We start from the raw sequence: 139,091 nt of genomic DNA on the forward strand, positions 1-139,091 counted from the left end.
TATCCAGAAACTGTGCTTGGAAAGAATACTGTTTCATTTTTGAAATTATTTTCCTCTCAAGCCCACTCCTTTGTTCATGCATATTTCTTCCGCCTATTTGAGCACAGAAATGCCACGATTAACCCGTGTTTACGAAAGTTTCAGTTGTGGTCAGGTAAACAAAGAGTACAAGAAGAAATATGACGAACATCTGCGCACGTGAACAACGCTCAAACGTCCAGACGCATGCACGGAAGAAGAAGCTGCAATAACTCGACGTTAAGGAGTTATTCTTTACTCGCTAAGTATTTATTCCTGTTTTTGTGCTGCGCATTTGTGTGCACTCATGTGCAGATGTGCGCGGATCTAGAGTCTTTCATGCAATCACATACTCTTACTCCTATTTCAATATTGATCCAGACCTGCTTTTTGCAGAATAGCAAGTGCAGTCTATAAATGCTATTACATTTTAAGGTTGGTTGAGGTTGGCAGTAAATCTTCTATATGTGTGGCTTGTCTGCACGCAAGATTTGAGAGTACTATGGAAGGTATCTGTTGTCTAGCCTTGAGCAAACTCATCCACCAAACTCACGATTATGGCGTGAAATTTAATGAAGATAACGTTCTATTAGGTTGGCTACTTATTTTTCTACACACGCATACCCCTTTTTTAGATTCTTGATCACACATTACTAATCCTCTGATGAGGTATTCACTATGAGTATCTATGTCGTTACACAGGTAGCATTCTCTTCCACTGAAATCTACTATTCTGACCACGAATCTCCCTTATTAGAGGGAATACCGAAAAGTTGAGAGGCAGTGTGGCGCGCTCCCATGTGCCAGATAGCGAGCTAATTATAGACCGAGAGCAACTTTGTCCATGCCCTGAGACAAAGTGTGCTTCAGGGAACACACTCTGTGTTTCTGCTGTCCTAAAAATGACTTAAAATACTATTGAATACGTCACTTCGCCCTGACCAAAAACTTGCAGTTACAGACTGGGATGTCCAAGGGAGGCGGTTTAGATTCGCCTCCAGCAAATAAGCTCCCCTTGTCCATTTCGGGACCCAACGACCTCTCGCAAATCCTTGGAACTAGGGGTTAGCAACCCACGAGTTCTAAAACTGAATACAGTGATAAAAGGAACCTGATGATGCAAGCAAGGAAGATTGAGTTCGATGGAGACGACTGATTGAAACGAGACAACGCCACGCACTGAATAAATAGTCATATATGACACTGTATAAGATCTGTTCTCAGGAACAATACAGGAGTTTGAGGAGTTGATGTCCTCGTCATCACGAGTACGGCAAGGAACGTCGACTCTTTCGAGCAACGAAGGCTCCAAAACGGACATTTACGGAGGAGGAGATGTGGGTCAGCACCAGCTTCGACTATCTTCGTAGGCTTAAGCTCCAACATCAAGTTACGATGAAGACAAATTTGAAGCATTTTAGAAGATCCTATTGAAAATTTGCAGAAAAGATCATTTGTTCTACGAGGTCACTGTTGATGATTCCAACGCGAAAATTAGTTTCAGACATATGCCTGAAGTTCAGAGTTCATCACGTCGACTAACACCACCCAGGGAACTCGCAATTCCAGAAACCCCTCTCTCTACTGGAAGTGGTAGTCACACGGTGGAGTACCGTAATCAAATCGATCCAAATCGACCCACACCACTGTCTGTAAAATGTTTTGCTTGACGGATTTCGCTGTTGTACCAAGGTTCTGCACGGGATCGCACCACCACTTCTTCGTAAAAGATTTTCTCTCACACAGGGAGGAGAGAAAACTACAAAATTCATAAAGAAGAGCTCCAGAAGGACGACTGAGACTACTTCACTTCGTGAGTCGGCTTTTGGGAAGACACTGCAATAAACAACACTGTCAACGAATATTATTGAATTGTAGGCTATCTTCACGACTGCACGAGAAAAGAGGAGAATACTAAAACCACCACTGGACGCCTGTGTCTGGGGACTCTACAGCTTGGAGCTGCACAACCTGCAGGCAACCACCACCTCACATTCAGGCTCAAGAGAAGAGAAGCAATAAGGGAAGATTTCAAAGAAGGAGAAGCAGCAGTATTCGCTGGAGTAGCAGTGGCAAGTAAAAGCATACGCTGCGCCTTTCGGTACTTTGCCAATCCTAAAGCAAAGATGACCACTTTCCGGAACTGTGGTGGAACAACTACGACATCGAAAAAGGAGATAACATGTTCACGTTCCTTTCGTAACTCTAGGCAAGATGGACATCTCATCCCAAACAGCGTGAACAACAAAAATAAATGTGACATCTTTTTATCCCAAGGTTCATAGAAAGTCAAACATTCCGATTTTATAGTGTTTCTATACATGTTCTGTTCACTTGTATTACTTATTATCACCAATACAAGGTGCCCCAGATAGAAAAAAAATAAGTGAATAAATAGAAAAAAAATTTGAAAAATAGTAAATAAGTATAAATATATAAACATTCTGTCACCTTTGTAAACCTGGGCGAGAAGTATGTTGATCCCAACGGAAATTAAACAAAGAACAGGCCTACTGTAAGTTCCAGGGATCAATAGAAGATATTAAAAAACGACTCCAAAATTTTTTTGTGTACCTAATAATAACCCTCAGGTGAAATGATGTGAAGAGCTGTTCAAGAAAAAAATTTATGAAATTAATTTCAGGTAGGTATATAGATAGATAACAGCATGAAACACACACACGATCAAAGTAACGCGACCAATCGGACTGCAGCGGAACCGACGATGCATCGACCCGGAAACTGATGATAAAGCATAGATCTATTTGAAGTGAATCGATTGCAACTATCACAAAAAAAAAATCGGACAATCTCTGCTAGATATCAAGACCACCCCAAACCCATGTTGAGTCTTGTTTTGCCATCAAAAGCAGCTTATCAACTAGCAACTCTCAACTATATAAAAACAATGCATATGAACACACCCTTGAGTTACAAAGGAAAGTTCTGATTCTAGTTGGAACCCAAACGAACGGAATCACACATCGATTCACCGATTACGAAACTACTGAGCAGAAATTTTAGACTATTGTGGCAGTTTTTGGTGACGCGGACTGGTTCGACTGCCCTTTGTAGTAGTCGAGTAGCGCTTCCATATGCGGATCCGCATGTGCTGGTAATTTTCCGGCCGAACTTGATGCTGGCACACCACGACTTAGTTGATAGCCGTGAGACGCGAACTGCACCAGACCGGGACGATTTGTCATCGCTGGGAAACGAGGCAGATCCGACGAAGAAAACGGTTTCCTGGAACCAACGCAGTTATCGGGATCTTAAAAAATTGAGCTTGAAATTTTTGAGTGAAAAATTTTTGAGTCAAAATGTAGGCAATGAACTTGCATAGAAAATATGAAGGTGCAGTCGCTTAAATAACGTTGAGAAGCAGATTATTTGAAGGAAACCGCAAGGAATTACTTTCAGCTATCAATTTTGGTCCCTGCTACAATTTTCTGTGGATATTCTGATGTTTTCGTCTGAGTAGGAGTGAACAGCTCACAGTTGGCAGATCTGCTTTCGTTCGTAAACTCATGTACAATAGTATAGGTTCAAATCCGTCTCTATGTAAGGAATTGGTCCTATAGTTATGTAAAGAAAAATTGCAACGTTAAGTACACGGTTCAGCGGTCCCTTGGACGTCTAATGTCTCCAGAATTTATCGAACTGACTACTGATCCTGATCACTGATCATCAAAAAAGAATGAATTCATTCGCACCTATCAAAGCCACCGGTCAATGGACTGCAAACTGGAAAGGTAGTGATGCGATGAGCATTGGGAGAATGACCTCGGGACGGAGAAATCGAGAACTGTTGTGCATGTCGTGTTGAGGCGACGGCTCCATTTGCTGCTGACGGTGAAGGCCTACAAGCGCAGGAATTTACGATAAGAAATGCCAGGAAAAGTACATCTCCGTACATTAGTTTTAGATGCAGCACACCACTATACTTACGATGTTGGGATCTGTCCACGGAAAAATAGGGTTAGGATTGTAGAACCCGACTGTGAGCGTCATCACGCTCAATTACCCCTAAGTGCCGCAAAAAACGGCCTCGGAAACACCTTTGTTGATCGAATTTTCCCACGACGCACCTAACAACGGTGTGTATTCGTCATTCTCGTACGCGTCGCTTCTAAGCGGCTTGCGACCGAAAAATCAGAAGAATGCTGTCTCTACCTGTCGCTCGCTTATGCAACGCGCTTGCTCACACTCTCACGTTGCTAGGCGTCTCGTAGAGAAATTTGATCGGCAAGAGCATTTTCCACGCTTTTTTACAGGATTGGAAGAGTTAGAGGGAATGGAGCCTGAGCGCGTTCATACTCGTGGTCTCCCAACATCTTCAATTCCGTGGTATTCTGCCTCTGAGAACCAAGAGGATTGTCCTAGTGCTGACAAAGACATCATATAATCTCATGGTCTTACATAATTTCTAGATTACTGAATAAATTCTTTATGATAATTTTTAACCTTGACTTAATTTACTTTTTTTTAAAACTTTTCCAACCAGTAGAGTATACCTCTGTACGATAGCTCTCCTATCCAGACTCGCCGTAGAAAATCCAGCTTGACAAGAGAAACTAGTAGGTAGTCGTCGCAATGGTTCTGGATGTTCCACGGTTGGTGTGAGATCATCATCCTCAGGGATGTGTGACTAAAAAATATGATTAATTTATTGTGTTTTGCAGTGTGCGGTTAACATCAAACAGTATGTTGACTTCTAGGACAAGAAACTGGTAAAACAAGCCTTCGCCGTTTGTTTGAATTGAAACGAAGTGTTCTCAATTCGAGTACTGTAACCAACGCTATTCGGAACATCTGTTTGCGATATGGAATGAGCCGACAACGCTCTCTTTCGTAGGTGTTGCTCGTCCTAGAAGGAAATCCTTAGTTAGGTGAATAGAATAAACACGATATTGGAAAAAAATCCAGAAAAAGAAAGAAAATGATAACCGTCAACACAGCCACAAACAAAAATAAGGTGGTCATACCTGAAGTGTAGGATAGTGAGCTTGGCGATAGCTGCTTCGATACGAGGTCGACCGATAACCAATGTTTTCGTAGCTAAAATCGTAAACTTAGCGACTGACAACTTTTTAAACTAGCAAAAATAACTCCGAAAGAAGCAATTACAGTGGTATTTTTAGTTCGTAAGTATCAGAAATGTGGTAAGTTTATAAAAAGCGCCTCAACGGGTATTAATTGTAAAATTAGGATTGTTATTAGTAGGATTGTAGTGTAGCGGTTAGAGGTTCCGCTTCCTGCACGATCGATCGGAGGTTCGAATCCGCCCTAGTGCTCACCAAGCCTTTCATCCCTCCGGGGTCGATAAATTGGTACCAGACTTGTCTGGGAGGATAAAAGCACTGACTTGACACATCGGCTAGCCACCGCAAGTCATTGTATAGGCCAGATACACGTTCGTAAACCTCAAACGATTCTGAATTGACGTGAACGTGGGAACGCATCCCAAGCGGATTAATTAAACCAGAAACTTTATCCTTTTATTAGTAGGATTAATATTTATGACCGGGACCTCAGGAATAGGTTCAACAAGCAGAATATAATATTGAAGTTTATGTGAAAAAAACGTATGCTATCCAAATAATAGTCAGTTGATTATTTTATACTCAATTACGCTTGTTCTTCGCTCCACTGCTCAATTTGCGGCATTTCATACGGAAACGAAGCTTTAGCTTAGGTAGCGTTAAAACGACCTGAACCTCGACGCGGTTGCGTAAGCGGTTGTGCTCAAAGCGGCGCAGTGGAGCTAGCGGTTGAAATCGAGGTGGGACCATCGAGAACCGGAGCGAAGAATGGTTCTAGAAAGGATCGTCTCCTCGTCGATCTTAACCACCACGTCTCACTGTATCTCTTCCATCCTCTACGATACGGCTGGACGTAGTGGTTAGGATTGAGAGTGGACAACCCTTCCTAGCCGCATTCTTCGCTGCAGTTCGCGATGGTCCCACCTCGATTTCAACCGCTTTCTCAACCGCGCCGCTTCTAGCACAGCCGCTTACACGATTGCACCGTGCTCCGGATCGTTCTGACTACTATATCACTAAATATGATGACTTACACTTCGACAATGCAAGCAAGAATTAAAAAATGTCAAAATATTCGTCCCTTGCTCTACTGTTCACGTGACTTATCCCTGCTTATTCTCATTCTACTCTTTTCTCGTTGCTGGATTTTCTATTGTTTATTTGTATTCATTCCTTATCTCTTACTCTGGGCACACCTTTGAGCGTAATAAATAGATAAATAAATAAATAAAATATTAGAGAGAGTGTTAAGCAAAAAAGTGTGTAGAAGTGTGCGTGGATCAGAGTTGGAATTATGAGAAATCACACGAATACAAGCCGCTGATGACTACTACGGTTGCAAAAATGAGTTCTAGTCGGGTCAAAATGACGTGAACCTCGATGCAGTTGCGTAAACGGTTGCGCTCGGGGTTGTGTGTCGAAGTACAGAAGAGTGGAGCTAGCGAGGGTCCCACAACCATTAGTTTCACCTCGCGACTTCGAGCGCAGCTACTTACGCACCTTTATTGAGTTTTAGGTCGTTTTGACTCAATTAGAATAACTTTTGATAGCCCTGACCTCATATAGTGACATGTTGTTATCAGACAGTCTTCGAACCGTCTTAATAACGATGATAAGCTCACTGAGCACTGCACGAACTGGGAACTGGTGGATGAATAAAAACAAAAAATGAAAAAGTAGTGTTGTACGTAGTTGTATTTTGTTAAACACGCACCAACATAGTAATTCGGTCTGGATACGTCATGCGTACACGAACTTATCGTCACAACCGAATATATTGTCAGCCCAACACGCTAATTTCGCTCAGATCACCGATCGATATAACGATCGCGCCAACTACAACGTGAGAGTATTTCTCTGCGATGGCAACTATGAAGTGATCCTCGTCATACACAATTGCACCGAAGAAAAAAACGACCAAAAAAAAACTACATATCCACAACCAATATAAAAAGCTTCAAATAGTTTGTAGATACGATCGCCCTATCGATTTTCGTACCATCGATTGGGGTACTGAAGTTCAAGGTCGTGGCAGTGTCCGCAACTACACATTAACGCGTAGCGTAACACGTAGCGATTCGCGTCAACCTATTCCCAGAATATATGTTTACAATCCTTTCCACTACGTAATCTTTTCAAACTAACTACTTTTCTGCTCGAAAAAAGCTAGCTGGAACTAGTGTAAAAGAAAAAAAATAGATAACAAATCTCATCTGGGAGCTGCAAGATCATAGAGAAATAAATAAAAATTTAAATTTTGGTATTAAGTCGGTATTAGCATTTCGGATGTTATTTACTCCGCTAGGACGTTAAAAAGGACCCTCTTAGGGGAATCGAAGTGTTCATGCGTTATCCAGAAGAAAAAATCCTTACGCCTGTTCGCCTCGCCTGTTACTTGGCGAAATAAATGAAAATGTATCAGTTTTAAGAAATCACAGTAACAAAAAAAAAACCAAAACGACTACTTTGGCGAATTTTAGTCTCGAACAGAAAGTGTAAAAAAACAAAAACAAAGGAGAGAGAGATTAAGGATCTTACATAGGGGCTTGCTCAGGAACGGGTACAGAGTTGATTAGCGGGTTATCGAGTTCGTCACTGGTTATGGATCGAGTTGCAACGCTACGTCGTGAATTTGCACGTGGTGGGAGGCCAAGTGAACCGTTACTTGACGTGGATGCTTCCGAGAATCGTTGATGCAGCGAACGACGAGACATCGAGCTTAACCAGGAATTAGTTCAGGGAAGAATCACGGGGGAATCAAACTTGTAAAGCGTTAGTTTGAGAGATTCCAGAACTACTTCATGCAGATGTTGCTTAAAGGAACAAGGATGCGATCGCACCACTTACCTCGGAGCTCGTCGTTGAACTTGTTCATCATCCTCGTAGTCACTTTTTTCACCGTTTGAAGGACATAAATCCGGCACGGACCCGCGCGGTGTGGTCGGACACGACTTCGCAACCGCTCTCGTCAAAGCAGGGTTACCGTTCGTTTGTGGATATGGAGTCCATGATCCTACAGAAGAAAATTGCGAATATATCCGAGAAAAAGACGGGAAAGTCGAAATGTTAAATAGGGGAAGATCTCACCTCCACTACCATTGCTTTCAAGTGAGCTAACATCCGGTTTACTAGCGCTCAATCGCATTTGATTCAATCCTAATTCCAAACCTCGTAATTTCATAGCAGCTGCAGCCAAATCCTGCAAATAAATTATGGAAAGAAGTGAAACGAGACTAAACTCTGTCCCGGTCTTGAAAGCGAGAGAAAATAAGAAAAAGGGAAAAAAGTACAATCGCCCACACCTTTTGCCTCTTCTTTCGCACACTTTTATTCATGGTTTTGTCCTTTGCAAGACGTTCAGCTGCGGCAACAATTTTTTTATGCAGCTCGACATCGGTCTCTAGTTGACTGATTTTGTCGGCCTGTAAAAAAATATTGTACCTAAAAACAGTCAATTATTGATAAAAAAAAATAAAAGTTGAAGTGCTCGCTGCTGACATCCTCTTTGAGATGTGCCACCAATCCGTTCGTTTTCAGAATTCAGAACGATAAAGGTTTATGAATCGTATCCGACTAGCTCATTGGTAGGAGCCGAACACTCCTCGGGTGAAGTGGGTCTACCTCATGGGTTGCAGCGCAAGCGGTGAGGATCCCTTCGCCAACCTTTCAAAAGAGAAGGGTTTTTCTTTCCGGTCCAACAGTCCAAAACTGAAGGGGATCGGTGCACCGGCTATGACTATCGCATGTATGGACTGGCTTCCGGGAAGCAACCGATGCATCAAATGAGTCCTCTCAACCTCGCATGCGAAACCTCCTGGGCGACTCCGACGATAAGAAAGGTTAGGTTGAATTTTTCCTTAAGGCTTTTTTTCGAAATATCAACTTCACTCTTCCTCCTCCTTTGACCTAAGCACAGAAGTTCAGGTGAAACTCTCACTACTAGCGAAAATATCAGGTATAGACGATTTTTTTTTAAATAAATGGAACCACTCACTATATCTAAAGATAGTGGGATAACTGTGCAAAAGACACATCTTCTTAGGTAGTACCACTCTATAACATATTTGATGAGAGGTTTAGCTTATCTGACAACGTATCCTTTAGAGAATTCCTTATTGAAATTATTTCATGCTGAAAATTTATAAAATTTTCAGCAGGTTAGCAAAGCAGTCATATATAAATCGCTTACCACTTTAAGGAAAGTCCAAAGAGTTTTTTTTTCAAGATTTTCCGGATAGCAAATATGGAAACCCATCAAAAATGATGAAAACTTGTGGAAGTTTTGGAGAAATCTCTAGTTGATAAAAAATAACGTTTCATTGCTCTTTCTGAGGTCCTTCAGAATAAACACCAAATTTCTTGTGATCGATTACATATACAGTCTTTACAGTGGAAATAACTATTCAAAACAAACATCTTCTGATCCATTGCTGATAAAAAACTCATTCAAAACAAGAAGTTTACGCAACAAAAAAGCCAAGTTCGAATCTCTTTCATTCCTACATCGTCGGCACCGAAAGTGGTTTTGTGACCCTAAACGAACAACAACGATGGTTTGTGAAAGAAACGACATCGGCGGGGACCGAAGAACGGGAGAACGAAGACGTCGGCAACCACATCATCGGGAGGAGAAGCTTCGAGAAGAAACCGAGTCGAGCACCGCCATGCGAATGTCCGCCGGTGCTGATGAACGAACTGTTTCACAACTGATCGGTGTTAATCTACCCCCCATAGTTGATGAGAAATTGACGGAAACGTATAGAAAAATTGTCGATATGTCACCGTTGCCGACACATTTTGATTTTGGACATATGTTTGAGTGAGTTTTTCGTCAAAAAATTGTGGATAGCAAGGGTTTTTGAGGCAAATAAGTTCATTTTGTAGATCTTATGTATGGCGTGCTGTGTTTCTAACCAGTTTCACAATCGGCATAAGACTCGGGAACATAGATGCGATCAGTTTTTTATTTGTGGGAATTTTTGGGGTCACTATTACTTTCATTCTTACTTATATAGTTTTGCCCGTTGGTACTATTTATGGGAACCAAAATTTGAAGGTGAGTGAGTAGTCAACCACTTCGTTTAATGATCACAGAAAAAAAAAACGGGAAAAAAGTTGTGAAAGATGCTGGAGAAAAAAAGAGAAAAAAAGTGCTGAAAAAATTCCTTTTTTCAGAAAGATTTCAGCATACACGAAAGACGAATCGTTTTAATTGGGATCTCAGCCCTTCTCGGGATTCTAAGCAGTGCTATAAATCAACATTATGTAATAAAAGACACAGCAGCTCCCTCTTACTTCCTGCCTGGTCTCGTTGGCCTGGCTGTTCAGGTTGGAAGAGTTTTCTCTCTAGGAAATATTCCTGTTTTCTCCTTTAAATACAAACAAACGTAGAATTTGCCTGAGTTTTTCAGGTTGTCGGCCCCAAATTCGCGCACGATCGCGCACAATTCCTGGCCGTCACAGTTGGCAGCGCATTTACGACCGGCGTTGTCCTAATGGCGATATTTCATGACTTGTCTTTCGCTGCCTTGGTCGGTCTCCTCATATCAGCCATATGTGCGACGATTAATCTTCAGGTTATGGTTCATACGATCATACAAGGTGAGGGTGTGGTTCCAGAAAGAAAGGAGGACGAATCCATAAGAACCGAGTACGGTGTAGTGGTCATGGATGGGTCCTTTAGGTGGAATCGACATGATGGGCGGTCATGTAACAGCCGTTGTAATGGCACTCTATCAGCACCTCGTCTTCAGCCGATTATTTGGAGAGTACTCAGAAGAAGAATATTCCACACCTTCTGTGACAAAGCCTATACTTTATTCTTAAAAGATGCAATAAAAGCTTCATATAAGTCTGTTTTTAAAAATTTTGAGAAGTCCTCAGCTCTTACGTAGTTAATTTGCCTTCCTAAGTACAGATTACATCTAAGTAGTCTAAATAGTAGTAGGGATTTATTTAAATAGTGATTTAATTATACCGGAATCGTACACAGAACTGATTCCTGCTCCTATCCATTCCTTTTTCCACCTTTTCACTACGTAATTACTGTACATATTTGCTGTGTATGTATTTGTCCTTTCTGGATCCTTTTTGTGATGAAAGTATAAACAAATAAATAAATAAGAAGGATTAGAAGCTCACCTTATCACATTTCAATATTTCCTCCGGGATTGAGAACGATGTGCCGACTCGTTTCTTTAATTTTGGCATCTCTTCACCCGGTCTCAGCGTAGTTTTGATTTCTTCCGGCATCTCACCAGTAATTTCCTTTAAAGAACACTTTTTTAAGGAATAAATTTCACATTTGGAAAGTTCATTCTATGTTTGAAGGAGATTGGCGTTTCTAGAAGCGAGTTCTTATTTCTTAAAGTCACTATAATAAGGGAGCAGTTCCTCTATTCTACTACCCTCGAGGACAACCTCATCACTCTCTCTCTCCCAGACGATCATTGTTACTGTAACTGGAAAAACATGAGAGCTTTTCACTCAAAATCCAGTAATTTCCGTCAATTAGTCTCAATATTCTTCAAATAAAAAGGAAAATTTTTGCTTGTAGCATTTAAAATAAAAACTTTGTGCAGCCAGAGACAGAGAATTCAAGAAAACAGGATGAGGAATAATCAACTGCTGCATCATTACTTACAGGTGGTACATTGAACATTGAAAAAAAAAATCAGAATCAAAGAAAAAATCAAAAAAAATTTGAAACTATAATATTATGTCAACCGTATTCAATGAAAATGTTTCATGTGAAATCTTTAATATTTTCTAAACTTTGTAATTATTTTTCTATTATTAATCACTGGAAGATTTTCTAATTATCGCATCTGCTGTGTACTCCTACTGTCCTCATTAGCTTCTTTTATACTACGACATTCCAAAATAACTTGGCAAAATAGATATGTAATAAAGAAGTAGGATTTTTGGGAAAAAGTAGCTACATTCTGTGAACTCCTCTAGGTGAAACATCGACTACAACAATGCAAGGGATGCGTCAGGGATTCTGGAGCACCTTCGAACATCACGGTAGTTTGTAAGTATCACAGCGAAAACTCCTACTTTGCAAAGAATAGATTTCTCAGGATTTCCATCACTTTCCATCACAGAAGCGAGAAAGAGCTACTTCATAAGGTAACGTCACAAATAATCACTTCAAAAATTTCTTTTTTTTTCAATTTTATTGATGTAAGTGTTGCACCGTCGGCTTATTTGGAGGCGATGATGTTGTTAATGTTGGTGAAACCGACTGGGATTCGTTTCAGGAGGTTCTTAAAGTTTTCTCCGGGTCCCAAAAATTCTGCACGTATATACGTAAAAAGCGAAAAGACTCCATCTTCTTAATTGCCTTCAAACAAGGATCATTGAGAAAAAAATTAAAGGGAAGAAGCAGGGAGGGAAGTCGATGAGGAATTGAGGGATTCTCTTCTTGGCTTATTTGTTAAATTCTCTCGTTAACCTTCACACTAAGAAATTTAGTTGTGAACAAATGATTAATCAATAATAATTAATAATTAATCAGCTCGTATTACTATTATTATTACTAACGGGACTATTCTATTAGAATTTAAATAAATTAAATGATTTTTATTAAGCATAACAATGAATTGAGTAAATAAATAATTGATAGTAATTCGACAATATTAACAAATTGTAAATAAATTACTAAGTTATTCTATTATACTAATTACTTAAGTATTACTAATTAAGTAAGTAATCAAGAAATAGTATTGACCACTAATTTTCTATCGTTAACTATAAAATAAGTATGTATAAAAAGTGTGAAAATAAATATATAGTAATAAATAAATATATAAATAAGTGTAAACATTTGACCCCGTTTTTATTCCCGGAGGGTGAGGGAAGAAGGAGAGGTTCAATCCACGCTAACGTAACCTTAGCCTACAACACATCATGGATCCTCTAAAACTGAAATTTAGGATTTAGGTGTCCTTGTGACTTTAGACGCTTCGTACCTACGACTTTAGTACATAACTTTAGCCCACGGTAACTAAATCTTCCTCCCCATCCCCTCTCCGGTCGAGGGTGAGCCGTTTCGTTCCACTGTTACTGCCTTACGTACACATCATGGTTAAAATTTTCAAAGAAACGAAAAAATGGAGCGACCTAAGGAAAAAAACGCAGCATTTTCAAGAAACCGTAAACTGACTCCTTCCCGTAAACAGATTGATCGTAGTTCATTAATGCGTGTTCTCAACAATTCTTCCAGTTCCGCTTTTCTTCCACGAAGAACTTTGTACAATTCGATGTCGCGCTGTCGATCCTCGCCACTTTTCTCTGCAACACGCAGAAAATGTGCATTGTCGTTCGTTCCGCAGCAATGAATCACAAACGGCGACGTTTCCTCCACAAATGGTAACACACGCTTACGTCTTAGTCCATTCTTCAACGTCGGAAGATTCGCGCAAGATCCATCCGCCACTTTCGCCGACGGCATCGTATTGAGCGATGATGAAGAGTGGAGGGAACTAAAAAAAAGAAATAGAAAATTATGATCTACTTGGTGGACGGATGAAATTATTCGTGCAAAAACAAGCCTCAATGACGGCAAACTGGATCCGATGGAACTTTTGCTGACTAGTCGATTTAGCCTCTCGCCCAGTTCTCGATGATCAACAGCAGATCCGGCAGGTCGTCCACGCTGAAAATTAGATGGAATGAAATACTTGTAGAAGAGCACACACACATTGAGGGAGAGAAAAAAAGGTGGATGATGGAGCACATAAAATTCCCCGAGATGAAACGATTGTGGAGAAAACGGAAGAGAAAAAAGGAAATCATAACCGCATCATCACGCGAGTACGTCGTGAAAAACATTGACTGGAACCTGAAGAACGTACGTATCCAGAGAACAAACGGAATAGAGCTGAAATGTGGATCTCGTCCGTCCAGCGGCGAACTCACATTATTCATAGGGCTCGAATCTGTATGTGTGCTCACATTCTACCCTAACAGCTGTTTGCGTCTAATCCAGAAAAGTGATTGCCGACGTGGTCGACGTTCTCCGTCGACCACGTGCTCTCTCACATCTGCTCGTGGATTTGCGCGAAGAAGCCCACCACGGGTCACGCAAACACCGCTCATTATGAGCAGCGCTCACCTTAATCGACATCACTATCTGTCAGGTGGTTACGAATTCAAAAGGTCACACTACAGCGGATTAGGCGCCGGCGAGAATGCGATCAGCTCAATATGTTTGTTTATTTTATTGTTGTTTGTTTACAAGAGATAACAAAGAAGAAATTGGCTGTCCAAAAAATAAAGTCATTCAAAATACATATGGCATTTGACTACAAAATAAATTTTAAAAAATTAAAAATCTGTTCGAAGCTGAGAAACTCATCCAGAAAAAAACTTTTAAGCAGAGCAGCTTCTAGAACTTAGGGGATCATAGTTTTGAAAAAAAAATCATGTGCAAAAGAGAAATTCATCCAGAAAAGTGGGGATTATGTAGCTGTTTAACCAAAGCAAAGCTACGAAGTAAACAATTCTATCGTATGCGAAAGTAAATACGGTGATGATGGTGATGGTGGAGGTGGTGGTGACTACACAGATAAACAAACAAGGAAAAAAAAGAACACTTCAGAGGGTGCAATTCACTTGAAATAAATCCACAGCAAATATTTCGTCCGACACCAGGATCCGAAGACCTCCTCGCCGGACACAAAAAGTTCCAGAAAATGGGAGGATCACGTAGGAAATTGTAGTGGCGAACACGTCAGCCTCGAAAGAATCGAAAGAGGAATGCGGAAAATTCGATTCCCAAATAAAAATTTTAAAGAAAAGAACTCCTGATAAAATGACTATTCCATATTGAGGTTTTCTTCATAAGCTCCATTTCTCTTTCCTCAAGAAACTTCATTCCTCAAGAAGATAGCAGGAACGAAATTTTATTTATTATATTCGAATTTCAAATTTAAATTTAAACTTAATTTTTTTGTAATTTTAAAGTTTTCTCCAAGTATTAATTTTATAGACCTTTAAGAATTTAAGAATTAAAGATTTTTTTTACAATTCTCATAAAAATATGTGTCGAAGGGTTTATTTTGACATTGACAATTCATTTTTTTTATATAAATAAGGAGTTTTTTTTTAGAATTTTATTCAGATTTAAGTTTCTTGTACTTTTTAGAACTGAAGTTTTTTTGAGAATTTTAAAAATTTTGTAAATATATGTCTTCTGTTTCTAAAATTAACCGTGTTATAGTGATAAAATATTCCAGCAAGTACTAGGTATTATAATATACCAGGAAAAAAATCGCTAATAATTGTATCACATCGTGCCATGCATCGAAGTTCATTGAAAATTTGGTTACGAATTTTTTTTTGTGAGAGAGAATAATTGGAAAATGACAGACAAATTAACAAATGACAGATGACAGTAGGTAAGTACTTTGGTGCGTGTGGTGAGGAAGAAATTACTGTCAACGTACGATATTTGTGTATCGAGGGTGTGAAAGACAAACGGGTTGGCGACGAACGAGGATGTCACAGATAGGATTGTAAGAGGACAAAGATGGCTATCAGATTTCGTTGCTAATCTCAAAGGCTACCGCACCTTGCACGCGTCTTTTCTGTCCGTCCGAGCGGTCATAATCCTCTCAAAGCTGTGTCCGTTCCGATCAGCGGAGCTGACCGCGGCTTAACTCCATCCACAGAGGTCACTCAGTTGACAACTGTACGAAACACCACGTCGTGTCATCAAAAACGCACCGGGGACCGGTGTGTGTAATCGTATTTAAAAAGAATTAACTGTTGTGGTGGGTGTAGCGCGGTCGGTAAGAGGTTCCGCTTCCTGCACGATTGGTCGGAGGTTCGAATCCGCCCTAGTGCTCACCAAGCATTTCGTCCCTCCGGGGTCGATGAATTGGTGCCAGACTTGTCTGGAAGGATAAAAACGCTGACCTGACACATCAGTTAGCCCCCGTAAGTAATTAAAGAGGCCGGTTACGTGTTCGTGAACCTCAAACGATTCTGAATTGAAGTGAACGTGGGGGCGCATCCCAAGCGGATTGGTCAACGCCAGACACTTTACTTTATCTTAATTGTTGCATCATTGAATTACAGCAGAAAAAAGGGCATCCGATTAGCCTCCTCCCTTCCTTCGCCTCCTATCTTCCACCTCTAAGTGAACTTCCTCGAAAAAGTCACCTCCGTAGAGCACTTCAATGGTCCTACTTGTGGTCGGTCGAGAGATGAGAGCAGCTAATCTGCGCAAACATTGCGCTCGCTCACGCAACGGCTGCAGCTGGCTTGCGCGCTGGGGGCCCTCTCGACGTTCCCCCCTCCTTCCCGAACGTCATGATAATAACGCGCTAATCCGACAAAGAATCATAAAATCAACGAGGCGGCGGTGATCGTATGAGGGCCTCGCCCGAACGACGACACATACGACACATATGGCACGATTCCACGTACCGTACGCCGTACATTCCCTCGTCATTCAAAACATTAATTGGCCACGACAGTGCGCGCGATCATACGGAAGAAGCGGCGCAACAGCTGACTAGGAACACCGATCCGAGAGCATTGGCGATCATAGGATCAAAGACAGGAGTAAAAAAGAGGATAAAGTCACTGGCGTATCAATCCACTTGAGATGCGCCAACGCGTTTTACTGGAATTCGTAATCGTTGAGGTTTTCTGGAACGCTTGTTGGCCTATACAATGACTTGCGGGGGCCAACCGATGATCGAGTCAGTGTTTTTATCCTCCCAGACAAGTCTGGTAGCAATTTATCGACCCCGGAGGGATGAAAGGTTTGGTTTGCACTAGGACGGTTTCGAACCATCGACCGTGTGGCTTAACGGACCTGTAACCGACCTAAGTATTATTTGTATTTACGTTTATTATTATTTATTTATTATGTATACTTGATATATTACAACCGGAGCTCTAGGTCTACGTGTTTGTGGCGTATTTTCTAGGTTTATGTCGATCACTTCCCAACGACTATTTTATCACCAAAATGAAATTAAAATTGTTATTCATTCATCAAAGAAACAGCGCTTTCACATGAGATGAACAGGAAACGGATACAGTTCTCCTTAAGTTTAAGTTTTAAGGGTTTTTTTCCTATAAATCTGTAGAAGAGATAATGCTAAAATTCACGAAAAATTTAAAGTTAAAACGACTTTTTTTTAAAAGTAGTTAAATGTTTCCTCTTATTATGAAATCCAGAAGTAGATTGAGATATTTTCTTCGTTCAGAGAAGACCGTATTTACGGATTATATATCAGAATCAAGCTCACATTTTCAGGATTTGAAAAATGGGAGACGTCCGTCAGGAGTAACAGTTTAGGAATAATAGTTTTATTAAAAATCGTGTAAAAATTAGTAAAATTAAGTAATAAAGTAAATAAAGAGGAATGTAAGAAAACAAGCAATGAATAAAAGAGAAGTAAAGTAAAAAGTAGAAATTAAAAAGTAAACTAAGTAAACGAAGGAATAGATTGATTTGCCAATATATGCAGGTAATCAGTTAAAATCGATTATTTCGAATATTTGTATCAGTCCCTGATTTTGATTCGAGCAATAACATTCAAATAAGGTGCAATTTTTTCTTCATAGCGCTTGTAATATGTCAATAATACAAAGAACATTAGTTATAAATTAATTATCCGTCGTACATATTCGTTTGCACGCCGAAAAACGTGTACGTGGACGTTTCTACACTGTTTTAAACTTCAATTGAATTTTTAATTTATTTTGTTCGAAAATTTTCCAGGAAAAAGGAAGAATCTATCCGGATCATCAACAGCTAATCCGGACAAGGAAGTCTGAGAGCAGTTTGTCACGTGTTTACAATTCAGGCGACATGGAACCTTGCGGTTTCGTTAAACCAATGAGTCAAGAAGAGTAGGGAGAAGGAGAAGGAGGAAGAGAAGAAGAAAGAGGAAGAGGAGGAGGAGAAGAAGGAAGAGGAAGAGAAGGAGGAAGGGGGGGGGGGGGGGAGGAAAACGAGGAGGACTGAGGAGAAAGAGAAGGAGGAGAAGAACGAGGAAGAGTGGAGTAGGGGTTGAATGAAAGAAATAAAGCGTCGAAAACCTTGACAGTTGCAAAGAGCGCGCAGCGGCGGCGGCGGCAAAGTCGTTATAGTCGTTAGAGCCGTTACTTCGGTTCGCTTCTTCGAGCCGCTGAAGGCCGCTGAAGTACCCTACGACGCCACGCGTCTCGTCCTCGAAACTAATGAGATATTGTGGAGTTCAAAAAAAACATATCCATGGTTTAGTGCGGCTCATCCCTTTCAAGGTGTAGTGTCAGCATACATAGGTACGGGTCAAAAGTACTTGAATTGTCCTTGAGTCAGAAAAAGTGACCGAAGTTCAAAAAAATGACAAAGATTATCAAAAAGATTAAAAAAGTCAAGGTTATGAAAGGCTCAAAGATCGTGGTATCACAGCGAAAAATGTGATCAGAAAAAGATCTGCATCCATATAATCCAAAAAACGAAGCAATCACATGCTTCCAGAGTGATTTGTCCCCGAAAAAACCACAAATATCTCTGCGAAAACAAAAAAAAAACACATAAGAAAAAATGATTCACTTGCTCCCAAGTTGAAGTGTGCTTCTCCTCGCTGACTTTCTCCCCGAGCAAAATATCCGCTTATTAAGTGGCAGCATTTGCTGGAATTCTCTCCGGATATGGTTTAAAAAATGAAATAAGAGGTCAATTACAGAATAGAAGTCCGGTGAGGTAAGTAATTTTGTAATTTTGTCGGATGTATTGTTTTCTTGCCTCGTCATGCGGACTGTTCACTTTTAGGGAAACTAGTCACTTTTTTTTGAATCTGTCAAAACAGCTGCGCGTTTCAGTATCATAATTGTTTATTCTATTGTTTACTTTACTTATTTGACCCATCTTATGCTTATCGTCCATAGGTCCTCAAAATCCTTCAATCGGTCCTCAAAAAAGAAGTGAACACCGCAAAATTCCCCGAAGATTCACTGCTTTCAAGCGTTAACACCCCCAATTCTGTCACTTTTGTGCAGCGAACGGAAACCAGACATTAAGCGATGGGGAAAAAATGGCAAAAAGAAGAACGGATCTTCAAATTACAGGGTTCCCTCCTCGAACGATCCTATACGATTCTGGAAGAAAGCGGTTAGAAAACGCTCCGCTGTGAGGTGTAGAGGGTTACAGCTATGCCCCAGATCTACCGTATCCAAGAATGATTGAAATCGCCTATAGCTCAACTTCCACCGCTGTAATTCTTGCGAAAAAGCGCATGGAGAAGAGATCAGAGTTTTCTCGTTCGTTGTTGTTATAACTCGTTCACAGCGAACGGGTCCCATGAGAGCTCAAATGTGGGACGGATGTGCGTTGGTGCATAACATCCCCAAAATAGACTTTGTTCGTTTTTTTTTCCCCACTGGATTTCAAATTTATTACTGACAACATAAGAAGTCGTTGAAAAGCGCAAAATTTATGTAACTTGGAAATTTCGTTTTGAAGAAGTAACTAGAAGAAGTAAAAATCAATAACTGTTCTGAACGAAAGTGCAAATATCGCTTAGATATTTAGTGATAAACGAACTGATTCACTTCATATTGTTTTAATTTCTATCCATGCTCAGCCTGGATTGACCCGGCTGCGAAAAATAGTGGAATTCTGGGAAAGCATGACGTACCATGACGTATTACGTAACGGAAAAAGAAATATAGAGAAGCCAAAAAAAAGGAGAATGATCATAACACATCCAGAAGTGACCACCTCAGAAAATTTATATGAAACTATTTTTGTCGAAAAAACTGTAAAAGCCAGCTGGGCAAGACATAAACACCTTCTGGAAAAATCCATGTGTTGTAAACACTACTTAGACTCCTCCTTACAATTGATTTCCTACTGTAATTCAATAGACAGGGTCGAAATATTCATTTTCTATTGATATTTAAGTTCACTGACGCAGGATTGAGGGAAGTAGTAAAGTAACTATAGCACGATAGTACAGTAGTACAGCAGTACAGTAATAAGGAGGTAGAAACAATGTAGGGCTCGTTCATATTATGGTGGTATCATAAGCAGAACCATTCTGACTAGTACAGTAGAAAATAAGGTGCTTGGAGAAGACTGATCCGTTCAGGACCCATCAATGACGTGTATGATTCGAATTTGGAATTTTAGAGGTTTACGCCTACGCCGTCTATACAATTTCGTGCCGAGGTCAACAACGTATTAAGTCATTGTTGTCCTTATCCTCGTGGACGGAGATCCGGTGAAAACGTTTGTCTGGATCCTGGAGTATAGACGGATTGGTTGACTGAAGGCGGTTTCGATCCGAAGTCGAGGAATCCCCCCCATTCCCTTCCACCCCGCTAAAATGGTAGCTGGACCATCACGGTAATCCTACCCGTTACGTTCCTTTTTTTTAGCACCCAAAAGACGTTAATGGACGAGTTTTCCTGTCCGGAAAATCAATTCCTGCTGGGAGTTTTTTTAGAGATCACCGATTACGGTTCTTACAACAGAGCCATACCTTCCTTGAATATCACTGTACATGAAAAAATCTCAAATTGGAAAAAAATTTGAAAAGAAAAATAATTAAAGAATAATTTTAGTCCCAATCGTTACGTTCTTTTTTTCTTAGCATACGAAAGACGCGAATGGACGAGTTTTCCTTTAGATAATTAAATAAAAATTAATGGATAATTGTCTAGTTAAAGACATTATGAAGTGAAACGGAAGGGAAGGGATGCTACATTGTAAATATCCACAAAGCCTTCAAATCAGCGTTGATCCGAGAAGTTAAAGGCTATTGAATCTCAAAAAAAAAATTCGACACAGGTCCCTCGGCGGGTCCCAGTAGGCGCTAACGAAACTATTAACAAGGTTCTCTAGCGAACTAGTTGTGAAGATGGTGCACAGAAGAAAATGTATGTAAGAAAGAAATAAGAAAATTTCATGTATTCTTTTTTTTTTTTGCGAGATTATTTCGTAATCGTACAGGTTTATGAACTATTCTCCTTATGATTCCATTAAATATACATAGAATCTGTGATCGCCTGCAGAAAACAGCTATTTTTTTTCAAAACACGGCTGCTCTGGTGAATTTTTTTTTTTGATATTTTTTCCAGGACAACGTGGATAAGCGAAATTTGTGCCACGTCCACTGATCGTCAACGATAAGCACCGCCGGAAATTCGGTCATTCGGTTTTTTTCTCAAATTTCACCAAATAGTTTTAATTTAATCTGTACTATTAAGAATTTACGGCAATTTTCTCTCCTTAACCGCAGCACATATTGTCTCATTCGTAATTTGAGGCAAATCCAGTTGTGGAAATTTGAGAAAAAAAGAAAGAAAAAAGAGAAAAGAAAGAAAAAATTGAAAGAAAAAGAATAGGAACAAATACTTTCTATTAAAAACAATTGAAAACGGTCTTCATTGTCATACCGCTGCAGTATTTGGAGTGTTCATGAAAAATTTTTGTGAAACTTGAAAATTTGCCACTCTTTTTAGTGAAAAATTCCCAGAAAACCTAAATATGTCCTTTATTCTCTGCACTTCAACGGTATGCTAAAAATATCTAAGTTAAAAATATTGCTTTAAGAGAAGGAGAAGTCAAAAATGACATAGCTTCAAATCCAAACCGATACAATCATCTAATTGGTTCTCAAGTGGTTTTCCTGCTGTAAGAAATGTGAAAAATAGCTATAAAAATTTTTTTTCCAGAGAGAAAGGAGAATTTTAAAGGATGATGTAAATAAACCACGGATAGTGTAGAGCGTTTAGGTTTGAACATAACTGTTTCAATTAAACAATGCATTGCAGAATCTTTCAGTGAATAATTCACTAAAACTCCACGTTCCCGTCAAACGACGGTCATTAATAATCAACGACGACGGCTCACAGATCGCCGCAATGAAGGATTCGTTGACCTTGGAAAACACACGAAGAAGAGAAGAAATGAGGAGAGAGAGAGAGAGAGAAGAAATGAACCGGCTCGGATGCGAATGCGGGTAGACCTGGTGGATTCCATTAACGTAACTATTTAGAAAACGTATAAGCCTCTCCCTCATCGACTTCCACTTAAGTTTAGAAGTCAGGTTTTCCTTAGAAGTGAGTCCTTGACGAGTTCTCCCCAGTTCCTAATCGTTCAACTATTCGTTCAAAGCATGAATTCATGGAATTTGCTGCACTTTTGATCCATCCAGGACCAGCTTTTCCTCATTAAAGAAGTAATGATAGGATTAGGGCTTGGAGAGTGGGGTTCCACGACATCCGTTAGCTTCGAGTGTTACGGTTTACAATCGTATTTCCAGCATTACTTAAAGTTCTAAATAAACAACAAAATATCAAAACAATAAAATATAAACAATTCTAAACAAAATAAAACAATATATCACATGGATGTATAAGAGATGCAAAAATAACGATTTAAAGAGTTTCTGGATCAAACCTAAGCGAAACCCATAGTAAAACCTATTTATATTGGCACAAAATTGCGCAACATTTCAAATCCATGCGACATACATCATAATTAGTATAAACACCCTAAAATTCCGACAAATATTTTTGGTTTCGATGCTGGATTCAACAGAAAGAGTATTTGCCTATATTTTATATTTGATTCACCAACACAAGCGCTTAAAATCGACATCATATTCGGGATGAAATTGATTTATTGATTTCATCATCAAAGTTCTCGTTTTTTTTTGATTTCGTAGACAGATAACGTTGGAAGTTTGCAAAGATTCTTTTTTTCCAGGCTTTCTCTGCAACGAAAAATTAATTGGAAAATGAAAAAAAAAGAAAGTTCCAAATCAAAAAAAAACTAAGGAAACAGAATCTTTTTTCCTTGGAAGCGGTAAAGTGCGGAAATATGGATTTGGAAATTAATTATTTTATCCGATCACGGAGAATTCAATCGAATTTTTACTTTTTTTATGGTGTTTTTGTATATCTTAGTGTTTATTTTTTCCCCTGCAAGAGGAATTATTGCCACACTTTTTGGAACGGCTAACTGACAAATTCCGAACAAGAATTATTAAGCAAAGCCAGAATTTTTAACGTAGAATAGAAAATTGAAAAACAAAAAGATAAGCGGAAGTAATGTCGTCGTTTTTTAGACAAATTAAAACTAACAGATTAAAACAAAATTGAAAAAAATCAAAAAAAAAGTTTCTAGTCCTAGTCATTCCCCTTTAATAAACCTCACCATCAATATCCTCCTGTCACTAGAATGGGAACTTCTAAATCATGGACCATAGAAAATAATGGAATAAATAATTATGATACGTGCAAAAATAATTATATAGTACGAATATGGTATATATAATATAAATATGATACAATATATAATAAAGTAATAATAAATATAGTAATAAAAGTACAACTAAATAAATAAATGATTAAATAATGGATCGCGGATTTGTAGAATAAAGAGATATTTTCTACTAGTAAAAATATAGGTAAATTAATAATGAATGGATCTACAGAATGATCAGATATGTTTTAGCAAAAGAAAAAGAAAAAGAAAGGGGAACAGAGAAAGACAAAAAGAAAAGAACTCAGAGAAATGAATTAGCTCGCGATTTAAGGTACACGTGACATGTCTTACTGTACTTGTGATGAGGATTCAGTCATTCTCTTGGGGGATATCAGGCTGCCGTCAACTGGCACCGAACCGTCAGTTGTGCATAGAAGAGAGAAGAACGCAAAGCAAAATAGACAGCAAGCACATGAGGACGATGACTACATGGTCATAAAAGCGGCGCGAAGAGTCACGGAGGCGTTGAAAAGACACTTTCTCACATAGCCCCAACCCCCTTGTCGGAATGGCGCTAAAGTGGAAACGCAATGGGAACAGGTTCATACAGTATCTTTAAAAGTTTCCAGCCGAAACGTGCAGGAAACCCCATTTCGTCGTTGTTGACGTTAAAAGCATCATTTTTAGCTAGGGTGAAGGAAAAAGCACAGTAAATGAGCGCATACCTGATGGAATGTTCGAGAGCGGTGCGTGTTCATCATCGTCGAGAACGGCACCAGTTGTTTGGTTTTTCATTGCAGTTTGACGCAGTGGAACCGTTACCGCCACCGCCACCGGCACCACCACCAACACCAACACCAACACCAACACCACCACCACCACCACCACGGGAAGGTCGTACGTAGCTAGGCAGGTACGACCGGAGGCCGACGTAACGACGGACGGATAGAGCGGCAACGTAATCCGTTCGAGTACGTAATGGAATAATAGAGAGGAGAAATCGAAAACGCGGGCGCGGCGATGGTTGGTCGCGGCGAGGGACGACGCACAGACAGCAGCAGCAGTAGCAGCGATGACGGCGGTGGCGGCAATAGCAGCAAGTGCGACGAGCAGAGATGAAAGAACAAACAAGCTCAGGGTCAAGAACACACACACCAGCACCACCACCACAACCACCACAACCACCTCACAACAACAAGCACTGAGAAGAAAACGCAGTGAAGAACGAAGACGAACGTGGAGAATTCCGCGACGGATCGATATTCACACAGAAAACCATCGTTCCGATATGAATCGACAACCATCTAGCGCAACGAACGTACAAAAAAACCATACTGTACGATAATTTCTAATTTTTCTCTGAGAAAAAACTTGTTTATAGTCAACTCGTTATAAACTTCCTTTCAGTTGTGGATTAAAGCCAGCAGGAATATAAAATTAAACTTGTGATGCTGTTTCTAAAATTCCGAAAAAAAACTACGTCTTCATGATTAGCTTCAAACCGGTCTGACTGCGCGTTTGGTTCTCACTTCTTATCCTATCATCCATTAAGGTCCCATTAATGTTAGAAAAAGAAGTTTATGGAGTGGAATGGAACGGAAATGGTTTAAAACTCACTTAAAGGCATGGGACCTCGAGGATACCACCTAGTGAAGCGCGAGTCCATTGCGATTACAACGAACGGAATAAAACTTGCGCTTCTCTTCTAGAAGCGTTTCTCTAAGAAAATCTTTAGGAAAAAAGAAAAAAAAATCCAGGAAAAAGAAAAAAGATCGAGAAGCGAAAAGTTTCCCTTAGAACTTTATTCAGTTCCAGTCGAAGATGTGCTTTTGAGTTGTTCTTTCAGGAAAACTTCCCTCAGGGCAGAGTTAATCAATCATATTAGAAACATGATCGTAACAAAAATACCATGAATGATTTCACCTATCTGCCTTCTGAAGAAATCCTTGCAAACTTTCTTTGTTACGGCTTTTATTCCACAATTTCATGGAACCATAGAACATATCATAATTAACAGATTACGTATAACTCGATCCTAGTAAATCCAACACCACCAATTAAATAAATAATAAATAATAAATAATAAAATAATAAATATAAACATTACAAGGGAGTTTGCAGTTTTCCATGTTATTGCGTTTGCTTATTTTAATTTTCTCACAAATAAAGAACGCTTCAGGGAAATTCTTCCATTAAGGGTAGATTCTATTTTAAAAAAATTCTATTTCTATTACTATTATTCTTCTATTTCCAAGGAGGTGCTAGATCCAGACTGGCTATGAATGTCTAAACAAAACAAAAGAGAACATCTCAAAGTTTTTTTTTTTCAATTAGCAAAAACAACTGTAGATCCATAAAAACGTGGAGAGAACCGTAAAAACACGAACACCGAACTGCACTACATGGACTCGTTCACTCAAAAAATCATGTACTTTGATGTTTTTCTTTTTTTCTTTTGCGTAATGCAACGCTGAATGTCAATCGCGGGTAGCGCAGCATTTAATTCAACACTGACACTGACTCCTCCAAATAAAGCTCCTACCAGGACGAAAAAAAAGAAAAATAGGATCGAATTCATTAATTAAATTTTAAAGTTAATTTTAAAAAATTGTCTTATCCCTTCAAATCGAAAACTTCTCACAAAACCCTTTAATTTGAGAGCTTTGTTTAGAAAAAAAAACATTTTTCTGAAACTTTCTAGTTTCTTTATGCAATATGATTTAATATAATCTAGAAATTTTACAACATAATTTAGTGTACGATATAATTTATAAAATCAGATGTAATTTTTTTTATAATTTTATTAATATCTCAGATTTCGCTTTTAGATTGCATCTTCTGTTAAAAATTTACAAAAAACTTGCCAACAGCCACGAAAAAAACCGTGGACCATGTGATGTGGTCATAGTACAGTTCGGAAGCAGAGAAAAGTGAGGGAATACCATGTAAAAACTGTATTGACCTCAACATAAACTAAGAAAACGAGAAATTTCACTATTTCTCTTCAAAGAACAGCAATTTTCAATTTTTTGTTATCGGTATTGCATTGGATTCAATTCAATATTGGGAATTTTTTGGCTCTAGTTAGCTAGAAATTAGTTAATTACTAAGTCATTGTTAGAGATAATTCAGGAGACCCAAAAAAAATTAAAACAAGTTCTCCGTGATCATCCATGAAGGTTTCTCATCTATATGTATATTTTTGCATTTTAGTACTTTATTTTATTTTTCCGTTCTTATTTTTTCCTATTCTTTTTTTTCTTACATATATTAACAGGAATGTGATATTCACATGCAGAAACTGTGTGAACATATCCTTTCAATCAAAAAGGCTAGCGCTGAATGATCGAGGAAAAATACTGTATGTGGCCGGTTGAGGGTGAAAAAAATTGACAAAAAAAATCATAGAATTATAGAAACAGATAAAATTCGAATGAAAACAAATTTCAGCCCTTTTTCTCTTTTTCCTTGTTTGTTTTCCTAATTTTTCTCTGTTCACAGTTCTTTTTTCCAGCATTTATATACATTTTGTTATGGGATGGGTGTTTGTTTATCTTGTATGCACGAAAGTCTTCGAATGAAATAAATAAACAAAAGTTTTTCTATAACGAGTGAAATTCAATAAAATCAATCCAGGAACTTCAGTAAATTCCCTAGAACAGCAACATTATTTCCATGGCAATCATTTTTTTTGAATGGATAAAATTAAGCGAATATAAATTTCGTTAACTGAAAATTCAAAAAAAAAAAACTAAAAGTTGATTTATAGTTGATGGATTTCATGCGATTTGGTGTGAATTTCCCTTTTTGTATGGAAGTTATAAATATCAAAGAAGTTAATGTACTAAACTGACAATACATATACGCACTATTCATCTATCCATCAAAAGCGTGGATTACGGAAATTGTCGTCTCAAATCGAGATGTCAATCAAGGAAAAATGGACGGAAAGGAGGAAATCAGACGTCAGAACGACGTCAGATGTCGGCGCGTCGAGAGAGAGAGTTAGAGACGTAAGCGTATGTTGCAGTTGGTGGAAGCAGTCGAAGCCGAAGCCGATGCGGCAGCGCTGCAGCGCATGGACGGACCGACGGGCGAACGGACGGACGTAGAAACGAATGGACTGCACAAGTCACAGAACCCAGTCAGCAGCAGAAGAGTCATGCGCTCTTCACACGCACACACGCACTGCAAGCGACGCACCGCCAACGCCATCGCATCGCCCGCCACACGACTGTTCTCGCCGCCAGTGTGACGCACAGTTACAGCAGTATGAATAGATCAAAAACGATGATGAAGAATGACGAAAAACCGTTCGCCTGAACAGCTGTGGATGGGGATTTTCCAGGAATGAACCACGACAACATTTCTGTCACGAACAAGAAAAACTAAGCGATACAGTATGTGGATGTAGAAACGAAAAAAAAACGGAAATTTCTTGGAAATAGTGCTAGATGTCCTAGAAATTAGTCATTCGTTTAGGAATCGTTATGAGAATAAATCTAGAAACGTTATCCATCAGAATTTGATTAAAGATTAAACGGGATCTCACCTGAACGGATGAAACACTTCTGGATAGGACCAGAGAGGAAAATTAGGGAAAGAAAATTTCCATGGGGAATAATAAAGGCCCCTTTTTTTTAAATGAAGATTTTTCTTCGCAAAGTTCGATCGTTGACTATAAACTCACCGAATCTCTACATGGATATCTCTCTTTCTTACTCAATTTTGACTCAGTAACGTGAAGTTTTGCAAAAATATCTGATAGGGTTTCTGATAGGTTTTTCCACGTCTCTAAAAGAATCAATCGAACCATTCTGCTGGAAATTTTTCAACTTTTCTGGATGGAAAATTCTAGATCTATGTGGAAAGTCAACCACAGTCACCTCATTTTTTTTCCATTTGGAAGCACCAGTTCATTTGCATGCAGAAGTACGAGCGAACTCAAAGACGCAGCCAAAAGTTTGGTCACAGAAAAAAAGACAAAAAATAAAAAGTTCAAAATTTCGGTGTCCTTGAAACAGGATCCTCGTTTTGTTTTGCTGGCAGGTGTTCAGATATCGAGGTGGTTACGAAATCCGCAGCTGGCTGTTTCCATCACTTTAGAGACTTGGGAAAAATAAAAAATAAATAAAGATATCAGGTTGACGATTTTTTTTCGTCAACCTGATATCTGATAACTGGTGGTGTTTAAAATTTTTTTTACAAAATAAAATATTATTTCAGATATTTGGCTTGATTAACTATTAAGTTTGGTATATTTTCTTTTAAGATTTCTCCCCATCGAGAACATCCGTTTAGTCGTGAAAAAGTCATAAATTTCTTTGACTCCGACTTCTTTTTATGGCATGCGTAGGCGTAGCGCTTATTACTTCGTGTTTACGTCTTCCCGCTGCTGGCGCTGTCCATGAATCCATGATAACGTATATATGGACACTATAATTTGTTTACACAAACGCAATAATCAGAAATTACAGTACGGGAGGAAAGGGAACATAGCAACGAAGCCCATTCTTAGTCAACAGTACAACAATAAACAAAAAGTTTGCAGGGCCACCACCATGAAAGGTCCCATGGATGCGGGGAGTCGATCCAGGGAGAAAAACTACGAATTTAGCGGCGAGTCTAAATAAACGATGGCCATCACTTTCGTGCGGCAAATCCTTTTTAGTTCTTAATTAATAAATTCAAAATTTTAAATAAATAAACTTAAAAAATGAGTTGAAATTACTGAAAATTTAAATTTCAATTATTAATTAATTTGAGCGTTCTATTGTCATTCTAATGTCCGAATTCTAGTGTCAACTGAGTGAAAGGCTTGGTTTTTTTCACGTCTGTTTTTTTTTATTGTTTATTTTTTTCTAGTTTTAAGCACGTCTATTTCAAAATAATCTCCGGTGGTGAAATAAAGCAAAAAAAATTCTTTTATTCATTTTAGTTATCGAATTTCGTTAAGAAGTTTACAGCGGAGTTTCACCATCGGTGACCGTGCCTGGCGTTAACAAGAAATCCAGTTCTCTGGTTTCAGCCGCCTCTTTTTTCTCTCGTTCAGCTCATATTCACATAACCGTTCCCGCCTGTTAAGATGTAAAGAATTTTCGGAGAGGAGAACAATTTTCTAGAAGGAAGAGCCGCTCCCGAAAAATTTTCAGGAGCGGCTCTTTCTTCTAGCGGCCTGATTCCCACTCGAAAAAAGTAAACAACTTCATAAACGATAATTCTAAATAAGAATTCGAATATGCTAAGAATGGAAAAACTAGAAGAAAATGAAAACAAAGAAAAAAAGAATGGAAAAGAGAAAATCCAACGTTTTTTAGTTACTGTAAACAACTAGAAAAAAAATTCTAATCTGCCCTGATGGTTAAAAAGTAGTGTTATGCGCACATTGGTGGATGAGGTTAATTCTCCTCATTTTGAGCTTTTTCTCCGCTGTGACTTTCGTACCTCCTTCGATGGATTTTAATTTTACAAATTTTAAGGCTATCCGAAGGTTACCAGGTTACTAAAAGCACGAGCACGAGAGTTTTTTTTCTATGAATTTATGGTTAACCCCGAAATCCGAAAAGCTTCATCCGAAGCTTTGTAGCTAAGAGACGAAAACACGGTGTGTGTTCTCGGTGGGAAACGCTTTCGCATTAAAACATCGAATTGCTTCTGCCGGCAACAAAAATTGTATCATTTCCCGCAAAAAAAAAAAGAACGCGAATGAAACCCGCGGACGGGGAGTATGAGAATTGGCGGACAGCGACGCTGTAAGCGTTAGTAATGTGTGTCCTTTGTGGCTCTGTCCGGACACCGCCGGCCGCCCGCGGCCGCCTCCGCCGCCGCCGGCACCGGCCAACATTCCATTCATGGAAGATCGATCGATGCAATATGGTGGAAGAACCTCCAAACATTGTGTACATGTGTTTGTGGAAGCACACACAGGCACCCATGGAAATCCTTCCTCCATCCCCGAGTACGGGGCAGACGGCTGGCACAACAGCGACGTGACCAGCTATCTGTCAGTAGGAAGAAGAAGAAGAAGATAAACAACAGAGAGTTCGGGATGAGGAGCGAGTTCAAGGATCTAAGTTTGAAGTTGAGGAAGAATGACTGAGTGAGTGAGTGAGTGAGTGAGTGAGTGAGTGAAAGCATTATTCACGAAGCGTACACTTCTCTTCATCAAGCAAACCGAACTCCCGACGGACTCAGGAGAACCAATTGGTGGAAATGAGGAGCATTAAATGAGGTACGGAGGAGAGAAAGAAGAGAGAGGACGACCGAGAGGACGAAGAGGAGCACCCGGACAGGACAGGACACCCACTTCCTCTTCAACACATCATCATCATTCATCTTCTTCACATTTCTCATCGCTACGTAATCAGCGATAATCCCTTTACGACAACCTGTGTGTGTGTGTGCGTGTGTGTGTGAACGGATCCGGTTTATTTGAAGTGGATCAACTAGTAGTGCGCAAGCCAATATGCATACGTAACGATGCGATTCGCATCCTCCATCCATAACGGTTGCTACGGTCTGTGATTGCGCAACGCATTATGTGTGGCTACGTAAGGACACCTCTTCCATCGCTGGAGTGTCGGGGACACATTTAATTTCTGGTAATATGAACTAGAAAATTAGGTGTTCGGATGGGACAATGCTCAATTGATTGAGTTGTGCTCAATTGATTGAATTATGTGATGGAAAAATATTTAGGAGAAATTATTAGGAAAAGGAAAAAGAAGGGACAAAAAAACTATAATAGCATTACTAATTCCATATTCCATAACTGAAAGAGGATTATCGAAGAGTAAATGGAATTTTTCGAAAAAAAAATAATGAGATCTATCCAGCACAGAAGCATTTTGGTTATTCAAATACTGATTAAATAATTGGTTTAAGGATACCCCATGGATGGAAAATAAGGATGGAGAACAGCGGATGCAGCGCGAATCGACGAAATATAGTTCAAAATCGTTTTGCCGAACGATTTCTCTCTCTCTCTCTCTCTGGATGAGCCATTAATTGCCTGAGAACGATCCGCTCGCTTCCGCGCTAAGCGCCGTCGTCGCCGCCGATTAAGCGCATCAAAAACATGATCGCATCAAATCGCTGTTAATATTATGATATGCTAAAGCGTTAATTTTTCTCGGGTTTTTTTTTATTCTTAAGGAAAAACTGCATAACGTTAAGCACCAGCATCAAGGATGCAGCCGATCACATATCTCCAAGATCCGAGGATAATCCCCTTGGATTTTGCTGCGAGCCACTCTACGAGTAGTTTCTGGGCAGATATTCGAAGTGATTTTAAAAAATTCAGAAAAATCCAGAAACAAAAAAAAAAGAATTTCAGCAAATTTTAGAATCAGAAGTCTAGAAAGAAAAAAAAGAAAAATTCAGAAATTAAGGAAAAAAGAGTTGTTCACTAAAACATTGGCGACGACATTAAACGACATTAATTTCGGGAACATTACATTTTTAGTGAAATATATACATGTAAATATGTAATTTCCAACATCACAATTCTAAATTATTTATCTACTACATTTTAATTGATTAATTATCACATCGTATTTTAACTTATTTGATTTATACAACTTTTTAATAGCATTATAATTTATAACACTTTATTACATTATAAATATCATACAGATAAGAGAATAATTTATATAATTTAAAATTTATTTCACGAATTTACATTTATTATTTACAACTTAACGGTTATTTTATAGGTTTAAATCTGATTCTTTTCTAGTTATATTTTACTACCTTCACGCGTTTTTCCCTACCGTACAAATACCGTGGTACGGTAAAAGTCCTTTCACTCTCTTTTTGCCTATTTTCCACACAATCAAACCACGGAAAATTAACAAAATATTTACTACAAAAAAGAAATAAGCAAAATAAATGCATAAAAAACGATAAGCGGAAAAATGGAAGTGCGTGCATGGAAATAGTGACATGAGTGGGAAATTGAGAATTTTTCTACTCCGGAAAAAGTGCAGCAATTAGTCGGAAGTGGCGCTGGTGTTTATGACTTCCTGTCTGGAGCGTGTGGATTTTTAAACACTATAAACTTGTTGCGAAAAAAAAACACGAGAAAAAAACAGGATGAAAATCACCTCTTCGGATATTCATTAAGATTAGGAGTAGGAAATGAAGAAAGAGAGAAGAAGACGGAGGTAGGAATGTGTTGGGTATGGAGGAAATTTCATGTTTTCCAAACGTGGTGGTGTTCTCCGTTCCTCTTCAGAACTTCGATCATTTGCTTGGTAAAACCGTGCCCAAATGCAAGATGATTGCACTTTCGTTGCTTTTTTGGCATTCTTGGTCGGTCACACGAAGACGGCGACGAGACCGTGTGTAATACGACGACGAACACACGGTGCAACGATAGAAAAGTAAACAAAAAATTTGAAAATCACAATCAGTAACGAGAACGAAAGAGAACTGGGTGCTGGCTGCATATTTCTGGATTCTAAAATTCTTTGCGTTTTTCTCTCGTTCTGCAAAAATACCACCAATATGATTGGTAAACTGGAGAAAAATAGACGTTTCCAGACAATCCCCTCTCCCACGACCAGATCGTGACCATGCTTTTTTTCCGTTCAGGCACCCGTTGCTATTATTTGAGTGCATATTTCAAACCCGTTCTTTGCGGGGAGCACGAGCCCGGCACGTGCTACGGATGGGACAGTTGAAAGGTTTTATATCGCCCCCGGCTAGGGTCTGATGCTAGGACACTACTATACTTCCAAGTTTAGAACATTCCTAGAATATTCGGCGGATTGTTTATTCGATATTGCTCACAAAAAAAACATATCCGATAGAATCTAGGGATGCAGCGGGAAAAAAAAGTGTCACAAATTTCAGCAGCATGGAAGTGCAGGGCACGAGATGGTACATTATTTATAGGAGAATACAAAAACCGGGGCCGAGTGGTGTTCATTACAAGTCTTCCGATAAGGAACAGCTGTTTTTGCAGTGTTTGAAAATAGACAGGAGGACGCCGTGGACGTCAGTTCAAGGAACGAGAAGGTATCCTGGATATGAGAGTAGAAGACATGACGTTTAGGCGAAGAATTTACGGAGGACACGACGGTGATGCGTTTCTATTGTCCACACAATAGAAGAAACAAACAAAAGATGAAAGATGACCTCGAAACAGCTCGCGAACACCTCGGGAGGAGGAGGTGAAGAAGGAGAAAGAGGAGGAGGAAAAGGAGGAAACCACCTGGACGGCGAATGGATAATACGACCACGAACTCACCTGTTCCCGTTCTTTTTGATCGAGAAAAAATTGATGTTGTGAGATTGCGGTTATCCAAATAGTCCGGCACAATAAACCCGATTCACATACGAATGTGTGCACACAAATCCCAGCCGGAATTGATTGTTGGCACCGACGAGATATAGAAACTCTGGAAAGAAAAAAAATGAAAAACATAAGTACAGGTGCACTGTTCCACTACCGTCCGCCCGTCAATGGTTACAGACGGTTGCACTACGTTGGAAAACTGGTCTTCACTGGCAGGACATCAGGGGAGAATCGCATTCGCATTTGGATTCACGTTTACAGAAGTGCGCAGTGCAACCGGATGATGATTAACGTTTCGATTCGATATGGAAGAAGGTAAGAGGGAAGGCAGAAATAGAGAGAAAGAGAGAGAGGGGGAGAGAGAGGGAAGAAGATGATGATGATGAAGAATCCATGCATACGTCTGGTAGCTACAGTAACTGTAAAAACGTCCAGTTAAGGTCATATCGATGTCTGCATGATTCATTCGATGGCATATCGCACATGAATGAATCACATCGATGTAACGGAGGCGGTCGGCGCCAGCGTCGCCGCGACCGCGACGTCGGCGCTCGCACAACTCTGCAAAACAGCTGCTGCCAACATCCCCATTACCGTCAAAGCTTTCCTGGTTATCTTTACTTATCACTTACTAGTACTAGTTACTAGTTACTACTAGTTACTAGGTTTTCAGTCAAGAAACCGGAAACTGCAAGAAAATCTTCATATCAACGGTTTTTTTTCAATTTCTCGAAGAAATCCCCCCAACTTTCTCCCACCAAGTGCATGGAAAATCTGGAATGATAGCACTTTCAGGAATGGACAGAAGGGAAAGCAAGATTTTTCTCACACTTGTCTCTATTCCAACATAACCATCCATGAAATTTTCCATAATTTGATTATCTCCTTTTTTTAATGGAAAAAAATTGGAAAAATTTTGCCCATCCAATGATATAGCTGATTACAAGGCTTTTTTAGAATATCTGAACGATTCTTTCCCCGTTTTTTTCACTGATCGTAGAAATCCTTCAGTGACTTCATTGCTGATCCTTTAATTTAGGCAGGAAAAAAACGCAAAAGCATGAGGGGGATTTATTTTTAAAACGTCATCTGCATGCATGTTTGTCAAGCTGTCAGCTGCTTATCCCTCCTCGGAAGCATATCAAAAACTGAATTTGGTCGTTGAACACTTAAAAAAAAACGAGTAGAATACGATAAACAGAGAAACAGATGTTCAATCCGTTCTAAGCAAAAAAAAAAGAAAAATGCTTAAACAATATTAATAAAGACATAAGTTGAAAACACAGAATTTCAACTTCAATTTCTGATAGAAATTTCAATTTTTGTTTGGATTTTTCCCCCGGTTTTTACTCGAAAAATTCTCCTCTTTGTTCATCCAAACAAATTAGAAACCAGGATTATTCAAATGATTTCAATTTCTGCTATGCCCGCGATCGTGAAAGAGGACCAATTTAACCTTCTTTCTAGGAGGAAGTGTCCAGATTTTCTAAGAAAATGACTTCAAGGCTACCATCTCAACGGAACGAGCCTTAGGATCAATAAGTTTTCAAAGCGTGCTCTTTTCTCTTGAATTAAAGGAATCACCCCACGAATCTGAGGTAGTACGGATTTCAGGCGGAGAATTCGTATACGGTCGTAGATTACGGAGAGGGAGTGATTCCGTCCATTTCTCCCTGTACCAGTGGAAACGGACAAACCCGGAATGTTGTTTCTTACGACGTCCTCAATTGCAGCGCGCCAGCATTGCGCCGCCCCCTTGCTGCGATTCGTCCGAATGGGTTTTCGACGAATCGCAGGCGAGGTGGGGTGGGGCGGAGCGCAATGGTTGCGCATTGCAACATAAGCATAAACAGCATTCCGGGGTCGTCCGTTTTCATTGATACAGGGAGAAATGGACGGAATCACTCTCCTTCACACAATCTACGACCCCGTATAGGCATAACCAACCTGAAACCCGTACCATACCAAATTCGTGGGGTGATGCCTTTAAAATTAAGGCTACAGTACCCCGATTTCGGATTGTACTTTTTTATATACTTGTTGTCAGGTAGTGATCTTCATGCAGATCACCTATATTCCCTAATAAAGGAGAAAAACAACTAACAAAACTAAAACAAAAGGAAAGAGTGGGCCAACAGAGATCACAAGGTTGGAGCCACTGGAGAATAGGAAATGAAAAAGGCTAACAATTCGTTTCAGCAGAAAAAAAAATCAGAAAAAAGGATATAGAGTGGAGGATAGGAAAGCGGAAAAAAATCAGGAAAAAAGAGTATTTAGATTTAAAAAAAACATTAAATCCCTATTGACGTATCCTTAGAAAAGGGGCAAAGCGTCTGCGCTACGGTGTTCTACGTTAGGAGGAAATTTTAAGCTCAGTGACCGAATGTGATTCTTTTTTAGTACTAAAACAATATTTTTGCTCAAAAATTCATGTTACATATAGAAAAATTGACAAAATGTGGGGAGATTGAATTAAAACAGCTATAAATAGCGTTCGGAAAGTACGATCTGAATTTTCTTCATCGATAAATTCCGGGGAAAAATTCTCATTGCTGCACTAGCGGCAGCAAAATGCATATCGCAAGGATTTTTTGTGGATAGTGCACTTCTGGCTACTAGAATTACATCGGATCCGAATTACCTTTTGCATTGAACGTGCGAAAACACACACGGTTTGTGCCTTATCCGTAGTGGATCAGGTGACGTACCGTAACCTCACCGACTAAGCACATTTAGCTTTGTTGAAGTTGTTTCTGCTTTTTTCTTCCTTTCTTTTTTTTTGAAAGTCGTCTTCTTTTCCTCGCAGACACAGTACAGCAAGTGATTAATGTGGAAGTAATGGGTACTAAACCGTCAAGGAATGGAAAAAAAAGAGAAGGATGCTTCTCCTTCCGATGACGTCAACAACAGCGAATGCCAATAAATCCGTGCAAAAAAGATGTGAAGGCTATGATGTCGGTGTCGGCGGCGGATCGAGCTGAGGCGTTACCCCTACCGCCACGCTGCCACCACCTCCTCCTCTTCCTCCTCGCCGGTCCGCGTCCGATTCAAACGCGTTAACCGGGTAGCGCATCTTATTTGCATAAAGCGATCCTTTCTATTGCTCTACGTGATCCGTGTGGTGCGTTAGGTTCGCATTCATGGATAATTTATGAGGGTGGTTTCAGATAAAATGAAGGTGGCGGGATGAATCTAAGGCGGCTAGTGTGGAAAAAATCTTGTCATCGGCAAAAATTCTTTGGATTTCAATTAGAATAGCTAATTTTTTTTTCTCGACTCAAGTTAAACTTCCTTCTTTTAAATGAATCAAATCTGCAAGTTATTTTCGCTCTTCAAGACAGATCTTTCTCAACATCAACTTTCTTTTTATTTACTTATTCATTTACTTATTTATTTATTTATTTTATTCACCTCGCAAAAGTTACGGTATTTAGCGAAATTCTGCAATATTCTAGGTTTTGTAATGCGAAATATCCACATATTTTTCGTTCCTTGTCGTATTTGGCAGTTCGCCAACATCTCTCAACTTATCCAAACTTATACTGATTTTATTCTTCTCTTTTCTTTACCTTCTTACTTTACTTTTCTTTCTTTTTTCCTTTTCTGTTTATTTGTTGAACCTTCTGATCCTTTTTGGTTTTTGACAAGTTAGAATTGCGAATTTTTAAGGCACATTCTCTCTTTTCTACGATTAGTTGACTTTTTTTGACGGATCGAAATTTTTTCGAGGTTTTTCAAGCTGTTTTTGCTTAGATTCATCTTCCGCACCATGTGAAATTGTGCTCAGCCTTGTCCCTCATAATCCGCTGATGCACTTCGTGAACATCGCTCTCCTCTTTTTTTCCGGAAAGCGGCCGACTACATTCAATAACGTCTAATAAATATCTCATAATAACAAATAGAATTCTGTCTGCTGTCGTGTTGCAGAAATTCCAGAACTACTGCATTTTCAATGAGGAAAAATGTCATGTAGGTCGTTGTCATTCCGGGAGAAAAAAAACAAAAGAAAAAATGTTCTGCCTCCTAATTTGCTGGATTCAATGCAATTTAGCGATATTCGAACGCGAATAAGAACGAGGATGTGCCTGCAAGAGAAAAGAAAGAAAAAACTAAGAGAAGAGAACTAGAGCAAGTGATTTCTCTAGAGTTTTCTGAGTGGGAGCACTAGAAAAAAACAAAGCAAGAATCCGAAAATCTGTTAAAATTGGATTTTAGGCAAATTATGAAGAGGTTAGTAGCTTAAAATTTCTAGAAAACATATTATTCGGCTACCACGACGAATATGAAAGCAGAAAAAAGAGATGACACCGGAATATTTACACGTTTGGAGGAAAAAAAAACAGAATAAATAAAATAAACAAGCTAGCATTCAAGCACTCACTTAGTGGTTGGATCACTCACTGCCTGCGCTAAATCGTCGTCTGGAACTAACGTACTACCGTATGCATTCAAATCTGGGATTTGTTTAGACCTAGGATATAAAACAAGTCAATAAAATAAATATAAGAAAATAAACATATAGATATAAATAGACATTAATTAGTATCTAAAGAAATATAAATAATAATATAATATAATATAAATAATATATAAAGAATACAAATAACATATAAAGAAATAAATAAAAGTTGTAGAAAAAATCCTAAACTTCACTACTCACCTTGGATCACGTACTTCTATAGAAAATGTGCTATCTTTGTAGCAGAGATTATCCAGAAGACTCCATGAGAAGCTCTGAAATTTGTTGGAATTTATTCTACGGAAAATAACTAATGAGAAATATTGTAAAATCCACATTGGTTCATAGAGAATTGACCCTAATTCTGCAATTCAGGAAAGAAAAAACTGCAGGTGTTATTGATTTCAAGAAAAATTAGGAGAAACACAAGTAAAAAAAGAAGAAAAATAGGACGGATTTTTTTTGTTGATCACGAGACACCATTTCGGATCCCAGAATGAAAAATAATATATTTAAGAAAAATATACCGGGTCCTATTGATTCTATATGATTTCTTTGCGAATCGATAATCTAAATAACCAAAAATAAGAAATAATTGAAATAACTTCAAAATATGTAGCCTCATAGGTTTTGGAGAAAAGCTTCAGTTTCGGGATTCGAAATTAGATTAAATTAAAATTCAAATCGAGAGAAGAGCAATTGAAAAAACTTCCCGCTATCAGTATTTTTATTTGAGAATTAGAATGGAAAAATTGCGGAAAAAATTAAGGCAGTAATTTAAATTTACACGCTTGGCACTAATTGCGGCGAAAGAGCATAGATAGATCAAAACAGATTTCTGCGTCCAACCAGGCATCCACAAAAAAAGCATAGCAATCAATAAACAACAACATAAATATGGCATACAAATAATAAAAGAAAACGAATAAAAAAGTTGAAAAAATAATAAATCCAAATAATATTCTTACAAATTAAGAATACCAATATTTTTTAAAGTTTTTTTTTTCGACGCAGTATTTAAATTCGAAGTTCTTGTACAGCGAGTAATTCGCTGAGGAGCGCGGAGGTCTTCTCAGTCAAAAAAAAGAGTGCTTCAGGGTAAGTAACAGGCACTCGCGGAGGGAGGGAGTCTAATCAAATGAGCCGGAGGCCCGTAATGACGAATCTGCCTCCCCCCGGCCGGCCGACAACAGAACGCGATGGTGGTGGCGACGTTGGGAAACTCGTCAACAAATGCTTTAGGTGGTAGAGGCGGTGGCGGTAGTCAAGTGCTAGCAGTACAACTTCCACCACAACAGCGATGTGTATCGGATCGGATGATTGGTGGAGGAACAATTGGTATCCGTAATGCTTGGGTGTAAAATGGAAGCACTGGCTGTTTTCGAAAGCAATGAGCAGTGCTCGATGGCAAATATAGTAATAAAGTGATGTTTGTTATGACATGGAACGTAGGAAAAATTCGAGAAAAATTCCGAAAATTTCCAAAAAAAATATTGAAATTAGTGGTGGTTTGTGACAGCGCCAGGGGCAAAAATTCAAGGAAAATATTGGAAACTTTCAACAAAAAAGACCCAAATTAATGGTGTTACGAAAGGGTGCAGAGTAAAAATTCAAGTAAAATTCAACTTCAAATTTACTGAATTCACAGCAAAATTTTAAAATAAAAACAAAAAATAACTTACATCTTTCGGTCGAAAAGTGTCCATATTCTCGTACAGTTGAATTCCACGACTATTTATGGACAACAGACATGGGGAACCGCCGCTCTCGCATACACGATACAATCGGCTACCGTATTTGGAACATTGCTCGACAATTTGCATGAACCTTAAGATTAGGATCGTTTACGAAAAGAACAAATGGAATTTTTCTAGAAAAATTCCAAGAAATTCATAGAAATGCCTCAATTCTTCCTGTGAGAACGAATAAAGAAGTAACTCCTCAAATTTTCGAAGCAGTATTCGATACTATAGCCGGAATCAGAAAAATTTACAGAATTGAAGAGATGAAGAAAAGAAAGGAATAAGAAAAAAAGAAATAAGTAGAAAATTCTCAAGACAATAGCAGTTAAAGTATTTTTCGGAGTGTCTAAGCAGATCAACATTTAGTTTCCGCATTTTGCTATCTTTCACAGAAATTATTCCACGAATTTCCTTGGGATTTTGTTTGACGCTGACTTCAGTCACCATCAGAAAAGATTTTTCAGAAAACTACGAGTGAGCACGCCTCTATCGATTTTTCCGAGGATTTATTTTCTGTTTTCATGTGTCCATCTATAGTTCTACGTGCTACTTGTGTGATGTGTCCTGGATTAGTTGCTGGAAAATTCAAAGAAGTGCCCGGGAAAATTCTCAACTCCTTTCCCTAAATGATGTGTTTACGATGTTATGATGACAACTATTACATACATTTTACCACTAACGCATTAATTTTTCTCCTTTATTGTTATCACCAGAATTATCCAAGCGGAAATATCCCCTACGAATCCGGGAATTACAGATTTCAGCTCTTCTGACGACATAACTCTTTACACCCCTAGGATCACCAAATGAAATCCCATGAAGCGAATTTAATTGCTCATGTCCGAGTGCAAAGAACTGTATTGATCGCTAATTTCACTAATTTTATTATTATTACTTATTTTATTATTTATTTCGCAGATTCACTTTACGCATTTATCTATTTAATTATTTATTTCTCCAATTCTATGCTTGCGAAAAGTTGCCTCGTCGTCAAATTTCTGAGGAACTGAGACTTTTGGTAATTGTGACTTATCAATCTGTAAGAAGCATTCTGTGATCTCGCTGCAATTCTTAAAACTTTTCGCTTCGAAGCCTGCCTAAGAACGGAAAGAACACAACAACCCCGAAAATTTCTCCAGCTCACTTCCAGACGGTTGCACGTGTGCAAAAGGAAGGTGGGATAATGCAAAAGTGGAAAAAAACGCTTGGATCCGTGCAAAAAGGAAATACAGTAATGAATCCACGGAAAAAGGTACAGATTAAGCAAGCAGAGGAGATGCGCCGAAATTGGTTGAGCCTGATTAATTAGCGGGAGAAAATGAAAGCGCCTCAGGCGAGGTCGAAATGAGTGAGGCGGCAAAGTGAACTGCCCTCCAACCACACTTTTACTTAGTTTTCCAACGAAAGAAAATTTTTTTTAGTGAGGAAAATCCCAGGATCAACCTGAAAATCGAGTAACTTAAGCTTTTTGCTGCGGATTATGAACGTACCAGAAGTATGGCTCGTTCATAAAATAAATTCCAATTAAATTTCACTACAAACTATCTTGAGCTCCAAGAAATTAACAAAGATTTCAATTTTTTCTCGAAACATCTCAAGTGAACAGTGTTTGGCAACGATTCCACGATTACAGTAAGATTCTCAGTCTGCAACTTTTCCAATCACTTAACCTTGAAAATTTCACTTAAAAATAGCCGAAAGTAAAGAGGAACAGGAATATAATTGTTCGCAAGCGAGGCGGCCCGGCAATTCAATGGTGGTTTTTTTTCCGGAACTTTTCTTTCATAGAATATACATTAGAGGTTCGTTCGATTGTGTAAAGTCAGTTTTTGATCTCAAAATCCTTTTTTCTTGATAATTTCATTTGTTTTCAGTTCCATAACTTTCTAGTAATAATATAGTTGTAGTTTAAAATTTAAGCTAAATTTTAGTTTAAGTTGGGTTAATTAGGTACTGATAGTTTAATAGATTTATAGAAAACAGAACAGACAGGAGTAGGCCTAATTTCATTTGTTTCTCTCAGAGTATTACTTTAATTTTTTACGAAATATTTTCTATTTTATATTAAGTAGTTCTCTTCTAGCAGTATCCTAACTCTCACATAATTATTTTCAGCTGGATTTATTCGCGATTACTGTAAACCACATTAAAATCGGTGACCTCCGATTTCCAAGCATCAGCATTCATTCTCAGTCAACAATCCGTAGCGAGTTTGAGGATTTTTGCAAATTCGAGCAAACCTCATATGTATGTACCACAATTTTTTGAAAAATTCTGAAATTTTTCATTGAATAAATTCAGTGTGAAGTCCTGGACCACGCACTGTTTTTTTTTCTATGGAACAGTTAAACGATTAAATTTAGAGGTGAACTTATAGAAATAAAGTGAATACAGCAAAAGCAAATAATTCAACTTTAAAATCAATAATAAAAAATACATGTGTTCTCAATGGAGGTAGAAAATTCCTTGCTGACGTCAATATGTTTACAATAAAAAGAAAATGTCCACGAAAAGTGCAATGAGTGTTTTTACAGTAGTTGCCCTCGGCGACCACGTAATGAAGTTATTTTTCTCGCACAGTCTCAACCAGATGCTATGCATGTGTCCTCGTGTGGAAAAGCTGTACGTGCGGAAAATCAGGATGAAGTGATCTCACAACGCTTCAAAACGTCGTTGCCAAGGAAATTTCCGTCGCCGAATTCTATCCAGAAGATTCAACGGAAACAAAAAAAAACTGGTACAGAATTGCAGCTACAGCTGTGCAGAGATAGATTTTCTAATAGTTTCACCACTAGTCCATTTTACGTAGTTTCCCGTCGTCAATTCCGTGGGTGTAAAGTGTTGCGTCGTTGGGTGAACTGAGCCTTCAGACTCTCCGAACCGTGAGAATTTCTGAACATCTTCGCTGTGATACTGATACGTATGTGAAAAGATGCATTCTCATTGAGAATTTTCGTTGTGATATCCCCAGGTACCAAACTCCACGTATTATCGATTTTAAAACCAAATATCGGAAATTTTCCAAAAAGCTCCTTCTACTTCCATTCCCCCGCCCCACCTCCCTCAAACTTGTGCTTAGAAATTTCGTACACGGTGCGGGTAGATAAATAAATCCCACATTTCGACGAATCAGGATTCCCAAAGCAGATAGGAAGGGTGCGGTCTGTTCCATTAGGTAGTGTACATAATAAGGTTTTCAGTCGTCACCACGGCTGTGGTGGAGCAGTGTTGAAATTATCAGATAATCTATCTCTCCACAACCGTAGCTGTAATTCCGCACCAGTTTTTTTTGTTTCCGTTGAATCTTCTGGATAGAACCGTGGTCGGCTGCGCATCGACGCTTTGACGCGGCGAGTTTTTTCCTCGAAAACGTCGACGAATCTGTAACGGCGACGCAAACGCGTCGTTTCGCACGCGGTTCGGTTTACGTGCTAGTGAAAGTGTTCCAGACCAAAAAACGATCATGATGTGGGTTCAGAGAATGAGATCAACAGGATCTCCACTGAGGAAAAAAACACCTTGACGTCCTAAGAAATGTGAGAATAGCCGGAAAAATCACGTTTCTCAACGCGAGAGAGTTTCGCGGACCACGGCGCTCGCCTGATTTAATTTCCTGTGACTTTTTTTGTGTGCGGATACCTCAAGGTAAAGGTTTTTAAACATCGTCCTCGATCCTTGGACCAACTTAAAGACCGCAGTTCGAGAAGAAATTGAAGAAATTTCGCTGGAAATGTTATTGAAAGTGATGGAAAACTTCCATGAGCGTCTCCAAATGTCTTGCAGCTGTCAAAGCCACCATTTGGACAGTATAATTTTTTAAAAATTATAGTTTGAAAAAATTACATCTACATTTGTGAAATGAAAAGTTTCCGGTGGTAACTTGCACCGTTTTCTTCAATTTCTTCTTAGAATGTGAGAGTTATTTCTGGTGCACCATGCACACTTTTTAGGTACGGTAACTCTAAAATGTGTGCAAAATGTAGCAGTTCCGGAGACCGGGTTTTTTGAGAATGGCACTGCAGAGAAAAAGACAGAACGTGAATTGCGGCTTTGACGAACTGTCTCTTGCAGAAATGAGAACCCATCCAGGAATCTACAAAATTTAATCCTCTGAATCCTTTAAAAACAAAATATTGATTTTTTTAAGCTCTCTAACGTACATCATTGCCCTGAGGGTGTGATTTGAAGGAAAAAAGTTCCTACGTAACGCCTTGGCCACCAACATTCAGCACGATTGTACAGTATAGAACGATGCTTATAGATATTGATATAGATTTACCATTTAAAACATAGAAGAAAAAAAACAAAAGAAAAAAAGAAAAGAAAAGAGAACTGGATCCTTTAATCCGAAAATCACTCACGAAACGATAGCCGAACCACGTTGAATCCCTCGTAATCGAGCGTACTCCATCAATACCTGTTTCTCAAACGACGTTTTATTCAAACCGTACTGTCTGAGCAACCGCGAATGATACGGGACCAGCGAATCCATATCATTCAATACGGAAGGATCACTGGAAAGTAACTGAGTTCCATAAACGTCTACAGTAACCCAGCTGTATTACTGTAGGATTATCTTCTTGTTTTTTTTTTGTTTCCGCTCTTTCTGATTCCTAGGACACTACTAATTCCATTTAACAAGGAAAACAAAAGTACGGTAAGTGAAAACTGAATGAGCACGTGAGCGTGAGTGAAAAGCTCCAGTTATCACAGTTCAGGTAAACAATAAACAAAAATAGAAAACGCAAGAAATCCGAAACGCTTACTCGCTCCAATCACCACGATAAATTTGTAGTAGGAGACCACCGACTCGAACGTAATCAATATTTGAAAGATCGAGTTGTCCCTGAAGAGATGTGCATGAATTTCAGGGAAATTGAGCATGCAGTAATCGGAGCTGACTTACCTTAACAAATTGTTGATGTGCTTCAAGAAAAAATGCTTCAATAACGGCTGGATTTTCCAAGGATACTATTGAGTCAACAAAAAATCTGAAACCTTTGTAGATGAAAAGAGACTTACGATGATCATTACTATTTAAAATCCCGGAGAAGAACAGAAAAATAATTCATTTTATTATGTGACATCCTATCGAAATTCTGCTTTTAAGAAATACAATTATTCAGAATTATTTCTCTAAATTTTTCGTCATTGGTGGTTCTTTAACTTCTTTAACTCCTTTAACTACATTATTTATTTATTAGAACATCGCGCTACAAAAAAAATATCCTCAAGAAGATCCTTCCATTCGCCAGAATTTGTGCCTAGGAAGCAAAAAAATCACCCCACCATGAAAAGGACTGCGTCAATTTTTACTGACAATAAATTTAGGGTGTCGATTTTTCTTTTAAATTTTTTTTCCCGTTTTTTCTGTTCTGGCTAAGACTAAGTGTGCTTTCTTCTTCTTTTTCTTAATGCACCACTGGTTGTGGGAATTAATTAATTAAAGTGATACTACCACCCTCAGGAACCCTGCCTACAAATCAAAACGATTTGCTCTGTTGTGCAACTGCGTAGGCGGCTGCGATCAAAATGGCGCTGAGGGACCCACGCTCAGTTCAACAGCTCGAGCGGAACAAGCCAAAAGGTCCCACCGCGATCACAAGCGCTTACAGGACACTTTCAAAATAAATTTTTGTAACAATAAGTGACAAATATACCATGATATCTAACAAAAAATATTTTTTTAATTTCTACAAAAGACAGCGCGTTTTTCTTTCAACATGAAATGAAAAATTAGAAGAACGCATCGGAAGAAGCTGCTTTACAGAAAATGTTCAAAGAATATTGAGGTTTCTTCCAAAATATCTAGAATTCTGGAAAAGTAGAACATACGCAAGGAAGTATGTAGTGAATTAATTTTTAATTTCCAATTCTGGAATTTTTAACAATTTTCAAATAAAAACCGAATCAATTAGCCATGGTTAGGATACGGTAATTGTTTTTTGTTGACGTTACTTGTTGTTACTATGTACTGCAGTACAGTATGACCACATAGAGGGAAGAAAACCTGGTCATCATCAAAATCATTGATCCGGTTAAAATTCTTTACAAATAAAATCACAACATCTCTAATCCCCCGTCGTTCGAACACGCTTGTTTATTTGTCTGTTTGTTATTTGTTCCTGTTTTCAGTAGATCCAGTAAATACGTACCGAACATTATGCGTTAATTGAATCACAGCCTTATCACCGGGGAATTCGTAGTCCAACAAATGTTTTCCAGGTTGAAGCCAATGGTAATGATCGCTGAAAGGGATGTTTATAAAATTTTTTTTCTACAGAATTAAGATTTTCCGGTGATTTTATCACATTTCTCGCTTCTCTCTACCGTAATACTTTCTGGAATGAACATTTCAGGCTTTTTCTTGCGTCCTTCCGGTTCCTCTTTACATTTCTTTTGTCGCAAAGACGAGACATTCAATTCAGTTTTACTTTTTTTTTGAGAATCTACCATATTATCTAACAATTTCAGGAATCGGAAGAAAAAGGAAAAATCTTTCTTATTAGTTTGTGAGGTCGGTCTCGAAAAGAAACTGAAAAGAAAAGAACACAAAAAAAAGTGCAGGAAAGTTGTTTTTAGCAAAAGTCATAAAAGTTTACTTCGTTTTGGTTTTCTGCTCCGAAGAAGAAAAAAAACAAGAAATATACGTAGGATTCGAGCTGAGCGCTTCCGAAGAAAATCTAAAGGTATTCCAAGGGACGCAGACCTGTCAGCAAAGCGCAACTGTGAATTTTCTGGAAAAACATGTGATGTGGGGTTTTCGTGGCTTGGACATGGGGTTCGAAAGCGAAAGCTGACTGGATCTATTTTATTTTGCACACGTGGTTCTATCAAAACTTTCGTTAAAAATATAATTACGTACGTGAAAGAATTTTTAGTGAATTTTAGTGAATTTCCTCGTTCTTCCTCAAAAAAAGGCATTTTTTCTAATTTTTAATGTGCAACCACAAAATATTGTTATACTGTTCACTAATGCCTAATTTCCTTCGATTGTGATATTTTAGGGAACCTTCGCTAAATGCAGTAGGTAAATAAACGAATAAATAGTAAATAGAACTGACTTGTTGTCAACAAATGCGAGTCCAAAATAGCGGGCATCGGATTGTTGAAGTCGACAATGATGTGCGGCCAGCGTAAGCACGTCGTTCACGGAAAGTCTGGCGATCACGGAAATTTCCAGACATTCGCCATCCAGCAGACGAACTGTCGCCGATCGCCCTTCATGCATCCACCACCTGGAAATTCTCACATTCGAACTGGTGGAAAGTGGACGTTTGAACAACATCTTCGGTGAATAAAACGCATCGAAAACGAAATAAATCTAGAAAAACGATTTAAATGAATAAAAAAAATAAAACAACAATTCTGTGGCAGGATTAGCCGCCGTGGAGAAACGTCAAAACAACCAGCTAAAGTGAGCGATAGAGCGGTTCCGTTCCAATTCGCCGCCTAGCGCTCTCCCGCATGAAAATCAACTCAATTCGGCAAAGCTGTCAATCAGTTCTTAATGACATCGCAATCGCAAAAATCGGCTGTGACCATTGTCATAAACATAAAACTTCTCTGTCCTCGAAAACAAATGAAAAAAGGCGAAAAAGGTCTGGAATCTGAAGAATTAGGAGGATTTTAGCGGGGGAATGGATGGAGAGAAGAAGAAGTCAAAATCAACTGCTTTCACGTTAGGATAAAAACAGAAGCGGAAAAACGCCACCAATGGTGTATTTTTAGGTTCGGATCAATCAATAAACATTCATATATGAACAATAATCTAAAACTAGTCAGATGTCCATTACTCATCATGTACCTCATAGAACGACTGGAAAAAAAGTAATCGTTGAAAAACACGAAGGAGTCTCTCATGGAAGAAATTCTTACATTGAATGACCCTTTCGTAAGGAAAAAAGAAAATATGAGTAAGAAAAAGGGGAAAAAGACAAGACTGTGGCGCTGTGCTGAAGGTCTTGCAAGTCTCGATTCTGACAATGGTATTTCTAGGGAAATAACGTGAATAATCGTGCACTTTTCCAAAAAATCTGCGGAATTTTTATGGAAAGCGTCTTCAATGTAAATAATCGTAAACACGACAAATAAATAATATATAATAAATAATACTCGTATTAAAAAGCTTCAAAAACCGTGGTTGGACAATCTGTGGCAGTGTGCATAAATAAACTAATAAATGAATAAAATAAATCTTTTTTGTAACGATAAATAGATGAAGACGAAGAAACAATGTTATTATTTAATTCTTTCTTTCAAACTACTTTAAAGACTTCTCCGTAGGTTTTTCTTCATTAGGATTCTAATAATTTTGAGCAAATAAGTTTTATTAATGATAAATCTGTAAAAATTAAAATTCCATAAATAATAATTTTTGAATCGAACTTCACCCTCCTTTGCAAACTTAAAAAGTTCTGATGAAAAAGGCTAGAAATATCATCCATATGCATTTTTCCGATGTTCCATGAAAATAAGAATAAATAAATGGGAATACTTATTGAGAATAAATAAAAAGGAATAATTAGTGAGATTTTTGCCCGAACACAAACATTATTTTTGTACATCGTAAAAAAAGAAAATACAGAAGAAAATAGAGTGAAAATTGAAAACTCTGATGTTTGAGGAAAGTCTAAAAAAAAAGAAAATAAAAAAAAGAAAAGAAAAATCCAGATCTTTCAGAATTTCTTTTTTCTTGAAAAGACGAAAGATAATCTGAAAGATATGGATTTGAATCGAAAGAAAACATAAAGAATTATATCCTTAAAAGGACATCTGTGATTTACTGGTCATGTGACATAGTGTATAAAAATGTGAAGAAAGTGTAGTTATAGGAAAAAAAATGAAATTCCATAGAACAATTTCATGGAAACCGTCTGGACATCAAATATACCGCAGCGTGCACAAGAATCTTGAGCGAAGAGCCATTACTTCAGTTTTGATGCTCAGGACATCTGCTGTCCACATGATCCCGATCCACTGTAACGAAATAAAAACAAGCCATAGATAGTGTTTATGGATTGGATTCTGGAAAAGTGGCACGGTGAGTACAAATGCATCAGTGGAAATAGCGAATTTTTACGTGAGCGGCCACAACTACGACATACAGCAACGGGGATCTCCGCGCGATTTCGCGCTTGACGCGACGCGTGCGGCTAACGAATGTGACGTAAGGTCCTAGATGCATGTGAGGAAGTGTGTTAGAAGCAAGCTATGAGTGCATAAAAATGCAAAAATGTAAGAAATTGGATGCTCTTAATCAATCCCTTTGGGTTGCAGCAACACGACGATGACCTCAACTTCAGAATCGACTGGGGTTTATGAAGATGGCCTAGATAATTACTTACTGGAGTAAGCAAATCCATTTAATTAACGTCATCATCCTTCCGGACAGATTTAAGACACGAAATCAGTGACTCGGGCAAGATGAAGTGTTTATGGTTTTATTTATTTTGCAGGCTTTGTTCGGCGTCGAACCTCCGTCGGTTGCTAACGCCTAATGTAGACCTCTTACTACTGCACCACCGGATCAACGAGAAAAATTAGGGAATAAAAAAGCGTAGTCATATCCGTAAAAAGCCCACAGCATAGTCTTAGTTTTTCTAGGAATTTAGAGGATTATGTGAATTCAAAATAACCGTTATCATGCTGTGACTGACAAGTTCCACCAATGAATGTTAACTCAAAAAAAAAGAATTCTAGAAAAAAACTCTAGAAAAACCCTCCAGAAAGTTTGATTTCACAGATAACTTTGCAGGAAAAGAAGGATTTCACTTCAAAATATTGGATAAGAATGGAATAAAAAGTAAAGTAAGAGCTAAATTTGCCCTAAAGAAGGATTTCACTTCAAATGAATGAACAAAAATGGAAAAAGAAGTAAAGTATGTTGTAGCGCAGGTGAAAGTAATACGAATCGATTGGAATAACGACACATGTATAGGATAAAAATCAATAAAAGTGCAACAAAAGTTGAATTCCATTAAGATAAACATCAAATAAGTGATTATCCATATAAGAGCGTTCCGTGGATGCAGTCAGGCAATGCTGAAGGCATGAAAAGGCGTGAAAAGGAGAAATCAACGCATGTTGGGGGAAATCTTCGGGGAATGTTCAGTTTGGACAGTTTGAATCATTGCACAAATAGCACATTCGCACGAAATCCTTTGGAAAAGAGGGAAAAAACGAATAAAATCTCTAAAGAACTTGTCGAAGTCAATGAATGACACGGACAATTCACTTTTAAGTGATGTGTCAGTGAACGAATGTGGCAAAAAATGAAGTTTAGAGGAAAAAAGTGAGGACCGAGGATAGAATGGGATGCCGTGGATTTTTTCTTTCTCTACAACAAAAAAAACGAGAACGTGCTTATTCTCATTCGAATATCGAGAAGCGAATGAATGAATATGAACGAACGAACGATGAGGAGAAACCCATACAATCCACGATCACACGTAAAATAATCGATTTCTTTCCGCGAACACGCACACACACACACACACATAGCACAGAATTACTTTGTGATCTCCGTAACGATCAGTGATCGTTGTCCTCCTGAAAATGTGCTGCCAGGAGAAAAAACTGGGTATCCACAGATTTGTAGGGCTATTTGTAGGATCACTGTACAATTAATTTATCGTAGTGATCGCATAGAAATTATCAATTACTTTTTTCTTGACGAGAATATTTTTATCGAGCCAACAATCAAAATCGAAGCTATTTTTTCGCCAACCTAGTGATCTACGATTGATCTCGCCTGGGAATGAACATTTTTCTGTTATCATTAACCTTTTGACAGTCATCCCCTCAAGGAATACAGACCCGAAAACAAAAAAAAATTGCTGAGTTTTGGAATAATCGATCAGTCAAACACCGACCGCTTCGTTTCTTTCGCCTCCTTAAAGGGAACATGCCACGAAATTCCGGATGTTCGGGGATCTCGCCACGAAAAGAGAGGTACAACGGAATAGTTTACGACAATGAGCGCAATCACGCTCAATTCTTCCTAATTATCCAGAAGAACGAAGTCAGAAACTACCTTCTCGCAATTTTCCCCTACGACGCACCTTATAACGCCGCAAGTCTGCAGGGCAGATACATGCCGCAGCGCCGATCCCGACACTTAATTTCGTGGTATATTGCCTTTTTTTCTGGAATTATAGCTAGCTAGTATTTTTTTCGGAAACACGTGGAAGCAGGAAATATCGCCTTTTGAAAAAAAGTACTTTTTTAATAACGTTTGCGCTGTATTTATTTCAAAACGTTCATGTTTTTCGTTTTTTAATTGTTTCACTACGCTCAGACTACTCCATTGTCTCCAATGTTGCAATGAAGCAGCTTGAGTGCATAGATAAGTAAACAAACAAAAAAGTAAATAAATTCAATCCTTATATTGGAAATGAACAGTAATATATGAATATATGAATATGAATATTGACGCAAAAAAGAAACGATAGCTGCGATAGCTAACCGCGTAAAAGATTGGAAATTTTTTTCGAGACACTATAAATTTAGCAACTCTATCTAAACCGCTTCAGAGTAAACTTGAAAAGTTCCGAAGTAAAAAAATGACCTTATTTTTGAAGCATAAATTACTTTTTAGGAAACTTCCACGAGTGATGAGTGATGATCGTTAATTTTCCTCTCTCCTTAATGTTTTTGACGAAGAAGCCGGGAAAAAAAAACCAAGTGCTTAAATATTCACAGTACAGGAAATCTTGGAAATTATAATCATTTTGACTTTAAAGAAAAAAAAGAATATAAATATGAAGATGAATATAAATATAAATAATATAAATATAAAGATTAATATAAATAAAAGATATTTTAATTGAGATATCTAAGATAATTAAGATTAAGATTAAGACAAAAGATGAAGATATCTCAATTTTTTTAGCCATCAAAAAAATTTACTTTCTAGTGATTCGTTATTTTGGAGCTAAGAGCTTATATAAGGATAGGTCAGAGGCGGTAAAGTAGTGTGCATGGCGCAGTCGGTAACGGGTCGGGTGAGAGTGCACGATCGATGGTTCGAAACCGAAGCAGTGCCAACCAAACCCTTCATCCACCCATTCCCCATTCAGTCGATAAATTGGTAAAAAAAAATGCCTGGGAGGATAAAACCACTGACTTGACACATTGGCTCGCCCTCGCGAGTCATTGTATCTGAAAACTGAACGATTCCGATGTACAGTGAACGGGTTGGCCTATCCCGAGAGGATTGGTATGCCAGAGAATTTATCTTTTTTTTTTTCGGGCTAACCATTCAGTCACCAGCAATTCGCAATTAGTAAGCGTTCGTTAATTTCCTCAATCCTCTGTAGCTACAAAAGAAAGAATTTCCTCTTCTCTTAGCGGTTCAGCCACAAAGGAACGATAGTAATATCGTGGAAGAAAACTTGACCATCTAATTATCCGAACATCAGACCGAACGACGAAAGAAGAATGTGGAAGAAATAACTATGGAACCCATGAAAACAGCGTTTAACGGGAAAATGCATCGGGTCCGGTTTGTACCGGCATCTGATACTTTTCTACCACGACCCGTAGGATCTGGTTCTTCCACTGGAAGTTCCCTTATTAATTCTTCAATCAATCAAACATTTCTCAGATTCGTTTGCCGCAGATTTGAAGAAAGAGAACAGAATCTGAAAAAGAAGAAGAGGAATGCGTAGGTGTTGAAGAGAGCCCACTATAATGGACATTCTATCGAAGAAGAATCCATGAAAATGAAGGTTAGGTCAAGAATCCAGTCAAGAACACCACTTTCGGGTCAGGTGTTCCCGGTGTCAAGCCATTCGATTCGTCTACGAACGAGAGAAGAAAATGGGACACCAGAAATTGTCCTCGTTCACCGAGTGAATTAATCGACGTTCAGCATAATTCAATATATACATGTTGAGAATTCTGAAGAAGTTTCGGAGGAATTCTGAAAGGGTCACAAAGGGAAATCTGTCCACAGGGAAAATGATTGGGATGTGAGGCAGTTCAAAAATTCGATTCGACATCGTTTTGCTCCTAGCCGGTGATGAGGGCGATGCGGATGCGTGTATGCGTGCGTACGATGCTATCTGAACGTGTCCCACTTGCGGAATTGAGGACATTTCATCTTTTTAAAAAAGAAATCGGAGGGAATAACTCAGGCGGCCTGGAGAGCATCTCCCCCCACATCACCAGGGATGTTCCGGTCTCGAAACGAACGATTGAATAGTCTGGTATACGATCACTATCTTTATCTGATTTCATTCGCTTTGTGTATTTTTTATTTTAGTTATATTATATTTATTTACTTTATTATTTATACTTTATTTTATACATTATTTACATAATATAGTATTTATTGTGTACTATATTTATATTTTATTATATTACTAAATATATGCATAGCATAGGTGGTATAGTTTTACAAAAAGCGCCGAAATAATACTAGAATTTAAAACAAACAAAAATTCGAATTCGAATTAGTAATTTAACTTAATGATAAAAATTTTCGACATAGTGAAATAATTTAATTACAATACAAGAAAATGCAAAGTGCAAAATGCAAAATAAAAAATAAAGAATAAAAAATATAAAAAACAAAATAAAGTAAAATAAGATAAAATAAAACAAGAAATAAATGAATAAGAAATAAAATGAATTTTCCAAGAAAAATGGCTAGACGGGCTGAAGGTCGTACAAGGATTACTTTTGGTAAAATCTGTACCGTAAGGGATCTACAGTAACCGTGATTGCATATCACATCCTTAATGCGGATCAGCAAAAAAACAACATAAAAAGGTATATACTTAAGTATTCCCCGACTAAAAATTTAGAAACTGTCTTTAGAAAATTTTTGAAGGCAAAAAAAAATAGAGCGAGGAAAATCTAGTTGCGAAAACTCGTTGTCTTATGTGCAAGATATCAGATTTTTGAATAGAACTCATTTCAAAAAAAAAAATACGAGGAGAAAATAAAATTTAAGTATAAATGTAGCAAAAATTGTGTGCGATATACATAAATATAAATAAATAAATATAAATACAAAACAATAATATATAAATTTATAAAGTAACAATAAATAAATTTATAAAATAACAATAAATAAATAAAATATAAATATATAAATATAAAATGTAGATAAATACGATATATTAGCAAAAAATAAGCATATTATAAAACTACAATAAGAAATATATGACAAAAGGGACACAATAAGATAAGAATAGTGATCGTATGCCAGTAGCGCTTTTCTAAGTTAAACGTATTTTCTTTAATTTGCGATAAAATATGAAAATCTTGATAATTTTGCATTCAATTGAAGTGAACTTGGAGCTCGGATAAAATACCGATTAATGTGAACAATGAGAATTTTCCAGCAATTTGTTCAAACGCACAAAAAAAAACAGGAAGCAAAATCAATCAGCTGACGCCTCAAAGAACGAATAACCTTCATTAATTCATGAAACTAGAAAATTTTCCCTTATATGTGGAATCTTTCCAGTTCGTAAACAAAAACATAGTTATTCCTGTAGAGAAATACTCTAAGATAAATAAAATTATTTTTTTTTATTTCCTTTTATGCAAAAAAAACTTTAATACGATGAAAATCGCGGTAACGACAGAGAGATTTTGGAATTCATCAAAAATCTTTGTGCATTGTGTATACAAGTGCGGAGAAATAATTAATTAGAATAAATAAACAAAAAAACATGAATAGAAAACAAACATGTAGAACAAATAAAGAATATACAAATATTTAAAAATTAAAAAGAAGAGATAAAGTCTCTCTGACGTATCGATCCGATGGCATTTTACTGTAGTTCGTAATCCTTGAGGCCTTTCTGGAATCCTTGTTGCCCTATACAATGATTTCCGGGATTTCCCAGCCGATCATCAAGTAAGTCAAGTCCTGCAAAACAGGTCTGACACCAATATATCCATCCCGGAGGGATGAAAGGTTTGGTTCGCACTGGGGCAGTTTCGAACCCTCGACCGCGTGTGACTACAACGGATCTCTAACTGACTGCGCCATACCTGCCCTGAATTCGTTTTTAAAAAACAAAGCGAATAAATTAAATAGTAATTAACTAACTAACTGAAACTAGTTAATTCAATTGAAATTAAAAACTATGTTTTAAAAAATAATAATCAGTCAAATTTGTTTAAAATTTAATAATCAGCACATTTGTTTAATTGAAACAAATCGAATAAAATACAAATAAATAAATAAAACTAGGAAATTCAATTAAAATTAAAGATTATATTTAAAAAATATAATAATTAATAAAATCAGAAAATTAATGTGACGTAATTAAATAACTAACTGGAGATGGTAAATATAATAAATAATTATTAGAAATAAAATAAATAATAAATAGTAGTAAATAAAATAAACAACTAATTAGAAATACTCAAATTAAACGCTGCGTACTTTTATCCTATAATTCGTGCAATTTCACAATTTTTTTCTTTTTTTTTCCTGATTTAATTAAAATAAATTAATTTAAACACACATCGATAATGGTATCGGTCGCGAATGTTTCAAATCCCACAATTTTTCAAAATCTAAAAGAATTAGGTATAAATGAGTTGACTAGGGAGTTACTCAGCAAAACAGTGGAGATGAGTCAGGCTTTTATGCTCGGAAAAAAGAGAAACAATCATTCGATCATAACTGATTCATCGCCCGGCAACAAATGATAGCAGCCGTGATTCCAGAAATGTCCGAAAGTGCATTGTGGTGAAGCGATTGTTCGTTTCAAATCATAAACGAAATTGTCATTCTCCAATCCGCTACCAACGATGAATAAACACATCGATAACGGTATCGGTCGCGTCGCGACAAAACCGAATGGAATTTGCCGGGCTCGAAGAGGTGACGAGGACTGAAATTACTGGGATCGTCCTTGTTTTTTTTTCGCCACGACTCATCCAGAATTCATCATTTCATTGGAAAGCGGACGAAGATATGAGATATGAAGAAAGTCATTTGAATGGATTCTGATAAGTAATTAATAAATCCTGGTAATGGTAAAGAACGGTGATTTAATTCATTTTGATGTTGTCCAAAATAAAAATAAATAAACAAACATGCGAAAATAGACAACATGAAGGAATGACAGTCATTTTAAATCTATCTGCTATCATTTTAAATCCCTCTGGGTATGTTTTTAGCTATATTAAATTTTGAGTGCGTAAAAAATTGTAAAATAGCTGTGATTGATGTCCTATATGAATTTAAACATCAACCATTTAAAAGATATATGGGCGAAGCTAAAAGAAAAGAGAAAATAAATACATAAAATAAATAAATAGAAATATATAATAAATAGTAAATAAATAAGTAAATTTACCTTCAGCTAAAGCAAAAGTTAGTGAGACAGTCAGCACAAAAAATTCTCTACAATACAATATTCTATTTTTTAGAATAACTGTAAAATAGCTAAACGAAATAATTTTAAAATGAGTTTTGAAAACCTTAATTATTCTTTCAAAGGGTTGAAAAACGAGGACCGTCGATTATTTTATATCTTCATTTATCGATCATTCTTACGTATTTTGTTTTATTTTTATTAATTTATTTATTATTATATTATTGGTATTTACTTTTATTTTTTCTTTTACACAAAACATATGATCTCTTAAATTAAACTAGATTAATCCTTGCTTTTTTGGATTCAGGCATGACTACGGGGTTTCTGTTGCTAATACTCGGTTTTTGCATATTTTTTCACACTTTTGAAAAGAAAATTCACATTTTTTTATTTTTTTTTTTGGTACAAATCAAGGATCATCAATAAATAATTGCCATCATTATCAGTAATCTCAAAAGGGGCGGGGGGCAAAGTCTCAATCCTCTCTATTCTTCCGGAAGGGGTGGAGGCTGTGACGATAAAAAGATGTTGAGCGCGATTACGGAGGAACAAAATGTTATGTGCATAACTGAAATTACTCCCGTTATGCCTTAAGAGTACTGTAATTGCTACGACGGGGAGTTTTTCGGGTGGGGAAAATTATGCTCGTTCTATGTACGCCGGCTCATGATACGTCGTTTCATGGACTCATTTATGGCTGAGGCTGAGCGCCTCCGCTGCTCTGCCACCTCAATCGACCGTCGGTGCATGCGTCGCACACGTGACAATGCATGGTCTTCACAAAGCCGAGCCCGGACCCAACAGAATTTTTAGATAAACACAATGTCAATAAATAAGTAAGCAAATAAATAAATAGCTGATCGATGAATTCCTCCGGGGACAAAGTTTTGGTGGAAAAACGTCGTCCATTCAGCCCACCCGCCATAGCACACACATTTACCCTGCTGGAGAAATTACGTGAGATGCAGATCCTGAACCCGTATCCTATAGAATATTTATAACTATTTATTTTTATTATAGAATATTTATTTTTATGTTTATTTTATATTTACAATATTTCCCCCGTTGGATAAAACGCGCTCTAGCGGAAAAATATGCCCCAGTCGAATGCGAATGCTATCAGGGAAATATTTGCCCGCGGACGAACGCACAACGCATCGGAAGCACGTTTCTACTCGTTTCAGCACTGGCAACGTTCTCGCAACAAACGGGTAGGTCCCGCGACGAAGTGCCATTGCACCAAATTTGCGTCAATAAAATAACCATGCAGTTTTGGATACCACTTTTGTTGGGAAAAGAAGTCGTCTATGGTTTCATTTCCATCGTATTTATCTTTCCAGAGACAAATTTATCAGAAATGGGCTCTAGCTTCCAAATTTTGAGGAAACCCTGATTCTTGTAAATCCATTCCCATCAGGTTTCCTCCCCCCTCCCTCCACTCCAAAAAAAAAAAGAAAACCTGGTTACGATTTTCTGCGACCGTTATCAGATTTTTTTGGAAATGCACTTGATAAAAAGTATTCCTAGAGAATAAAGGCCAAAGGAACAAAATTTCTGGAAACTACAAATAAACGGCCCACGCAATTGTTTACCGACGTAAATCGATGTATCTAGTCGGTGTTCTTATCCTCTCAGTCAGATCTGACATTAATGCATTGGCGCCGGAAAGATGAAAGCGTTGAGCGCCGAGCCATCGATGGTGTCGAACCATCGATCGTTCAAACTGAGTGCTGACCGTTTACCGTTGCGCTATAACCACCCGCAAACAAAAAACAAAGCAATGATAGACGGAGTAACTGTACATATGTAACTGTATTTCCTCTATTACATTCCTCGTGCCTACCTCAGCAGATCCTTCGCCAAAGAGAAAAAGTTGACTACGGAAGAAACACTTTCTACCGTATCATTTATCCGATACAAAGGAATAATAACTAGTTTAGAAGAACTATACGCGGTTACGTATGACATCTTTTCACTTAATGGTGACATTAATACAAAATAACGGCAACACGTTGCAGATTACTGTAAAAACACTTAATTTTACTCTCACAACAGCCAGTTGTCCTTGAGAATGACCACAACTTCGCCCCTTTTTTTCTCCATCGCTCATCGCAAGAAAAAATGAGAGAAATTAACCAAATAATAAATACTATACATAATCTTCAGATAATAGGGAATTTAGTAGGTAATAAGAGCAAAATATTAATATTAGAGTAAAATAATCTAGTAAAAATTCAATCAATAACACAATTAATCGAGACAGAACTTTTTTAGAGATCAGAATAGGAGAAATTTTTGATGACTTTGGGACGGGAACCCATAAAAATTTCTCGATTTAACATAATTTTCAGGTCAGAAAAGAAAACCAGAAAATCGTGAAAAACTCCCTTCCTAGACAAATAAATAAAAGAACTCCAGAACTGTAATCCAGGAACATCAAGGAGTCTTATTTTATTGACAACGATACAACTCTTTACGCCTATACTCCTAATGATGAAGTGAACGCGATAAAGTAAAGTACTGCGTGGAAAATAAATCAAGCGTCAAAACATCCTTTTGCATATGAACTAGTAATAAAATCCTGTTTTCATTCTTTCATCTCATTACTCGTGGATGGATGGATGTAAGGAGTTGTATCGTCGGACAAACTGGTTAGTCAAGTGCTCTTGCCACTGACCTACATGATCCCTAGGTTTGGAGAGCATAATTTACGTTTTCACTTAAAATACTTCTGAATAATTTTAGAATAAGAATAGTTTGTGATAAAAAAATATAAGAGTAGAATAATAATTTTAGAATAATAAACGAATCTCTACTTGCTAGTGGAAAGGAACTAACGGAACAAAAATTCCCATAAAAATGAAGTTTAAATGGCTGAGCACTTGGAGGCATTAATTCAAATAATATTTTTTTTTTGAAAAATTGTTCGACTTCTTGAATATTCAACGCCTTCGGGTATCAAGGGTATCAAAAGGAAAGCTTTTAAAGAAAAATGATACGTTTTGCGAGGTCTCAGCTCGGACACAAATCTTAAAAAAATCCACTCCAGAAAATTTTGGACCAATAAATCTCTTCAGAACCCTTCTTTTCTCATATTTACTTAATGTTTCATGGAAAATACAAAAAAAAAGTTGAAACGTCGGGAAAGAGTGAAGCACAGAGATGAACTAATAAATAGTTTTTCGTTAACTTAGCATGTTCGGGCTTTTTCCAAAGGACACAATACAAACGTAATTAAAGTTACAATAAATGTAACACAAACGTAATTAACTACTAAGAAAATCAAATATGAACTCAGAGATAAATAAAAATAAATAAAAGATAAAGAAAAAAGAAAGAGAAAAAAGATAATGAATAAAAAGCAGAGCACTCAGAAGCAGTAATTCAAGAATAAATATTAAATAAAAAAATAATAGAAAAAATTATTCGGATATTCTTAAAATCCGTTCGATTCTCCTAACATTCTTGAGTTTCTTTTCAGCAAACCGGCATTCCAAGGCAAGAGAAATCTTGAAGGAATGTACAGAAATTTCTCAACCATGAAATTTCGTCTTTTTATTCAGAGATTTTTCAAAATACACATTATCGATTTTTAATAAAACAGCAGACATATATGTCCTTGAAATAAATTTCCAGTTGAATGAGCAGCAACGTGTGACATGATTCGAATTTTTCCCTGCTATAAATAGCTGGAACTATCGCAAACCGGATATTACATACAAAAGAGGTTTGAACGTAGCCTACGACGACGAATTGGATTAGAGAAGCTGTCAATAAATCCCGAAAAAAGATCAATAACGACCAATACGAAACACACAACAAACGAGGTCGCCGTTAGTCCCGCCGTCCATCATTAGATAGGAGGAAATGAGGATCGGAACAATACGAACGAGGCACGCAGCAGCGGTTCGTGGTGGTGGTGGTGGCGGCGGTGGTGGTGGTGGTGACGGAAGGTCGAAGAGAGTCGAACGGTGAGCGCGAACCGTGAGCGCTTGACTCTGCGCGGAAACCAGCGAGGTGGAAATGAATTCAACGAGTCGTTGAGACGTTGGGGAGATGGAGTCACACTGGTGGGGCGATGAGGTTAGTATGAGGGACAGCGTCCTAACATCAAACCCTCAAAAACTTAAAAGTATGAAATAAAAGAAATATAAGAAATAAAAATGAAAGTAAAACTTAAAGAATTTAAATTGAAACAGCTCAGGACCTTCCCGAATATTCGTTGTTGTTGACACAGATAGTGTAAAAAAAATGACTGCTAAATAGAGTAGAAAAATAAATAAATAAACAAAACAAGAGATTGTTTTTTTTAAGCTACTTTTTTTCTGTTTTTCCATCGAGCACCAGCAAAAACGTCTAATGGATGCATCAAAGAATTTCCGATAGCTAAGAATAACGTGGAAAATTATGGAAAAAATTAATTTAAATTAAATTATCATCATTATTTGAGAAATAAATCAATTAAATTTTAAAAAGTAATAAATAATAATAAATAGTAACAAATAATAAATAATAGATGCAAAAGTAAAATTATTAATTAATTTAATTAAATTGAATAAGTTAGTTGTGAAGGAAGGAAATGAAAGTCAATTTTGAGGTAGAAAGAAATCAAAACCAAAAGAAATAAATTATTTCTAGACGTAGCAGTTAGGAATAAATGGAAAGAAGGATTTTTTTTCATAGAAACCTAAATGAAGTGGTCCTGGATGTTCAGTGGAATTCAGCAGAGCAAAAACAGATGCCATCGCTGGATTGTCCTTAACACACCACTAATCCCAATCTACTAATGGGATTGCGTTCAGGCAGAGCAGAACGAGATCTTAGCAGCGATCAGAGATGGTCCGTACTTTCCCACACAACACTTATTCCATCTATAAGATCTTTTGCGTGGGTGGAAGGGAAGATTATCGCTCGGAAAAGTTCGCGAATAAGCAGTGAATCGCTCCGAGAGAAGGTGTCAGCATGCAGCGATAAGCGGTTGATAACGGGGGAAAAAGCGGACGGACGGTCGAACGATCGCGCCGTCCGTCGGGAAATCTGAAGAGGAGCAACGAGACGAGTCTGGTGGTGCTCTGTGTTTGCACACATGAGGACACCCACCCACACCATAGCGAGGGAGAGCGAGCGCACCACCGGCACATGCACCGACCGTGCACACCGGCGCCGCTGCTGTCCGCATGAGGACCAGGCCGCAATCATCCTTGACCTCACAAGTTCAATCGACGATCACACACGCACACACACAACACTGAGTCTTTCTTTGTTCAAGGAGACAACCACAACACAATTTTTTCCATGGGACGTTCTTGTTTTTTCTTTTTTTCAGGGAATTTTTCGCTGGAAAACTCTTACAGTGGTTCGATGATGAGCAGCAGTGAATTCTATTTCTGCTTTTTTTTTCGCTCTGACTCAGATAAAGTGTGTTTTCTTTTTTCGATACATTAGTGGCGTGGTGTGCACAGATAAACAAACAAATAAATAAGTAAATAAGTAAATAAACAAATAAATAAACTCCAAGTACAACTGTGTACTTCAAGCAGCCCATTTAGAGCAAATTTAATTCAAAAGTTTTAGTTAATTTCTGTTTCATTCGATGGTTTTATTTAAAATTTCAGCTGACGTCGGTTTATTTCCGTTCGTATGTCAAGGATATTACTTTTTTAAACTTTATTTCGAACTAGAGCTGGATCAAAAAGCTCGTGGACGAAGAGAAACACGCACGACAACACAACACGTACGCGGAAAATGAGTAAACCGCGTCCTTCCCCTATGATTTTTTTGCAGAACTCATAACATTGTGGGATCGATGGCTTCAACAACCACGTACGTGGCTCACATGAAATAAAACAACCACACACGTCCAGTAAAACAGCACTTCGGCATTTTTCCAGGAAGCGGTTCCTGGAAAAATGCTGAAGTAAAATCCCAAAATGTTTCCCTCAAGTTTTCATCATTGATCACAATAAGAATAAATGCTAAATAAATATAAACATAAATAATCAATGAATAAATGCACCTATTACAGAACAATTTAACTGTAGATAAGCGAATTCAAATTAACTGAATCATTCGGAATTCATTCAGAATTCGACTGAACTCGAATCGAATATCGAATAATTCAAAGCGACGATAATTCGCGAGACTGGAAACGTTCAAAGCAATGGATTTGTATGCGAACATTGCGTGCTAGTTGTGTTTTGCATAATTAACAGAGAGAAGAATCGGATAAAGTGCCTTGGCGTCACGTTTTTGTGCTTATGTTAGTCAAATTTCACCTCATAAACTCCACAAAACTAATCAATAAGTGATCTTAGCATGATTCGAAAAACGATTTTTAGAAAATTATGAGTGAAAAAAGAAAAAGCACTTAAATATAGTGGAAAAATGATTTTGTGGTTTTAGAGGATAGTTTTTGGAGGAAAAAAAAGAGGAAGAAAGTGAAAAATAGGAAAGTTAAAGAAAAAGAAAAAGATCTTATGCAAGTGATTTTAGCAACAATTATTTCACATAAAAAAAAACTAAACAGCATTTATAGAAATGAAATGATTTATACAAATTTATAGAAATGATGTCAAAATAGGAAAAAGCTTATAAGTTCCTACTAGTCCAGATTCAAAAAATGTGTATATCTGCTCGTTTAGAAATCTTAAAATTTCTCCCATTTCACCCACGTTTCCCATGTTCACAGAAAAACAACAATTTCCCCAATTGTTCCCATTGTTCTGAGCAGCTTCGGGCTAACATCCGGAGCCGCTTTTCAATAACAAACCATGATTAGTCATGTTCTTATCGTTCTTCTGCTATTCGCCTTAAAATGTGTTTAAAATCGCAGAAAACGCTAACGTCAACTCAGATTAGCTGTAACGTGCTGGAATTGCATACTGTACAAATCTGCATCATTTTTACTTAGAGGTTTCACTGAGGGAGGCAACGCGGTCAGCGATGGTTCGGCTCGACGGCCCGAAACCGGTCAGGCCTTTCATATCGCCGGGTCAATAAGCTGGCGTCAAAGTTGTCTGGGAAAATAAAAACATTGTCTGGATATTATTTTTTTTTTATTTTTCTGTTGGTCGGTTTCTGGCAAGCGATTTTAGACCACAAACATTCTCCTTAAACCTTTTTCCACGTAGCGGGTGTGGCGCAGTCGGTAAGAGGTTCCTCTAAGACTGCACGATTGATGGTTCGCAGCCGTCCTAGTTCCAACTAAGCTTTTCATCGCTACGGGGCCGAAAAATTACTGGAATAGTTGGCTGGGAGGATAAGAACAGACCCCGAAAGTCATTGTATGGGCTAGACACGGGTTTGTGAACCACAAACGTTCCAGAAATGAAGTGAACGCGCTGCCGCATCCTAAAGGCTGTGTTCAACACGTTCTCGTTTGCCTAATTATATATAATAATTGCTTAAAAGTCAAAAAAGAATAAAGTCACTGGCGTATCAATCCACTCAGGATGCGCCAACGCGTTTTACTGGAATTCGTAATCGTTGAGGTTTTGGAACGCATATTGGCCTATACAATGACTTGCATGGGCCGGCCGATGATCGAGTCAGTGTTTTTATCCTCCCAGACAAGTCTGGTACCAATTTATCGACGCTGGACGGATCAGAGGCTTGGTTTGCACTAGTGCGGTTTCGAACCCTCGACCGTGTGGCTACAGCGGACCTCTAACCGACTGCGCTACACCCGCCCATAATAATTGCTTAATTGCATATAATTATATCTCAGGGACGTGGATGAAGTCATGCGTTCAGCGTCACTTCGCTGCGAATCACATTTCCTCAACGTCACATCACTTGGAATGCATACGAAATGTTTTTTAAGGAAGCCAGATGAACGGAGAGGTTCGGCGTGCATGACGTCAAGAACATGTGTGGCGTTAATGGCAGAGCTTCGCATAAGAAACAGCAAGAAATCTGAGCCGCAAACAAAAATCTGATGTGGAAACGCTGGCGTCATTCGTTGAAATAAACGAATGAATGTTGTAAAACACAAAGAGCGAACACAATGAGAGAGTTATTCACATTCTCAAACGCACTCCGACGACGGATTAACCATGACGCGACGATCAATTCGTTGTTGTCAGGGGGACCAGAAGCGGCAGCAGTGCGTGCTGAAAAAGAAGGCACTCTGAGCTGTTCTCGCTCTTTAATCGGATTCCTTCGATTATCCAGAATGAACAGTCAGCTGTTCTGAATCTGTAGATACAAACAACTCTGGGATTCCCGTTGTATAACGATTGAATACGGTTGATCTACAGTATTTTGCTGTCGAGTTCAAGCAATGAGAAGAACGTAACGGCACGGTTCGTCACGTTCCACCAGCTAAGGGGTTTTTCCTGAGAAAATGGCTTGTATGTAACTAGATTCACAAAGCTTAATCCTCCCTCATCAATTGTTAGCGAAGCCAACGAGGATGCGAATTCCCAGCTGGCCAGGCTCCAGGTGTACTGTAAAAAAACTACTGTAGTACTTTGGTGAGATCTCAGCGTCTTTTTCCATTCCACACAGAGCATTCGATCAGTTTTTCACATTGAAATTAAAATTACCGTAATTAAATTGATTAAATTACCATTAAAAATTGATGCAGTTCATTAACTCCGCAACTGCCATCATCGCCAGCAGCATCCTACCATTTCATGGACTATAATCCTGGATCGCATACAGTTACAAAAAAAAGCTGGTCCAGACTAGCTATTGGAAACCAGAGGCGATCGCTTCTGAGATAATCATAGGCTTCGATTTTTTCTCCTCGCACCCGCGATGCCATTTCAGGGCACTGAAGCGGTGGCGGGTGGTCTCACGGCCTGCCAGGACAATAAGCCTAACGGGTGCAGGGGGAGGTGGAGGGACGGCGGCCTCTCCCCCGTCCTCCAGAATAATTTCATCGAGGATTTCGTTTGCGTATCGGTACATAGGTGTTGTTGACAATCTTTCCGATAGAATTTATTCTTGAAAAAAAAAAGAAAAAATAAAATACTTCGTGAAGGGAAAGGGTTTCTTACCCTGTGGCGATGGGGCATTCTCAAATTCGGCTATTACCAAAATTATTGCCATTATTATTATTATTATTATTATTATTATTATTATTATTATTATTATTATTATTATTTACTAAAAAATAAAACTAACAAAAAAAGAAGAAAAACAGAGAAGAAGGCGAGAGAAGGAAGAATTGCAACGTCACGGATACGTCGCTCAATATACTTTACAATTTTATGATTTTTGGTTTAATCGACGAAGAAAAAACTATAAATCTCATCCACAGTATCTTCAATACAATAAATATTATATAGTAATAATGTAAACAAAAATTAAACAACAACACAACAATTTTAGATGATTCTCCTGTGTTTTACACAGAATTAAAATTTTTTCTTTGTTTTCTTGCACTATTTCTTTACCGTTTCTGCTACTTCTGGGAATTCTCCAGTCAAACCTCACTTTCTACCGTACTGATTGTTAATTGCAGTTCGAAAGTGATTGGTGCCGCTTTTAGTGCGAACAGAGTAAATAATATTGTATTTAAGTAAATAAATAAATAGAGAAGCCTACGGCCTTCTCTCACACTTCTATGGCGAGCTCAGAATCTAAACGCAAATTAGTTCGAATGCACACATTTCAGCAAAGATGATACAGTCGGTAATTTTTTTATATTTATATTTTATTCAAGAAAATCATTGTTGCAAAATTCCATCAAATGAAAATAGATCCAATAAACCAATCTCCTATGTCAATGATGATGATGCCACGTAAAATTACTCGAAACTTCTGTTTTTATTTATTTATTTATTCAATCCGGCTGCCAGAAAGGACAAATACATAAAATAAATACAGTAGATACACAAAGGAAAAAAAAAACGGAAAAAAGGATACAATGAGCAGAGATCAGCTTCGCTTCCGATTCCCGGCATGGATAATGAACCCTCAGTTTAAACAGCACAATCACTTTTTTTCCTTTTACTCTTATTCTTACTTTATTATTTTCCCATGTTAACGCTTATAATAAATGTGTTGTGTATTGTCACAAACTTCCGTCAATTGTTGAGTATCATCATTTCTTACCGTAAAGATAACATCGAGATAATTAGAGACGTTGTTCCTGAGCTCATTGGGTCACTACTTCCTCGGTTACGCTGACTGTCCTCTTAACATCGTCCGCAGTTAATGAATAGCGCGGAGGCGGAACCGGACAGCTTTAATCGAACGAACGAAGAGAATCCTAAACTTCTTAAAACCCATAAATGTTAGATCGACACAACTGTGACCGGATCCAGGTTTTTCCATAATTTAAAAATAAAATTAGAAAATACAATAACAAAAGCGGAAAAATATAGTGATAGAAAAAAAACAGAAAGAAACAAATTTTGCGTTCACAGGACTAATAGAAGCGGAAGTATCTCTAGAGGTACTGGATTCATTCATGTCTCGCTCAGTTTTCTGAGCAAAGAATCGCGAAATTTGTCAACTGAACCTTCGTGACTCGAATTTATTGCGATCATTTTATTTGTTTATTTATCTATTTATTTATTCATTTATTACTAAATTGACGTTCAGTTCATAGCGTTCGCTAAGGCCACCATCACGCCTAACCTGTTGTGAATCAATTTCACATGAGAATGTACTGTAGGTTCAAAACTTTTGTAACGGCTTTTATGTTACTACAGTACGAACGAGTGCGAAAATATCATCAATATGGTAACATTGTTTTTGAAAATATTGTTGAAATTGAATTCGAAAGAGAAATACGTTTAGAAAGTAGTGAGTAGAAAAGAAATGAACGTGCACACTAGAAACCTGCACAGTACGCTTTAATATGAGGGAACTGAGGAAAGGAGGAGTTGACGGCTTTGTATGTACATGGCGTACGTTTGAAATAGCTATGCAAACGTCGTTCGACGTCGTTTCGATGTCGATTGTAGTGGAACACCACGGATGGGGGAAATGAGAGTTGTGTAAGCTGGAGGAGTCCAGCATTTTGTACGTTTGGCGGCGATGTAGGCGAGACGAGACGAGACGAGACGAGGTGAAGCGTACGGAGTCAAACGGAGGCTGAGATGGGGACTCATTGAGAAAGTAGGCCGCATCGCACAGCATCGTTTCAAGGTCTTATGATTATCGCGCCAACATTAAATCTGCCGTCGTCTGGACATGTATTGATGAGCTCGGCGGCGGCGCCAACCACCACCGCCGCCGCTGCCGCCGCCACCGCAGTTGATTCGAATTTTTAGTGGAATCATCCTAATCTAACAACAATTCTGACGTATAACCGATGTCGATTTCATTGCTCATTTTGACCTACTTAAGCGTTTATTCATCCAAGGTTTCCAAGGTTTAGGTATTTAAATATTTATTTATTTATTTTATTTTAAAGGTATTTTTTCAAACACTAACGTAGCGTGGTCGCTACGTTAGTGTTCAAAAAAATGCCTTTAAAGTTTGGAAAGGAGTTTAGTTCTAGAAAAATTTTGTCTTATTTTATTTTATTTCCATATTTTAGACTGTGGGTTGATTTACCCATTTCAGGCTCTAAAGAATGGGATTTCCCGAAAAGTTAGCCAATAAAATCAATCAATAACCATATGTACAGCTGATAAAAGATCAATACGACATCTTTATCAATGAATAATAAAATAAATAAGTGAATAAAGTTAATTAATAACCCTTATGTACAACCTTAAAAATCATTACGACATCTTTCTACCCAGAGATTTCATTCAAACTTGAAATTTCGTTTACGCGTTTCACTTCCACACTAAACACCGCCATTCGCCTCATTTCCGAACAAGTTTCGTGCTGAAATAAAACCTCGACACGACGACGACGATAATTCGATTCCTCATAGCAGTCGTGAGGTTTTTGTCTGATTCCCTTCGTGGTGCCTGTTTCCTTGACAGATAAGCTCACGTGGTCTGGATTTACCTCAATCCCCGAGTTGAATGAAGTAAACCGCCGGATTTTAGGGGAAAAATTAATACTCTCGAAGGAAAAAATCAAATAATAACCTCGTGTACAGCTTGTAAAAAAATGCTCATAAAAAATGTCCTATAAAAAAAATTCTGATCGCGTTTTACTGCCGCATATCCTGATCCTCCTTCATAATCCGTAAGAACTTGCGAAATAACGTTTTTACGTTTGCAACATGCCATTTGCTGGATAATTCACCACAAGACTCTTTTCCTTGCTAATAATTTATTTTCTGGAATAACTTTACTGACTATGAGCGCTAATTAATTGTCGTTAAGGCTATTTTCTTGTTAATGAGTTACTCGCCAAAAAAAGCATTTTTCACTGCTTCAGCTATTCTGTAAGCTCAGAGACTAACAAAAAGAATAAAAAAAAGAGAAGTAGAAAAGTAACGATTTAGTATGTCCAGTTATTATGTTATGACTTACTTGAATAGTTACCAAGGTCATTTTCCTTCGGAAGAAGAAAAAAAACGCTCTCGATTGATTCTTACGCTTTAGCATAAATGATAAAAAAGAGATTTTGAATGAAAATCTTTCGAGAACATTTAGTCAAATGATTTTCTGAGATTTTTTTCTCTCCAGACCTTATTACTAGGGAATTATTGAGCTGTAGAAACTTGGGCGTTTCGCAAGCAGGAGGAAAATGCGATCAGCGTCATAGATCGCTCAATTTAGAGGATAATGCCAGGAGTTTCTCGCTTTCTGCAAGTCTCAGAAAACAAGAGTGGATTCGAAGTTCAATCCTACGTCACGTCGATCGAAGACCACAGACGGTGCCGAATATACTAACGGAAGCAAAATTCCAGAAAAAAAAAGTTCAAAAATTTCACAAGTTTCAACGACAATCGCTGGACCAGAGCTGTGAGCGACTGGATGCCATGCGACATCAAACGCACCGCAGGAAGACCGTTAACCCGATGGTCAAACCTCTTCAAAAAGTCCTTCAAGAAAAAATACGATGCTCTTCGAGTCCCTCGTGAGAAGAGACTTCAGTGGTCAACTCGTATGCGCGGTTGGGACGAATAGAAGCATTTCTGCTCCCCATCGGAACAAATCCACGAACGACACGAGCGCAGTTGGTACGAATGATACTGAGCTACGTAGAAAGTGATCCAAAATTAGTTGTTGCCGAGAAAAAAAAAACAGAGAAAAGACGATGGCTAAGAAAAAGTACAAAAATAGAGAAAAACAGGAAAATTTCAAAAAAAAATTAGATAACCTTTCATTTACTTAAATGAAGCCAAAAATGACATTCAGAACAATACAATAGGTACTAAACGCTACAAAAAGGATAACAGTAGACGATCTTGGCATTTCTCGCACGGAATTTAACGAGCGCGAGGAAAATTTACGAACGAGCATAAAACTTCATCACAAACCAATTTTTAGCGCTTAACTCACTTTCCAGAAAAAAAAAACCATTTTCTCAATGTTTCCATAAGCTTTGATTTTGACCTTGGTTTTTATTTTTTCACATCAAGTTATGAAAGACATCCCTTCTCTTCCAGGTCCTCTTCAAATCAAAATCTGTCAAGTACCTGTGGGATTTCTGGAAAAGTTTCCAATCAACAAATTATGAGAAGGGTCAGCGTTAAGATAAATTTATATCTGTTAATTGTGGTAACGAAAGTAGAAGGTAAGGAGCAAATAATTTGGAATCACAGATATCAGAAAGACTGGATTATCGAGATTTTTCTGTCACATGAAACTGAACTAAGGAAATGAATTCTTTTAAAAATAAAATCCTGGCAAACAGTATACAATCACCACCATTTACAGTTGATTTAAAACTATAATGCGGTTATAAGGGATGAATCTTAGTGTACTTTATTATTTTTGTTTTTGTTGATTAACATTTAATATTTAAATTCTCAATGCGAGGAAGTAATTTCTACAACTTTGTAAATAGCATACATTTCACGTAAATGCTATTAAGAACCAGGATACAAAAGCAGAAAAATGGTTTTTTCTTCGGTTCATTAATGTAGTATAGAGACTTTAAAATTTTACAATAAATAAATAATTTTACAATAAATACCTACAGTAACTACTCCAATTTCCCAGAGAAAAAACTAAACAATGCGTTGTATTAAGCAGTGGAAACACTGGTCTTTTTACAGCAAGACTACATAAATTTTCACATTATTTGAATTTCACCTAATTTCCAGCATTTTCACGGAAGTCAAGAGAATGCACTCTTTGAACAGTTTTTTTTCCCCGAAAAGTATTAACCAGCTAGAATTGAATGCGCACCAGCAGAGCAACACGGAAAACGGGGGGAAAATGGAAGAAGCATGGAACATTGAAGAAAACACGTCTCATGTTGTATAAGAGAAATTTTTGTTCAATCTCTAACAAGGAAGGAACAGTTTTTCCTCATTTTCTGGGTTACACTGAAAGTTTCATTTGTTATTTGTAATTAAGTCATTACTTTCCTGAAGTTGCGCTATAGTTTATGAACGTATGAAAAACTCCAAAAATCTATGTAAATAATACTGTAAAGTAAAAAAATTCTGAAAATATTGGGTTAATGCATAGGTAATGATATTTTTTTCAAATTTAAACTCCCTCACAGAAAAAAGGAGATCAGCGTTGTGTAAGACGTTTTTTAAGTGGGCATTTCTCAGCGTACCTGGTTTTTTTTTTGGTTGATTTACTCTTTTTTGTTAATTTTTAGATTAATACTATGAATGAAATGCACTTTTTTTGTTAAAAGTAAGTGCTTACTTAATAAAACCCTTTGATTTCAGAGTAAATAAAAAATAAGAGTAAAAATAATAATAATAAAACGAAATAAATAAAATAGTATTAGCTGACAGTTCACCTTACCTATCAGTCCGGATTTGTAATTGTTAGAATGTAGGGATTTTGTGAATTTCCTTGAAAATAAAAGTGCATTTGACCGTCCATGAACGGAGAGAAAAGTCCTTACCTAGTACTTAAAGTACTTAATAGAATGTAGGGATTTTGTGAGTTTCCTTGAAAATAAAAGTGCGTTTGACCGTCCATAAACGGAGAAAAAAGTTCTTACTTAGTACTTAAAGTAGTTAATAAAATAATTTGATTTGTAAGTGGCAAGAACAAGGAAAATATGAGGGAAGGATCGGGCAAACATATTCACCGTGAGGTATTTTCATTGTTCATATAACTAGGCGAACAACTCGTCCTTTCATCGAAAAAATGTAATGAATCAGTATTGATTTTCTGCTGGAAGACGATAAAAAATTAGTCAAACATGGAGCACGATGCAGTTTAGAATTCGTCGAGGTTCTCGAATGTCATCTCAACTTCGCCAACAATTTTCCCATAAATTTTTTCATCCGGCCAATCTCTATCGACAACATCGTGAAGGTCATCATCGTATTCATTTCACGTTCTGTGTTTAATGAACTGGTTCGCGATTCTGGCAAAGGAAATGAACCTTTCCATGGAAAAAAACCCATAAATTTTAGCTGCAAAGCATGTGGTTAAATCGACTTCACAATAAAAAAGAAAAAAAAACTAACTGCGCTTTTTTTGAGAGTGACAACAATTTCTGTTAAGTTTCAGCATTATTTATGCATTCAAAAATAATTAGAATTGTCCCAACAGAGTGCTGAAAAAAAAACAGAATAAATTTTCCGAAATTCCTCATTTCTTTTGTGGGAAAAGTTTCACTGAAAAACATAATACAAGTAAAATAGCATTAACATTTGTTCCGGACATAAATTTTCCATTTTACCAAACCAGAAGATTATTTTTTATTCACACAAAGAAGTAGATTAATTTCCCGGAAAATTCACACAAACTAATGGATTAGTTCCCAGAAAATTGGAAAAAGTAGATTATTTTCCCAAAAAATTGCTAAAAACATGTACTTTGAAGAACGTCAAGGGCGAAACGGTAAAGAATGAGAAATGAGAAAATGAGAAGAACAAATGAATCCTTTCAGAATGGGACCGACATGACGCAACGTACCTAACACGTCAATTAAATCTCCTTTCAACTTCGAATCCTTCGCTAATGACCTTGTCTTTTTTATATATTTTTACAGTATAATTATATTAAATTATTACTAGTATATTATGTAACAATATTGCTGTTTATTGCAACCTATTTATATTTAGTGCTTTTACGCCACACATCAGAGCAGTTTTATATTTATTTATTCAAGTTTGAGTTTTGTGAGCTTTCAATTTTAGTTTTTGTTTGCTTCTATTAGAATGCATGAGTTTGTTCCTGCCTATTTATTTGTGTTGTTGTTTATTTATTGCTTTTATAAACAATGTGATAAACGAGGCTAAGTTCGTGCTATAAGCAAGCAAAGGTGCAGATTTCTTTGTAAGTCGAGCTGAGGGGTAACAAAGAGAAATATCATGGAATTTTTGACTTCTTCTCCAAACATCGTCTATGTGTACTATTAAAGGAGGCATTTTATTAAATGTCAACACAAATAGATGCAAAATAATACTAAATTATATTCACTATACTATAAAAGTAATAAAACACTATGTTATAAAAGTATTATAAATTTTATTACATTTTTATTAAAAGAACGAAAATTTACAAGTCTTACAATAAAAACTATCCTGGCGAGTAGATCAGGAGTCGTTGGATTTGGTTGAATGATTTTTTTTTTTTGAAAATACTCGAAACGCTTAAGAAACTAATAAGAATACGGTGGAAAACAGAGCAGACAGAGTCACCCGGTACCTGATCAGACATTGCAGCTGACATTTTAGATTGAATTAAATTTCGCATCGCATTACTATTAACTTCGTAAAATAACAAAGTGACGTGTAAAAGTTGGAGTTTCTCTTCTATTTTATTCGTAAAATTTAGTTGTAAATGAAATAAAATCAAAGAAAACTTCGCTGGATCTCTGTGTAAAAGTAGTTCTCGTAATCTACTTACAAGGGATTTCACTGGGAAAAAAAACAAGTTAGAGAATAGTTGCAGTCCTAATTTTAGTGCACTTATTTATTTATTTATTTATTTATGCATTTATTTATTGCGGCCAATAGGATGCCAAAATGTACATACTCGGGAAGGACTAATACAAAATAAATACGGTAAATATTATACATAGGAAAAAAGCAGAAAAAACAGGATATAACCAGCAGGTGTTCGTTCCGTGTGCGATTCTGGCCTAGCTAATTTACTATCCGAACCCACCCTTACTGGGGTTAGGATTGAAGTTAGGTATCCAGCAGAAAAAGTGGAAATTTCCTTGAATATGCTGGTAAAAGGAGCGGCAACGAGAAGCCATTTCCCTCTAATTATAGCGAATTTCTTGGCGGCTATGGCTGAAGTTCGAAAGAAAACAAAGGAAAGTGAGGGAACGGTTTCAATACGACAAAGAAAAGTCATTAAGCGAACAATAAAATTCCATGATCTATTTCCGGAACTGGAAACGTGATCCTCGAAGTTACGGAGAGAAATTTATACGTTGACGATCGTAACGTGACAAAAACCTCCGAGGGCAGGTTTTACATTTAAGCTTACTTCATCGTAGAAAACCACACAAATCATTCATCGTTGAACCGGCCAAACTCGTTCCTGCACGCATGGGGGAATGAGTAGGAAATGTCGCATAAAGGACGTATTTCACCGATCAGAAGAACATATCACATTAAAGTATAATATTTCATGGATAGAGAGGAATAATGTGTGGATAATTGGCATTTCGAACTCTGAAGACGGTGAAAAAGCCGAATTTTCAGGCCACGGAGAAAAAAAATCTCGTAAGCACATTACTGGAAAAAAATAGACGGAAGTTTGTTTGAGAATTCAAGAAAAAAGAAGGTTTAAACTATTTTGAACGTTCATTTGTTCCTTCTCTGAACTCTGAACTTCTCTAAAAGGAAAATACATGATATATTATATTTTACATATGTATATAGGATTACTGATAAAATTGTATAATATTTAGAATTCTTATCGAAAATAATAGTGTGATATAAATAAATAGTAGTAGTATAACACATAAACACATGGAATAACATACACGTTTTTTTTTTTGAAAAAAAGAGAAAGGAGCCGTTTTTTTTGAGTGACTATTTGTTCCTTTATTGAATTCGGAGCTTCTCTGACAAGAAGACATACAGGATTACTGTTGATAATTAAGTATGATATTTAGGATTGCTGTCGGAAGGAACAGTATAAAACACCTTTTTACAATATATCATTGATTAATGTTATTTCATTATGAGAAAATAACTCATTTTCTTTGAAATCCTTAAAAATCCCAATTACTTTTTGAACAACCTAATTCTTTACTTCTTGCGAAAAAAGAAGCCGTTCTTCTTCATTTTCTGGTCGCACTTTGCGTTTGAGTTACTCTTTGTAATTAAGTCACTACCGCTCTAAGGCTGCATTGTAATTAATGAACGTAAGAAACAGTCTCCGGGAATTTAAATGACATTGCAAAGTCAAAAAAAAAACTCAGAAAATAACGGCTACCACAAAATTCTCTTTTAAAAAAATTCTTTCTGCGAATGCTGAAGGACAAAAAAAAAACAACATTTACATTCAAAGTCTCAGAGCTCCAGGAAAGCTTCCCTTTTAATTGAACCACGAATGTGCTTACTAGTGTTCCCTTTCGCTTACGAAAAACTTTTATTTCTTGTTGTTTTGAGGTTTTTTTCCGGGAAAAGCCTTAAAACCTGCAGAGTAAATCAGATTTCAGTGATTCCAATTATTGAACAGTTTTCACTTAATTTTTGGTGGTAAAATAGAGAATAAAATAGAATTGAACCAGTGAAGTGCTGACATTTTTGAAATTTTGGTCTTGATAATATTTCTTTATTCTAATTCCCGTGGGGAAATTTCTAGAAAGACGTTTTCAGCAAATATTCCGTAAAGAAAGGACTCCTCTGAGACCAATTAATAGAAGAAATCTTCTGGAACCGTCCAAATGCTTCGAATGCCATTATTGTTTTTCGTTTCTCGGTCGTTCATCAGTTATGAGAATAGTTTTTCTAACGATTAGTACAGCTATGAACATTAATTCAGAGAAATACTTGATTGTTATGAGCGGTTATGAAAAAGTGATGAGATTTTCTTTTCAGTTTGACTCATAGTAGAACAAACATCTAAAAAAAATTCTACTCAAGAAACGTTCATATTTTAAAGGGAATTTCCGAATTTTTATATTTTTTTATTCTATCCCTTTGTCCCTGTAACTTCTCGGTTAAGACATAACCTTAACCTTTCGTATTTCCTTTTCGTATTAATTAATTTCCTTAATTATTATCTTTTCGTATTAATTATTACTTATTATTTTTTCGTATTCGTAACCCCTTTCGTATTTCCTCCTCAGTTTAAATTTTCTAGCATGAACTACAGTAACGTATCGGTGAAAGCTCTTCATCGAATCTCTGCCATTCCCCCCTCCCCCTCCCCCCCCCCCCCCCCACCACTATTATTCTTGTGACAGACACCATACATAGTCGATGTATGTTTATCCTAGTGATACTTACTTAGACACTTACTTAGATCTAAGTAAATGTCCTTAGGATTGGGATATATCCAGAACATGTATGTTAATCCTAGTGATACCACTCCGTTAATCTCAAATTATTCTCTTCACTGCTTTCAGTTTGTTTTCAAATTTCTTCTCGATTTTTATGGACTCGTTCTACACAAAAAAAAAGTAATAAAAAATTCTGGAACTTAAAAGGTCAAAAACCCCGACAAAATACATGATAGAATATAAATATATAAATAATAGGGATAAAATAATATAGAACGTAAAAATTATGATAAAACATTTTTTATCGAATGATTTATGGATTTTTTCATCAATTCTGCCACCTTATTTTTTGAGAAAGAGAGGTTTCACTATACTTACATAGAGTCAAGGGCCAATCACCTTCTATTCCAGAAATAAGTTCCGAGGTTTATTTTTAGTTTGGCGCAAAGCTTATGGTATTTCATTTTAGAAAATTCCCTACATTCGTGTTTGATCTCAGATTTTGAATTCTATGAGAAGCTTTTAGGAGCCTGTGCGAAAACAGATCTTCTAATAATTCTTGGACAAACATGACGATATACAAAATTGTTTTCCATGGTTCCACTACATTACTAAAATTCGATTAAAAACTTCGACACTATGGCCGTATACAGGGTAAGTACAGAGTTAAACAGTTCCTAATTGTGTCTTTTCCATTACCACAAACTTTGTTTGATTCTTCCATGATCGATGGGAGGTTTTTTCGTCCTTTGTGTAACATCTTTCTTTTGATACCCTCTGAGCCAGAGGGCAAAGGATTTTTGAGGATTTTTCTTCACTGGACTTTATGTAGCTCTAGCTAACTGACCAAGTAATCCCTAATATCTTCAAGAGCTCGTGAAAAATGAATTATTCCTCTAAACAGTGGTCGTTACGTAGTCATGTGGACATAAAATGGTGAAGGATAAAGTATCTGGCGTTAATCAATATTCTCGGGATTCGCCACTACATTCACTTCAATTCGGAATCGTTTGAGGTTTGTGAACGCTATACAATGACTTGCGATGACCAATCTATGAACTCCAGGAAAATGAAAAGTTCAGATGGCACTAGAGCGGTTTCGAACCTCCGACACATTATACAGACAGTGGAAACTCTTTCCGACTGCGCTACACTGTCCATGTGGATATAAAATTCAATTTTTTCGTGATGTTATATTTATAATGTTTTATTTTATTTATTCAATACATTATTTACAAACCTCGAAGAGATCATAATGGAAAAATGCTTAAAGCCATTTTTGAAACCAACAGAGAAGTATTTATCACCCAACACTTCGTCGACACGGTTGATCCGCGCATTTCTGCGGTCGCATGGTACAATGCAGCTCAACGGTGCACCGTACAGTTTTCAACAGCTATTTTCTATGATCTCCTAATTTTTGCGAAATTTATTGTATTAAACGAGGTGTATTAATTTCGAATAATATTACAGAAAACATAAGGGAGGAGAAACGTTTTTGTTTTTTTTTTTAATAACAAATCAAAGCATAATATTGAAAATCACACTTCTCTTGCATTTTCCGGGAAACATGGCATGCACAAATAGCTTTGACATTTGCAGCATCATGTATTGGCATACCTTATGTTTCTGGAAGAACACAAGCACGTCCGTGGTCTCGAGAGTAGTCGTTTATAACAGCCAACGCATCATTTTTTTTTCAAACTACTGTTTTCCGCCGGTTCCTCCGGTTTGAACCATAGCCGATTGTTGGTATGTGGAGTCGTTCATTTTCCAGAACCTATTCGATTATACTCATTTTGAGGTCATTCAGTTTTCTTTTCTCTGAAGAATTCTCATTCATCTCTCATTTTCTTATTGTAGAACATCCAGGCATTTCCCATTCCCATGTACTTGAAACTGTCTTAAAGACAACTTACCACAAATGTGACATTTGGTGGGGGGAATCCGATGGGAAAAACTAGAGATGAGGTTGTAGTTTGCGAGATCTGCGGTGGTTCCGCTCATCTTTCCCTAATCCTCCTAGGAAACAGCGTGGAAAATGCCGTTTCTTACGAGAATTTCAGTTGCAACGCGCCACCCTTGCGCAGGTGCCGCATCCACGTACGAGCGGACGAAGATCGACAATGTCTTTTCACAAGCCTATTCATGTGAAACCAATGAGTAGGCATTTGAGGGACCGGAACGTGCGCGTAGATTAGCGTTCTAACGTGCCTCGTAGGAACTAAAACGGTTCCCACCTCGTTTTTTACGGTGATTCGGGGAAGATGAGCAGAACCACCCTAGACTCTCAAATCTACAACACCATCGCTTGCTCTTCCTGCGGATCCCCTCACCACCTTGTCCCACAAACCAAATACGCAAAAAAATGCGAGCAATGGATCATCAATGGATTTCATTCCAATTCGCTTTAAGCCAAAAAAATTACGTTTCTACTGACTATATGTGTGTATCGTTTACCCTCACATGACATTGGTACTAGTGAGAACAAACTAAGATGGAAAAGCCTGACATTTCATTTTTTTTAAATGTAGATTATTCACCGTTGTACTGTCGTTTGTTGTGTATTAAAAAGATACGAAAAAATAAAATAAGAAAGATAAAAAAAGGTGATGGTGATACCAAAATAAACGGTTTTTTTTTCTCAGATGCGTAAGAGTGATTTTTTAGAAAAAAAAAACAAAAAAAAAATACAAGCAACAATAAATAAACATCTTTTTTCTTAGTGAATGTAAACTGTACTGCATATATATATATATATATATATATATATATATATATATATATATATATATATATATAATGAATTTTAATGAATATCTTAATGAATAGAAAATCTTCAAATGCACCTAAATGTACATTTAATTAAGAACAATTCGATTTTCTTTGTATTTCTCGGAGCAGATAGCACAGAAATGCATCATATCGGAGGCATGAACTGGGAAACTACGGCTAGTAATTTTGTATTATATTCCCGTTCACGGTCTCGTCTTATTTATATTCGTTCATTTATTTGTTACATGATTACATATCCGTGTCTGTTCAAGAGACAACACAAATATATACACCAGTAAAACAAGAAGTACATATATACATCATTTAATACAAACCAAGACATTTTTTCTTTCTATATTTTTGTTCATTTTTCTTCTGATCCTGAAAAAATCCTCCGTTGAAGAAAATGGAGAATGAGAAGCGTCCCTAATAAAATCTTGGTGAAAATTGATTGAGAAAGACAGAGCCTACTGCTGCAACTTCGAAAATATATTTTCTGTCGATGTCAGTTGAGCCTTCAATCAGGTAAGAGATCTAAGAAAATCGTCTTCTTGGTTTATAGCAGTGATACAAAACAGGAAATCCAATAAAAATTCACTCAAAAACTAAAAAAAAAAGAAGTGATGAAGAAAGCATAGTGTTTATGGCAACATCGTTCAAACAGTACACGTACAGGAAATATTTCAAATGTTTTTCTCTACAAAAAACAAAACATCTAAACATTTTCGTTGTTGATATGAGCAAATGAAATTTTAAAATGGTCAAAAAGATGATTGAGATGGGATGCTTTGAATTATTCTCCTTCGATAATTGTACGGAAAAAAAGTTGTGCAGTTTGCTTGTGGGCAATATTTATTGATCTGCTCATTACATGGTTATCCATTTGTGTATGAACGGAGTATACAAGAAACAAATAAATAAACAAATATACACCACAAAATATACACAGATAAATAAATAGGCCATTCAATACAAGTCAAAAAACCGCTAGTTATTTGTTTGCATTGTTCGCTTAACAGCTTCCTTAACAACGTCATCCCAAGAATCTGGCGTGGTATGAATTTTCGTTGGAGTATACCTATATAGGATCGTAAATTATGAGTACAGGGGTGGTTTCGCTCATCTCTCTCTGCGTCACTGTAAACAGACGGAATGCGGTTCCTTACTAGGTCGAATGAAATGAATTGCCTATCGGAGCGTCCGAAGAGATTTTCGACGAATCACAGACGGAGGCGGGGCGCAAGAGTGGAGAGTTGCAATTAGAGGACGTCATAAGGAATTGCGTTTCGAAGCCGCCCGTTTACAGTTAGGCAGGGAGAGATGAGCGGAATCACCCCTTTATTCACAATCTACGACCCGATATAAGTATACTCCAACAAAAATCCATACCACGCCAGATTCCTGGGGTAATGCCTTTAAATAATTACAGCTTAGTGGGAGTGGGTAACTTTTTGCACCGATACAGTCTTGAGGCAGAATTAAAAAGGGTGGTAACAAAAATAGCTTTCTATACTTACTTCCTCATTCATTCGTTCATTCATTCATTCATTCATTCATTCATTCATTCATTCATTCATTCAAGAATTAACCTGGAATGAATGAATTTTCTTACATATTAAGCTATTCCAATTAATATGTTGAAGTTAATGATGAGTTTCTTCTTTCAGATATTGTCGAAAATCCTTTCGTCGGAAACATTTTTTGCACATCGGTCGCATATCAAGATTAAAGATGTGTTCACTGAAAGGAAAAGAAAAAACGTGGGTGGAGGAATGTGTGGATGGGCAAAAAGAATTACAGTAGCTGGATGGGCAAAGAGAATTACAGTAACATCATACCTATGTTTCAATACTCGGTCACATGACAAACATCGATAGCAATCAACACACCATTTCTTTCCAAGGATATTGATACTTGTAGCGGTAAGGAACCGGTTACATCGATAGCAGAACTCACCGCAGAGCTGAAAATGCGTGGGAGGTTGAGAGGAATGTGGTCGTCTCGAGGAAAACCCTCCACTTACCATCATCATGTCTTCTTTACAATACGCTTTCCCATTCCATTCGTAGTGTTTCGTTCCCATAAATGCGACATCACATTTCGCACAACGGAAATGCTACAGGAAAAAGAAGTGAGGGAACATGTTCGTTTTACGCAAAGAGGGAAAAATGATAGATGACCTCAACGTGAAAATATTTCCCCAACGCTAATGTACTTCTCTCATTCTCCTTGTCAATTGGTTTATGACATCCGGCACAAATTTCACAACGTAGATCAAAACATCGTGCACAAAACCATTCTTTTTCCAGTTGTCTTGCTGCGCCGGTCAACGCAGTCCTCAAAAATTAGTTTTCCAGAGAAATCGGGGGAAAACACCGAGGAAGCATACGAAAACATACTTGCAATCAGCACATGAGAAATGATAGGCGTGGAAAAAATAGTTATCGATTCGTAAAAGATCCTCCTCGACAATCGATTGACGACCTGTGAAATAGTCTGATACAGAATTTTTCAAACTACTCTTAAAACAACTTACACTTCATGCAAACGTAATGACGAGATTTCGGGGACATCTCTTTGCAATTGTAGCATGACATCCTCAATAATGTGCTTACATTTTAGTTATAAAAAATAGAATGTTATAAAAATTTTTGCGATGCAGTGAAATGTAATAAAACAATTGTAAATAAAATAATTTTTCCTGCTTATAATCGTTCAAATCTCTAACATTCTTAAATCGAATTTCTTGAGACAACACCTTACGCTTGTCATGCGTCAGTGCCACGTAAATAGCATTCATAAAATTGGCTAGTCTAGGAAAATTTAAAGGCAGCATACCGCGAATCTGGGCTGGTACGGATTTCGGCTGATGTATCTGTATACGGGGTCGTAGATTATGGAGACCGGGGTGGTTCCGCTCATCTCTCCCTGAATCACTGCAAGCAGCCGGGGAACGGTAGAGGGTCCCGGCGGATTCTCCGCGAATGCCTCCCAGACATTACGTGTCTAGTGGATATGCCCCGAGGATACACGAAAATATCTCGACGAGGTCACGCTCTAGTCGTTCATAGTGGCGCAGACAACCATCTTAGAAGCTCTTTTAGCCATAGAGACGCAAAGAACTGCACTATTACAAGAAATATCTAAAAAAAAGAAGAGAACAGGGGCGAGTTTTGTCTAGATCTTAATGTAAAAAGAAGAGAATGGGAGCCAGTTTTTTGCATATTTGGAGCTACTAGATGCATCCTTCGCTTATGTTTCACGTGGTTACTTCTCTTGCTTCTCCTACGATTACAAATTTGAGATCATCTCACATCACAAGTTTCCAGTGGAAGTGTATAATCCTCCAAAATTATTAAGTAGCTCGTAAATTATATCCTAGCCGGTGATCCAACGTATAAATAATAGGTAAGCGGAGTCAGCTATTTAGGTAGCAACGAAAGTAAACCTCTTTCTCGCACCAGCGCTAATTGCTCTGCCGAGGCATGATCGAGGCATGGTCGAAAATCTGCCGGACCCTGATACGATGCCTTCTATTGCAGCGCGCCACCCTTGCACGCGTAGCGTCCCTTTCTGCCTATCGGGGCAGCCCGAATTTAGTTTTGACGAATCGCAGGACGGAGGCGGCGCAAGAGGTGGAGCGTTGCAATAGATTTCGTCGTACAAAACAGCATTCTGGAGGTGACTGTTTGTAGTGATCCAGGGAGAGATGAGCGGAACCACCCCCGTCTCCATAATCTACGGCCCCGTATACGGATACTCCAGCTGAAATTCGCACCACCTCAAATTCGTGGTATGCTTCCTTTAAGAAATTTGTTCTAAAACATTTTAGAACATTTAAAAATAACATTTACCTTCCATTCACACACCACACACCATAGTCAAGACTTCCCTCACAGTTTTCGCATGTGAAGCATTCCGGATGAAATGAGTTGTTAGCTGACCGCATAACTTTTCCGAAGACAAATGAATCTGAATGCACAAATCCTCAAATAGTAGTTTATTAATCAATCGAATCACAGTACTGGGATCTGCAGTGAAGACACACAATCCAGAAATTAATTAGAAAATGAATAGGATGAAAATTAATAAATAGAGTAATAATTGAACTTAAAAAAACAAAATCAAGCAAAATTAATTGATGAAATAAACTAGCAGTTCAACATAAATTAGTAATTAAAATCAATAATTAAGTTAGGATTGAAGCGTCTGATTTAAGAAAGTTCTAGAAAAATTTCAATTGCACCTTCGCCAAACATACTATAATGGAAGAAGTTTCGTCAGGTCACATTTTCATTACTTCACTAATTTTATAAAAAGCCGCAAAATTTACAACTTTCTCCCATTAAATAACTAGAAAAGAATAGTTTAGCTCATTGATGTTGCTTTGCAGAGCAATTCAGTCCTATGTTCTTTTTCCTGGACGAGATATATGTAGAGTGGTTTCCAGACGTCCACTGCGGTTAAGGACAACAATTTCCAGACGCGTATGAACAATAAATTACCTCCAAAATTAGTTCAAATTAAACTTTTTCAAGGTTTTGAACTGCATCGCATGAAGATGTGTTAGGCAACTAATTGCTATTACTGACCCACATGATCATCTTGACTTTCCGAGTACGGTGTGATGTTTCCTGGATCCCTTTCACTCCAATTCTTCACAAGGCGGGTGTAGTGTAGCGGTTAGAGGTTCCGCTTCCTGCACGATCGATTGGAGGTTCGGATCCGCCCTAGTGCTCACCAAGCCTTTCATCCCTCCGGGGTCGTTTAATTGGTACCAAACTAGTCTGGGAGGTAAAAACACTGACTTGGGACATCGGCTACCCACCGCAAATCATTGTATAGGCCAGTTACACGTTCGTGAACCTCAAACGATTCCGAATTGAAGCGAACGTGGGGGCGCATCCCAAGCGGATTAATTAACGCCAGACACCTTATCCTTTATCCTTTATCCTAGTCTCCAAGCAAGAGCCAAAATGTGCAAAATTTTAAGGTACTCACTGCATTTTGCACATATTGGCGCATAGAGAACGTTGAAATCGTGTCGACAGTAGTATCTACCATCCATCTCGAAATAATCGTCATCAAGTGAAATCGGCAGCAAACATTGGGCACAACTGAAAAAAAACAAACACTGATTTCTAAGAGATCTCCGTTTCGAAAAATTGTCTGACAAACCGGAAGCATTCCTGATGCCAAGCAGTTCCTTCCAGAACTACGTAGAATTCGCCATCGTGAAAATGTTGCCGACATCTGTTGCATCGTGGAACCGAATCCCAAGCGTCCTCCGACGAAGATGATGTGATAGTGCTCCGAATAAAATAATTCAGTATTTAGGAACAAGAATTAGCGACACTGATGACAAAAATTTACTGTAAATCAAAGATTTTTTTACAGGATGCAGTTTTCTTGAACAACCAAAGCCATGCCAGGTTATTAAGGCGAAACCATCATTATTTAAATATGTTGGGCCGAGGTTGACTATGTTCCACGACACACCTACGACTGTAAAAATACAATTACAACAAGTCCATCACTCCGAAAAAAATGCCTTCAAATCCACTCAATAGTAGTGCGTATTTTTTGCCACCTAAGAGGACAAATCTTTGGGATTTTCAATGATGAAAGAAGTCGCAGTGGTACCAGATAATCCGGATTAGAAAGTATAGTCGAAATGGATTTTGTTCCATCATCACATAAACGTAATAATGGCTTCTCTTTTCTTATATTTCCGCTTCCGTTTTTCCTTTCTGAAAAAATAAAACTTCCCTACGGTATCATACTGATGGAGAATCCGCACCCCACCGATTGGACCCTTAAAGTTTGCACACTGTGTTTAAGCTCTGCTCCTTTTTGCACATGAGAATGAAAGCAGCTCTATAGTGACGTTTTTTTTTTCTTTTTTTTTTCAAAAAAATATTTTCAGGTAAACGAAGAGCTACAGTCTTCGGATTAAGTTTACAATTTATTGAGATTCCTTATAGTTTCATCAAATTCTACTGAGAAACACTGTCGAGTTATGTTTGGAGACGACATGCCTCGGCGAAGATGCGCCCAGCCGCGTCAGGCGTAAGCGGCTGCGCTCGAAGCGGTGCGGTGGAGCTTAGTGATTCGAAGACGGGACCCTCGCTACCACCATTCACCGCTGCATTTCGCGATGGTCTTCGACTGGGATTGAGATGGGAAGATCGTGAAATGCAGCGATGAGTGGTGCTAACAAGGATTCCTTCAGGATGCTTACCGTTACGCGCCACCACACCGTTTCGAGCGCTGTCACTTACGCAACTGCGCCGGTTTGATGACCGAGGATGATGGCCCACCGATTAAGTCAAACATCCAAGTCATGTCCTGCTGGTTACCGATTAGAATCTGACTATTTCAAAAGTCCTGCGCTCTGATGTAAGCATTAATTTAAAATACTCAACTGCTCTCTTCCAATTTCCGCAACATTTCCTTTCTGAAGTCTATTTTTGCGTTCATATCTGGAAACAGTGCTGATCATATCCATGACAGACACAACCTTCAAACAATTCCGGCAACGAACGGATTTATTCTCGGCATTTGAAATTCGCTCAGACTAGAAATTACTACATAAGTTCGATGTGGCAGCATGGAAAAAGGCTGCCGAAGACGCTCGAACTTCGTCATAGAATCTGAGTATGCGGTCTACAAGATGTTCTCGAGCAGTCATGCATCGCGAGAACGATTTCTGCTTTCGATTTGAGTTCTGGACAACAGGAGCCTCTTCCCGTCTCCCTTCATCACTGCAGGTTGAAATCTTTAAAGGCATCACTCCACTAATCTGAGGTGGTACGGATTTCAGGTGGAGTATTATACGGGATAGTAGATTATGAAGAGGGGGTGATTCCGCCATTTCTCCCTAATTGCCGCAATAAACGGCCCGGAAGATACGGCTTCGAGCGTTCTGGCGCACTATTTTCTACAAGGAGTTCAAATGGAGCGCCGCAGCCTTGTGCACGCGCCGCATCTTCCGGGCCGTTTTTCACAGCACTTAGGAAGAAACGGACGGAATCACCCCCTCTTCATAATCTAGTATACGGATACTCCATCTGAAATCCGTACCACCTTAGACTCGTGGTTGCATACCACGAGTCCAAGGTGGTACGGACTGCCTTTAAATTGACGAGAATGGTACCCACAGAAGACCCATGTGCGTGTAGGCGTATGAGAGAACAAGTAATTACAAATGTAGTCCTATTTTTATTACTATCTTTTCTTACCCAGAAAAAAAGATGATGAAAAGGAAACAAAAAAGAATAGAGCTCGTGTGCAAGTACTGCAAACTGGGACAATACAAGAACTTAGTGATGGAGGTTTGCGAGAGATCAAGAATAACGTTTTGCTTCCATATCTTACGAAACTAAAAATCACACGGTCGCTAATTCATTAAAGCCAAAGTATCACAAAACGGACGTGGTTGGGTTCTCTGCGAGGAAATATAGGGTTCGGGGGTGTAGATTAACACAAGTGTGAGCCTAGCCCCGTTCACTTCATTGGTTAAAACAATTACCGTCAATGATTGGGCAAAATGAAATATTGGATAGATCAATCGAAAGCACAAAAAGCATTTATTCCAACTGTGTTTTCAGAATTTGGTCGTATACAGAATGAGGACTAAAAACAGTGTTTTGTGATAGTGTGCCTGCGAGGTTTTTAGATTGAACCTTTATTTGCCTGACGTTTCGGCTTTTTCGCCGTAAATGGGGGTAAAAGGCCTAAATAGAGGATGAATGGAGCAATGCTACGTTTGTCACGTCAAGTGCCACACTACCCTGAGTCAGTGTTTCGATAATCGTTCAGGGTAGTGAAAACAGAAACCCATCTACATTGAAAATGGTCTTACGTTTTGCTCCACCGGATGTGGCGCGGCTGGTTGCATGCACTTGTCACTCAGTGTACCAGTGAATGAGTATTGCTGCGATCAGCAGCGACGATATAGATGATTTGATCTACACACAGAATATCAGGCGGTTATAGGTCACAGAGCGGTACAAGTGGCAAGAACTCATTCGTTATGGACAAGCATTCATTCCTATTATTCATTAAAGGGTTTCTTTTAAGAATCCAAAACGCCTCCAACGTCTTCCCTGGCGATATTTCTGTTTCGTGAGCCAGTATAACGCATTTCACATCGTAATCATTTCCGTTGCGAGCCTCATGTCTGCGCATTCCTGGTGGTGTTACCAAACTCTTTCGTCGTTTTCCTGCCATGTGTTCATTAATCCCCACTCCAACGTTTCTACCGGTCTCCTCAATGTAATTTGCATTGCATATCAAGCACTCAATCTCATATATTACCCAATTTGTGCGCAGTCGCCTGTTTTTCCGTAAGGACAAATAACACATCTTTCACAGATGCAGTATCTATCATATAATCTGTTTCTAACAAGCTGGCTTCTGATGTTTGCATTTAAACATTCAAACTACTAAAAACGGTGGAAGTTTCGCCATCCTTCGTTAAGCAGACCTCAGGAACCCTGTCTTTGGTAATTATTACGTGCACATCTTCGTGGATCGAACAGGCATTCCGAGGATTCGCGCTTGTTTGTCAAAATGGAACAAAACATACTATTCGTAATAAGGAGATCATTTAGAACATCTTGAGACTCTATAGCACAGGTAATTTCTATTATTTTCGCATAGATTCTGGATGAAGAATGAATATCCGGGATTTCTTTTTATTTTCGGAAAAGCGTTAATAACGATGATGCTAGTAGTTACTGCCTTATAACTTATTTAATAACTACTGAGTACTAAAGTGTTGTTAAAATATTGGATGAAGCTAATAAGTAAAAACCAAATAAAAAGAAAGGGAAAAGATAAAGGGAATATAAAGCGAGAGGTAAACGGAACGAATTTCTTCCAACAAACAAACTCTAATGAAACAATAGTGAAGCTAAGGATAACCAATGAGATTCTGGATGATGGAAGAATATTTCAGACTATTTGGAGGTTGTGCTCGTCCAGATGAGTTGTTCTGGCTATCAATATGGCGTTATCACTCATATCGATTGCGTGCTCACACTATCATAGCACAAATACTGCTGTGGACATTCACGTCGAGTAAATCTTCGCGTATTTTATGACAAATCTGTGCTCGATGGCTCTCGCCTCACATTTCCATTCCGGTTTAAAGTCATTGCTTGATCAAAGACAGCATTCAACTCAATTTTCAGACGTTCGGTTATTTCTTCCCTGTAGAACGTAGGATTCGAGAATTCCAGCAAAAATGCAAAACGCAAAATACTCAGCACAAATTTGGAAATCCGGAAAGATAAAAAGTGTCCGGGTCCAAATTCGAAAATCGACGTAACTCGTGACATCCATAAGATTGATTGATGATTGATTGATTGATCAAAGGAAACAAATAGTGTTGAATTTCACCACTGTTGTGTAGAGTTGCTCGCTCAGGTGATTTCACCCATTACCCGCTTCACACGCGCTTTCAACATATTACTCATCACATACTGGTGTAAACAGTTGTTTCGTTTAGTGAAATGATGATGTTGCAAACTACGTTCCATTCCCTATCTACTTTACAGGGAAAATTTCGTGAGAAGATGAGAACTTTCCTGAGAAAATGAAAGGTGTATTTAAAGCTATTATTAGCTAAGTTCATAACACCTTGAACAGCAATGTTAATTGTTGCTGTCCTAGTTTTGTCCAGGCTAGAAGTTAACCGTGACGACACGAATTCCGTCGCAACAACAACGATAAGTCGAGAAATTCGAGGACTTAGCATCAAATTTAAGTTAGAACAGGGTGAGAAGTGAACCATTTCTTTATGTTTTCAGTAAATTCGATGATAAAAGTAAGATATTCATCGAAAACTGACTTGAATGAGCAAAAATATGTATCTTAGCTAAATTTGCACACTACCTAAATTCGAATCTTCACATAAATGCCATAGCTTCTTACAACTTTCAGACCTTTTTGAGCTGGTCAACCTATCGCTTACAGCGACTAGACGTCGTCAGATTCGTGGATGTACGGAATCCTTCTATCCAAACTTTTTATATCACATCGTACTCTTTCATTTCTACGATCTCTGATTACTTACCGAACCGAGAGTGGAGTGGAGATAGCAGCTAGGATCGAGTGAGTACCACGATTCTTTCCTTGAGTCTGCGACGATCCCAGCTCGATGCAGGCCGTTTTCGTTCCAACGCTCCGCTTCGAGCGCAGCCCCTTACGCAACTACGCCGCTTCTACAGATATTTCTGGATATCATCTGATGCCTTGAGATCGTTTCCGTTGAAAATTGATGGAAACAGAAGGGTCTCTGACCGAAGGCACAAAACCAGCCTGCTTCTGAATCATAAAGAAATTTGTTTCCAACCATTGCTTGGATTTCATTCGCGATACTGCGATTATCGCTTTTTTCAGTTTGCATTTTTGTCAAAACATTGAGATGGACCGCATTGGAGACAGTGAAGAAGTGCAGCTGGAAATCCTAGAACTTTCGGCTTTCAGTCTTATTATGTAATGCATGCATCGCCCCTTTGCGGTCCCGTTGCCCTTTGCGAACGCATTTGACGCAAATCGATAGTGCACTGCTATTTTTCAATAATTCAGCGACGAAAAATGCCTATTTTACGAATAAGTTCGTATGTTACGTTTGGGCTACAACGCTAAACCTTTTCCGCTCTAATTGTGGTGTGTTGTTTTCAAATTTGCATTCGTTTGAATGTATAACCTTCAGTTCTGTGTATACGGAATAGAGTAAAACACAATCCATCAATTTTCTGTTCACTTTATTAAAATGTCGACATTGCAATAGTAAGTTATTTAAGACACATTTCAGTAGCGTGTAGTCAAAGAACATACTAGTGTCGTACATGCAGAAGGAACCTCGTTCCACGAGGGCAAATGCGAGCTCTCCATCCGAAGTGACAAAATGAAATGCAACACTACATAAACACATCAACGGTTAATGCGCAAGAGTATCACTTTGCCTTGTAGAAGGTGTATAGAAACGTCACTTGAGAGCGAAAGTGTAAGAGCTGGGAAACGTCTTTTATACAGCATTGGTTTTCGAGAAGATCAATGCAATATGTACATCTAACATGCAGTATAACTAATCTAGACTAAACTGAACATAAACGAATGTATATAGAAATATCATGCACACATACACAACAAGAGAAGTATGCACCACATCTAACATTTATTTGATGGAAAGTAATAGTTCAGCATATGATGCCGTCGATATTGAAAGTAAATATGCAAAATAAAAGTAAAAAGAGGAAGAGCGCACCCAACAATATCGACAGAGGGACCGGGATTCGCGAAGACGTGAGGAAGGCGAGGTAGATGGCTTGGAGGGAATTCCAATACCGTGCCGAAGCAAACGAGATTTGAATAGGACGAGAGATCACCGGTAGATCACCAACGGGTATTACGAGTTGGGCGCGGGCCTGGCGGAGGAGGGGGTGGTACGTCTGAAACAGTTTTGGTTGAGGAATGTATACAAAGCGCAAAGCACAGGAAAATACCTCTGGCAGAAGTTCCTCTATGGCCACTTCCTGTAGAGAAGACTAATTTTGGAGGAGATCGAGGACTGCCAGCAGTTCCTAGACGAACACAATGAATATAATGTTTAGACACAATAAGCTCAAAAGAGGGGAAAACAACTATAACATAGGTTTATTCGATTTAATCTAGGATATGATATAATTTACGGAGATAGAAAATTACACTTCTTCTTTTCGGTCTCATAGATCCTTTACATTGAAACCTTGGAACCTTCGTAGCTCCATGTTAAAAAAAGATGCGCGCAGTCAGAGACTACTAATGGGAATGATGGGTTGGACAGCCCTCACAGCACTTTACCATCGATATAGACAGCAATAGAAGAATAGAAAAAGGCAGCAGTGTATGTCATCGCAAAGTTTCATGCTGGGAGTACCAGAGCGTAAATAAATAATTGAGATAGGTCAGTGTTTGCCGAAATGGTACCAAATACCAAAAGGTCTGATCTACGTCAACGCCCTATTCTCTGTCTTTACTGCTCAGGACTGAAAATAATATTAAAAATTTATTGATATACAAAAGCTGCTCCCCTATACAGCTAAAACATTTTTTTCCAAGACGTTCAAAATTCAAATTATGACAATGTAAAGTCGTTTGACTAATGAATAGTTGTAATGGTTTGTTTTAACGCCGCTTGGCTAGCGAATGGCTTGTTTTGAAGCAGCAATATCTGCTTCCGAAAAAAATGAAGCATGCAAGTATTTTTGAAAACACACACTAACTTTTTTTCGACCTAAGCCATTACCTAACTTAAATGGAGCTAACATAAACAGTTACTACGATTTTTTTTCCTATTCATTGATACAACACATAAACAGAACATCCAACGTGGTCGCTGTGAGCAACAAACTTCACATTTCTTTTTCATTTCTCAATAACTTTGAATGGTTCGTTGTTTATAAATGAGATTCGAAGAATACCACTGCCAGAGTGCCAGTAAATGCCAGTAATTGGTATGACGCTTTGTGAAGGCTAGACTGCTTTTCTGAGTATGATAACTAAAGTATAATAGTACAACTGTTAAAGAATTGAACAACAACCATCCCCAATACACTACACCAACACTACAGATTTTCGAAAGCAGCATCGAGCCAAAATTTATCCTCTACACTCTTGCGCCAAAACGAAAAAACAACCCAACAAACACAGCAGTGGTCATATATGCTATTTTGAGAGAGCGCACGAAAACAGAGATCTAAAGAAGGTAACTTTTATGCAGTCGCTTCCTGGACGAATGTTCACTAAAAATTCCAGATGTACAGGTTCAAATGGGTCATACCACTCGTCTTCGCATGCAAAAAAAGATGCATAGGAAACAAAAGAAACAAAAGCGATGCTCTCAGTCCAATTTTTTCCTGCATTTGTGCAAATTACTATTAGAAGTAAAATTATGTACTTCCCCGAATTATGCTTAATGAGTATTTTTCTGGCTTCTCGAACACTCCTAATAACAACAAAAACAACGAGTTTTTCTTCTTCAGAATTTGTCCCGTTTAGTGGCGGTGGGGTGCGCCTTTCTGGTTAGATTCTGCCATTCCTCTAGGGCGTGCGCTCGATCAGCGTGAATGCCACCTAGGTTCATGCCAATGTGAATTGTATCAACTCAGCGCTGCTCTGCCCATCGCTTTGGTCGCTTTCTTGGTACACCTACGTCTATGCCGATCTTACTCACCCGGTAAAAAGTAACTTAAGTTGTCACCCGGTAGCACGCGACCATATCACAGAAAGCAAGTTTCATGCATTTTTTGGCTATATGAGCCACGCTCAATCTCTGTCTGATACCATTGTTGCGGATGTGATAGAGGCGAGAGACACCAATATCCCTCGCAAAATCTTGCATCACTTCGAGACGACGAGAAACTTCTTTGGTTGCAAGTCAGCACAAGTCGCCATTGAGCGCTGCAGGCCGAATGACAGTTCTATGCACCTTTCTATGGTTTCTATGGTTGAAGCGGTCAGGCATCCTTTCGTAACAGAACACACCAGAAGTTGTTCGCCACTTCAGCCATACAGCATTTACTCTAGCGGTAACCTCCAAAGCCGCCATCACTTGGGATCGTCGAACAGCGGTGGCAGTCCTCGGAGTGTTATACCGTCAGTCCTAACAGTACCAGTCTCGTAAACGGCAGCCGTCATGCACTCGCTCTTTTTGACGTTAAGGTAGTCCAAACCTTGGTAGTTTGTCGCACCACAACTGTGTTCGTTACTCCAGGTTCTTCTTTCCTAAGCCTCCAGCACGGCCTCATCAGCGCAGAGTAGTCTTCATGATGCAGATTTCAGGTCTCACATTATGGTATCCATGAAGATTATGAAGACCAACGGAGAGGGCTGATCTCTAATGCAGGCCGACAGAGATGGGAAATTCTCTCGAATTTGCACTCGACTTCGAGGCTCAGCGTAGAGGATCTCGACCCTTCTGAGTAGCTCCTCTGGGACATCATCATGTCGTAAAGCGTACCGCATGACTTCATATGGAACGCGATCGAATCCTTTCTCCAATTCGAGGAATGCGAGATGCAGCGTTTTTTGACCTCACAGTGCTTGTCAATCAGGAACCATGTATGGCATCGATGATGCTGCAAATTGTGGTGAAACTGTACTGGCTTGTGGACAGTTAAACAATGTCTCTAATTCCGCGTTCAGATCTGCGCCTTCTGCAAGCATGGATTCGGACATATCTAATCGGTTGCGGATTCCTAACGAAGGTCCCCACATAACACTGAAACATTCAACCCCACCCTTAGAAAAACGATGAGACTATTAAAAATGGATGCAAAAATTTGAGAGAATAACAAAGCAATAGTCTAAGGTTGCAATCTACATTTGAAATTCAAAAAGAAAGTGTTATTGAGAGTACCATTCAATAAATCAGTAACGAAGAAAATCACTGCTTACCAACGCCGAATTCCTTCGCAAGCCGATCTGCTAGTGACATTCGCTCTTCGCCAGATTCAGAGCTTGAGCCGATAGACATATCGCTTGTCGATGCAATAGCAGCACTCGGAACTTCTGCTGGTACGGGCAATGGGGGAGGAACAGGTGGAGGTGGAAGACAAGACTAGAGAAAGAGAATTATAACCGAAAAATGTAAATATGAAAACACTAAATACACCTCTTCAAGAATCATCTTTTTGACGACTTCTAAGTCAGGGGGGAGTCCGAGCTTTGGAATTGGGATGTCACTGTCCAACGGCCGTAAAACAGTGTTATGTTCCTGAATAAATGGAATTTCTGATGCACGGTAGAATGCGGCATTCGGCAAAGCAAACAAGTTTTACCAAGGGAGAATCCATTGATGGTATGAAAGAACGAGTTATTCTGCTGGTAACATCTCCGGTACGATTTCGAGAATCGGTACATTGGGTAGTAGTCTGTGTGGATGGTGTTCCTGATGGAGCAGTACTAGTCTCAGTTACCATCGTACTACGACGTCTTTTATAATCTTCCAAGCTTAGACGTTTTCCCTGCAAGCACAATATCGAAAAGTCCAAAAACTGTAAAGCACAACGAGATAAAAGTAATCAACCTTTTTTACTTCAACCGGTGATGACATCGGTAACGGCGATGCAGTGGACGTCGTCGCTGCAGTGTCCACGGAGACAGCACCTGCACAGGTAGCACTACTGCGCACAGTTGGAAGTGGTAGTGGCTTATGAACCGATTCAGCTAAATTGAAGTCTACGCCTGATCCTTCAGCCAAAGTCGCAAATGATGAGCGAAGCGCCATATTCCATTGAAAACGAAATCCCTCCGCTATAAAGTAAAGACTGACAATGAAAAGTAATGTTATCGGAAAAGAGATAAATAACAACCTTTTGATCCCATCTGAGCTAAGGCTGCAGCAGCAACGTGTTCATCGGATTGACAAGCTTCGAGCATATGTCGTCTTTTCTTCAGAGGTGGACTCATCTGCAGATTAATCTCAGTACGCCTTAGAAAATTAAGAAATGCTTATTGTAATCTCACCTGCACTCTCGTTGGAACCCCAGCAATATCGCTTGTAGAATCGGCTGCACATGATAGTGGTTGTTCAGGAGCAGTGTTTTCACCTATTTGCAGATTTTCTTCGCTAACTGATTCTGCAGCATGTCGTCTCAGCCAGAGCTTTTTTCCGCCGACGCTGCTAGGACTAGGACTGACAGAATCTGCTGCGACAACATCATATGTTGCCATTGGAGTGGTGGACGAAGAAGAGGTCACTTCAGGAGAAGAAGCTCGTTGAGCAGCCTCTGAAGGAACAGTGAATGTTGTGTGAATAAATAAGTAAAAAGGTTAAGAACGAATGAGAAACACACCATTCTCTTTCACTGCTGCTGCCCACCGTTTTCGTGGAGGTTGGACCAAAGTGGATGCTTCGACAACTTCATTTTCCTTCGATTCTTCTCCTGGAATGATATTTACAGAGAGAATCAGCTAAAACAGGAAAAAAAACTAACTCTTCTTTTTGCCACGAAGACCTTCCTTGGGGGCAGGTGGCTCAACCGCTGATTCTGTCTTTTTCTCCTTCTCTTTTACAGAACTTTCCATACTTCGCTCCGATCCTTTTCGCCCACGCCTTTCAGAACTTCCAATGCTGCTTCGCGTTTGTCGACCAGGACCCTAAAAATGCACATGTTTGGATCAGAGACGTAAAAATAAATTATTCACATGGAAAACTAAGCGTGAAGACGAATGATACTAGTAAGCGTTACAATACTATTAGAGGGTGATTTTGCATTTTCAGCTGAAGTTCGACCCGAGAAAAAGTTCCAACTTTCTATTATGTAAGTTAACAATCTGATACTGGCTTGAAGGCAATAAGTGACGCGTGTGTGGAGTTGCTAAAGTAAGGCAATTAGGCCCTGAGATGCTACAAAAACTATAACTAGACGTACTTTTTTGTCTTTCGTGTCAACCACTTCCTTTTCTTTGTGAGCTTCTGCCTTTTTCTTCTCTTTTTCTTGCTTCTTTTCGAAAGCCGCTACAGCAGCCTGCAGTTTACGTTCCTCTCGGCTCTGAGAAAGATCATTTTATCAAACCGGAGTGATCTATCAGTAAAGTAACAATCTATCAGTAATGTTTCCTTGCAGTGAAAAAGAAAAATCGTTCACTGGTAGCAGTAAATACGTGGTCAACAAAACACCAGTGAACACCACTCACGCCATTTACAGTTTGAGGTAATATCTGCACATAGGGAATCGTTAAAAGGTCTTCCTTATACCCTAACTCTAGTTTCGATGGTTCAAAAGTTTTCCTTATACCCGAATTCTAGTTTGATTTATGGAGTGCATTAATTTACACCCACTGCGCAGAAATACAAAACGGGAACTTTCGGACTAGAAATGAAATTAAAACATAGAAGCTACTGCAGATAGTAGTCTACAAATGCCACTTACAGGCTTGTTTCTGTCCTCTGGTAAGGTGTAGTCCATGACCTCCTTCAGTTCGATAGCTTCCCTCTTAGAAGATCGACCTGACCCAGCGCTGCTCCTTCTTTTACTAGCAGCGGGTTGTTCTTCCTATAAAAACAGTCTTGAGATGGAATGAAACGAGAATAAGTTTCTTTTTCTAACGAATCTGTAAGCAACACTTTGTGGCCAGGCCTTTTTGTACAAGCACAATCAAATAAAACCAAGAATTAACCAGTCTGTCATTCGTAAGACCCGCTCATGATTAATGTCTGTCATTCCTGAGTCCCGTTCATGACTTATACCACCCATCCAAATGTTTAGCATAAAATAGCGCACCAAAACAAATCTGTATTTTATGTGTGGTCCAGACCCCTTCATAAACCTCAAACAATTCTGAATTGAAGTCGAATGCGTTGAGACATCCCAAACGGTTGATCAACCCCGATATCAGTTTCTAATCGCAGTGACCTTCGTGTCTTATAGATCCTTAGAGTAATGTAAGCTCGCATTACTTGGGAAAAATGTTCCTATTTTTGGTAAATAGGTTATTTTCTGGGGACTATGAAAACTCAAATTGCAATCAAAGAAGTGGAAAACTGCTGGCTGATTCTACATAGCCAAAGATACTCTATATGAACACAATATAGTATAACGAGAAATAAGTCATTGTGGTAGGGATACATTACAAAGTTGCTAACGAGAATCTCTACATGTCCACTTGCACCGCACCATCTCTCTACTAACATCGAGAAGATTCCTAGTAACCTTACGTTACATTATCAATACCAATCATTCAACAACAAGAAAAACCTTTTTCGGTGAGTCTGGTTCCGATTTTTTCATGCTTCCGCTCTGTTTTTTCGTTGATTGAACTGATTCTGTTTCAGTTGATGTTGTAGTCTCCTCCTCCTTCGGTAAATCCTCCTGCTTTATGATCTCGCTGGATACAGCTGTAGATGATCCCTGTTGGTCGGTTTTCTCTTCGGTCAAATCCTCCGCTCTGAAGCTTAATGTACTATTCAGAAAAAGTGAAGCAAAAAACTGTACAAACTTGTTATCAGAAGCCTCCCCATCTCCACTCTGCTCCTTTGCGCTTTCGGGTGATTTCGCGTTTTTATTTTCAGAATGACGTCGAAGACGAATACCAATCTTCTTCGGTTTTCGACCGGGCAAACCCTTGATGAAAAAATGCACAATTTCAAGAGAAAGGATAACTAGGAGATAAGATGTATTGTAGTGGGCAAAGGACATACCTTCTTTTTAGGTGTTTCCTCAGCGACTTTTTCCTTCCTTCCAATTCCTTTTGGACGCCCACGGCTGTCGCACTTACCCTTTGCAGTTGAAGGGCCTGGTCTGCGACCCGAGCTAACGCCATTAGATGATTGCGAAGGACTTTGTGTAACATTGTGATTGCCACGTTCCTGAAGTATGCAGTCAGGTAGCTTCACGAACATCTTTACACAAAAATTTTGCGTACCTCAAACGTTGCTTTGCTACGTAAAGAGTTATTGAACTGTTTCATGTAACAGTTAGGGTCTTCGCCACAAGCACAATCTACTGGGACCAGTGTATCGCGGAAGTCGCAATCGAATGGGATAGTGACCTGTAGATGAGCTTGTTCAATTATTTCAACGCAATAAAGCTCAGAATTAAAATAAGAGTACGAACTTCTGTCCCTTTTTCTATCTTTTCCGAGGCAACCAACATAACGTAGATGTTCCCATTTAGTAAAATATGCTTAAGAGTCGAATTTGATCGACAACACCTAAACAGGAAAGGAATGTGGTTATCAGTACCAACACCACAAACACCAATTACGGTTAGAAGACACCCACGTACCTTAACACCTTCGCTCAGAATTACTAACTTTAAGAAAGAGCCATTCTTACCTGCGTGCAAACCGTGCTTCGCTTCCTTGACGACGAGCATCAATGCAGAGTAGATTCTGTCCAAGCCCATTATACAGTACACAGTACGGCTGTAGTGCACCTCGCTGTAATCTCCCCGGACACTCATCCGGTAAACATACGTGACCAACATATTCCATTATCACATCATCTTGCTTGATGAACTCGGTTGCAACGAGGCCTTAAAATTTGAATGCAATAATATGATGCTGTAGAGATCCAAATTGAAGAGAACTACCTTCGACATCTGGAGCAACAAACATGCGTTTGCCACGTCTCAGGTCACGGGAATTCTCCAGAATGCTCTGCGCGCCAGCCGTTGTGTCAAACAGTGCAAGCATTTGCTTAGCTCGTTTCGTGTACTCATTTCGACGAATCATTTGGAACTTTTTGTAGGCTGTTGGACCACGTTTGGCAGGTGTTTTCGTGTGCTAAAGAAAAATCAATACACTCAAACTCAACTCTGTTCAACTCTGTTCCCATATTCGCAAGCAAAACTAGTCAAGATAAGGCAGATAACAAATGGCTGTCTGGAGCAGAACATAATCAGAAACAAATTTATGTCTCGTACAAACCAGACACAAGCGTGAGGAATAAGAACTTCGATTACTAGCAAGCTTCTAGATACAAGTCAGAATTTCTTCACAAATTCGCGCATCGCACTGCTCGTTTCGTTTCAGACTATGAAGAGGAAATGAACTGTTTTCTAGTGGAAACATACATTGCGCTCTTTGAGTCGCCGACTGAGTTTGGCGCGTTTTCGTTCCTCCCGTCTTTTTAACTTCTCTGCCATTTTTCTCTCCTTTTCGCGTGCCACAGCTTTCAACTGCTTTAACTGAAAAAAAAACTGGTGCTAATTGCTGGAACAAAACATTTGAACTTCATCAAGTAACCCTTAACACACCTGCAACTCTTGGGCCTGCTTCTTAGTCCACTTGAGTGGTCGAGGCTTGCAAAACTCGCACAGATAACTATCATTCTGATTGAATTTTTTCGGGTCAAGTCCCATACATTTCATGTGTTGCCAGACACTGCAACGACAACGTCATCAATAAACGCGAAAACATCTATACAATACTAGTCAGGGTGACACTTACTTGCACTTTTCACATTCGACCATCCATTCGTCATTGTGCTGCATTTCACACAGACACCGCGTTACATAGTCTCCCCATTCAGCTTCCTGCAGACAAAACATTTCACAAGATGATGTGATCAAACAACTGAAGTCTATAGGAGATCTAACTGCTCTACCTCTGCACCTTCTTCCTCATCACTACTAGGATCTGTGCTCACGTTTGCAAGCTCGTCATTAGGAGAAACTCCATTTATGTCTAAAATCTTCAGAGCATTACCGAAGCATACGACGGTATCAGATTTAAAAAATTTTACCTTTTTGTTGATAATTAGACCTATTAGACGTAGGAAATGGAGCACGAGCGGTTGTCGTATGAGATGGCGATGATGCAGTGGTACTTTGGTACGCACTACGGAGCGTTTGAGCTCCGGAAATAGGAGGCAATATCGGAGGCAGTTCTGGAGCCATTGATCCGTCGTAAACCTAGGGATAACAACGTGTATAATTATGTCAGTCCTGATTATAGACACTTAGAAAACGTACAGCAGTGTTAGCAACGTTAGCTCGGCTTGCCATACGACCTGACGAGCGTGTAGGTTGAAAGTCGGAACCCCTCGGTGCAGTGAATGAACCATCCGAGATGTCATGATGTGAAGGCGTTGTGCTAGTAGCGGCAACGCTTGCACTGCTGCTACTACTCAGCGACGATCGCATTCTTCCCTATAATACGACTTTTCCGTGATTCCTCAATTTTTGAAATCCCTTATGAGCGTTCAGAACTAACCGATCCTTTAGGTCGTCCTCGTCCTCGAGAAAGAATAGAGACTGGACCTCCTGCTTCGCCTTCCTCACCGCTGAATATAGCATCGTTTCCAGATCTGCGACGTGAAGAGGACGAAGGTTCGCTGACGAGTCGCTTCCGCTCCTTCGCCTGAGCTTCGGTTTCTATTCGCTTCTGTTCTAACTCCTGAAAATAGAAACAAAAGGTTGTCTTGTCTAAGTCAGCTGTACTTAGAAAGTAACTCGAAGAACACGACTAGGAGCAGCGCAGTTCCACTGTTGAACATTACAACGAAGAAGAGCGAATGGAAGTTTCTCAAATTTTGCTGTTAGGAGCCTACTTTTTTGTAAAATATGATAAGAAATAAAGAAACCAAACATATAAGTAGGAGAGAGCTTCGCGCAACTTTATGCTTCTTTCCAAAAAAAACACCTAAAAACGCATTTCCAGAGCAAATCATGGCATATGAATTTGCGAGTGATTGTTAACATTGTTCTCTGCTAAATAGGGCATGCTTGAATTTAAACGAACTTGCTATTAACTTCAGAGAACCACGTAGTGTTCCACCCCAAGCAAAAACTAAAACAGTTTGGGTACCTGAGCAATCTCACGACTGATAGCCTCAATTTTCGCTTTAATATCGTCTTCAGAAAATTCATTGCTAGTCCATTGTGGCTGACTAACATCAGACTGGGCAGACAACGAAGTTGCGGCAGCCATCACCTCGGGAGGGAGGGTGGAGCACTAAAAACGAATTTTTGGAAGCAAAAAAAACCATTAAACCCTACAATTAAACTAACTTTGCTTTCTGCAGTTTCAAGGGAAGGTTGAGGTCCAGATTCTGAATCGTCTACGAAGTTGTCGGGGAGAGGGGGAGTTTCAGGCACCGGAGCATGCGTCTGTCGCTGAAAGTCCTTTTTTTCTCCACAATGTGATGGCAATTATTGGCAAAGACTTATCATAACATAGAACACTCCAACTCATTCTTGTCATGAACAGTGGGAAAACAAACCATCGAAGGTGCAGGTTCATTTGTAGGTGGCACTCCTACATTAGATGTGATAGAAACACTTGACGGACGTAATCGAGCAGAAGTTAGCCTCGAAGGTGATCGCATTGCACTTTGCTGTGGTGGAGAATCATCGTCAGATTGAGGGGGCAACGAGGTAGCCTGAGCGGCTGCCGCAACGCGGAAAGGTGAGGTTGCATTGGTGGGAGGCACTCCAACGCCATCAGAAAAGTGAACCTAGATAGGCAATATTAATCTTCAAACCAAATACACTGCGGAGCGCCAAAAAGTGGAGCCAAAATAGAGAGGAGTGATTGGAATGAGAGAATGAGAAATTACAAAACCTCGTATATCGTTCTCTCATTGTCTAGTCTACCCATTCACAAGAAAATGAAAACAATGACGAACCTGTTTTCTAGGAGATAGAGGAGCAGGGCGATTCCCAAGGAGAGGAGCACTAAGAGGTATTCGAGATGCTGACTGTGGAGAATGAGTTGGAGAAGTTTCTTCACCGGATACTCCACTTATGCTCTCTTTTTTGGCACGTCCCGAAGCGTTTCCTCCTGTGTTGTCAAATTTCATAACCATGCGAAAATTAAAAACTACTTTCAAATACACATAGAATCAGGCGCATCAGGAAAAGCGCATGGGGACTTAAATTTTTTACAGTTAAATGATCAGATCTGTAGAGTTTGAAGTAAGTGGACACTAAATCCAAAAAAAAAACAGTTAAAACAAAGTAACAAAGAAAACGTTGTAAATAATGCACTGCAATAACTGAACAAATAATCATCACGACTTGATGAAAGACACTGTATCAAAGAAAAACTGTGAAAAAGCTTACTGCCACTTCTCAATTGGAATACACTAAATTTCACGTCATTCAATGAAATCCATAGGTGGATTTAATGAGAAATATCATAATAAATATATAATAATGAGAAATAACGAAAGGTGTTGTATGTGTTTTGGAGTTCCAGGGCCAAGGTTGCTTAGCCGTAAAAAGATAAATTATTAGATTAAGGAGAGAATCCATTTCAACTTTCTGGAGCCCCTTCACTTGGAAAAGATCCCTCATAGGGTGCCATGTACTATGTTGACTTTTCTTTCTTCGGCAAGGTGAATGGTACAGTGGTATGGCGAATGTTATCCTAAGAAATCGATGTATACTCAAAACATAGATGCCTTTTCTATATCTCAACCAAACAGCAAACAATATTTGATGAAAAGAGTCAGGTCTTCCGATTAGTTACATCTTGATTCCACATATTCGACATATTTCACAGCAGCGATAAATAAGAGTGGCATCTTGCAACCAATTAAAGCTAAAGAGTTCCATGTGGATCTTTACACATTTGAAGATCAGTTTTATAGAGACATAAAAAGTGCTGAACCGAATTCCATCACTTAGAGAATCCCTTTTAAGAATAAAGGAAATATTTCCAAAAGAAGAAAGAATTTCCTCCAATATACTATTTAATACCATCGTTCTATGACGTATCTGAGTGAGAGTTCCTCCTAACAACGTAGATCTATCTGTCTGTGCACTTAATTTGTTATAGTGTGTATATACAGGGTGGTACTGCAAATTCATCCTCAAAGATCAAAATGCACAAGGTTGGACAAAACCTAAATAGTTTAGCTATTCCGTAGTTTCAAGTGTGCGGTTAGCATGTGTGCTATAAATTAATGTGAAAATTCAGAAAAGAATCAATTCATTATTCTGGGTACAGCAAATAAAGATTACTTTAGAGATTGCAGATTCATATCCTCATAGATTACTACTCATGGGAGAATTTACAAGATTATGTCTTCGCTATACCTCTTCCACGCACAATTGGCCTCGTGCCGCGACCTGGTACAATAAGCGGAGCAGGAGCATTGGCTAAGGCAGCCTGACTAGGATCGGCAGGTGAATAGGCAACACGAGGCCCACCACTGGACTGAAGAAGAAGCACTCGATGTGGAGGAGGGTCGGATCCTTGATGAAAAGACCTAGAACAACTGGAATTCTTACTCAGCCCCTAAATAAAAGAATATAGCACAGACCGATGCGGTGGTGGATCGACTTGCCGTTGTACCGGGGGAGTTGACGTCACAGCCGCTGCAGATTGTCGTTGTCCATGTTGTGGCATCAACAAGTGAGGAGTGCTGTTGCTCAGTCGCGCCCTGAAACAAACATTTCCGAAATTCATATGGAACAGCACTTCTTGCAATTAAACCCACAAGCTATTCATTATACAGAAAACGAAGGTGAAACACACCCTGCAGGTCGGACGAGTCCAGCAGGAGAAGGTACAATCCGTGGAGCGGACCGTTTCTGTTGAATCATCGAAGGACTGGGCATTGCAGAAGCAGTCACAAGTCTTCGCGCTACGGATGTTCCTCCATATCCAGCAACGAGAAAGTGTGGCTGTTGCGAATGAGCCAAGTTTCGATCCGGAGCTGCTGTAACATATGTGTCGTTTTCCCAGAAAAGAAGCGCACAGCATAGTTCAGCAAACCTCGGTAACCGGTGGGAGTGTGGACAGATGTACGTGCAGGTCGAGCGAGATATCCAGCTTGAGAATCTGTTGTACGATAAATGGCGGTATCTCGAGACGTTGCTTGTGACCTTTAATCTTCGAAACAGTTTTTGAGATCGCATCGAGACAACAAAATGAAACATTCAAGAGGAGGATCCTAAACATAATCCTCTCTAAGCCTAAAGGTAATTCACACTTCTATTCATTGTCAAATATGAATGTTAACCTGTTTTAGCTGTTCACTTACAACGGTTCCCAGGAATTTTTGTTTATTTCTTAAGATTCTGCAGGCAAAGGCAAGTTCCAAGTTAAATCTAATGGAGGGTGAATAGTTTGCGATTGGCCGAATTTAAGTAATTAGACACAGTTTCTACAAAGGATTGGCGCGCAAAAATTGACTGGAAATATTGCCCTCAAATATCACCAGTTTCGTGAGGAGCATCTAGTAGAAAATAACCAGATCGATGTTACCACCTTTACAGCTCTATCTTGAAGATTGTCACTATCTGCTTACATTGCCTCTCCTGCACTGGTTGATGCAACACTAAGTGCATTGATTGCACTTATTGATACAACGAAGATAGAAATGTTCAAGAAGTACGATGAAGTCCGATATGGATGACCAATCACTTCACTTTAAATGCAGTGAGTTTCCTTATCTGTACAACAGAGAGAGGAAAAAGTCACTTATCATAGGTTTTATCCAGAACAAAGACACTGCACTAATGTTCATATTAATTTTCTATCCCAGAATGAGAGCATTACGTCACATTTGCTAGAATTGCGGGTGGGCGTGGTACTTCTAACTTCTAATTTATCTAGTTCGATTTGCCACAGAGCGAAACTAAGCGACATCTCTACAGCTCCCAATAATTTGTGCACTTATTGATCACATGATACATTTCTACATAAGAATTTGCTTTTAGAAAACATGGACGGGTCATGCTACGGCCAATAGAACATTTAGCTGCGTAATTATCCCTTTATGTAAATTTGCATCTTCCTTCTGCCTTGCCACGCCCGAATAAATGTGAACCTCGAAAATAAACAGATTATTCCCAATCAGACACATCATACTTAATGCAACATCATTCAAATTCCAAGTGAAACTCGAACACGTATATAATGATGACATGAGCACTACATATGCAAATAATAGTTCTTTTCTATCAAAAACTATTTGTAATTTAATACTTCAAATAGAGAAATTCTTTGAACACGCTAAATATAGCTGACAGTCAAACTCCACCTCCAGAAAATAAAATAAGTTGTAATAAAAAAGCAACTAAAACCCAACTAAGGAAGCTACAAGAGTGATGCAATTCAGGGAAACAACTTTTATCGACCCAAAAAAAAACATAACATGCGCGATATCAAATACCTGTTAATAATGTTTGGCTCTCTTTGTTCGTAACCCAACTGTGATGAGACAACAGTGGGCACACGGTTAGAAATGTGCGATTCAGAAGTCATTCCTGTGTGGTCCGGCGAGTAGTCAACTATAAATGAAATCACAATTAACGCTGAAACAGAATATATCAAATGAGAAGGAAGTAACTGGGTGAAAGGAATGTGGGCGATGTGTAGATTCGAAAAAAATACAGTCAAACTGTCGACAAATCTTAGACCTTCCCCAATGTTTATTCGTTCACACCACGTACCACCACATACCACATGCCTTTCTTTTATATACGCTCCATTACTCGCATGCAATTCCTCAACACCTCTTATCCAAAAACTAGAGATGAATAAGCAAATAGGAAGTGATCCAAAGTAAATACTTCGTCTGACCATCATTTTAACTTACATTCAGATAATCCTGGCATTTCGGGAAAGCCTTCATCGGAAATAGGTAATTTTTCCAAATGGGAATTGCTTGACACGGCATAGTCGTGTTCCTGAGAAGTGTAACGACATAAAAATTTAATAGTAAAAAAACCTGCTCTTAAAAGAAATTCAGTCTCTTAAAATGTACCCTGAGGCGACAATCCAAATTTGGATCCTGTGTGCTGACATCCTCATCATCCGTCACGTCATCGTCGGAGTCAGCGATCACTATTCTTTTTACAGGTGATGAAGTAGCAAAATTTTCCGCGGAAGACGGAGCTTCAGAAGCGTTTTGCTGTCCGAACTCATCCTGCGATGGCACAACCTCAGAAGATTCTCGTTCAACTTCAGAAGGCGCGTCAGGCTCAGGTCCAGCTTTAAGAAGAAAAAAAGCGTATAAAAAGTAACTTTCCGAAGAAATGAGGCCTTTATTGGTGCTCACCTGGCAGGAGGTCAGCGGGGACTGGTGGCTGCAAAGGAACGGACGAATGATCTTCAGCAGGAGAATCTTCACAGTTAATCGACATTCTAGCTCCTGTTCGAATCGATCATTGACAGCAAATAAAATCCCCAACTGTCAGTGCATATATCCTAAAAAAAACCACTTCATGATTATTTTCCAAAGTAAGCTGCTATCCTTGGAAGCAGAACAAATGTTAACAGAAGAGGCAATGCACGGAGAAAGCAAGAAAAAAAACCCGTGCAATTCACAAAAGGAATGGGGTCGCGTTGTGGCAAAAATGAACTGATACATGTTGCAGAAAAACATCGGTCGGACGTTTGCACGCCCCGATACTTTGGGACTGATAGGAAAATCGAAATAAAAAAGTGCACAACGTAGAACTGTTCCGTCACGCCAAGACGGTACAGCGAACTTCTCACGGACGAAGGATGAGAATCAACACACCACAACTCTTTATAAAATGAAGATCTGTGGAGCTAACGGTCTCTGGAGTATGCGTCCGTTCGCTCAGGGAACACATGAGTGCCGAGTAGGGATACGCAACGCAACCACCTGCGCCGCGGATGCATCCATTGGCAAAATGCCAGCGCTGGCCCAAAATAACACGCAACACGAATGACGCCAAAGGTGTATTGGCTCGGCGCCAAAGTGTACGCACCGGCCCCCGATGGAGCTCGCTTTCGGTTTGGAGCATGTTATGTGGCGGAGGCAAGGCTTGTTGTTGGTGCCATTTTGAGGCGATGAAGTGCTCCAGATTTTTGGTTTGGTTCGTTTGAGTACCGGTGGAAGGGTTTTGGAGTGGAAGGAGGCCGATAGTTGATCTCCAGGGTTTTGTCTTGTGGTTTCCTTCGGATATGATGTGGTCCTGATCCGTCGACCTTCTCCTAACGTTGTCACTGTCGGTTTTTTCTTGGGTTCATGTCCCTTCGAAGTTTCCATCATCGCTTCTCTTGATGAATATCTCTCTTTGGCCAAACTAGTGTACTGTGGTGCAGAATTCGCGATAAGGAAGTGCGTTTTTTTTAGAATAGTTTCTTATTTCGTTCTACCATTGATTTCGGAAACGGTATCGTAACGGGAACGAATTCCGTTTATTCTGTGAATGCATACACAAAATTGGCTACTGATTGCGATGTCGTGACCGTGTGCGTACTTTCACACCCCAAATAAGGTGCTAGAATAAAGTATGATATTCGTTCTCGCTACGATGCTGTTATCTGGGTTGGAAATTACTTTTATTGCAAATATCTCTGGAAAAATGGTTTAGTAAATATCATCTCAAATTCAGAGCCTTAGAGACATGAAACACATGTACATACGAATATCAAGAAATTCCTTCTGAACTATCAGAATACGTGAAGCCCTCTAGAACTTCGTATAGATTGAGTTGTTTCAAAGGTACAAGGTTTCGAGTACAAAGGTTTGAGAAAAATAAAAACTTTCTCCACTCATCCCTCAATGGATTTTTCCAAATAAACTCACAGTACAACTTCAGGGCTTCGGATTCGACGAAGATTTAGTCCTCGATTTCTCGTTCGTTAAAAAGTAGAATATTCTCGGGAATATTGGATTTTAGATCTGCACTTAGGCGTTTCCATAGTAAAACTTCTCAACTCGACATTATTCATCCAATTATTATAAAACTTCTACTTAGTGATGGGCGGAGAATGGAAACATTCTCACATTCTGTTTTTTGATGTTGAGTGGGCTTTACATTCCCTCCATTATTGCAATAATACGCTAGTGACATTTTAATCCCATTATATCATTCCACAATTTGATGCAATTGAAATGTCACCCGTGTCCATGTTCATAATGGGACTCGAATGTTATACAAACGATTACGTTTTATAGTGTACAGATGCAAGTCGCATCCATCAACGATGTGAAGATATACAACTTAAGCGCTGGAAAGAGTATTCCAGAAGTATGTGCTATTTTCATAATACTTATCCATCTAATCTTCCGCTTGAATGTGTTTTTGTTCTTCAGTGGATGAGCTCCGAGGCGAGAAGGAAAGCAGAGCGAAAAAGCATCGGTGGGTATTTCACAGATAATCTTACTTTGAACTAAGTTGTAGTTTATGAAAAATACTGGAAATAGTTGCAGATGTACGTAGGCGGGTTCAATTAATTCAAGATTTTGAAATGCCTGATGTCAGCCATACCGTCAATGTTTCTCGTGATGGCAGATATGTTTTTGCTACAGGTTGGTTCAAAGCCTTTTATAATAATAGCTAAGGAAAGCTTGGGTGTTCAGATTCCCCTTTAAGAACTCAAATATTTTCTTTTCTGGATCCGTTCCTGAAATGTAAAGAGCATTGAAGTGTAAATCGAGGTCACATGAGTTCAAATTTATGGGTTTGTGTTCAGACGAAGAATGACTCTTAAAGAGATAGTTACTTTCGTAATCAGCTTAATAAACTCACTTAGTGAGGCTTCACTGAGCCCAGGAAGAAAGCGCAGAGTTCAGTAGATCCATGAAGTCAACGTTCTCTTCCAAAAAGATAATTTGTTTTGTGATCATTGTACCCTGCGCTTAGTTCGCATGTAGTTGATCAGTCCCACAAAGTGATAAGTTCCATGTGCTTTATTTTTTTGATCCTGAGTTTTGTGTGTAATAATCTCTTAATGCTAGTGATGTGAGACCACTCAGTTATCATAATGATTTGCTTTTTTGGCCTACAGATCCATTATTTAATTAAAAAGAAGTAATATAATGGAACTGATTTCTTTGATTCTCCGGCTGACCATAGCATACCAATTATTTTTCGTTGAACATGAAACTACCACAATCTACATAAAAGTACAGAAATTTCCGGGTTTTGCTATTTTTGCCTAGGGGCTGGTGTAGCGCAGTCGGTAAGAGGTTTTGTTCTGACTGTACGATCGATACTTTGTTCAAAACCGACCTTTATTCCTCCAGGGTCGATGAATCCGTGTCAGACTTATCTAAGAGGATATAAACGCTGGGTGACTCATAGGCTTGCAAGTACTCGGATTCCACAAATTTACCTTTTTACCTCCTTTACCTCTATTTTCACAACTATGTGGCTATTTTTCTGCAAAAAGAAACAGAATATGAACCTGTATTGTCTGTTTCAGTCATACATGTCGAAAAAATTTCCATCTATTCCTAAATCACACCTTTCACGCTAACGAGCCTCGGTTGATGTCAGTGATCTGTTTCGCCTATTTCTTAATAGCCTAGAGGCGGAACAGCAAACAAAAAATCCGTTTTCCATTTTCTTTACCCATTCCTGTATTATAGTACTGGGCACATGCTTCAAGCTACTTTTTTTTTGTTTTGCGGGGCAGCACAATGTGACTTTCGAGTGTGAGTGAGTTTCTGCTTGCGCGATCGATCGGAGGTTCGAATCCCGCCCCAGTGCTCACCAAACCTTTCATCCCTCCGGGGTCGATAAATTGGTACCAAACTTGTTTGGAAGGATAAAAACACTGACTTGACACATCGGCTAGCCCCCGCAAGTCACTGTATCAGCCAGTTACGCGCATAGGTGCAAAAGGCAGAAGCCGGACCTTCCTCAGATGATGGGGGTTTAGCTCATGGGGTGCAGCTCAAGTGAAGGGGGTCCTTTCGCCAACCGTCCAAAATGAAGAGGGTAATTTCGCCAACCGTTTAAAGGTGAAGGAGGTCCCTGCCCCAACCGTTCAAAAATGAAGGGGTCAGAGCACCGGCTCCGACTATCGCATCTATGGTTACGCGTTCGTAAGCTATAAAGGATTCTAAATTGAAGTGAACGTGGTGGCGCATTCCAACCGCATTGATTAACGCCAGACACTTTATACTTATAAGAGTCTACCTGTCCCTGCTAGTATTTCTTTAGTTCCAAAGGGAATGAAATTGCGAACGCCTCAGTTAAGAAGGTTTTTTGTTTCCTGCCAACCGGAGTAGACATGTTCAATTTTTTTTCTGAGCCAGATTTAACCGTTGATCACATTTACTGCTTTGTTTTACATGTGCTTTTTTTTGTCTGTGCATATCCTATCAGAGACGTGTTTAGGTTGTTACAAGTCATGGTTAAAGTGCTATGATTTGGAAAATCTTTCTCAAAAGTTCCAACGAGGTCTCGACGCTGCTGTCGTTAAATTAATACCATTAAGCGATGATTACTCTAAGGTCTGTTGTTTGACTTGTTGCTGTTGCTGTAGCTGCTACTTTGCTACATCTTTAAGATCGTCCTCCTGGAAGAAGATCGTTTTCTGGAAATGCATGCTGCGTTTGGGAGGTATTTTCGGATGCGTATGCCTCGCTGCGGACGCGATATGGCTTTCTCTATGGAGAGCAGTGACCTTTACCTCGTTGGTGCTAGGTAATTCAGTTTACGTGTTTATATTCTATTTTTTTCATGTGATAACTTTTTCTTCAAGTACTGAGGTGTACCGCTTGAATTTGGAGTTAGGTGAGTGGCTCTCTCCCCTTCAGACCAATGGCTCTGCACTGAATTGTTGCCAGTTCGCCGACTCTCACCAACTTTTCGTATGCGGTAATCCCAAATCTTATTCTGTTCAATACTTCATTTTGATTTGTCTGTATCAGCAAAGTTGAAGGAACAACGGAAGGTCAAGTGGAAGCATGGGATCATCGAGACAAATCAAGAGTTGGAGTCCTGGATTGCTTGCCACACTTGACTGAAATAAAGTAAGAGTTTTCGTTGATTTCGAAGATTTAAATACTCTTTCTTCGCTTGGCTATACTCTATTTATTGTAAACCTACATTTCTAGTATTTTGGTGGTATTCCTAGTACAAGAGAGTTAGTAAGTTCATTATCTCTCGGTAGATGTGGGTGTGACTGCATGTTCGATTATTCGAGACCGCTCTGGCGCCAACCAAGCTTTTCTTCGCTGGTCTGTAAATTGCAAAAACCAGACTCGTATAGAAGGATAAAAGTCCCTACTTGATCCACCAGCTAGCTCCTCAAGTCGTTGCGTGAGCTACATGCGTGCTCATAAACCTCGAACGATCCCCAATTAAAGTCGGGCGCGCAGGCGCATCTCCATTGATACATGCTGTGTACTTCATTCTTTATCCACTATTAAAACATTCAGGTCCACTGTGGAAATAACATCCGTGAGTTTCCGGGATGCTTTGCGGCTCGGTGTTGGAACAAGTAATGGTCAGGTCAGGTGTCGTCCTTATTTCTATATTGCATTTACTTTTGAGGCTGAAAAAATGACGTTGGCTATACTATTGTGTTCAAAGTTGAATCAATAAGCCATCAGCTTTGAATCATCTCATCACGAATTTATCAAATATTCTCTATTTTTACCAATATTTGGTAAAAGTTTGTGATAGAATAATTTAAAATGTTGTGAACGGATACTCTTTACCGTGTGTAGTTGAAAATTTGCAGGTCCTCATGTACGATATTCGTTCTTGTAAACCTTTAATTGTCAAGGATCATATAAATGGATTGCCAATCAAGAAGATCGATTTTGTTTTGAGGTTATTTTAGCGTCAGCTCATTGTTGTCGAACATGTAATGTACAGTATTTCGAAAGAATCTGCATCCTTTTTCACCTTTATAATTCCTTTAGAGAGAATGAAAATCTCGTGCTGAGTATGGATGGCCGCGTTCTAAAGATCTGGAATGAGAACGATGGAAAACCATTTGCTGCTGTTGAAACGGAGAATGGCTTGAACGATTTCTGTCGTTATCCCAATTCTGGTAAGTGTAGTACTTGCTTATTGCAAGCAATCGTTTAGTTATTGTCATAGACATCAAATTTCTTCAACATTTTTATTTTCTGCTCTTTTTCAAAGTGCCCATGTGAGAGAAGACGTTAATAAAAATGATTTTATTGCAATTCTATATGTGAACAGTATGACTAGTCGTTTTATTTATCAATGAATGAAGAATAGCTTGAAAGATTTCTGTCGTTATCCCAATTCTGCCCTAGTTTCTTTTTTTCAGGCTTAATGTTTTTCGCGAACGAAGCACCTCGTATGCTGCAGTTTTTCATCCCTGCTCTTGGTCCAGCGCCAAAGTGGTGTTCATATCTCGAAACTATAACCGAAGAATTGGAGGAAAGCCAATCAGCCTCCCGTAAGAATATGAAAATAAATTGCTCACATTGCTTCTCTGCTTCGAACGTTCGTCATTTTTTTCAGTGTACGACGACTACAAATTCGTCACGAAGGATGAACTGGAACAGCTTAGCCTTTCGCATCTTATTGGAAGTTCCGTGCTAAGGGCCTACATGCACGGCTATTTCTTGGACAGGAGACTCTATGACAAAGCTCAGCTCATCACGCAACCATTTGCTTATGAGAAATATAGGGATCGGAAGGTAATTTTATGTTTCAACAAAGTTTTACTACCAGGATTCTGCAAGAAAAATGTTTCTTTTCCAGGTACAAGATCTCATGCTTCAAGAACGTGAGAACAGGGTCATCAAAGATAAGCAACAATCAGTTTTACCAAAGGTATATCCTTTTCTAGCTTCTTTTTTCTCCTGTATGGAACTCATAAACATAAGTATACCGGACAAAAGATAGTTGTGAACCTTTTGGGAGCAGAAATCGACGGGAAAACTTCCTTGATTGATGCGTACGAATGGGTCGCAATAATTCTTTCGCAGTTAGTCAATTCTTTAATCTTGAGGTTAAGACAGCGCTGACTGGTCTATGATGTGTGCTTGTTTGATTTCAACTTGTTTGATTAATATTGAATTTTCTATAGTTTTTCGTGTTTGATTTCAAACACATTTGCTATTTTCCGCTTTACAACTTTAAGTACCACATAGATAACCATTTTCAGGTGAATAAGGAGTTGGCAGCTCGACTTCAAGCTGAAGCAGCAACTGAGATTAATGCAAGTAGCTCGGCCAAGAAAAAGAAAAATGATAAAAAGAAGGTAGTGTAAGCTGAAAATAAGATTCTAGGCCGTTGCTAAAAGTCCTTCACTTTTTTCAGGCAATTAATGCTTCTTCTATTCTTGAAGATGATCGTTTCACAAAGTTGTTCAGTGATCTGGACTTCGAGGTAACTTTTGTTGTATGTGTGTTATTGCGATTTAAAATGATACGTATAGTGGCGTTTATGTTACGACACGTATTTATTGTTTATAGCTGTCTATCAGAAATTACTACGGCATTCCCTTCTATTTTAAGGTAGACGAAAACACTGACCAGTTCAAACGTAGTTTGTCTGTACAACAGAAAGAAAAAGCTAAGATGGTAAACTCTATGCAGGACGAGGATCAGGATGAAGAGGTGAACTCACCTGATCTTTTATCTTTTAAAGATTATTATGACTCTAACTTAAATTAATTCCCTAACTTAACTTAGGAAGAAGAAGTACTTCTGCCTGAGCTACCTAGTGTGGAGGAAACAGATCGTGCTTTCCATCGAAGTGCAGAAGGTAGCAGTAGTAGCAATAGCGACAATGAAACTGATGAGGAAACTCTTTCGGACAAGAAGAAGTTAGAAAGAGAAAAGGCAAAACGAAAGCAAGAGCAGCGAGAACGTCACCATCAACAGTACGAGGAAAAGATGCTGCAGAGAGAAGCAGAACGGTAAGCGTCGACGAGAAGGAGTTCTCGTGCATGTTTGAAGTTGCACTCAAAAGTTTCAGAGCTGCTCGTCTTGTATACAAACCAAAGAAGTTTGTTTTCCATGAACTGGACTCTTCAGAGAGCACCCGGAAATTCCTTGACGAACACGTCGAGGACGAAGGTCCTTCAGATGTCAGTTCTTCCTTTCTCCTTTCTTTGTGGTATTTTGAAAGTCTCTTCAATTCAGAAGTCGATCTCCTTAGCAGCAAGGAAGTCGCTCATGAAGGAGCAAGGAGAATTAGAGAAGCATGAGGATGTGTTCGGAGGTCGTTCCATGACATTTACTCTGGCCAAAAAAGGAGCCTCGGGGAGAGAAGCTAGGGCAGTGGAGGAAAAGGTGATTTTTGGATGATTTCTACATCTTTACTTAGCTTTATTGCTTTCTATTTCAGAAGAAACACATGAAGGAACGGAAGGCAACGATACGGAAGCCGACGACTAACATAAAAAGATCATTAAAGAAACTTCCTGGGAATCTTTCGAAGCCATGAATGGACTTGTTTCAACTGGCTGTTGTTGTTACGTTGGAGGACATGCCTATCTAAGCAAGACATTTGTTTGCCTCAGAGGTGAGGGGCGAGATTATCCGCGAAATTGCTGCGGACTTCTCAATCCCTACCTATCGGCAGCTATGTCCTAAATCAACACGTAAATATGTTATAATACATAGTGAAGACATCGTAGATACCAAAACTAACTTGAGGCACACAATTCGATACGTAGAAATCATGTCAGTAGTCTATAGTTCCTTGGAGCAACATATCTCACGCCTAATGTTCGCGGGTTAATGTGTCCGTCTTCGGAGCGTTTGCATTCTATGACGTCTGTACTCTCACAACTCAATACATATAGTTGGGTCAAAACGACATGAAACACGGACCGTTGCGCAAGCGGCCGCGCTCGGAAGCGGTGCGGTGGAGACAGCGGTTGGAATCGAGGTGGGACCACGGTGAACAGCAGAGGTGTGTGGCGGTAGCGTGGATCCTTACACGATCCCAACCGCTACGCTCCACCGCTCCGCTTTTGCGCAAATGTCCGTGTTTCATGTCGTTTTGACCCGACTATACGTTTCATGTTACTAATTTCGAAAATTTCAATGAAAGGTTTCTTGAAACAGCTTTTGTACCGGCACCAACACAGCCTGAAATATTACTGTTTTTTTCTTGCACATCGTTTTTCCGTTTGTCTAACATTCACATGTGCAAGAAGGCTGAAACGTTCGCTGATGTTTGAGCTACCCTTACTCTACTGATATTGTCAATCTTTGAGGACAGTTTGATTTTCTTCATGTGATCATATATTATAGTACAAATTATGTTTCTTTGATTCCAAAAGATTGTATTGATTGATTGATCCTATGCATTAAATTGTGCAGAATTACGGAAAAGTGGAATATAGGCTGGTTTCTAGTACTGGATCCAAAGTGGGAAACACGGCAAGCATTTCACAGTTGTTGTTTCAGTGCAGTCACCGGTTGTTTATGTGAAAAACTCCACTTTTATGTAAATGTATGAGATTTCCATCTAGAGTTGTTTAATGTTGTTACTATTGTTTGTTTACTGTTGTTGTTACACGAATAGCCCAGATTTTATACGTGCGATGAATGTTTCGAATTGTGCTCTCTTAATTATTGTGTCTTCCTGTCTACACCTTTGCTATCAAGTTAAGGGGTAGACCTCCCGAAAATATGGGACCTTTTTTCGTGTGTTGTTCTGCTGCAAGAAAAAAAATTGCGTGATTAGGTAATTGCAATCAGTGCCTTCTGCGACGGCCTCATGCAAATATAATAAAAACATATGTTGTGTCATCCCATCGATAATGTGGCATTCTATACTTCGTTTATTTTTTAGAATTAAGATAAAAAAGAACTTTTCCTGCATAAGTTGCACTGTCCTTACTTTCTACAGTTCTCTTCTAACTTTCTGGTAAACTTTTAATGACCACTTTTAGCTCCTTTTAGTCATTAATTTTTACCGGTTTAGTGTCTAGAAGTACTCCGCCGGCTTAGTATATGTTTGATTATTTGTGTTATGACCCAGTACAGTGTGTTAATCGACATAGTTATTCCATGGGTCCCATCTTCGCTTTGTGGTGCAATTGGTCGTTCATTCTCTACTGAAAGAAACGGTGTTGACATGCATTGGATACTGTAAGAGAGAGACAAAAGCTACAATGTCATAAGCACTACAGAACATGTTCAAAGCCAGGGAGTTGAAAATATTAAAACATGGGTGGGCAAGAGTCTAACGATTCCGTGGAGAGAAGAATATCACATACAACACATTGTGTTGGAGTCCCAGGAGGAAATTATATAGAGCGGAACGTTTTATCCCGCCATTACAAACTAATCCATAGGCCACTACGTTATCCTTATCGCTTTCTCCAAAGTCAAGCACCTTGGAAAGCTTCGAGGAAAACCAACCTAACATATTTTATTGGCATGAAGCAACAAATGGTTTGCATTCGACGACAAAGTGATGTGGGGAACATGAACGCGACAAAAAAAAAATGTGTCTCTTCGCACTTTTTGCCGGAGGTGGTTTTATCTACTTGCTGAATCTGTGTTCCCAATTACTTATTCATATGGAGCAGAGCAACAAAACTACGACTGAAGACGTACAGAAGTAGTTTTGAAAAGTGCAATGCATGTATTTGGCCTGCGTGGTTTCATTTGATTACGGCAAATTTAGTGCTGTCGTATCCAATCCTATACACTCAATGTTCTTTGAAATGTTAGATAATTATTGGGTTGGGCAGGAAATGTACAAGAGAGAAAAAGTCTGCAGAAGTTGAACGACTATGTAATTGCAGATGAACTAATGTTTGAGGGAAAAAACGAAGAAATATTGTTTGAGGGGAGAAAACGAACTATTTCTAGAGCTAGAGACGACATTTAGAATCTGGCAAGTGAGAAAAAAAGTGGCTTCACTGACGGAGCACACCGATTCTGATACCAGTGAAACGAAAAATCTATCCATCTCTGCTGGGATGAGGAGTTCGGCGAACTGTTTTGCACTGCCGGCCATTCGCTGACGGAGCAAACGGACGTTGGCCTACCATCATGCCTTCATTAGTGTATAATTTAACTATTTAGGTATCTGGAGCATCTTTTTGTGGACACATGGTCTACACAGAACACTGACTTACACCGCTGAGAATAAAAATCGGTTTTTGAATGATAAGAGACGATGAGAGACGTAAAATTAGTCATGGTTTGCAGTAGAAAACTACTTTTCTCCATCCATTACTATTCAAAAAACTGGTTTTTATTGTCAATAGTGTAAGTCAGAGTCCTATGTAGACCATCTTTGTACAAAAGAAACTTCAAACAGGTAAATAGTTGAGGTACATATACACCAATGAAAGCAGGGTGGCAGACCAGCGTCCGCCAACGAATCCGTGGCCGGCCGACAGTGGAAAACAATTTACCGAACTCCGCATCCTAACATGGATCGATTCTTCGTTTCAGTGGTATCAGAATGCAGATCCGCTATGACTCTTACACGCAGACCACTAGCCAGCGCCCAGTTTCATAGTTCTCCTTGGCAGAGCCAGGCGGTGTGATCTTCGAGCATCCCTGGATCATCCCTTGGCGCAGCAATTAGCGACAATACGTATTCTAAAGAGATTCATCTTTGATGCCGTATAAATAGGTGACTGTGCTTACTTATTGCTAATCATACGCTACATCATCAGCTAGGAGATAATTCACGAGCTAGTAAATTATTTTAGAGAATCAGGGACATCCACTGGAATTTTGTGATGTGAGGTAATCTCAAATTTGTAACTCTGCCAGAAGCAAGAGAAGAAGAATGAAAATTTCCGTAAGAAAGCCTCGCGTGAAACATGGGAGGATGATGTATATAATATCTTCAAATTTCTTAGGAAAATTTCCATTCTTCTTCACATATTTTCTTATAACTGTGTAGTTCTTTGCGTCTCTATGGTCAGAAGAGTATCTAAGACGGTTGTCCGAGCCTCAATAAAAACTGGACTTGTTACTCCGACGAGGTAGGTGCGCGTATTCCCCTGGTATCCCCACTGAACACGTAAAGTCTCGGAGGCATTCGCGAAGAGTCCGCCGGGGGGCCCTCTTCACCGTTCCCCAACGCAAACCGAATCCAAACAGCTGCGAATTTTTCACTGGAATCGATGTCATGAGGTATGTTGCACACATTTATCGTTGTTGAGATCGCCTGTCCTGTATTGCGCTCAAACACATCAAGTTGAGTCATGGTCAGTCAGTTAGTCATGTAACTCTTCGTGCTGTGCGGTTTTCGGAGAAGAACTGCGGGAACGATTTTAGGATAGCTGTAGGCGGTGCAGATTGCCCTATTGTTCAGGATATTTTGATGCTATTTAAAGGCATCACCCCACGAATCTCAGGTGGTACGGATTTCAGGTGGACTATTCGTGTACGGGATAGTACCTTATGGAGAGGGGGATGATTCCGTACATTTCTTCCTAATTGCCGTAAAAAAATGCGGCCCGGATGATGCGGCGCGTACACAAGGCTGGCGCGCTCCATTCGAACTCCTTGTAGAAAATAGTGCGCCAGAACACCCGAAGTCGTATCTTCTGGGCCGTTTTTTACCGCAATTAGGAAGAAATGGACGAAATCACCCCCTCTCCATAATCTACTATCCCGTATACGAATACTCCACCTGAAATCCGTACCACCTTAGATTCGTGGATTGATGCCTTTAAGTCTACAACGGCACAGTTGAGATGGATGGAATATATGATGCGATTGTTCCTCAGTTGTCAGATTCTAAATTTCGTATTTAGCGTAGAATAATTCGTCTCCTTCTTCAAACATTAGTTCATTTGCACTTACATAGTCGTGCAACCTCTGCAGACTTTTTTTTTTCTTTGCTGTACTCTTTGCACAACCCAACTGTCATCATACAGTTCAAAGAACAATGAGTGTACAGTTGATTATGAGGTGATTGAATTTGTCTTGATCAAATAAGACAGACAAACCACATTAATATGCACTCTTCAAAACTAGCAGTGTACGTCTTCAGTGGCAGTTTTGTGGCGCTGCATTATAGAAATACGGAATCGGGGGCACAGGTTGAACAAGTTGGAAAACCTTTAAAAAAAAAAACGTCGCCCTGATTGAGCAGTGCTAAGCAATTGATTGTCCATTTATCTTTTACTTTATTTCGTGCAGTGGAACAGCACCGTAATCTCTAACCATTTGTCTGACACCTCTGTCCTTGTTGCAATTGATTGATCGTTTACTGGGCGTTGTATAAAATGGCGTCAGTATAAAAAGGGAAAGAACGGCAAACGGAAGCTCACCTCTTCAACCAGCCATGGGCTCCAGTCCAGGTATGTGATTGATGCTGCTCTGCATGGCATCATATCTCGTTTTTTGATGCAATAGTTCAATCGGGGATAAAAACACTGACTTGACACAACGGCTAGCCCCCGCAATTCATTGTATAGGCCAGCCAGACAAGTTCGTAAAAACCTCAAACGATTCTGAATTGAAGTGAACGTGGCGGAGCATCCCAAGCGGATTGATTAACGCCAGAAACTTTATCTTTATATTGGTTTATTTGGTTCATCTTTCACGTAGAAGTGTTAGAAGAATAGTAAACACATAGAAGATGATTCGGAAGTTAGTCTCAGCTCCCAAATAGCAATCTTTTCACATAGGGATGCCATATATCTGAATAATGGGCGGGTGTGGCGCAGTCGGTTAGAGGTCCGTTGTAGCCACACAGTCGAGGGTTCGAATTCGTCCCAGTGCAAATCAAGCCTTCCATCCTTCCGGGGTCGATAAATTGGTAGCAGACTTGTCTGGGAGGATAAAAACACTGACTTGATCATCGGCTGGCCCCCGCAAATCATTGTATAGGCCAACACGTTCAAAAACCCCATCGAATACGTATCCCAGTAAGACGCGTTGGCGCATCCCAAGTGGATTGATACACCAGTGACATTTATCTGACTTTATATTTGAATAATTATTTCCTAGGCGGAAAGAGGATCTTTTTCTTCAGCACTTGTTCTGTTTAATGACTGGATCCGTTTTTCTTGGCTTGCGTAGGATCTTGTGTTTGCCTAAGATGGGTGTCAACTAGCTTCATGTCTGAATGAATCGTATTCCGCAGCCATCCCCTGTATTGCTGCTTGATACAACTAAATCTGCTCCGTGGAGGGTGCTGTTGTCAACATGTACAGAGCGACGGCACCATCGGAGGCGTGTTCCATTACTTCCAGCAACGCGAGTTACGTCTAGCCTCGGCATAATGCTGTCGTTTGTAGATATGGTTAGAACGAGTAATCACAATTTCATGTTATCCGTCATAACTCAGTCTTTCTGAAGGTGAGACGTAAGAGACGTAACTCAAACAAAGCCAGCGCCTATCCGTTCACGATTTCTTTAAGCGCACCACATTAATTCGGGCGAAATGAATGCTACCGAATGCTTTCTCCAACTCGAAGAATGCGAGATGCAGCAGTTTTTGTTCCTCATGATGCTTCTCCATCAGAAGCTGTGGAGTTGACTGATGCTATCGAAATTTGTGACGGAATCGGATTGGTTAATGGACACATGGACAATTTCTCGAATATGGCAGCAAAAATCCTGATGTTGTGAGATAGAAGTTCTGCGACTTGAGCACTCGGTCGCTTCCTCATCTTCTTTTTGATAGATGTTGTTGGGTTTCGCTGCCTTTTCAAGGAAAACCTCTTTTCTGCCAGGGCTTATTTCAGAAACTCCTCAAGGGAGTGTATAGGATTCTAAACTCGTAAATACCATAGCTCTGCTGCTGGGTGGACTGAATCTGTTGCTTTTATCGTTTTCAGTGATTGAAGTGGGTCCTTTTTGTACCGGGTACGCAGCCTGCTGCTTTGAACATCTCACGACTCGTGAGCCGCTGGGTGTCTTTGACGTTCTTAGGATGTGGCTATTGTATAGCGAAATAACGTTGGTTTCTGTCTCTTTTAGTTGCTGCCACTTCACTCGAACAGGTCCATACCGATCACCATAATTTTTTAAAGGTATTATTTTGGTAAGGATAAGCAGACGACGCTGCGTTGACGACGATGTGACATTTCAGTAAGGCATATACTTGACGAAAAACATTTGACAGCGACATTTTATGGCATGAAGTCAAGTTGCGTCCTAGGTATGCGTTCTCCCCTTTGACGAGATGGTTTGAGACCCACACCCAAGCCTCGCTACGTTTGCTATCATCTGTGTTCCATCGGCAAAATTGCCATAATATCTCTTTCCTCCTTCCATAGTCGATTATTAGCATATTTGTTCGGATCTCTAGTCATCTTGTCTTTTGATTTTACCTCAGCGGTTTTCCAACCAATCCCAGATTTGACTGATTGATTCAAACAGCTCACCTGAGGAGTCTACTCCACAAAAAAATGGGATCATCGGTTTTTGAAGGCGATGACTATTTCTAGTCAGCTGAAGTACTTCATAAAAGCTAAAGAATGCACCTCTGAAACAAGAAGCACAAAAAGGCTTACTGTTGCTGCTTCCACTGTTAGAACTACTTTTGTAGATGAATTTGAGGCTATTCCGAACGTTTTCCGCCCCTACCAGATCATCTTTCCTCGTGCACTGTTTTGTAACAAATGGCCAATGGATCACAAACCTTGCAGTTCTTGGGTGCTTCGTGGAGAATTCCCATCATCGATCTTCTTTCCACGCCATTTTTCAAGAAAGTTATAAAAAATTAGGCGTATTCGAACTTGTACGTATGACCTGTACCCTTAACTCTCCCTTTTCATAAGGATTGAAAAATCGTCAATCTCACGGTATTTTGCTTTTTGAATTTTCTGGAAAATTTTAGACTATATTATATGCAGTGTTTTATTTTATTTTTTTAGAAGCAAAGTCCATCCTAGCGCCACTTATCCTTGAAATGAAGAAAAGCCTTGAAGAAGGGAATATCGACAAAGTGAGTAATTATTTACGTCTTCATCTACATAAAATAAAAATAAATTAATAATAATAATTTACATGAAATAAATAAAATATTCATAAAATTCAAGATGTCTGTCAAGTCGTGATGCGCTTTTGACGGGTCTCAGGAAAGCAACAAACCCTGATAGAAATGTGAAATCTTCACGAAATAAAAAGAAAACCCTCCAAGTTTTTTGTACTATGATGAGGGTGTACGCACACAGGTGATGACGCAACTCCACGAACGACTGTGGTTAGCGATCGGGGGAAATTCCATCTTTGTAGAATCTGTATCTCTGTATCTCATCGCCATTACGTTCGAATACGGCCAAAAACCCATGTTTCTCCGTTCAGTACGGACGAATGTAAAAACCTAAACTGTTGAACGTATGGTATGGCCTGATCCATGATAAAGTGATAGGCTTATCTTCATTAGAGGAGCAGACAGCTGCATTGACATGTTGGAGTACAGTTGCAATGCCATAATTCTGAGAAGGTGTCATCTTTCGACATGACACCGACATTGTTCGTGAGTTTCTGGATAAATCATCTCCCTAGCGGTTGGTGGGCAGGTTATATCAAACCATGGCCATCACGATCCTCGGATCTGATTTACCTAGACTTTTACTTGTGGAAGGTATGTGGAACAATATGTGTTCAGTGAAAGTATCAACGACATCAATCATTCAAAACAGAGAATCACAGAGGTTACTCACTCATATCAGAACAGATGGTGTTAGAACTTGAGTGTCGTTTAAATATGTATAGTGCAACAAATGTAGGCCACTTCGAACTGCGCTGAATAGGTAAGAAACGTGAAGAGATTTCTTTTTTTTTTGGTTAAGATTCCACGTTTCTATCTTGTTTCGTTGCTTTCTTGTGATCGATCAAAAGCGCACCATGACTTTACGGACACCCTGTGTAAGGTTGACCCACTACGTTGATCCACTACGTATGTATGTCCAACGCAGTACAAGACTATCACTCCTAGAAATCCACAAGTCTGGCGGCTGCGGTGTCGAAGAAGCGCGAAATTTTTCAGCCGTTTCCGATAATCGATTTCTTCTCTTGTAGATGCAGCTCCAGTGCTGGAAACGAATGGTAGTAAGACGGGGCCACGGGTGAAGAATGAACAGGATCAGACGCAGTTCATCTGTAGTCTTTAGAAAATTGGGCATCTCTCCAGTAGTAAGCGTGCAACAAGCAGTGAGCATTGTTCTGATGCCAAAAAATGGGTGGATGGAGGCTAAAATTTTGTAACGCCTTATATTATGCTGCACTCCTAGGTATTTTTGAGCGCTCCGAGAATTTAGAGGAAATCTTGGAAATCACCTTGATGTGTCCGCTAAAACAACATTTCTCACTAATTAACAGGTCGAACGGTCAACAAAATGCACTTTTTCACTTTACTAAATTCTCAACTAGTCATAAACGCAGTAATCGATGATAACTGGTTTACGCTTGCAACAAATCCTGACTTTTAGACACAAATAACATAAATTTTCGTTGGTCGGTCATTCCTATAGGTAAACAGCTAGTTTTTAAATTTGTTTATACAATAATTTCTGCAAATAATTAATGTTAATAAAAATACGAAGTATTTTTCAATGAAAATTCACGAAAAGATTCAGAAATATTTCAGATAGCAGCGTTTTATGACCCGGATGCTGTTTTTATTGAAATTGGAAAAAGCGGAGTTTGGGGGAAAGGTGGGATGTATTTAAGTTTATTAACTTTTAACGCATGTTTTTTGTGCGACACACTTTTGATCATTACAGAAATCAAGCCAAAATTGATGGAATGGGACCAACGTTTGGGGAAAACGACATACAAGGTGTTTAACTGACATTTTACTACAAAACAAGTAACTAGTTCTGGAATTTTCTTCGGAAAAATGTCAACCTAAGTTAAACACACAATCGTATTGACTTGTTTGAACGTTGAACAAAAATTTATGTACTTTCTGTTAAGCCCACAGAGGAGAAGTACGAAATGGCTGGCGATTACATTATCATCACTATGAATGTTGACGTCAAAAGTGAAAAGATGGGTGACATCAAGATGAAAACAGCGCAAATATGGCGGAAATCCAATAACACTTACTTGATTATGCATGACGAGTTCGCAGTTTTATGAATTTTTTTATTCAAAATAAATATACGATTGTTTCTTCCTCTTGTGCTGAAATATGCCCCTTCAATCTGACGGATACACGAACCATGTCACCTTTTTGTTTAGGCTCTACAGTAATCCCTTCATTATATAAAATGTAAAATTGTTCCTCTTTCAGTCGGTCCGTCCGACGCCAGTTCCCACGGACCGTAAAAGATCAGCGGTACTTCGAACTAGGATAATCAGTGCGATGTGAAATTAGTCTCGTGGAAGCCGTGATATAATGCGTCGCATCGCTCTTCGACACTCTTTGATACCACTTAAAGGAAGCATACCACGAATCTGAAGTGGTGCGAATTTCAGGTGGAGTATCCGTATACGGGGTCGTAGATTATGGAGACGGGGGTGTTCCGCTCATCCCTCCCTGCATCACTGCAAACAGCCGCCTCCAGAATGCTGCTTCGTACGATGCCATCCATTGCAACGCTCCACCCCTTGCGCCGCCTCCGCACTGCGATTCGTCGAAAATCAATTCGGACTGCCCCGATAGGCAGTAAGGGACGCTACGCGTGCAAGGATGGCGCGCTGCAATAGAAGGCGTCGTACAAAACATCATTCAGGGGCCGGCTGCTTGCAGTGATTCAGGGAGAGATCAGCGGAACCACCCCGCCCTCCATAATCTACGACCTCGTGTACGGATACTCCACCTGAAATCCGCACCACCCTAGATTCGTGGTATGCTGCCTTTAATTGTGGTTTTAGCGAACACCTGTATTTTGGAAGATATATACGAACTACACCGACATCTTCTCTAAATTACTGCATCGCTTTCTATTACAATCGTTACGACTGCATCTGTATCCATTCCTCTGGAAGTATTCCAAATCCGGCGAGTGCAAGGACATAACGGCCCTACATTAGCTTGGTCAAAACGCTATGAAGCACGATGCAGTTGCGTAAGCGGCTGCGCTAGAAACAGAGCGGTGGAGCGTAGCAGTTAGGATCGAATGAGGACCCCTGATACCACCCGTTAGGTGCTGCAGTTCACAATGGTCCCACCTCGATTCCAAACGCTTCGAGTCGTTTCGTGCGCAGCCGTTTAAGCAACCAAAGTGATAGCTTCTCCAAAAAAAACTGTATTTTACGTAAGGATATATTTTACGTAGCTTCTAGTTTTCCATGTATATATGTATTTTATGTATCATGTGTATTCCATATATATTCTACTATATGTATAGTATTCTACTCATGTATAGAATTACATTTTATGTAGGTTCTAGGTTCATAAACTTGCCTACTGACTCCGCAATTGAGTAATTTTCTCCTGTTGAGGTCTTCGCTGCAAAATTGTGATGGGTACAATGAAATTTTCATTTTAGTTACTGTAATTGTTGCTCTTTTAACCGTTGTTTCTCTCGCTAAGCGTCCTGCTTTTGACTGCATTTTTTGTAGACTTCATAGAAAAGCGGCGAACAAATTGTAGTTCAATTGAAATATAATAGAATTTCTATGGAAATATTCGCATCACCGCAACAATAATCGAAATATTTATGGAGAAGATAGAAATTCTTGTATGTGGTGAACTTTTACAATTGCACTTATTAATTCTCACTTATAAATTACATTACAAAACACATTATATTCAAAACCCCGTCAAATTATAAACTGACTTATGTCGTTCGAGTCAAGTTGCTCTCGTTTCTCTCTTGTTGTGTCAGCATTCTCCAAAATATCGTTTCCTTTTTGATCCATCTTTTCTATCACTGAATTATTTTTTTCCACTTTTCCTAGCTGTTCTTCACGTTGTTGCAAATCCTTGACGTGACTGATGTTAACTGCTTCGTCTCCGCGACTGTGATCTACTTCAGAAGCTTCTGGTCTCCCAGAAAACGAATAGGGAACAGTGGTGATATCCACAGCAGTAGCGCCAACGTTCGTGGTCGTTTCATTGTTTGCTTGGTTAACGAGAATTTCAGGATTCTGGCTCGATTTTTCCGAGAAGGTTAGGTTTGTGAGTGCACCGGGAATGTTTGGTACGGGAAATGTCTTCTCGACATTAGTTTCGTTCGAAATCTCTTCTGTTGGGTATAATTGATAGTCGGCGATTCGAGGATGATCCTCATTCGTGTTGAAGCGTTCCTCCAAATTATTCACATAATCCATATTAACGGGAGTTTCTTCCAGCTTTTCTATGGTTGCTTCTACGGGTTTTTTCGTAAATAGCGCAACGCTCGATCTGAAACTGAGAATATCCGCTAAGGTTGTCGTGCTTGGAGTTGATGTGGAAGAGTCCGTAGTTGCATTAATGGTATCTGGAACCTCCTGAATAAATTGAATGTGTTCCCTTGATTTAGTGGGAAGATCTGCTATATCGTTACCACTGTCTCGATCGTTTTTATCTAAAATATGTAACTCTTTCGGTGTGATTTTGAAAATAAATCATGTTTATCTCCAAAACTAATTTCTAGAAGTATCACCTTGCTGTACTTCCCTCACTGCTTGCTCTTCATCGTTTATTTCATTAAGTTCACGCTCTACAAAAATAAAAGTAAAAATTCATCCCAGCTCCGCAAGAAGAAGTTCTACTGCCGAAACAGAAAAGAAAACTAGGCTTTCCAGCGTTGAATGTTTCTGAATTGAAAAATTGCGAATTCTTATCACGAACCAGTACGGTGATCTTCGTTTCCATCGTATTCTTTTTTCAATTCTGGAAACTCGTCGATGCCACTCGGATTTGCTTTGAGGTAGTTTTCACGACTTACGCGCACTGAAAAAAAATAAAATTTCTACGTGAAATATTAATGGCTTTCCATCTCCAACAAAGATAAGCTCTATAGAGTAGTCGGATCTAAAAGGACTGAAGCTTGGTGCAGTTGCGTAGGCGGCTGCGATCGAAGCGCAACGATGGAGATAACGGTTACAGTCGAGATAGATAGAACGAACTCGCTAACTCTACTCGTCTCCGCTGAGTCCGAGTCGAGCTAACGACGACCCACTTATGGATTCACTTATGGATCGTCGCTAGCTCGACTACACGACTTCAGGACCTTTTTGAACTACTTCATTCTGACTTGACAGTGAGATTTTCGTAAATTTACAGTATAATCATCAACTCACTCTCATTCATCTTCTTTGAAACATCTTCATGAGTCTCGTATTTGTTAATATAGAAGCTCTTCATGTTACCAGCAGACGGTGTGAGAATCCTACAAAATAAGAGAGACAAGTACTCATTGAAATGTGTAGAAGGCTCTTGTGCTACTGTAGAATCCCTACTATTCGAAAGTACATTTTTTTTCGGAAGGAAATGTGTATTTCACATTGAACACTGAGCTACTGAAATTTCACAGCAAAAAAACAAAAATGGCTATTTGAAATCTGCATCGACATCACAGCATTCCGGGGTGGTCCGATTCCACCACAGGGAAAGATAAATGGAATCACCCTCTTCCCCACAACCTACGACCTCGTATGGGGCTAACCCACCTATAACCGAAACCCTTACCCCTAGAATCATGGGGTGATGCTTTTGAAAGCAGAATACCACGAACCTGGGGTGGTACGGATTTCAGGTGGAGTATCCTTACACGGGGTCGTAGATTATGGAGACCGGGGTGGTTCCGCTCATCTCTCCCTGAATCACTGCAAGCAGCCGGCCCTGAATGCTGTTTTGTACGACGCCTTCTATCGCAAAGCGCCACCCTTGCACGCGTAGCGTCTCTTACTGCCTATCAGGGCAGTCCGAATTGATTTTAGACGAATCGCAGGGCGGAGGCGGCGGAAGGGGTGGAGCGTTGCAATGGATGGCGTCGTACAAAACAACACTCTGGAGGCGGCTATTTGCAGTGATTCAGGGAGAGATGAGCGGAACTACTCTCGTCTCCATAATCTACGACCCCGTGTACGGATACTCCAGCTGAAACCCGTACCACCCCAGACTCGTGGGGCGATGCCTTTAAGGCTACCCGCGGATCTGTGAACTTTGGCAGTCTAAGAGAGGCGGCACGGTAAGAACTAGAGAAAAATGTGACGTTTACATCCTGGTAAACTGATCGTCGACATTATGGATCTGGGACTAAACCAGTACTGACTTTAAAACACAACAAAAAAAGCGAAGTAAATTTGTCCCTCTTTATTTTGTTTGGAGAATAGAAATAGTTGCCACTCAAATGTTGTGAACAGTATATAGTAAAAGAAAATTTATTGTGGGAAACATACCTAGTAGTGCGTACAACGATATATGCTAATAGTGATAGACATGCAATTGAAATAAGATGTTGTGTTTTCATTCGATTTCGTCGAAACACTTTTTCGAAAACATCCATTATTGTCCACCTATAATTCGTAAGATTATCCTCTAAATTTGCAGTCACGGTAAAAAAAAAAATCCAAGAACAACAACAATCTACGTCATTTCTTCACAGATGTTTACAATTTTTACAGTCCACATTCAAAAAAATAAATCTGGCGGCGCTATCGGCAACACAAAGTTTTAGACGTAATAAAAAGAAGAAATTATAAAATTGTAATTGTGCAGAGTAGGATCGTCATAGAAACAGAATTTTTTTCCTGAGACAAGAGCTAACGGATTTAATAATCTAAGTAATATTTAATAAATCTAATAATACGATTATTCCAGTGACAAATCACATTTTATTAAAAAGTTTGTAGAAAATTAAAGTTGAACTAATCCATGGGATTTATTTTTCAGCAAACTTTTACAAATGATAACATTTACGTTCACAAAGAGTCTCATTGAAACTGTGTTCGAAACGTTTTGTACGATTAAAAAATAGCCCGAGAATCCAGGACAAAATCATTCTGGACTTTTTTAAATTTAAAATTTTTAAATTTATTTTTAATTTTTTATTTATTTTAATTTAAATTTTTTAAATTTCTGTGTTTATTCATTATGTGACAGAGCATGGCGCTACTTAGGAACAAAGTATAAAATGCTAAAAAAAAATTTTTTTTAATCAGGTAAACTTCAAGAGACAATTCTTCACTCCGATCTTATTCTGATCTACTTAAAGTATAAATTTCAGTTTCACTTTAACTTTAAATTATATCTTTATTTTTATCTTTGGAATGATTTATAACTTAGTAAATAGAGTCGTATTTGCTATTCGGTTACTGAGGTTGACGACATTCGTTTTTTATCGAAGGATCGTGTTAAAATCATAGAAACCTTGAAAAATCTCTTCCTTACAGCGTTTAGCTGTTCTTCCTTAACTTCATCTTAACCCTGAATAACCATATAACATAAATCGATTCTTCTGATTCTTTTTTCTTTCATATTTCCATAAACAACGATGGAAAGAGCATTATTTTCTGTTAGAGCTGTATCAAATTCTTTTTATTCAGAACACGAAGAGGCTAAATATCTGTGGTTTGCTCCGGTTTATTTCTATTCTTCGAGAAAATTCCTGAGACTAACTTCAATTTTGAATTTTTCAGTGCATATTTAGTTTTTTCCACCTCTCTAAGGGTGGTGAGAGGTAAGGTGTGCCGACTGATTAATTGCTGCCAATAATACTTACTGATTTCAAGGTGCAGGAATTCTTCCGAGGTGGAAAATTACAATGTGAAAGACCTTGAAGGGGATACAGTTTGATAGATAAATATAAATTATAAAAAATAAATAGAAGAAGAAAAATAGAAAAGAAACAGAAAAAATAAATGATTTTTCTTATCGTTATTAGTTTTTGATGACATGATGAACGTCTTGTTATCTTCTGAACCAAGCCTTTCACCGTAGGCAAAACACATCACCCGGTTTTATGTCAGCCATATGTACATAGCGACAAGCGACTCCTTGTTTGTACTTACAAACTCACTCCCATCGATCGTAATTGTCATTGCACAAATCGCCAAGAAATTGTCAATAATTGATTATTGATAGACGACGGAAAATTTGCGATGAATGAGTTTATAAGTGAATTTGATAGGAGGATTCTTCATTTTCCCGAGGGAACGTATGTCGTCATTTGATCTGCATCTTATCCGCCACAAAAAGGACTGCACCCGACTCCATTGACAATAAGTTGGGTGTGCCGGTTTTTTTTCTTTTGAAGTTCTGACTAAGGCAATTGTGTTTTCTTTCTTTCTTTTTTTTTTTTTTTTTGGGGGGGCGCACACGATTGGTGTACGTGGACGAGTGAATGGATGAATGAGAGCTATAAGTGATTTTATTTGAATGAGAGCTATAAGTGATTTTATTACTTTAAAACATTCGCACGCCTGCCCATAGGAAAAAAGTGTTTTTTTTTTGAAAACGTTATGAAAGAAACTGCTGGAATTTCCCCGTGACCATTTTCCAACAAAAAATTTCGAATTTGGATGCTTTCAAATAAAAAAAATAGAAAAGATCTACAGTCGACTATTAGTAGACCTCAACACGTTGATTCCGTCAATGAAAAAAATTATCCAGTTAAAAAAAAATAGAGTTATAAAAAGAACACATTATTCATTGACTGACCTCTTAATTTTATCGGATATATCAATAGCAAGTGAGTTCCCTAAGCTCTGGCGAGTGTGTTGGTTATTTTTAAGGAATTTGGAAACAAAGCTAACGTTTACATCCTAATTAAAAGCGACAGGCATAGTTTGGAAATGAGTAAGCAATGAATAAGCAATGACGACCATTTCAAGACGTGGGTTGAAGTGAAATAATTAAAATATGTCCAGGACCGGACATTATCCAGAAATGGTACATGATAAATACTCAACGATATTTAAAGGCATCACTCCACGAATCTGGGATGGTGCGGGTGGGTTACGCCTATACGGAGTCGTAGATTATGGGCAAGAGGGCGATTCCATCCATTTCTTCCTAATTGCCGTAAAAAACGGCCCAGAAGATACGGCTTGGCTTCGGGAGTTCCGGCGCGCTATTTTCTACAACGAGTTCGATTGGAGCGCGCCAGCCTTGTGCATGCGCATATCTTCTGGGCCGAACTAGGAAGAAATGGACGGATTCGCCCTTCTTTCCACAATCTATGACCCCGTATAGGAATTCTCCACCTGAAATCCGCACCACCCCAGATTCGTGGGGTGATGCCTTTAAGAAGGACGTGAGATGGTACGGTTGGATAGTGTGTAGGATCTCTATCTTACAATTTCGTTCAAGTTCACGTGAAGAGCAGCACCATGTGGAATTTTTACTTATTTTCAAAATCTCTCATAAACAACTTAGTTCTTGAGTTCTCTAGAAAAATCCATTTGAAGCTTAATGCTTATTGCTTTTACATGTGTTTTTTGGGAAATAAAGAGAAACGTCGGTTTTCAACGCATCGAAGAGTAGAAATTTCTTGTTGAAAGCGAAAACGAACTGAAAAGAGAGGAATTCTTTGACAGAAACATGAGAAATGCTGTTCTAACGATCATAGCGTCGAGTTTTTAGTTCTAGTCACATATTGTACGGAATGAGAAAGTTAAATTCCTTATTCTATGCCGAATATTCCAGAAATACCACAGAAATATGCGAAAGATTACGAAAAAAAAAGCAAAAATACATACAGCGACGGTGTGAATATGAAAATCAGTTCTCCGCTCCTCGTTAGAACAATTTCCAAGAGAATCAAAAAAAAAAAAATCCTAAAACATTACTCAGCAACATTTTTCCTTTGATCGCAACAGTTATTCATTGTAGATAAAATTTTAGAAAAATGATTGCAATATGCTGGTAATAATGGAATTTTTGAAAAAAAGCACGCAAAAAATTGAATTTTTAGAGAAAAAATTAAAAGATATTAAATGGAAATATGACGTTCTTTATGGAAGAATTCCGTAGCTAGAAACGATACGAGGATCAAGTTCATTCCTGGTGGAAGAAACAACGGGAATGAGATTGAGTGTTGAGATACTTCACGTAGATTCTGCCCAGATCTCAGACGAGATTACGATCAAAAGGGCATTTCGAAACGTTTTCATGGATACGGCAATTCGAAGAATTTCTCGAAGTTTCTCCAGAAAACAGTGAACAAATGAATCTGGAAAAATTGTAGTTTAACATATGATTATTGATTCTATGTGGCTTAAAAAATATGTCATAGCAACGGAAGAAGTTTGTTTCAATGAACTGTGTATGTTGGGCTTCTTGCGATTTTTAATCTCTCGTTATCTCATCCACAACATCGCGTGTTGATGGTTTTTGAACTAAAAATACAAAATTTTTGAACTATAATTACAATAGAAAATAAATATGTCAAAAAACGTAGTGCATTTCCTTCTAGAAAAAATAACTGTAGACGATTTATTATATTTTACATTATTATCATCGGAATTTGTTTATTATTATCTATTTTATCTATTATACCATACTTTTTTCATCTTACACAGTACATTTTAAGCTGTACCACTTATAAAACTCGATACTATACTTTTTTCATTTATTTATTAGTTTGTAATTTATTCATTACTCTATATTATAATATATTTCGAAGAGATAAGAATTTATGTGGTCATCTATGTCGACGTGGGAGACCGCGACACGTCCGGCGCCGCTCACGCGCATCCTTTACCCGATACACATTTCGTCGATCCTAGATCATATAGATACACAACCTCTCAAGCCTAGACGAAATATCGGCACATGTAGCCTCATAGCAAAAAAATCTAAAATTTATAATTTGTACCTTAAAGCATCAAAAAAAGAAAAAGAACGAGAAGAAAAACACCATTACTTTCATTACTACCGTAGTGCGACTATCGTTGATGGTGACGATTTGAAAATGACGATGATTTGACCATCATCTAAAGCTGGGAGTTGGAGATGAGGTCAAATTTTTGTCTGCAGACCACAATTTATCGTATTTACTACAAAGTTGTGATCACAGGAATCCCTCTTCACAGTTAATTTCATCAGAAAACATTTACGCGGAGCTTTCCCAGTGCTCTCCCGTTTAGGTGAATGTATAAATTGTGAGAAATTCTCAAAATCATTCAATATTTTGTCACTCTTGACAACATTCCCAGTTGTATCTTTCTGTGATTGATCAGGACGATAGAAAAAGTGTATGAAAAAAGTTTTAACGACCTTTCTGCGTCTCTCCGCTCCTAGCGATTTCCCCTCTACTTTTGTGATACAAATAGGAAATCAAAATCCAGACCTACTCATTGCGACTTCATGGCCGGCAACAAACCTCTGCGATGAGAAACGGACGGAGATTTTACCGTTCTATTTGTTCTAATCATATTTTTGGAAAAATCGAACCTGGGCCCTAAAGGAACGAATCTTGAAATCACTACCACCCCGATTACGTGCTTTTCAAATTTCCACTGCATTTTTCCTTCGATTCTTTTGTTGATTCTGTTATCATGTTTTTTCCATTTGAATGAAAGAGCTGATACTCTGAGAGGTCTCGTGTGTGCCTAGAAATGAGTTGCAAAGGGCTAAACGAATAACTTCAGCAAAGTCAACGAGTATTTTTTTAATGATGAATTTTATGATTTTTTTCTTCAAAATTACTCAAAGAAGTCTTATCTGTACTTACGAATGAGTTGTAAAGGGATAGAGGAAAAACCTCGGCGAGGTTAACGATTTTTCTCATCACGTTGATTTTAAAGTAATCAAGTAATCACATGGGACATTAAATACGCATAAGATAAGGATAGCTCATTCCACAAATTCCAAAACTTAAAAATTGGATCCGATAAACTGAAGGAATCATATATGAATAAGGTTCTTCCCTGTAACATGATAACATTTTGAAAATGAGGAAAATTAAACTGCAACGTCATCGGCAATTCACAGGATTCAAGGAATGTGTACCGTCTGTATTTCCAGAGAAAAAAAAACTCCAATTCTTGAAAGGGACTTCGCCAATGATTTATGGGCATGCTGCGTGTTCGCTTTCCATTCACGACCGTAAAATCTTGACATATGCCTATATTCGATGTTACTACCATAAATAAATTGGAATAAGGAAGCTAGCGTTACTGTCTTCTTTTCCTCAATCCTCCATCGCGGGGAAAAGGCAACAGACTACTCATTTCCTAAGAGTTTGTCCATTTTTGGAAATTTTTGTAATTGAAAATCCCGTATTCGAGAAATTTTCGACAACCTTTCGCTACGTTCAAAGTATATAAAGTAGTGATGATAATCCAGGACGTGAATTTTCCTCGCCACATATAGAATTTTTTTTTGTTGAAAATTTTAGGTGTGAGGTGAGAATGAACATCTGTTGTTTTTTGTTTCTGTTTTCTAACTTCAGATCTCGAAATACAGTTATAATTACTCAGTTAATTAATTAAACAGTTAATTAACCTTAGTCCTATCTGATACGATAATTTTATCTCAACCTTCTTCGATATCCTAGTGAATCCACGTCATTCCTGCGCTGTTTTCTGTTGAGAAAGACTTTTTTTTCTTCGTGAAAAGTGAAATGGTGGTAGCAAATACCGTTTCTATATCAGATGCGGCTGTCCATTTCTGTTTTTAACTGAAAATCAAAGCGGCTATACTTCCGAACGAAGCCCTTCGCCAATACGCTGTGATTGCTCCAAGAATAAAAACGCTAATTAGTAATAAAATAAGGTCAATAATTGGCATCATACTCCCTTGTTTGCTTGTTGTTTGCCCTTGTTTACATCACAGAGCTGCAATTTCGTTCTGACACGCTAAGCTTTGAAAGGAAATACATGAATAAGTGCCTTAAAAATGCTTATGCATAGCGCGTCTTCGCCCACTCCGAGGTCGTTTTGAAGAAATGAAGCCTGCCTGATGTTCCGAACTCATTAAGACAAAACTTATGCTTACAACAGAACAGATATATACTCTTTATTCTGCATATGGGTACAATATATCAAATTGAACAATACGACTCCCTGGCATCTCGGCAAAGTTCAGAATGGAAGTATCAGGAGTTTTGTTGGCTATGTAGCAACGTACTGTTGTATGTACGCTCTTTGAAAGTAGTAACTTCACCATAATCTTAAAAGATTAATTATTATAATTCAGAAGATCGAAAGAACTTCTACTTTGTACTTTAACCATTATTATTAGTAGACCTTGCTGAGAACATATTATAACTATTCCAGAAAAAAAAAGATGAAAATGAGCTCACAAGCGGAGGTTGGTCGTATAGCGTCTCCCCATTTTCATCAGACACATCTCTACCTTCCTTATCAGATATCGGCCTTGAAGGGATCTATAATTCAGTATGCTCTACGGCTTGCAGAAATTATTTTTAGAGCAGATGCTAACCGGATAAAGGAAATGTTCTCCAAAAAATCAACAACAAAGAAAAATAAAGATGATGCTCGCGAATACGAATGTACGTTAAAAAAAAGCTGAAGCAGGAAGTAATTCAAAATACACAGCAATGAAGGCTTCTGTTAATTTACAAAACCCTTCGAGGATCGCCCTTTTGGAGAAAACGTTTGTCCGACCCTTCGCTTTTCCGGGCAATCCCAAAGTGCAATAGGACCTTCAAATCAAGCGAAAAAAAGCCGACCTTATTTAATGGAAAGCCACCATATCGTGTACTCCCATCAAAAGGAAGCACGTATTTAACGTTGGTGTTGATCCTCATTGCAAGATGATCATACTGAAAAAGAATTAGTGGAGATACTGGAATGATGCGTGCGTATACTAAAAATAATACCGCATCACATTTCAATGGCAAATTCGTGACATTGCGACTGAACTTCGGCGTCCAAGTAGTTTCCTTAAAATAACAGCAAAGTCATCTAAACAATATCGACATATTTTTCTCGTAGCACGAAGTCTTCTGTTCGATGAAGCAAAATTCTTCAATTTTACATAAGGCAAAGTCAGAAGTTGTACTTTCTTCATTCTTTTTTTTTTGCAGTGGATATAATAACCAAGAAATTAAAATTTACGAACCTTTGACAAAGCTTTTTGAGTAATTCGGAACATTCGCAGTAACGAAGGTTGCACTTACAGAATGAAGGACGGAGAAAAAGAACAATTAAGATTACTTGTACGGTTTTTTGCTCAGTCACTCAAAACGTCTATTATGTTATGACAGAAAGTCAAGCCAAAATGACCCGGCGCCAGGTTCCATGGCGTAAGCCGTTGCGATCAAAGTGGGAATCTCACCAGCTGGATTCGGAGTGCTAAGATTAATAGACGTCCCACCGCGCCACTTCAAAAGCAGCCACCTATGCAATCGAACCAGGACTCACGTCACGTTTCTACACAACTATATTTGCACCCAGACGGTCTACGCAACAAGAAAAAAAATTGGAAAACGTAGAAAACAAAACAAGGAAAAATAAGTAGTAAAAAATGTCGTCCTCATGTGCACCACGGGCAAAAAAAAAACGCTCTTTTTTGGCAGGAATCCTGAGGAGGATCTTCGCCTTCTGACCGACACTTTACTGTTAAACATGGGGAAAGAAGCGGTGCTCCCTGGGCAAAACAATGACAGGAAACAATTCAATCAACTGTTACGGTTCTGCTTCAGCAAATAGGAGCCATGTATTGCTCGAGAAGTGTTGAAATCGCTCAACTCACTAATTTTAATTCGAAGAGCAAGCATGGTTCGCCACTATCATAACCGTAGCGATTAACAGCTGTACATCCCGCGTCCTCAAATATCTTCAGAGGAAAATCACACCAAGCATGTAGAGGCTGAAATATCTTACTACGAATAGAGGAAACTATTATCTTATTACGAATAGAGGAGACTGTTTTCTGCAATCGATGTTCAATTTCCCAATTTTTTCGCTTCTCTTTACTGGTCATGGCATTCAAAAGTGAATGAGATTAGAATTAAGGGGTAATTTACCTTCTCGAGAGGGCTGCACTGTTTTGTAAAGTTAGCTCGTGACAGCTGTTCTTTCTTATACGCTAAAAGAAGTAATACTTTAGATTGTATTTAATATCATTGGTGAGAACACTACATAAACAATTATCAAGAAGCTTGCTTTGTAAATATACCATCAAGATAGTCCTGGATAATTTCAACGTATCGTCCTCTTGCAACATTATCTCTGCTGAGATTTAATATGTTATTATCGATACCAGTGCCAAAATTTGGTATCATATGCAATCCTAAACCATCAAAAAACTTAGATAGATCAAGTCGTCTTCCACGACGATACTCGTGATCAAAACGAATAATTGTTTAATAGGTGTCGGGAAAAATATATTGACAACGTATTATATAAAGAGTAATTTTAAAGGAAAATCACATTAAACGCAATACTTGTAAGGGCTTAAAGAAGGTGTGCAACATGAAAATAAAGTTAACAAAATTATTGAGGACTTACCTTGCTTATTTTGATGTTCTTGAAAGGATATGTCATGCATCACTTGATTAAAACCAATTAATAAAAACAAAAATAACATCATCAAAATAAGACACAACAATAGAAAGGTTCCTGAACGAAATTAGGGATAAAAACAACTTAATAATATCTAATACAACGCTTACCTATGCAAAAAATTCGCTGGCTCACCCGCAACTGACGGTCAACCAACATATCATGGAGAGTAATGCAGACAGCGGGCCTAAAATTTGTTACTTCGTCATCTAAATCCGTAATTAAGAGTAGAAAACTTGCTCCTAAAAAAAATTGGCAAGGAATACGAATTCTAAATTAAAATACAAGCTATGTGATCCTTTCTCCTAATTATTTAAGTTTTTTTTTTCGCAAATGATTAAGTCATTCATTGTTTTTATGTCCAAGTACTTGAGTGTTTTTACAAATGCAATATATCTTTAGTCTTAACGTGATGACATTCTTGAGTCTCTAGAAAAGCCTCTTGATCAGTCCTGAAAATTTCCTGAGATGAGACGGTTGCAGCATTCTGTCTACAGCTAAATTGGCGCGCTACCTTTCGAGAAAACCTCATGTCTACTCCTTGGTCCTTAGCTCAATAAAACTTTCATAATGGATAATTTTCTCACAAAATCCAATTATAAAAACTTAAGAAAAAATGAACTAGCGATGTCAAACACGAGGCTCACCTATCACGCAAATCACCAATAATTGGTCCAGTGTCATCCCATCGATCGTTATCAGGTCCCATCTCTTCGGTAGTCATGTTAAAGTGTTCTGCTATTGTTGTATGCTGTCTTGACATCGTTCAGCTTTGAGCGTAATAAAAGATCAAATCGCTGTAACTGACATTCTGAAATACGCAAGGTAGAATTCAGCTTTTTTTTCGCCATACTGTCTACATTACTTCTCAGAAAGACCTAATTTCCTTGTCAACGTTGGAACATTTTTGACACGCACATATTTCGGTCCCTGTGGTGTAACAAGTAACGAAAATCTCAACTTCGATGTGGTTACGACAAAAAAACCCGCTGTAGTAGCCACAGTAACCGTTCAAAAATATGCTCCAGTACGAATCTGGTGTCGTGGTTTTGTTTATTTCAAATGAAATTTTTAATTTCGAATTCGTTTACCACACATAAAATGTAACGTAAAAGCTTGCACACTATTTAATTAATCTAATTAGTTTAATTAATTCTTAATCTAATTTAATTTAATCAGGACTAAATTGTCAATTATAATTGTAATCGTTAATAAATAAAAATAATATAATAATATAATAGTAATAAAAATCGACGAATACAAACAAAAAAGACAACGCTACTTGATTAATTCTTGTTTCCGCGTTTTGAACGAAAAAAGAAAGGAACAACTACTGTCGTGATGTGAATAAAGTCGATGTTTAATTGTAATAAACATAACAGCAAAGATGTTACTTTCTGGAAAGTTCTCAGAAAGGTAAGCTAACAAAAGGCTACAATAAAAGTTCCAAACAGTACGAACAGGGCAAAGGGTTTAACACGCACCTAATGCTGCTGAGGAGCAAAAGAGTAAAAGAGCGAGTTCTCTAAGACTCGTATCTGGCACTGTCTGTTTAATTTAGACGCGAGTCACGGCAAATGAATACAAAACCGGACGCACATAATTGGCTGCAGTTGTTTTCCAGTTGACGTAGGATGTGCTCTGTCAACCAACCTATGCCCAATCTCGAGTGGTACTTATATTGGTTAAGACTTTCGTCTTCAGCTGAAAAGCAGCTGAAAACACAACACTAGCTCCCTGATTGTCGTCCGTTCCCTCGCAGACGCGGCACGTGTGCAATGGAGTCTGGGGCGTTCTCAGATGCCTCGTTGGAAAATTCGGCCTCAAAGGCCGGTTGAGACCCATTTTTTCAGGAAATTGAGAGTGAACGTAAATAAAACAAAGAGTAATAATAAATATAAATGCGACCACAATATGGGCGTGCACCGCGGTGGCCTGGGCAAAGTTACGTATCGACGGCTACATGTACATGAAGAGTGAAAATTGCGCTGACACGAAAATAAAGCGAAAACAAAAGTCCATACAAAAACTTTTGTTCCATTAACTACGTGGTTTTGGTCCATTTTTACTCAACCTCATCGCGTGCGAATTCAGCTCTAAGATGGTCGGGTCAACAAGTACATTCTCCTGTCGCAACCCCAATGCGGCAATGAGGATCAACGGATTAGGCATCAACTATAGCCTTAGTCAGTACAACCTGTGAGAGAGGCAGAAATAAAATTGTTAGTACGAAAGAAATCAATGTTCAAAATAGCAAAATACATAGTCATTATATCATACTTAATCAAGATTGGTAGTCGAATTTTCTGGATGATGAACAGATATCAGTCCGACATCTGTTCATAAGCAGAATGGAAACATAAAACAAAAATAAAAAAATCTTCCGCATCGCACGTGAAATGTTAGCTGCTAGTGGCAGATAAGCGATCTTTAATTGTATTGAGTCAAGTCTGAAAACGTTTATAGCTTACCCCGCACAATATATGACATTTTTAAAATCTTTACTACAGCGATCAAGGGATAATGTTAAGAGCAAATTAACATTCATTGATTAATAAATAATTAATTGATAAATATTCAACATTAATCATAGATTAATGTTGAATATTTATCAATTAATTATAATTATTATTTATCAATTATATTAACATAAGAACTCGTCGAGGTCACTGTGTTGAAATAAGGTTCATATAGTCGTGTCAAAACAACGTGAAGCTCGGTGCAGCTGCGTAAGCGCATCGTCACGAACTGCAGCAATGAATGGAGCTAGCGAGGGTCCCATCTCGATCGCAACCGCTAGCTCCTTCAGGCAACTGCACCAGACTTATTGTCGTTTGATCATACTATATTAATCATAAGTACAAATGTAAATCACGCACACAGTTCCCATCCATTAGGTAAACTGTGTGCACTGGATGGTTATATGAGAGAAAGAAACACGAAACAAACAAAAAGTGGAGTTGCAAAGCACACTCGAGTGTTTACACAACACAACGACAAATTTCCACACCGACAATATTTTGTCATCAAGCAATTTTCAGTTCAGCCACGATTATCCGTCATCAAATAGAAGCTGTTTTTGCTTCCTAACAAAAAAAAACCAGTACATCAACGTGAAGTCACACCTCCTTTTTCGTTGCTAACAATGAATTGTCAGCATAAATCGCTAACACGGCACTACTTTGCTCACTATTGATTGACAGTAGGTCATAATAGACGGAAATCACCAAAAATACGTACAAGAATAACACAAGTACTCTTCTTTTATGTCGGAAAATATGCAAACTCTCCTATGTACCTCACC

The 139,091-nt window shown here is 38.6% G+C and overlaps 11 protein-coding genes across 22 annotated transcripts; 7 read left to right on the forward strand and 4 right to left on the reverse strand.

Moving 5' to 3' along the window:
• Positions 1–985: 985 nt before the first annotated feature.
• RB195_003353 (uncharacterized protein) lies at positions 986–1,688 on the forward strand (the record flags this gene model as incomplete). Of its 2 annotated transcripts, none has more annotated exons than XM_064200969.1 (3): positions 986–1,082; positions 1,243–1,384; positions 1,463–1,688. In XM_064200969.1, the coding sequence occupies 3 exons, from the start codon at positions 986–988 to the stop codon at positions 1,686–1,688; spliced, it is 465 nt and encodes a 154-aa protein (XP_064056850.1). The 2 variants fall into 2 exon arrangements, with proteins under 2 accessions (XP_064056850.1, XP_064056851.1); XM_064200970.1 differs by having other exon boundaries at positions 1,243–1,355; positions 1,440–1,688.
• Positions 1,689–3,038: 1,350 nt separating this feature from the next.
• On the reverse strand, positions 3,039–47,018 carry RB195_003354 (uncharacterized protein; the record flags this gene model as incomplete). Of its 5 annotated transcripts, XM_064200974.1 has the most annotated exons (22): positions 3,039–3,264; positions 3,732–3,878; positions 4,533–4,666; positions 4,760–4,885; positions 5,004–5,076; positions 7,599–7,778; positions 7,908–8,073; positions 8,148–8,259; positions 8,363–8,482; positions 11,202–11,327; positions 13,228–13,355; positions 13,449–13,546; positions 13,616–13,719; positions 33,539–33,689; positions 37,968–38,057; positions 38,247–38,320; positions 39,728–39,872; positions 44,149–44,301; positions 44,554–44,633; positions 44,694–44,778; positions 45,943–46,035; positions 46,852–47,018. In XM_064200974.1, 22 exons carry the CDS (start codon positions 47,016–47,018, stop codon positions 3,039–3,041), a joined length of 2,778 nt encoding a protein of 925 aa, XP_064056852.1. The 5 variants fall into 5 exon arrangements, with proteins under 5 accessions (XP_064056852.1, XP_064056853.1, XP_064056854.1 ...); XM_064200972.1 differs by lacking the exons at positions 3,039–3,264; positions 3,732–3,878; positions 4,533–4,666; ... (4 more) ...; positions 8,148–8,259; positions 8,363–8,482 and adding an exon at positions 10,985–10,993; XM_064200975.1 differs by lacking the exons at positions 3,039–3,264; positions 3,732–3,878; positions 4,533–4,666; ... (4 more) ...; positions 8,148–8,259; positions 8,363–8,482 and having other exon boundaries at positions 11,190–11,327.
• Positions 9,611–10,886, forward strand: RB195_003355 (uncharacterized protein; the record flags this gene model as incomplete). The annotated part of the gene is made up of 5 exons (XM_064200976.1): positions 9,611–9,879; positions 9,945–10,116; positions 10,236–10,388; positions 10,472–10,661; positions 10,744–10,886. 5 exons carry the CDS (start codon positions 9,611–9,613, stop codon positions 10,884–10,886), a joined length of 927 nt encoding a protein of 308 aa, XP_064056855.1.
• On the forward strand, positions 15,454–24,191 carry RB195_003356 (uncharacterized protein; the record flags this gene model as incomplete). Its single annotated transcript, XM_064200977.1, has 4 exons — positions 15,454–15,546; positions 17,933–18,089; positions 23,618–23,778; positions 24,087–24,191. The coding sequence occupies 4 exons, from the start codon at positions 15,454–15,456 to the stop codon at positions 24,189–24,191; spliced, it is 516 nt and encodes a 171-aa protein (XP_064056858.1).
• On the forward strand, positions 27,308–27,541 carry RB195_003357 (uncharacterized protein; the record flags this gene model as incomplete). Its single annotated transcript, XM_064200978.1, has 1 exon — positions 27,308–27,541. The coding sequence occupies one exon, from the start codon at positions 27,308–27,310 to the stop codon at positions 27,539–27,541; it is 234 nt and encodes a 77-aa protein (XP_064056859.1).
• A 12,988-nt stretch (positions 47,019–60,006) lies between the features above and the next one.
• On the forward strand, positions 60,007–65,261 carry RB195_003358 (uncharacterized protein; the record flags this gene model as incomplete). Its single annotated transcript, XM_064200979.1, has 2 exons — positions 60,007–60,110; positions 65,126–65,261. The coding sequence occupies 2 exons, from the start codon at positions 60,007–60,009 to the stop codon at positions 65,259–65,261; spliced, it is 240 nt and encodes a 79-aa protein (XP_064056860.1).
• Positions 65,262–79,976: 14,715 nt separating this feature from the next.
• On the reverse strand, positions 79,977–84,678 carry RB195_003359 (uncharacterized protein; the record flags this gene model as incomplete). Of its 2 annotated transcripts, none has more annotated exons than XM_064200980.1 (11): positions 79,977–80,073; positions 80,172–80,296; positions 80,357–80,449; positions 80,514–80,670; positions 80,733–80,817; positions 80,870–80,931; positions 82,188–82,305; positions 83,335–83,450; positions 83,512–83,643; positions 83,924–84,083; positions 84,615–84,678. In XM_064200980.1, the coding sequence occupies 11 exons, from the start codon at positions 84,676–84,678 to the stop codon at positions 79,977–79,979; spliced, it is 1,209 nt and encodes a 402-aa protein (XP_064056861.1). The 2 variants fall into 2 exon arrangements, with proteins under 2 accessions (XP_064056861.1, XP_064056862.1); XM_064200981.1 differs by lacking the exon at positions 83,924–84,083 and adding an exon at positions 84,477–84,546.
• A 5,061-nt stretch (positions 84,679–89,739) lies between these two features.
• On the reverse strand, positions 89,740–104,930 carry RB195_003360 (uncharacterized protein; the record flags this gene model as incomplete). The annotated part of the gene is made up of 38 exons (XM_013446852.2): positions 89,740–89,795; positions 89,850–89,927; positions 92,782–92,944; positions 92,999–93,100; positions 93,165–93,350; positions 93,413–93,639; positions 93,699–93,795; positions 93,853–94,115; positions 94,182–94,271; positions 94,323–94,485; positions 94,761–94,880; positions 95,262–95,384; positions 96,087–96,276; positions 96,328–96,452; positions 96,530–96,697; positions 96,754–96,879; positions 96,945–97,041; positions 97,166–97,364; positions 97,422–97,614; positions 97,905–98,018; positions 98,088–98,214; positions 98,281–98,366; positions 98,438–98,517; positions 98,576–98,744; positions 98,805–98,981; positions 99,046–99,228; positions 99,640–99,786; positions 99,843–99,947; positions 100,055–100,288; positions 100,460–100,614; positions 101,874–102,046; positions 102,101–102,220; positions 102,316–102,499; positions 102,556–102,665; positions 103,958–104,075; positions 104,384–104,474; positions 104,552–104,778; positions 104,846–104,930. The coding sequence occupies 38 exons, from the start codon at positions 104,928–104,930 to the stop codon at positions 89,740–89,742; spliced, it is 5,451 nt and encodes a 1,816-aa protein (XP_013302306.2).
• A 551-nt stretch (positions 104,931–105,481) lies between these two features.
• On the forward strand, positions 105,482–112,934 carry RB195_003361 (uncharacterized protein; the record flags this gene model as incomplete). 3 transcript variants are annotated; one of them, XM_064200983.1, is made up of 22 exons in its annotated part: positions 105,482–105,590; positions 105,694–105,877; positions 106,721–106,793; positions 106,859–106,904; positions 106,976–107,074; positions 108,891–109,006; positions 109,063–109,199; positions 109,258–109,373; positions 109,438–109,528; positions 109,937–110,009; positions 110,242–110,333; positions 110,426–110,556; positions 110,803–110,934; positions 111,000–111,178; positions 111,243–111,314; positions 111,649–111,744; positions 111,804–111,872; positions 112,001–112,102; positions 112,178–112,404; positions 112,464–112,575; positions 112,631–112,780; positions 112,836–112,934. In XM_064200983.1, the coding sequence occupies 22 exons, from the start codon at positions 105,482–105,484 to the stop codon at positions 112,932–112,934; spliced, it is 2,505 nt and encodes an 834-aa protein (XP_064056863.1). The 3 variants fall into 3 exon arrangements, with proteins under 3 accessions (XP_064056863.1, XP_064056864.1, XP_064056865.1); XM_064200984.1 differs by lacking the exons at positions 105,482–105,590; positions 105,694–105,877 and adding an exon at positions 106,053–106,087; XM_064200982.1 differs by lacking the exons at positions 105,482–105,590; positions 105,694–105,877 and having other exon boundaries at positions 106,728–106,793.
• Positions 112,935–117,764: 4,830 nt separating this feature from the next.
• RB195_003362 (uncharacterized protein) lies at positions 117,765–122,518 on the forward strand (the record flags this gene model as incomplete). Of its 2 annotated transcripts, none has more annotated exons than XM_013446846.2 (5): positions 117,765–117,780; positions 120,307–120,377; positions 122,025–122,091; positions 122,161–122,216; positions 122,354–122,518. In XM_013446846.2, 5 exons carry the CDS (start codon positions 117,765–117,767, stop codon positions 122,516–122,518), a joined length of 375 nt encoding a protein of 124 aa, XP_013302300.2. The 2 variants fall into 2 exon arrangements, with proteins under 2 accessions (XP_013302300.2, XP_064056866.1); XM_064200985.1 differs by lacking the exon at positions 117,765–117,780 and adding an exon at positions 119,567–119,588.
• A 1,629-nt stretch (positions 122,519–124,147) lies between these two features.
• RB195_003363 (uncharacterized protein) lies at positions 124,148–136,550 on the reverse strand (the record flags this gene model as incomplete). 3 transcript variants are annotated; one of them, XM_064200987.1, is made up of 16 exons in its annotated part: positions 124,148–124,893; positions 124,972–125,028; positions 125,160–125,261; positions 125,612–125,700; positions 126,713–126,829; positions 128,973–129,076; positions 133,386–133,427; positions 133,561–133,644; positions 133,951–134,043; positions 134,101–134,163; positions 134,976–135,092; positions 135,250–135,311; positions 135,402–135,515; positions 135,734–135,844; positions 135,898–135,974; positions 136,435–136,550. In XM_064200987.1, 16 exons carry the CDS (start codon positions 136,548–136,550, stop codon positions 124,148–124,150), a joined length of 2,094 nt encoding a protein of 697 aa, XP_064056867.1. The 3 variants fall into 3 exon arrangements, with proteins under 3 accessions (XP_064056867.1, XP_013302299.2, XP_064056868.1); XM_064200986.1 differs by lacking the exons at positions 124,148–124,893; positions 124,972–125,028; positions 125,160–125,261; ... (1 more) ...; positions 126,713–126,829; positions 128,973–129,076 and having other exon boundaries at positions 133,275–133,427; XM_013446845.2 differs by lacking the exons at positions 128,973–129,076; positions 133,386–133,427; positions 133,561–133,644; ... (6 more) ...; positions 135,898–135,974; positions 136,435–136,550 and having other exon boundaries at positions 126,713–126,819.
• Between the last annotated feature and the right edge of the window lie 2,541 nt (positions 136,551–139,091).

Source organism: Necator americanus, chromosome IV (genome assembly GCF_031761385.1).
Source record: "Necator americanus strain Aroian chromosome IV, whole genome shotgun sequence".
Lineage (NCBI taxonomy): Eukaryota > Metazoa > Nematoda > Chromadorea > Rhabditida > Ancylostomatidae > Necator > Necator americanus.